Here is a 144,179-nt window from a genome sequence, read left to right on the forward strand (position 1 = left end):
GCAAGGTAGTACCCGCCAGGCTTTTCTCCATTTCTCTCCCCACTCCTTTCTGCCATGTGTTTAAAGAGAAGTGAATACACTGCGAAAATAAGTTAAAAAAAAACCTTTCTCTGACTTTCCATTTAAGATGTCAAAAGGATTAAATAAATGAAAGTTTATTTGACGAGGGAGTTTACTCGGAGACTCAGCGACATCTCTGGTCTTTGGCCTTATTCTAATTCCATGGTGGTAATTACCCTTCGTTTCTTTAAGTGCAATAGATTTATTGCCTTAGAGACTATGCACAGTTTGATTGAATTATTCATTTTTTTCTTTGGTGTAGACTGCATCTGGGGACTCTGATGTGACGTGTAGATTTTTTTTTTCAGGAACAAAGGGAATGTGGAAATGAAAGAGAGAGGGAGAGAGAGGCTGGCAGATGTAATGAGACGCGGTGAAGGTGTACGCAGACTGGCACTCCTCCCTTCTGCTCTCACTGCAGCCCTGGCTAACGCGCAGGCTAACACAAACAGCTTTTCTCCCGAAGCCTGCCCTCTGTCACTGTAAGTACATCAGCCTTCTCTTATCAGCATGCAGATTCCAGCCACGCACTCCCCCAGCTTCGGTTTTGCACCTTAGACAGCAGACACACATTTGAAAATTAACTTTCCTAAGCTAGGAAAGGCATGTCTGCAAAACTTATCTTTTATTTATCTTTCTTTTTCTTTGAAAAAAAAAGTTCATGCATTTTTACCACTTTTCCCCAACCTCCTTTGTGGCATTGCTCTGCTGCTACTGTCGCTGTGGCTGTGGTCTTCCCACCAGGAAGACACACAGATTCAAATGAAATTTAGCCTTATTCTCCATCCACTTAAAGTTGAGGGACCATGCCCGCTCTTTTTGCAAAATGATGTCTTAAAGAATGCAAAGTATTATTCACAGTTTGCCTGTTACTTTTGTTGCTGAAACAGGAGTTCCGACCTCTTTGAGGTACAGTCCCAAGGGCATAGTAACTTGGGAGTTTAGGTTATCTGGCTACTCCAAACTCAAATGAACTGCTGGAGTGTTGGGATGTTTGTTATCCTGATTTAAGAAAACCAATTGCGAAACTTTTCTCCTTGCTGTGAAGTTTTCAACTTCTTCTTCTTCTCTCTCTCTTTTTACATCCTTTCACCCAGTCTCCGTTTTAGCAAAAGTTTTCCTCTGTGTTTTGGGGTGAATGACATTTATGCTTGTACTATTTACACACTAGCTATGAATCCTTTCCTGCAGGAAGTTAGCAACCTTAGGATTAAGTCACGTAGATCTGAATTATCTGCCCGCCGGGCTTGTGTATGTATGTAGACTTTTAAAGCGGGAATTCGAGGTTTTAACGGCCGTCATGATTTTTGCGTCGGTGTTTTAAATGTTAGCTTCTGGAGTAAAAATTAATCGCGTTGCCCTTCCCAAGTTCAGGGGGGACCTCTTTCCAGGAACTGTGCGTGTCTTGTCTTGGCGAGTTCCCGCCTCTTCTCTGGAGGTGCGAGGCCAAACTTAGCAATGCTGAGTTGCCTTTTCTGGTTGCTGTACGCTGGGACACGGGCACCGCACGGTGGCGGCGACCGCCGGGGGGCAGGTAAGTCAGCCCCACCCTCCCGTTCCTTCTCTCCTCTCCTCCCTCCTTCCCTGAACTAGCAGGGTTCTAGCGCAGCTAGGAGCTCCCGTGCTTAGGAGAAATGAGCTTTTGTGCTCCGGGATCTGGCTGCTAAGTCTTGGTGCCTTCCACTCTCCACGGGATCTCTCAGAGCCGGTGGGCCGGTTCCGACCCGGTGGAGAGACTCGTACTCAACCTGCGGCCGCTCACCTCCCTCCCATCCACTGTCTGGCGCAGCCCGCGCCGGAGGCTGCCGAGGAAACCCTTGGCAAGCACTCCCGCCCCCAGGGCCACGTGTCACCCGGTGCCCTGCCTGAAGTGTGACACCGGGATCCCAAACTTGAGTTTCCTTCTTTTGGGGATCAGTGTTGCGATCCACTTCAGGTGCCTCCTTAACAATCTACTTTGGAACTAGTTTCTTAGCTAAAATCTAGAGGGTTTCTGCCGCTCCTTTGCAGAAGGCTGGGTACCAGGGCCTTGGAGGTTAGGGGTTTTGACGTCTTCTTTTTCTTCTCGTCGCTAGGCAAAGGCCTGTACGTGGTCGGAGGGGAGGGCTCTGTCTTCAGTCCGGTGAGATTTAACAGGTTAGCATGCCAGTGTTTGGAAAACAACAAAACTTGTCTCCACGAATGGGAGGAACCTATTGGGCGCCCCAGTGTTTCTGTGCCAGAGGTTTCTTTTGGTGGCATCTACCTGATGAATTGGGCGTTGGCATTTAATCTATCCCCTCTTCTCTTTGCAGGCATTTAGGACAGGACATTCGATTTTGACCTCTTTAGGTTTGGAAAGACTTTCTGACCTCTGTGTTTGAGTTGTAGGACAGGCATCTGAAGACTGCAAGACTCAGGAACCAAGTGCTTAGCCAGGTCAGCAGTCCCCTGTCCACTCCTACACATAATTGGAAAAGATTTCTGGACTAGAAATTCTGGTAGGACCTCGTTCCTTGGTCATCAGAGGTCAAGGAAAGGTCTGCAGGTCTAGGAGACCCGGTACTACTAGGAGTTGGCCTGCAAAGTAGCTGGGAGGTACTCCTTTGGACCTCTAGACTCAGGTGGGGCACATGATTTCTTGTTCAGGACTCATTCTCCAACCAACCAACCATCAGCAGTTTAACACAATCCCTTTACTACAAATACCAATACATCTTATGTCCTGTTGGGACAGAAATAATTGGCTGTACCTTCCACCCTACTGATTCAAAGTGATCCTCTCCACCCTTATTGTTATACTTTTAATCTTTCTTTTCTTTTGCTGGAGTTTATATGGAAGCAAACATGGAATACACATAAAGAAGCTAATATATTATTGGTACCTCAGCTTCTTCCATTTTTTATGCATGCTTGGAAATATTCTCTCCTTTTCCTTGAAAGTTAGTGTAGCAAAGATGAGATTTTTCTCCCCTTTATTTTTATCACTTACTTTATGAGAGATCTTCGATTGCCACAAAATTGTCTGATTTTCCTAACCATGGTTCCTGATGCCTTTCTTGTAGTCTATATCTCTTTTCACTAACTTTCTGCTTGTGAGATGTCTCAAAGTGACCACCATCTCATATCAATTTCTACACAGTAGAAGCCTTTACAAATCCCTGCAAGTTAAGGCTGGTTCATTAGAACCTCTCTCCAAGCACTTAATCTTGATATAGTTTTGATTCTCCACTGACTTTAGTTTCTTGAATCTAGTGTGTTTCTTTAGGCCTGGGTTAAGGTAAGCCAACTTACCCTTGTACACACCGCCTCTGGTTAGCTCTGTGGTGATGTAAAAATTAATTTTTTCACCTTTCTCTTTTATTCTGTATCTTGACTACCATATGCCACTCATCACTATTACCTTCTTTATTGTTCTCCATGTTTTTTTCCATTGAAATAGTTTCAGGTCTCTGCTCCTTTAGGCCATTCTGTGCCCTTCACATCTTTCATCTACACATGAATCAAAGGGAATATTTAATTTGTGTAGGGTTTTTTGGATCTTTTATTAACACAATTTCTATATTTTACGTAAGCAATTATATGTGCTATCCTGAGTGAGTAAGAACTCTTCATCTCTTGCACCTTTAAGTCACTCTTCTCAAAATTATTTCTCTAAATATTTATGAAATTGAAGGAATACATAGATATTACCCACTCGATTCTATGCATCAGACTTATCCATATAATAAATGTTGAACTATTGTATTTATTGTTAGAAAGTTGTAAATTCTTTTGAATATTCTGTTATTAATAATAATTTTAACCTGCACACTCCATATTCCATATATTTCCAGGACACTGACATCTACATAAATCAGGAGTCTACTGTCAATTGCTTTTCTTTTTTCCTTCCGATTTATTCTCTTCTGTCCTTTAAAGTGAGTTTTTCTTACTGGGATCTTACTAAAACATAACTTTTTATCATTTCTGCTTCCCTTATCTATCTTTCTTTCCTCGTCTTTGACCACTTCTTTTTCATCCTTATAATTCACCCTAACTTTCACCTTCTCTTCCTTCTTGTTCTCCTTCAATCCTCTCCTTCACCTCCTGTGTTTCTCCAGTGACTCACTTTTGTGGTCCAGTTCTATAACTCAGTCCTTCTAGCATCCACCCATGCCTCCTTCTGTCACCTAACTTTTCCAAAGCACTAGTTTCTATTCGTACACTTCCTCTCCCACTGGGCTTCCTCACTTCTTTCCGTTTGGTACTTCACTGTTTTTCTCTCCTCCCACTTGCCTAAGTTCCCCTCCTTTTCAGTTTGCCTTCTTCATTCTTCCTCCAGCAGTCCTAGACCTATAAGCGCTCCTTTGGTCCTTTCTCTACAGCCCGTCTCTCCTCCACCTAATAGTTGTTCCTATTCCCCTGTGACCTCCCAACTCGCTCTTTTCTTTGTCCCTTCCAGTAGTGGCTTCATTCGGTCTCCAGGCGCTTTCTCTAATCCCAACCTCGGGTCTTGCTGGTCTCTGGGCCGAGTTCTTGCCGGCTCTTTCGCCTCTGCCTCCCTCTTTCCCCTCCTTCTTCTTTCCCCAGCCCTTCCCCCTCCCTCCTAGCTTCCCCGCCTGGCTCGCCGCCTCCCTCGCCTCTTGTCTCGTCTTGCCTGTGTTGTCTGGGAGGGGAGCCCTGCCTCCTCTCCCTCGCTCAGATCAATGCCCTGGCCACTCACTTTCTGATGTTGCACGACGGGAAATGCTTTGAATACTTACGACATGGCCGCGCACACTGATTGCCAAGATTGACAGCACTAACCATCGCCTTCACTTGTTTCCAGGGGGAGCCCCTAGTCACCCCGCTCAGCGCGCACCTCTTGGCACCCCGGCGGCAAACTTCTGCCGCTCCGCGTTCCCCCCACCCCGGCCCGGGGCAGGACACCCCCGCAGACTTGAGTTAACGGGCTGCGGGGCCGCGGCGTTCTGGGGTTATGCTCCCTTACTCCCCAGTCTGTGCTAATTGACCTAACATCGACTCTCCTTAATTTTTTTTTTATTTGTATCTTTCCCTTTTTCTTTAATGCCATTTACTCCCGCGGCGCTGCGCACAAGGAGCCCTCCCGTGCGGTACCTTCCCGGAGCCCTCCCAGGTAACCGGGACGGAGCGAGCGAGCGAGCGAGCGATCTAGAGAGCGAGGGAGGCAGAGAGAGCGAGAGCGAGCGCGCGGCCCGTTTGTGAGCTACCTGTTGGGGAATCGGAGCGGGCTGGGGACCAGAACCTCGGCTGGGCCCCAGCGCCGGCCCCCAGCGCCTCCCACTCCGGCCCTTCCGGGCAGCTCCGGGGTTAGTTTCTCGGAGCTGGGACTGTGGGACTGCCGGAGGGCAGGCGGAGGGACGAGAGCCGAGAGAGCGCAGCCCTAAGAGGGCGCGGGCTGCCGGGAGCCACGGCTGCCCAGCCGGGGCGGGTTTCCGTACTTGGCTCGGGAGGGGCGGGGGAGGAGCGGGAGGAGGGCGCTCCGCCGGGCCGACGCGGAGCGGGAGTGGAGGTAGAGAAAGGGGCCCGGGCGCCAGCCGCTCGCTGGTGGACGCGCGGATCCCCAGGATGCGTCCCCCTCTCCGAGAGTTGTGCCTTGTTCCGGAGGCGGTGACAGATCTGCGTGGCGGGCTTCTGGCTTTCTTGCCCCCCCACCCCAAAATCCACTCTGAGCAAACACATGTTGTAGCTGTAGATAACTGTGCGTAGGACACTGAGGCAAAAGGGCAGGGAGGAAGACAGACAACGCAACCTCTGACAACAGAAAGCTGTTATCGCCATCCTAAGTATTCGTCCGGAAATCTGTCTGCCCTCTCGGCCCACCTTATTCCTCCACCTCCGCCTCCCTAAATAGATATTCTAATCTATGTAACTGGGAATGACATGAAAACGAAGTCAGGTGGCTTAGAGAATGAATGTTTAAGTCTCCGGGAAGTTTGAGGTAGGTATTTCATGGAAGTTCTCTCAAGTGTGGGATGGAGGAAGCTTGTGTTGTGCCTGCGTGTCTCTCTCTCTCTCTCGCTGTCTCTCGCTCTCTCTCGCTCGCTCTCTCGCTCTCACTCTATCTCTCCCCCCTCTCCTTCCCTCTCTTCCCTCTCTGATTCCCTCTTCCTCTCTCTCTCTCTCTCTCTCTTTATCTCTATCCCTCTCTCAGAGCCTCTTTCCCTCTCTGTATGCTTTGAGGGCTGAGATGGGACTTCTGATTGGTAATGCCACTTTTGTCCACAAGAGGGCAACATCCCGAGGGCTTTGTAAGCGTATCTTGCTTGCTGCAGGCTTGCTTGGGTTTAGAGAAAGTTACAACTAAACTTTCAAAGTGATACCACGTCTTATGTCGTGATACTGGAAAACCGAGAAAAGCCTAAAAAGAAAGGAGAGAAAGAGAAGTGAAGCGAGGAGAAAGAGAAAAGAGGCGGCAACCCTACCTCTGGAGGAGAGCCCCAGTCACACCGGGACTAGGGGGAGGGTTGTTGTAATTGTGGGTTTGGCCGGCTGACGACTGGAGTGCCCTCCTCGGCTGTCTCAGTTGTAGCCGGAGGTCATGTAAATCGACCTTAAAAGAATGCATAAGCCATAAATTAAAGTAAACCCTCACCCAAGGGCTGATCCATAAGTAGGCAATATCCAACCTGGACAAAACGAGCTTCCTTTTCGAGCCGACCTAAACCTCATCCCCCCCAAAGAATAGAGGCTAAATGCAAAGTAAGTTTCCTGGCGAATGTTTTGCTTTCTTGAAAAGTCTCGGGTGGATTCACCGTGTGACTGCGATGCCATGGTTTGGGGAGCGCTTCGGTGCCAGGCAGGGTGTCCGTGGGGGTGCGGAAGGTTGGGAGGACCCTCTGAGCGCCTGGCTGCTGAACTAGACATCACCCACACTTTGGTTAGCATACTGTGGGGTGTGTTTTGGGGGGGAGGGGGTTGACGCCGCGAGGGCGCCAGGAATGGACGACCTCCGTCGCCTCTTCCGCCCGAGTCAAGTTTACTCAGAGGAGTTCGCAAAGGAAAAACCCGGGTCGCTAGAAAACGCGTGCGCTGTCTCCCCTCGCCCGCACCCGCGGACGCTGCGCCGCAACTTTCCGGGGACTTTGTGCGAGTTGTCTCCAGCTCCTCTCGCTTCTCTCTCTCCCTCTCCCCTTCCTCTCTCTTATCCTTGGGCATTACGTTTTCACGATCTTTTCAGGAGTCAACACACCGGACTCCAAGGCGGTCTGAACCCAAGGGCGAATCTGTAGTCCCCTCTGGCCCAGGACGCGAGGCGGTGGTGCCTAGCCTGATGGGGGCGTGGGTGAGGGGCAGCCCAGTCGGCGCCGGGCAGGCTCGGCCTCGGCGTTCGCTGGCCCAGCGCAGTTTCTCGCCTGGCTCCGCGTCTCGGTCCGCGCCCTCGGTACCTCTCGGCTCCCTGCCGGGTCCCGCTGCCCGCCTCGCGCTCCGCAGCCCGGCCTGTGTGCGGCTCGAGGCCCGGTCCGGGGCTGGGGGCGGTGCTGCCGCCCAGCTCCCGGCCCACCCCAGTCCCGCTGCTCCCGGGGGAGCAGCCTTCTTCTTTCTCCCTTAAAGGGCTGGGCGGAGAAGGAAAGGGGCTTGGTGCAGAAGCTGCCGGGGCTGCACGCCGGCGTCCCGAGGAGAGGCCAGGGCTGCGGAGGACCGATTAGCCCGGTGCCCGGCGGGGTCTCTGACGTTCTGCGGAGCTTTAAGATAAAAAGAGAGTTGGTGTGTTCGGAGCAGATATAAGGTGGTTGTTGCAGGCGTGTTTGATTCAACTGTTTTACTCTGGCCAAGTTTGAAAACGTTTGTCAGAATTACCAGATATTGGAGATCGGTCCAATTTGGGGACTAAAAATAAGCCTTCAGCGGGGCTGGAGGGGCTGGGCTGTTAACAAGATGGGCTGTTGTGGGCTGTTTCCCGGTGCGGGACCTCCTGCGAGGCCGCAAAGTTTCGGTCTTGCCTGTCCCAAAGCGGTCCTCGCGGCCAGCTGGCCGGGCGCCGGACCCTCGCCGCGCTGTGGAGGGGCGCGCGGGTGAGGATGCCTGTCCCGAGCGCTCGCTTCCGGCGCGCACTCCTGCAGCCCGGCTTTTGGCTTTGGGGAGGCGGCCCAGCCAGCAACCCAGTGGAGTAGGGACATGAGAGTCCCCCCTCTCCCCCCGCCCACTGAGGTCCCTTCTTCTGCCCCACGTAGTCACATGCCAAGCCCCCCCCCCTCCTTCCAGGAGAACAGACACAGCCCCGCCCAGTCTATTTCTAGAAGGTGGGTTTAGTGAATAAAAAGGTCAAGTAGTTGGGTCGGCAAGCTGGTCCATGGAGAGGTGGGGGAGGGTAGAGCGGACACCTGGCAAGGCCCGCCCTGCCGGTCCTCCCACCCTGGCTGGCCGGGCCGCCAGCCTTCGGCTGGCCTTCCTAGGCCACATTCTTGCGCTAAGTGCGAGAGGCGGTGGGAAAAGCAATCTCAAAACGGCCAAGAGCCGGCGAAGCTGACCCCGCGATGGCATTTTGTTTTGAGCAGTTGCTGGGGTTGACGTTTCCTCATAAGGTAAGGTGTCACTGGACGGTCGGCTGCCCAAATGCCACATGTATAATTAGCCTGCGCACTCAGCACCTCTTCTCCGAGGCCCATAGGCACGGGTTTGGCTGATCTGATCCGCTCAGCTCACTTCTGAGCTACAGGACTCCCGAGGGAGGGCTGAACCGCCCAGGACAGCCTTGGCAGGAAAGACGTTGACAATGTGGCTATGTCTTTGATTTGTGTTTTTTTTTCCCCTCTCATTTTTCAGCTGAGAAGGAATTACTGGCTAAGAGGGGGTACCCGATAGCAGCAGTAGGGTGCAGACTGGATTGGTAAGGGGGATGCAGAGGAAATTTGGCAATATACTTATTCTCTACGTTCTGCCCCTCGGGAGGACGGCTAGTGCCCCATTGCACTAATCCATTAGGACTAACCAGGTTTGTCACTGTATGTCCTGGCTTGGGTGGGGATTTCAGACTTCCAGTTGGACTGTTCACCTGTCTCTGACCCTTCCCTCGCTCCTCCCCCTCATCTCCCCCCCACACCCCCCAGGTCTCTCAGCAAGTTAAGCGTCTGCTTTGGTTGCAGCTTCTGGTCCCCTGTTTAGGCCTAGCCGCTTGGGGCTGCTAGTGATCCTGTGGGGGAACCTGGAGAGATCTGCTCTCTGTCTTAGTCATGTTCAGTCTGGGGTTCTCAGGAGCAGTGCCATGTCCTCTCTGTCAGCTGAGATTGGTGCTTAAACTTCCTACCTAGCTTTCCAGATCCCAGCCTTAGGTCAGCTTTAACCCACACTCTGGCAGAGAACAGATTTCTGCAGCCGTGAACATGACCTTCCCTCTGTCACCCTGCGCAGTCACTGGAATTCAACACTCAGCATTAGGCACTTGCATCATTCTCTCTCCTCCCCTTGTTTCTAGGCCACTAAGATATGCCCGATACCTACTAGAAGATTTTAAAATTTCAAAACAAACAAGCGAACATTTTAAATCTTCCACAAGTTTGGTGGACAGAGTTAGCTTTTCTGTGGCAGCAAGAGCATGCTTTTCCGGGTGGGAAGTAGGTACATGGTATATTAAGTTTCATTTGCTTTTTGTTGAATCAATGTAATATTTTCTTATAGCATGAGAAAAGTTATGACTAAATTTTTCGACTCTTTTGGCCCCCATGTGTATTATCTAGGCACTTTTGAGGATATCTTTTAAAAATACAACATTTGAGCTCATGGTAGTCAAAATGACATGAAGATTTTTTTCTCCTCCATTTCTGAAAGCCTCACAAATCAAGAGAGTTTGTCCCTGTTCTTAAAAGAGATTAAACAGCCAAGAAATCATTGAAATCTTGAAATCAAATGTGCTCTAACTTATTAGATCTAGTTATGACCAAAGACATAGCAAATAACCAGGATCCAGATATCAAGTATAGTTCACTAATTCTTTAGGCAAACTGACATCCTTAGTTGCTTTTCTTATGTATTGGTATCACCTTCTATCCCTATATGTTCTTCCATATTCCTTTAATTCCTTTTAGTGGCAAGACTAGGAAATCTTTTGTTTATTACCTATTCTGTTTATTGTTACATTTATTTATTGTCTTAGAAGAGATGAAGAGAAACTTTCTCTTGGTATATGTGTATTTTATAAATGCAATTTTAAAATTAGAGTGCGTGATACCAGTTCCTATAATAATATAGTTTAACAACAACACTTAATATTATATTGTGAAAATGAATGTAAAATATTATTAATAAGCATGTCTTTAGCTGATTAAGATATAGCTGAATATTTGATGAGTGAGATTCAGTAGGATGAGAGTATTGTCTGTTGAGCATCTTCATTAGTAACAGAATACAACAAATGTTTTTCATTATAAGGGAAAAGCATGTATTTACATTATGGTAATATAACTAGGAAATGTTTCTCTTACAGAGCTTTAAAATATATTGCTTTAAACACATAAATGAGGAATTTTGGTGACAGTATTGAGATTTTATGTCTGCTATAATTGACCTGTGTTAAGAATTATTGGGTTATTGGTCATTGATTGAATTGCTGTGCACATTCATTTTATGGGGAAGAAGTCAGTGATATTTTAAATGGTTTTCTTTCCATTAATATAATAGGTACTGGAACAAAGGAATTTTCTTTTGAATAAAGCTTAATATGCATCAGCTTTAGTTCTTTAAATGTGTTCTATACTTTTCAGCTTTGATGGTTTTATATCTTTTTTCATGTTTGAAAGAATTCTTTTATTAGGGAGAGAATATGCATCTGTATTTTTGCTATTAACGAATAACCTTCTATGAAAGTGTAGTACAGTACACCTAAAATTTTCCTTTATCTAAGAACCATCTGTTTAAATATAGTTTTAGGGATGCATATATATCAATTGATGTTTTTGAAGTCCAGTGAAACATTCCATCAAGCTAATGTGTCTGAGAGTACCATATCAGGCACAGACAGGTACTAGAAATGATAAAACACAGATAACTTGCAGCAAGATGATTTGCAGATGGGATGTATTATCTATTCTCATGAGGTTAGAAGGGTCATATTACCATTTTTTCTCAAAATTAATCCAGGTTATTTCAGAATATTCAATTTATGTAGAGGTAAAAGATCTAATGAAGCAGATTTTGTTATGGAAACCTGCTAAAAATGAACAGAATACTCATTACTTTTTAGAGGAAGAAATGGAATATCTGTGAGTTTGTTTGGGTTGCATCTAGTTTAAGAGCTATGGCTTTTCCTATTTTTTTCTAACAATGAAAATAAGGTACCAGAACAATTTATATCCTCAAACAGATTACACGTTATCTACTGCTTATGCCCCAAATGTCAAAATATTCTAGTTAAAAAAAGCCAGTTCTCTGTTAAGAGTATATGAAAAATAGTTTTCATTAGGTAAGAGCCCATTTTAAATTTATATAGCATATCTTTTCCACTTGTAAGTTCTCCAGTTGTGATCTAAAAACTGTTTTGTGTGAGTTCTATAAGAAACTCTTATCACCCTCTCCTTAAATATTTGTCATCCATCCTTAGTAATAGTGCTTTTATTTTCCTTGTTTTGTGTAAAAGGGCAAAGCTTTTCAGTTAATTATTTTGTTTAGATACTTAGTCAAACTACAGATAGTTCAAAATTTGCATTATGGTTTGGATAGTTCTTTTAAAGTTTTAAGTATCTGATTGTCATACTTGTTACAAAGTATCAATTGAAGACTAGGGGTGGAGGTTAAAAATGGACTATCATTTAAACCCACTATAAACTTTCTCACCTCCCAAAACAGGTTGCTGGTCTGTTTTTCCTCAATCTGTGGTAGTCCCAAGAAGGAACATGAAACCCGAAAACCTCAGAGACGTAGTATTGATTTAATTCTTAACTGCAAATCCTTCATATCATTGCTCAAAATATCCAACTTTACACCAATATTAGCCATTCTTTTTATAGTGACACCATGCTTAGTAAAAAACTTCTAAGCACTGAGGTCAGGTGTTGAGATTGGATTCTAGTTTATTTTTTATGAATCAGATAAAGATTTCTGTGCATGGGACCATATGTGAAGATGAGAGAACAAGAACATTTCCATATCAAAGGCAATATATCTGAGGCTGCATGGTAATTAAAATGCAGTGGTTTGGACTCTGTGCACTAGCACTTAAGCAGAGCATTGCCGGGACCTTGTGCATCATGCAGGCGGTTGCCTCTTGCATACTTCTTGAAATACACTTATAATTTTGTACAAACATTTATGCCAGTCCACACTTTTCTGTGGATAATTTGTATTTCATCCAAACCATTCAAAGTAGAAGTTATTTTTTGAACTACCCCCTCATTATGGCTTTTGTGCATCAACTATTTTTATTCTAGTTGTTTGTATTTCTTTTTACCAGAATGATGGCTTGTTTATATTCAAAATCTCTTCTTGCTCCTCTAAGACCCCTAATATATCACTCATTTTACTAGTCACTCAAAAAACTTTCATCTTTAGGAAAGATGTGAGTTATTTTCTGAGGTTAATTGTAGATTCTACAATCTATTATAAACTAATAAACCACATTAAAAACCAACTGCTTATTTTTACTTTATAATGCTTATGTATTTAGTATTCCCCACTAACTTGCATAATATATAATACTGGAAAAAATTCCTTTTCAAAATGCTTGAGGAATTCTGAGATGTTTCTTTCTGCTTTTTAACATTATGAAAATGTATAGAGGCACTGTCATGCAATTTTTAAGTGAAAAGCAATGATTTGAAAGTGTAGAAATCTTTATATTTATTGAAAGAGCTGTCTCTTTTCATTTATAGGGACATAGGGAGATATTTGATATTATTTATGAAGGCCTGAATTAGTAGCTTAACTTGTTAGTGATAGAATAGTGAAAAAAAAAAAACAAAAAACCAAAAACCCTTAACAATTGGTACTCTAGTGCTTTATATAGTCTAGAAAATTTTGCTTCTGGTAACTAGCTTGAGCTTACTGCTTTGTAATTTCTGAATTTTTCTATTTCTGCATTTTCTCTCTGTCTATGAATATTCTGCTTTAGTGTATATTGCAAGAAATTCACTGGTGTATTTTATTCCTAAATTCCCATGGGCTATAAAGCTTTTTAAAGATTTCTGTGGATTGAAATACATCATGTATTGAAGCCTAATAAGACATTATAAATCCTTTAAGAATTGTTTGTTTTAACTATTTTGGATTAAATTACTTAAGTATACTGGCTCAGTGCTTTTGAAGGATGACACGCATAGTCATAATAAGTATAAGATAAATGTATGATATGATGTGTACATTGAAGTATGCAAATATCCCATATTCTGTCATTTTAACTTCTCTCTTGGTCTCTTTCTTGTCCAGAAATATCACAAGGTATTCCTTTGAATGATATTTTTTTTCTATTACCTTTTATAATTTTTTGTTTCCATCTTCGTAACGAGATATTCATTCAAATGCAAGAAGGGACTTTAGTGCTATTTGTGATTTTGCCTACACTGAGCATAATATCTGTTTCTTTGAAAAGGTAGTTCTTTAAATTTAGACAAAGAAAATTAAAGATATTTTACTTTTCAGGACAATGGAAACTCAGTATCTAGAAAAAAGAAAAGCAATTGCAACATACTATGCCCCCACCAAACAAAACAAAACAAACAATATAATAAAAAGAGATAATATAGTTTCTAAATGGAACCCATTCTTTGTAATGGTTGCATGGTTTTACACTGAACAAATAGATCTGGGTAATGTAATTGAAGCCTTCTTAATTTCTAGGCACCCTGAAGTGCATCTTTGAAGGCAGGAGTCTTTAATTTTTAAGGACTTTTCTACTGAAGATATTTGCTAGGTGAGGAAATTTAGGTGAGTTACTTTGATGCTAAAGAAATCATTGATAGAACTGGGTAAGAACTGTCCCTAAATTCTAAGGAATAGTTCATTGTTCTTTTTTGGGAAGTAATATCAAAGGACATGTGGTTATTTTCTCAATTTAAAAAAATCAAGGGAATATTATAATTATCTCAGAAATACTATCCAACTATCATCATGAGCATGAAGCCATCTATATATGAGAAATCAGCCCTATCTAACCATATTGAATCCTCAATCCTTAATTTCTTTACCTATAAGATGGAAGCAGAATAATAATAGAATTATTACGAATTATTGTGATAGTAATTCTATTATCATAGAATTATTGTGAGGATTACATGAGATGAATGTAAAGCACAAAGATCAGGAATTTGTATAAAATAAACATTTAATATATGTTTTCTATTACTATTGAAGCTGTATTAAGCATTATACATATCTGGCTCCCCATTAGAACTTTACTACATACTTGCTATGTATTATTTGGCAAGTTATATAACATGCTTCTTATATAAAATAGAGGGACAGCAATGTAAGCTCTTTTTTTTCTTTCCTAGAAAGAAGAATTCATCTGAATTCTAGAAGACTTGGGATAGAGTCCCAAGTGACTAAAGGTAGGGTCATGATATACAGCTTCTAAGATTTGATGAATTCCCATGCTAAGGACTAGAAGAGATTTAAATTTTATTTTACCTGTCATTCCATGTAGTTTGATCAGCCTTTTTCCATTCTAACCAATTAAGAACTCTCTTCCTTTGAATGCCTACAAAGAGGGGAATTTGATAATTACTTTGGTTGTATATATAACAGAGAGAATTCTTTTGTCTACAGAACATACTTTAACATGTTTTATTTTGATTTTATTTTAAGAAAACAGTGGAAACATTTTTTTTTTAATAGGATGATAGACCTGTATGTGTAACAACCCAAATTAAGCTTTCAAATTTGTATTTGTTGGGTCTTTTCCTCTTTTTTTTTTTTTTTTTGGTGGGTCATGGGGCTTGAACTCTGGGCTTGGGTGCTGTCCCTCAGCTCTTCAGCTCAAGGCCAGTACTCTATCACTTGAGCCTCAGCACCACTTCCGGTTTTCTAGTGGTTTATTGGAGATAAGAGTCTCACAGACTTTCCTGCCCAGGCTGGCTTTAACCATGATCCTCAGATCTCAGCCTCCTGAGTAGCTAGGATTACAGGCATGAGCCTCTGGCGCCTGGCTGGGTCTTTTCTTTTATAATCTGATTTCCTAAACTAGTTATCTGACCTTGAAAAAGTTATGCAACCTCTTCAGGCTTCCACTTCCTCATTTTTAAAATGGGATGGTGGTAGAATTTATAGAATTATTGGGAAATTTATGTTTGAAATTTATTGTATGCAAAAGTGTGTAGCACACTTCTGGATAACTATGTTAGGATGAATTGACAATTGTTTTATGATCAATATTAGAACTACAGGCATGAGAAAGGACCTTTAATTCTCTTGTACTTTATAGAACTTCCTGGTTTTAAAGTGCTTTCATTGCTTCATTCAATAAAAGGTATATAGGATAGATAAACTTACCAGTCGTCCCAGTCATACTGTCTAACTTTCCATTTGATATGAACAAATGTTTCAATTGAGCTTTGCTTCAGGATATTATTTACTCCAAACAAAGCTGGTAGATCATAAATCAGAGCTGTTTTTTTTTTTTAAATTTCCCGTCTCTTTGATAGGATGTCAGCACTCATTTATTTTATCTTTATGCTTACCTCCAGAGCCAAACCATTATGTTGGTGTATTTACCATACATGAGTTCATGAGTTAGGATTAATGAAAGGATCCTTGATAGTGAAAAGGTTGGGAACCACTCAATTACAAAAAGATTAAAGAAATGCACAGTCTTAGAATGGAGGTATAAATATGGGTCATTCTAAAGAGTGTGCTAATTATTATAATGGAGGTAAATATAAACACAAAGGTATTCATGTCAGGTAAAGTACCTAGTAGGTGGTGACCTTAGATTTGTGATTTCAAGGATGAGGAATGGGAGAATTCAGGTAATAGCCTAAAAGAATATTAACCATGAGGAGCATTTGCTATTATTACTTAATATCTGGAAAGAAAATGGTGGTTAGGGCTTGCTTTGCTTGCCCTTGCATGCTTGAGGCCCTGGGTTTGATTCCTCAGCACCACATAAGCAGAAAAAAAAAAAGCCAGAAGTGGCACTGTGGCCCAAGTGGTAGAGTGCTAGCCTTGAGCTGAAAAGCTGAGAGACAGAGCCCAGGCCCAGAGTTCAGGCCCCACAACTGGACCCCCCTCAAAAAAAAAAAAAAAAAAAAAGGAAGTGGTACTTAGAGAGATCACCGAAGTGATAGTCTTGATTTCCAATGGCCTTAACCTCTTTCTTTTTATTAAATCACCGCTTTGTTATGCTTTGACATCTAAAGACTTGTGCTATTGATAATATTAACAACTCAATAATGAAATTTCTACTTTAAAAAGAAAGGCCTTAAAGTTGTATAAAGGAAGGTGGGGGAAGTATGAATTTTTTTTTTTTTTTGGTGCCAGTCCTGGGGTTTGAACTCAAGGCCTGAGTGCTGTCCCTGAGCTTTGGTGCTCAAAGCTAGGGACTAGCACTCTACCACTTGAGCTGCAGCTCCATTTCTGTTTTCTTTTGGTGGTTAATTGGAAATAAGAGTCATATGGACTTCTCTGCCTAGGCTAGCTTTGAACATGAGCCTCAGATCCCAGCCTCCTCAATAGCTAGGATTATAGGTCTGAGCCACTGGTGCATGGCAGTTGTGAGATTTTTAAGGACATTTTCCTTTAAAAATTTCAATTAAATTTTATAGTAAAAGAAAAGCCGGGCGCCGGTGGCTCACGCCTGTAATCCTAGCTACTCAGGAGGCTGAGCTCTGAGGATCATGGTTCAAAGCCAGCCTGGGCAAAGAAAGTCCGTGAGACTCTTATCTCCAATAAACCACGAGAAAACTGGAAGTGCGCTGTGGCTCTAGCGGTAGAGTGCTCGCCTTGAGCTTAAGAGCTGAGGGACAGCACCCAAGCCCAGAGTTCAAGCCCCACGACCGACCAAAAAACAAAATTAACAAAAATAAATTGAAATAATATAAGAGATTTTAAAAGTTTAAATAATTTGGAACATAACTCAGTGTTAACTAGGTATTAGGTATAGTTTTTACTCTTGATTTGAAGACTCAAATATCCACTAGAGGAAAATTTGAATATTAAAAATTTCTCATTAAAAACTGAAATATTTAGGTCTTGAAAAGAACTTTAATCTTAGGATTTAAAGTTGTATGTTTAGTTTTTATACATTTAATAAAATATTTGTAAGCATTATTAAAAATTGTCAGCTTTTCTGAGGTTAAATCCTTTAAGTTTTTACAGACAACAGTAAGTTCAAGGAATACCTCTACTTGTTTATGTTTGTATAATTTACAGGTATACAAAAGTAGGCTTTTATGTACACTGACTACTTTTGTGTTTTAAGTTGTGTTGAATTTTGTAACAGGTTTCCTTTTTCCAAGAGGGAAAGAAGTATGTGTGTATATGTGTGTGTGTGTGTGTATGCATGTCTGTCTGTCTGTCTGTCTGTCTGTCTGTCTGCCTATCATCTATCTCAGCCTAAATTGAATGGGACCATGTAGACTCAAAATCTTATGTATGACATGACAGGGAAGGAATAAGCAATAGTTTGATTTTTAATTATTATATCATTATATCAAATGACACATCATAATTTTCTGTTTTAGTTGTGAGGTATGTGTCCCATTTCTCTCTTATATCCTTGTAGAATGATCATTAATGTTAACAGAGCATATAGAAAAGTATATTCCTTCACATTGTATATTAGTGCTTTTATTTTGTATTTTCTTAGCACTTTGTTCTCATCTTTATTGTTTCTCTTCTTCCTGTTTGATCTGTGCATAAACTAGTTTCTATAATTAAACCACCAACTCAATAATAGGGCATTTGTATCAATATCTTTCACATTTTTAGAGACTACAATGAAACACTTTTAGTTTTGCTTATATGTGAAAGTTTATACATGGAACATGTCAAAACAGAAATATGATTTCATTAAGTTTAGTAAAAGGGGGCATCCTAAATTATCCTAATTGAGGCCTCTAGTTTGTTAAGTCTACTGTTAATTCATCTTAAAAGTAAATCTCTATGATAACTTTTTTAGGTGTTTGTTTTAATATAAGAACATAGAAGCACTGTACCTGATCTACATTCCTTGACTAGAATGAAAGGAGGAAGTCTTTTCAGTACCTTAGGTCAAAGGGACAGAATTTAGGATATTAGGAGAGAAGGAAATAAAGATCTTAACTGGTTTTGAAAGTCTAAGAACAATTGGAGCGTATTACTAGTTAGGAATATTTGAAATAATTCTTCTGTCAGGACAATTTTTTTTTGGTCAGTATAGGTGCTGAACTCAGGACCTGGGCGCTGTCCCTGAGCTTTTATGCTCAAGGCATTCTACCACTTAGAGCCACAGAGCCACTTCTGGTTTTCTAGTGGTTAATTGGAGTTAAGAGTTTCACAGGGACTTTTCTGACTGGGCAGGCTTCGAACAACAATCCTCAGATCTCAGCCTCCTGAGTAAGCTAGGATTACAGGCTTGTGCCACTGGTGCCCAACCTGTCAGGACAATTTTTAAAATTTATTTGTGAAAACTTCTGATGTAGTGCAATAGTGCTCTGCAAACTTTTCAGTAGAGCAAATGCCCGAATGCTTATGCCCGTTTATTTTAAACTATAGACATCTAATGTGTCACCCTATGCTATAAAATAGTCATACATAGACATTTAAAAGAGATATATATGAATTAAATACTTAAAAACTAATCATTTTCAAGCCCTGTACTCTAGAACATTGTTTGCTATTTTTAAAAGCCTTGTGAGAGGATGAAGTGATTTAAAAATCTGACTTTAGTAACCTTTGATATAAATGTGTGTCTATGTATGTATTACTAGTTATATATGTTGTGTTTTCCAGATAATATTTAACAATATGAATGTTTTGAAAACATTTACTTCCTTATTTGATAAAATATTATCTTTACCTTGAAGAGGCACATTGATTGCTTATATATATGTAGATGCCTATCTATCTGTCTATCCAACTTATAGAACTAATAACACACTCACAGCTTCTCATCATATAAAAGTTCAGCATATTTGCGATGCTAGTTTTTAGTATTTTATCCTTAAGTCTGATAACTGAGGAGATAAGTAGTGGAATCTGTGGGTGACAAAAACAATTCTCATAGTTACTTCCCATCTAATTTCAAAGCATTGCAAAGATTTTCCTATATTTTACAAGGTTATTCCATTATTGTGTAACATTGGTCTTCAACATTTTGCTGAAAGTGCTTTGGCTACTGTAGTTAATGAGGCCAGTGGTCCTATTTGTGTTCTCTTACTGGCCCCCTTTCCTTTCGGTTCAGTTAGGTGACTACTTCAGCAGTGATTCCACTTACTTAGTTTGTTTTAGAAGTTATTTGTATCCAAACAAATTACTGTTGGGATTATATATTCTCTAGTGTGTATTTCAGTGGCTTACCTTGCCTATGAAATATCATAAACTGAGTCATATTAAGAAATATGTGCATTCACTCAGGATAGTACTTCTTTTTGCAGATCTTCCACCATGTTTTCCATGGAACTTCCACATTTGCTTATGGTAGTTTCTGGCCACATGAACCCAGAAGATACCTTATCATTCACACTGTGTTTTGGATAATGGTTATTCTATACTTGTACATTAAGCAGCTTTGATTAGTTTTTCTGTTACTAGGGCTTGAACTGAGGGCCTGGTGCTTACTCAGCTTGCTTGCTCATACCTCCAAGCTGGCTGTTTTTGGTTTTTTTTTTCTGGTTAATTGGAGATGGAGTCTCTTGGACTTTTCTATTTAGATTGGCTTCAAATCATGATCCTTCAGATCTCGACCTTCTGAGTAGCTAGTTTTGTAGGTGTGAGCCATTGGCATCTAGCTGCAGGTCAGATATTTACTTAAGGGAAAGTATTTAAATTGGTTGTCATATTGTTTACTGTGTATCATTGCAGTTCTTTTGATAGCAGGAAGAAAAAGTGCTTCTCCTAATAACACAGATTCTGATGTTTTATAAAGAAAGTTCAGGAGAGGTTCCTAAACCTTTAACATTAAGTTCTATGAAATTTTGTCAAAATACTAGATTGAGTTTTGTGTGATTTTAAAACATTGTTGGAAAATTATAGCAATTCAAATTTATATCTGTGTGCTTACTTTTTAAATGTCTTGCTGATTGTAAAGACTTCATAGTCTTATTATTTAACACCTCAAAGTACAATAGGGCAAAGTACACTGTTAATCATACTAGGTATAAATCTTTATATCAAATTTTTCCTGAATAAAAAAATTGGTCTATTTTTGCCAGACTTACTTGAATTGTTATTGTTTCTGCTCCTACTTTGAAGTAAAGTTGTTAAGTTGGTCATGATCTTCTCACTAAGGTGTATATTATTAATATGATTCTCAAACTGTTGTTTCTTTGGAAAGATCACTGTTAATGTAGTACAGAAATTTAGATATAGTATCTATAATCAGTCTTCCTCCTAAATCTAATACATTGGTGATATAGGATGAGAATTATTTTAATATAGAGACTGAGACTGTTAATTTGTATTTAAATTTAAATGAAGATTACTTTTTCTTTTTAAATAAACAGAAATACCCACAATATATTTATACATGTACTCCTAGGATGGTATCCCCTTTAGGAGGCTATTGAAATGGAAAGGTTGGTTGGGAAAGAGAAGGAGGGATGATGAATCAGAAGGAAAAGGATTGTCCTTAGGGGATACTTACCTGGAACAGGATTGTTTGGGAGAATGTAGCTGTTACTGGAAACCTAGTACAAGAAGTATGGCTATAGATTTATCAGTGTTAAGGTTTAGGAAACAGTTCTGTGGCATTTTTCCAGGGTTCTGATATAAGATAGGAGAAAGACTTAACCTTTTATTCTTTAAGGTAAATCAGTTTTAGTCATTCTGTGGATATGTTGGTACCACCAAGGTTTTATTACCATGTTTCAGGAGAGGTTCATAGCTTGCTTGAATCTATACTCAACCTTCTTTGGATTTAGATACAGTAAGAGCAGAAGTTGGGAAAAGTGGAGAAGACTGCTATCAGGATGGCTATAGGCAGTTATAATAAGTATTGTTCTCCTCCCCCCCCCCCCTTTTCTGTAATTTGCTGGTATACTTCTTGGGAAGTTTGATATAATAGTAAAAGCCTAATATGGGAGTTTCTCCTCTGCCACTAAACTTTGGGTGATGTTGGCTACATCATTTCCTTCTAGGAATTAGTTCCTTTCTTGGCTGATAGGAAGTTTAATGATCTCCAAAGAGGTTTCAGCTCTGATACCCTATCTAATTCCCTTCTGGAAATTGCACTGTGCTATTTCTTCCCAAAGAACTTTTAATGAAGATTCATGGTGTATATAGCAATCCTGGAACATGTACACTGTGTCTTTTAAAGTAGCAAATTGTACTAATATAATTTAATGTATGAATTTGTGTTGGTGAACTGGCAACTCTTGACTGAGGGCATTTTCACAGTATTCTTCTGTACAGAACTCTCACTTTTTAACCTCAAATGTGTAACAGGAACTTTAGGAAGGACTAGAAACTATTAGCATTAAAGGGTTGTGTTAGCGAGATTGGGCTGCCTGAGATAGGCAGGTTGTTGGGACCCAGCCATCAGTTCATTGCATGAATTTGGCTAGGCTGGCAGCCATGGCAGCACCAGGCTTTTTGAATATGGTTTCTGTCACCAAGAGAGTTGGCTTGCTTCAAAGTTTGATAGTTAACTTCTTCCAGAATCTTAGAGTGCAACCAACACTCAGGAGGAAGATAAAGGAGTCTAAGAATAGAAACTATCTTCATTAAGAACTTCTCTTTCACCAGCTTTTTAAAGCTTATAATACATAAACAGATTTCAACTTTTCTTTTCTTTTTTCTTTTTTTGTCAGCTGTGGGTCTTAAACTCAGGGCTTGGGAACTGTCCCTGAGCTCTTTTTTTTTTTTTAAAGTCTTTATTGATATTAAGTGCTTACATAAATTTCACAGTATTGTGGAATGTGATATTTAGCTAAAGTCACAAGAACATCTTAACCTTTGCAAGGGAATTGTCATTATGAACTCTACAAACCATCAAGGATGGTTCTCTATCACTTTGAACCACAGCTCCACTTCCAGTTTTTGAGGGTTAATTGGAGGTAAGAATCTCACGGGTACTTTTCTGCCCTGTCTGGCTTTGAACTGCGATCCTCAGATCTCAGCCTCCTGAGTAGCATGATGATAGGCACTCAGCTTAGTTTTTCTTATTTTCTTTCAGTGCCTATTTGTTATCATGGATGAAGGTGATATTAAGTAATGCATATGACATATGTTGAGAAGTTAGCATGTACCAAACATGTTTTCATAATATGGTGATAATAATAGTATCTGTGTAACAGTTTTGAGAACATTAAATAAGCAAATATAATCAGAGGAATGCCTGATATAAGTTCTCATTAAACATTAGTGATTTATATTTTATTAGAAAATTTACACAACTTTGGATATAGATATCATTTTTCTTTTATAGAAAAATAAGAGTGAGAGAGAAAAAATGACTTGCTAAGATCACAAGTAGCAAAACTGTAACCTAGACATAAATGTCCTTGCTTGAAGTCCTATGGTATTACTACTGCATAGCACAGCTACCTCCAAAAGGCAAGCAAGACAAAGAAAAATCTCCTTGATATTCTATGAACCAGGATAATTATCCAAGGAGCCTGGATAATAAGGAAGTAAACATTATTATTATAATAACTAAACATTATTATATTATTAGTAGGTGTGGTTAAATTCTTATTAATCAGAACCATCACTTGGCATTAATTCTGATCTGAACTTTACATAATTCCTCTGTTACGATTTGATCTCAATTACTACGGAACTGTGAAAAGTAAGAATATAGCTCCAATATGTACTAGTTTTAGTTAGCATGGAATAGTGCAAAGCAAGGATTTGCCTGTCCTTTTGTCAGCTCACGTTCAAAAGCAGAAATTACCAAATTATCTTTCCTTTGAACTCTAAGATGATTCATTCTTAGTGGATGATCCATTATCCTTTTTTTAACTTTTCCTTTCAAGATCCTGCTTCTGCTGAGAGAGAACATTGTGTTACATAAGTAAGTTATTTGAAGATTACAAATAATTGGCTCTTTGCTAATAGGCATACCATCTTTGACATTTATTGTGTCTAGATTTTTAAGGATGTATTTGTTGTACAAGAAGGGTTTCATTGTGACATTTCTTATGTGTATACAGTGTGCTCTAACTCTCCTTCTAACTATCCTTCATCCCTCCTCCCATTTTTACAACAATTTCAATAGGTTTTATTGCTTTATTTTCCTAATGAATACAAAGTAATTTGAGCATATTTGGTCTCCTTCAACTCTGACCAATGCCCCTCACCCATCCCTAACACAGCCTGTTTTAACTTTTCTGTGATTCATTTCTTGTTCATTCCTTTAATGTATAGTAATTACACAAATGGATTTCACCATGGCAATTCACACATGCATTTTTCTCTCTTTCTCTCTTTTTTCTTTCTCTTTCCTTTTTTCTTCTTCCTTTTTCACTCTTTCCTGCATTCTTTCTTTCCTTCCTTCACTTCCCTCCCTACCCTCCCTCCCTCCTTCTCTTCTCTCTTTCATTCTCTCCCTCTTTCCTTCCTTCCTTCCTTCCCTGTTTCTTTCTCTTTCTTTCTTTTCTTTCCTTCTCTCTTTCCTTCCTTCTCTCTTTCCTTCTTTCTCTCTTTCTTTCTTTCTCTCCTTCCTTCCTTCCTTCCTTCCTTTCTTTCTTCTTTCTCCTTTCTCCCTCCCTCCCTCCCTCCCTTCCTCCTTCCCTCCCTCCCTCCCTTCCTTCCTTCCTTCCTTCCTTCTCTTCCCTCCCTCCCTCCCTCCCTCCCTCCCTCCCTCCCTCCCTCCCTCCATCCTTTCTTTCTTTCTTTCTTTCTTTCTTTCTTTCTTTCTTTCTTTCTTTCTTTCTTTCTTTCTTTCTTTCTTTCTTTCTTTCTTTCTTTCTTTCTTTCTTTCTCTCTTTCTTTCTCTCTTTCTTTCTTTCTTTCTTGTTTTCTTCTTTCTTTCTTGTTTTCTTCTGTCACAGGGCTTGAAATCAGGGCCTGGTGTTGTCCTTAAGCTTTTTTCCACAAGGCTAGAGCTGTAGCACTCTGAGCCACAGCACTGCTTCTGGTTTTCTGGTGTTCTTAATTGGAGATAAGAGTCTCCTGCACTTTCCTGCTTTGAACCCAGATCCTTAGATCTCAGCCTCCTGAATTAGATTTATAGGCACAAGCCTATAAATCTGGCTTATAATTTCTTTAATATCTCATTTCCCTTGATATAACTAAACTTTATGAATCAATACATTTCTTTCTGTTTCAACTGTGTATAAAGCCAGTAGGCCAGTTATTTCTTAGTTGATATTTTATTGTATATAGAAATGCTAGACTGCAATATACAATGAATAACCTCTAAGCAAGAAGTAGGTCTAGGTAAATTTCTTCAGATCTACTTAAGTTCTTTGTAGGTACTTAGGTTATTGAATAGATGTCAATTTTAGAGCAAGGTTATATTGATAGCTCTTGACTTAAAAGCTTAAAACATTCTCCTCCAATGAATCTTTATTGTCTCCCACTCCACTTAAGATTATGTTTACATTTTTGTTATGTTAAGCTTAAATACCTGTTCTTAGTATCTCCTTCAAGTATTCTGAGGAGTAGAAATCCAATACTGACTTTAATTTTAGTTCTCTGAGCTATACAGTTCTGGAGAGTTAGTTTGGTATTGAATAAGGTGTGGCAATATAAAATTGGGTTTAATCTGTAAAGCAGAACCAGTATCTTAGCATTTTTTTTATTTTTTAAATTGTGGGGCTTTGAACTGAGGGCTTGGATGCTGTCCTTGAGTTCTTTTGCTCAAGGCTATTGCCCTACCACTTTGAGCCACAGCTCTACCTCCAGTTTTTGAGTGTTTAATTGGAGATAAGAATTTCAAGGAGACTCTGACCAGGCTGGTTTCAAACCATGATCCTCACCTCTCAGCTAGTATTACAGGCTCGAGACATTGATGCCAGCATCTTAGCATTCTTTAAGGAAAAAATACAAGTATTTAAAACATTCCCTAGCATCTAATAGATACATGTAAAATATTAAAGCTGTTATTCAAGTGAATGTTTTTAGAAAAGAGAACCTGAACAAAAATGAGGGTCAAAATCCAATTCTGCTAGAATTTAAATTAATTTATAGTAATAGATACTTTGAGAATATCTTCAACTGCAGATGAACAAATCTTTTGTAACTAAAATTCTTTTATTACAAGGTGAGCCTCTTCCTCTCCAATTTTCTTTTTTTTCTTCTTCTTTTGGGTCTGGTTGTGGGGCCTGAACTCTGGGCATGGGCGCTGTCCCTCAGCTCTTCAGCTCAAGGCTAGTGCTCTACCACTTGAGCCACAGCGCCACTTCCGGCTTTTTTCTTTTTGCTTATGTGGTGCTGAGGAATCAAACCCAGGGCCTCATGCATGCAAGGCAAGCATTCTACCACTGAGCCATCTTCCCAGCCCCTCCTCTCCAATTTTCATAATTTTTGGAGACTAGTTGGCTTGGGTATGAATGAGTATGAGGCTAGATACATATGAGTAACTCAGGCTGGATACATAACTGTGATTGTAGCAGAAACTGAACAAACAATGGTACAGTTTAGAGCAGCAGCAACTAGCACACACAGATTTATGTCCCAGGGAGGGCCCAGGTGAATCTTAGCTTTGCTAGTGATCTCATACTTAATTTCTAGTCTCAGAGTGTTATGTGGTATGAAATTGACATGAGATGTAGAGTTAGTAACCCTCTGTTGTTCTCTGTTGCCCTTGTGTGTGTGTGTGTGTGTGTGTGTGTGTGTGTGTGTGTGTACAGGTCCTGGGGCTTGAACTCAGGACCTAGGCACTGTCCCTGAGGTTTTGTGCTCAAAGCCAGCACTCTACTACTTGGGGCCACAGGTCCACTTATTGCTTTTTGGTAATTAATGGGAGTTAAGAGTCTCACAGACTCTCCTGCCCAGGCTGACTTTGAACTTCAGTCTTCAGATTTCAGCCTCCTGAGTAGCTAGGATTACAGATGTGAGCCACTGGTGCCTGGCCTCAAGCTTTTGTAAAATTGTGGAATCCCAGTATGATTTCCCCTCAGAAAGTATCCATCAGGAGGAGTATAGCATCAGTGTAACAATCAACAGAGCTTGACTTTAAGGCCCCAGATTACTAGTAATGGCAGTAGAATGGCCATGCTAGATTTTGGAGTTAACTCAGGTTTTTCTGACAACAAAAGTTAAGCTCCTTAATAATTCCATATTGTTTCCTTGGTGAAGAGGATGCTAGTTGAGAAAAGGAAGTAGGTAGAGCAGCAGAGGAATCTGAGATGATCATATAAATGGATGAATAAAATAGTATGTGAGGTGGGCACTGTTTGCTCATGCCTGTAATCCTAGCTACTCAGGAGGCTGAGATCTGATGATCAGGGTTCAAAGCCAGCCTGGGCAGGAAAGTCTATAAGACTCCAATTAACCACCAGAAAACTGGAAATGGCATTGTGGCTTAAAGTGGTAGAGCACTAGCCCTAAGGGAAAAAGTACATGGACAGCACCCAGGCCCTGAATTCAATCCCCATGACCTATCTCCCCCCCACCCAAAGAAAAAGATCGTATCTAAGAATGCAGCAGAAATTAAGGGATTTCCTACAGGCAGCCATGTCGTAATTATAGTACTAAGGGAAAAGGAGTAGTATGGTAGTTGTTACATAGATCATAGCTTGGGAATGCATTTCTGGATATTTGTATCTAAAAGTACAAATTGATAGTTTTTGCATTATGGAACCTCTGAGTTGGAAGAGTAAATCATCTTTTCATGATGTTATAGTTTATAACATGGTGATATGCTAGTCTTTGCTGGGTAAATAATGACTCTGATTGATCAGAATATAAGTTTATTGTGGACAAGTGTTTTGTCTGTTTGATTATTAATTAACTTTTAGAAAATGAATCAGCATCTCGCACCTAACAAGTACTCAGTAGACATTGTCCAATGAAAGAATGTTTTGACAAGTTGGTTAAAATTTTGTTTTATTGAACAATGTTATATGCCAAGTATTCCTCATATAAGGCTTAACCCTGTGAGTATGTGTTTATTATTTCCAATTTATGGATAAGAAAACCTAGGAAATAAGTAATTTTCTGGAGATGATTCTACTAAAATATAATGGTCCGGATTTGAAATTTCAAGTATTGCCATTATAGAGAACTGGACTTATCACCTCTCTTGACTTAGATAATATTCTTCTATTAGTAGAACCTAATTTTTATGGAAAACACATTACCCTATTGACTAATTAATCTTACTGCCAACTAAAACTGACAAGCTTTTTATTTTTTGGATCATGTCTCATCCTGTACTTGAGTGTCTGGTTGTTACTGATCCAAGTGCAGACTGTTGATCTAGTCCACATAACTTTTTCTTTGATTAGATTCATTTGATATTTCTTTGTTAGGATCTTTTGGTTTAATATGGTTTCAAATTTTTCTCAAATATTTTTCACACTTATTAGTAAAACTACTCTTTATTTATTTATTTATTTATTTTGGGTCCACTCATGGGGCCTGAACTCTGGGCCTTGGTGCTGTCCCTCAGCTCTTCAGCTCAAGGCTAGCGCTCTACCACTTGAGCCACAGGGCCACTTCCGACATTTTTCTTTTTGCTTATGTGGTGCTGAGGAATTGAACCCAGGGCCTCATGCATGCAAGGCAAGCACTCTACCACTGAGCCACCTTCCCAGCCCCTCTTTATTCTTTACTTTTATTATTATTGTGAAAAACATGTTGATAGATTTTCTAATGCTTAATCATTGTATTCTACCAACTACCTAGATTACAGTGTATAAATATAAAATTATACTGCTGGATTGGAATTTTGTGTACATAAATTTGTATCAATGATTCATGCATTTTGGTGCTATATTTATAGAGTTTTGATGGTTGGATCATACTAGCTTTTAAAATGAATTGGAAACTTTTTATCTTTGTGTTCTGGAATAATTTAGAGAACATAGGAAGTTGTAAATTCTTTATTGGTCAAAAGCCTTATCTGTAAATCCATTTGATATTTACACTTTTTAAAGGGATAGGTACTTCACAATAATTTATCAATCTCTTCATATTGCCTACCCATTCTATAGTCTTTTTTTTTTTTGCTGGTTGTGGGGCCTGAACTCTGGGCCTGGGCACTGTCCCTCAGGTCTTCAGTTCAAGGCTAGTGCTCTACCACTTGAGCCACAGCAACACTTCCAGCTTTTTCTGCTTATGTGGTGCTGAGGAATCAAACCCAGGGCCTCATGCATGCAAGGCAAGCACTCTACCACTGAGCCACCTTCCCAGACCCTCTATAGTCATTTTTAGTAATGTATATTTTGCTGAGAATTGTCTAGTTTTCTTTTGGCTTAAAAATGTATTGGCATAAGTTGATACACATTTTAAAATTTTACTTTCTACTTTTCTGCATCTGTGGTTGTATTCTCTGTATTATTCCTCATGATTTTTCTTTTTGTTAAGGTGTTTTGGTGATTCTATCATTTAACATTAATTATTATAACTTGTTGAGTGCATAGTTTGCATTTATTCATATATCTTCAGACCTTAATTTTATTTAAAAATTAAGCAATAATTTATGAAGTATCTTCTATGTGCCAGATTAATATGAAAGATGCAAAGGTGAATTAAAATAAGGTCATATTATAAGAGCTTTGCAGTATAACAAGGATATTTGAGACCATTTTTTTGCTAAAATTCTGATATGCTGTTTCTAATCTTTTACTACTAGAAAGAAGTACTTCCAAAAAGGAAACAAAGCAGGGAAGTGGTGCTGTGGCTCAAATTGATTGAGTACTAGCCTTGAGCTGAAGAGCTCAGGGACAGTGCTGAGGCCCTGAGTTCAAACCCCACAACTGACAAAAAAAGAAGTATACAAAGCATATGACCTTTTCTTTGTGATCCCAATGTATGCTCCTAATGATTAGCTCTTTTCCTTTTAGATTCAGTACATTAAAAATTGTTTTAAAATATCTTTAGTATAAAGGTGATGAACAGGGGGTTACAGTTACATAAGTAGGAGAATGAGTACCTTTCTTTTTAAACACTATCACCCCCTCCCTCATTTTCTCCTGCTTACTGAGTACATTTTTAACAAGCTCCCAAGAATTTTTTTTTGCTCTTTTTCTTAGTGTAACTAGTGGGGACCACATTTTAAGTAGGTGGAAGGTGACAGGATAGAGGATAACATGCCTTCTGTTTTACAATTAGTAAAATGACAGATTTTTTAAAATAAAATAATAGAGCATATAGGCTAAAATTAAAAAGATAGACAATACCTTTTGTTGATGAGAATGTAGAACAATTTGAACTCTCAGATATTCCAGGTGGGATTGTAAATTCTTATAACCAATTTAAAAACCTGTTTGCAGCATTTACTGAAGATTTCAGTAAAAATAGTATTTACTGAAATTAAGCACAAACCTTATTATATGACTAGCATTTACCCTCCTGGGTAAAAACTCACGAAGCTTTTGTCCACGAAGTAGTTGGCACAGCATGTTCATAGAAGCTCTGTTAATAATAGTCACAAAATGTAAACAATCCAGATGTTCACATAGAATAGTTTAATTGTGGTTCACTTATTCAATAAAATACTGCACAGCAATAAAAAGCTACTAATCTTTATAACAACATGAACAAAATTTTCAGGTTATGCACAGATAGATTCAGAAGTAGAAAAAGATTACAGAGGGGTAAGAGATGGAGTATGTACCATGATTCCATTAATTAAGTCCGAGAAGAAGCATGATAGAAGTAAAAAATATTTAAAAGGAGAAAAAACTTATCCTTGAAGGATATATACATATATGTATATATATATATATATATATACATACATACATACATATATATAAATAATTCCAAAGGAGTTGCTATCTCATTCATATTTACTGCATAAAAACATTGCAGAAGGGCTGGAAATGTGGCTTAGTGGTAGTGTGCTTGCTTAGCATGCATGAAACCCTGGGTTCAATTCAACAATACCACATAAACAGAAAAAGCTGGAAGTGGCTCTCTGGCTCAAATAGTAGAATGCTAGGCTTGAGCAAAAGAAGCTCAGGGACAGTGCCTAGGCCCTGAGTTCAAACCCTAGGACTAGCAAAAAAAACCATGGCAAAGTATATATACATATACATGCATGTATGCATGTTTATACATACACATATACATATATACATATACACTAAATATATTTTTGTGTGTGTGTGTATGTGCATGTACCAGTAGCTTAGCTTGAACTTAGAGCCTCATTCTGTTACCTAGCTTGCTTATTCATGGCTTGTGCTCTATCACTTGAGCCATGCCTCCAATCTGGCATTTGCTGGTTAATTGGAGATAAAACCTTTTGGACTTTTCTGCCTCAGATGTCTTTAAACTGTAATGATGATCTTCTGACCTCACCCTCCTGAGCAGCTAGAACTACAGTGACCAGCACTTGGCTGAAAAGTGTATTTAAAGGTATATTTAAAGACAGCAAATTAATACAATTAGTTGATTCCTTAAAAAATATTAGTATAAAAGAACTACTATGGTTGTCATTGAATTTTTGGGATAAACAAACTTTGGGGAAAGCAGAATATTTTCATCTTTTTATTGTGAAAAGAGAGGTGAAAATGCCCCTGAAACAAGCTTTCTTCAGGTATGTAGCTGTAGTGAAATCATTAAAGAATATTAAAAGGGGGTCATTCTACTCTTCAGATCTTCTCTTTCACTTCATAATTTTCTGTTCTTTTTTGTGACGCTTTACTAGTTATGCTGTAGTTTTTCATCATCTAGGATCCCTTTTTGGATATTATTCAATTCAGGACACAATCCTGACACATAACTTAGCTGGGGCCAATTTCATTTTACAAGGAAGAAGAGAAGTACATAGAGGGGGTCATGAATTATAACAGTTAGCTACTTTAGATGATCATAAAACCAGTCTCAATTGCCTGATAGTAAAGTTAGTATGGAAAACTAAGATAAAAAATCTCCACATGCAATTCAAATGATCAATGTAGTGATTAAAAAATCTACTTTTCAAATTGTACTTCTACATAAGAAGATGTATTTAAAATTTTTGTTATAAGCCAGGTGCTGGTGGCTCACACCTGAAATCCTAGCTACTCAGATGGCTGAGATCTGAGAACTGTGCTTCAAAGTCAGCGTTGGAGCAGTTGATGAGACTCTTATCTCCAATTAACTACCAAAAAAGCTGGCAGTGGAGCTGTGGTTCAAGTTATGGAGCACTAAGATTGATTTAAAAATGTCAGGGACACTTCTCAGGCCCTGTGTTCAAGCCCAGAAGTGTCACATATACAACAAAACTACAATAGTATTTGTATCTTATAAAAGCTATCATCATGTTTATCATTATTGTTATTATGAACATTGACAGATATCAAACACAGAGACTCTTGTTTGCTAGGTTAGTGCTCTACCACAGAATCATGCACCCTATAACCTAGTAATGTGATTTTTTTGATGTATGTGGTATGACAATAAAATCAATAAAAAACAATAATCATCTTAACCCATAGTACTGGGACAGCTTAATATCCTCATGCAAATGAAGCTGGATTCCTGCTTCACTCCATACACAAAAATTAGCCCTATGTGAATCAGACTTAAATGCAAGAGATTACATAGATTGGATAATTTTTTTGTGAACTTGGATTAGGTGATGATTCATATGTATGACATAAAAACATAAGTGAAAAAAGAATAATTGGACTTTACTAGAATGAAAAATTTTGTGGTCTAGAGGAAACCATAAAAATTATAAAAACAAATTTGTGAATCATGTATCTTATTTATTTATTTTGTTGGTCGTGGGGGCTGAACTCTAGGCCTGGGTGCTGTACCTCAGCTTTTCAGCTCAAGGCTAGCACCCTACCACTTGAGCCACAGTGCCACTTCTGTTTTTTTCTGCTTATGTGATGCTGAGGAATCGAACCCAGGACCTCATGCATGCGAGGTGAGCACTCTACCACTGAGCCAACTTCCCAGCCCCACAAATCATGTATCTTATGGTGATTTTTTATATCTAGAATATATGAAGAACTCTCATGTCTCAATAATAAAAAGTCAACTCATATATTGAAATAAAAAAAAGGGCAGAAGACTTGAATTAGTATTTCTCCAAATAAGATTTAAATTGCTGGAGGTGTGGTTTAAGTGATCATATATTTCAAATGTGAGGTCCTGGGTTCAATCCCAGTATGATCAGTATGCACAAAAAGACTTTCTATATTGTTAGACATTAGGGAAATGTAAGTCAAATTACAATTCTTCACACACTCTAAGGTGGCTATAAAGAGAAACTAAGACATATTAGCAAGAATGTGGAAAAATTGGGAAAGTGTAACCCTTATTTATTGTTCATGGGAATGTAAAATGGTTCAGTCAGTTTGGGAACCAGTTTATCAGTTTCTGAAATAGTTAAACATAGAATTACTATCTGCATCAACTTCTACTGAGACATTTGCCCTCTCAAAAACAGGACAGGCATTGAAGAAGGCTTGATAACAATAAGGAAAATGAGGAAAGGTATGCTAAACTATATATACATATTTACATTATTTTTTATAATAAAATGAAATGAAATATTTTTCTATCCATGCCTATTTTGCCTGCCAATTTGAGAAGTCAGATAATTTGTGTGTATGCATTTGTGTGTATATATTTGAAGGCAAGATTTGTGTGGATCTGAGCTTCTCTTCTTTTAAAGATATGAATTAGGGTTGGGAAGTTGGCTCAGTGGCAGTGTTAACCTTGAGCTGAAGAGCTGAGGGACAGAGCCCAGGCCCACAGTTCAGTCCCCATGACTACCACCACCACCACCACCAAAAGATATGAGTTAGTAAATATACTAATTTCCCTTCTTCCAATCTTTTTTCTTCCCTCTACCCTCCTTTCCTTCCTTTATTTTTATTTTTACACTTCATTTTCATAGTTATTTGTATTTGATTTTTTCCTTTTTTCTTTTAGTTTTTAAAGATAGATGTTTGATTTATAGTATTGTAAAGGGGCTATTAAGTGAGGATAAAATGAGTGTTGTCAGGAGACATGAAATAGAGTATATTTAAGATCTGAGGACTCCCAAGAATTCACATTGTAATTCCTTTAGAAATCCCTTATAGTGATCTTCTTAGTGTATTTTTTCTGAAGGCATTTGAATGTTAAAAAAGAATGGTAAATCCCATTTTGTGGCATTACAGAAAATGTGCCTTTTTTTTTTTTTGTCCGTTGTGGGGCTTGAACTCTGGGCCTGGGCGCTGTCCCTGAGCTCTTCAGCTCAAGGTGAGCACTCTACCACTTGAGCTACAGCACCACTTCCGGTTTTCTGGTGGTTTATTGGAGATAGGAGTCTCACGGTCTCTCCTGCCCGGGCTGGCTTTGAACCATGATCCTCAGATCTCAGCCTCCTGAGTAGCTAGGATTACAGGCGTGAGCCACCAGCGCCCGGCAATATGTCTTTTTTAAAATAAGTATTTTATTGTAAAAATACTGTACAGAGGAGTTACAGTTACATGAGAGCAAGGTAATGAATACATTTCCTATCAAGCATTGTTACCCCCTCCTTTGTTTTCCCAAACCATCCCTTCCCTCCCATCTCCTCAATTACACTCCTCCCCCTCCCCCACCTAAATTGTAAAGTTTGTTGTTTAACATAGAGCCTTGTATGTCTCCTTGTTACAATGGGTCAACCTGTATCCCTATTTAAACATTTTGTTTTTTCCCTTCCCTTCCCCAAATTAGACCCACATCAAATACAGTAAAACAGGGGTTTTAACGTGGGGGAAGAACATACAAAGCAACAAAAAAAAAAATCACATGGTACATTATAAATACGTTAGAAAAAGGAGGAGGCAACAATGCTTGATAAGAAATGTACTTATTACCTTGCTCATGTAATTGTAACTCCTCTGTCTGGTATTTTCACAATTTAAAAAAACCTAAAAAAAAAAAAAAAAAAAAAAACCTTTAAAAAAAGAACAATAGCAGGAAAGAAAACCAGTTGTGTCCCTATCTTGGGGTTCATTTCGCTTAACTTTATCTTATCTGGTCATATGTACATAGTTTTTGACCTTGTCCCAGATATATACTAGTTATTGCAAATAAGGGAAACCTATGTTTCCTTGGGCCTGGCTTACTTCACTTAATATAATTTTTTCCAAGTCTTTCCATTTCCTAACAAATGGGGCAATGTCATTCTTTCTGCTGGAGGCATAGAATTCCATTGTGTGTGTGTGTGTGTGTGTGTGTGTGTGTATCACATTTTCTTGATACATTCATCTACTGGGTTGGTTCCATATCTTAGCTATGGTAAATAATGCTGCAATAAACATACTTGTGCTGGTAGCTTTAGTATGGTCTTCTTTGTGATCATTTGGGTAATGAAGTGGGATTGCTGGGTCATAAGGGAGCTCTATGTGGAGTCTTTTGGGGAACCTCCATATTGCTTTCCAAAGAGGCTGAACAAGTTTACACTCCCACCAACATTGCAGTAGGGTTCCCTTCTGGCCACATCCCTTCCAGCATCTATTGTTACTAGAGTTCTTGATTATAGCCATTCTAACTGGGGTGAGGTGGAATCTCAATGTTGTTTGTATTTGCATTTTTTTTTTTTTTTATGGCTAGAGAGGTTTAGCATTTCTTCATGTGTCTATTGGCCATTCTTATTTCCTCTGCAGAGAAGCTTCTCTTTAAGTCTTTAGCCCACTTATTTATTGGGCAATTGTTTCTTTGAGGATTTGTTGTTGGGAGATTTAATTTTTTGAGTTCCAAGTATACTTTAGATATGAGACCCTTATATGTTGTATGGCTAGTGAAGATCTTCTGCCTATCCATGGGCTTTCTATTGATCTTGCTAGCTATGTCCTTTGCCATGAAGAAGCTCTGCAGCTTCATGCAGTCTCATTTGTCCAACCTTCCTTTGATTTGTTGTGTTTCTGGGTTTCTATTAAGAAAATTTTGGCCTGTGCCAAAAAGACCTAGGGTTTCTACTATTCCATCCTGTAAAGTTTTCAGAGTGTCTGCTTTGACTCCAAGGTCTTTGATCCATTTAGAGTTGATTCTGGTGCAGGGTGATATATAAGGATCTAGCTTTAGTTTTCTACAAGTAATTAACCAATTTTGCCAGCACCATTTACTGAAGAGGCTGTCTTTCTTTCATTCTATTCTTTTTTAGCTCCCTTATCAAAGATTAGGTGGCTATAGGTCTGTGGGTTCATTTCTGGGTTTTCTATTCTATTCCATTGATCCTGAGGTCTGTTCTTGTGCCAATACCAAGCTGTTTTGATTACTATGGCTTTGTAGTAGAGTTTGAAATTTGGTATTGATATTCCTCCAGCACTGTTCTTTCTGTTAAGGATCGTTTTTGCTATTCGGGGTCTTTTACTGTTCCATATGAATTTTTGGATTGCTTCTTCTATTTCATTGAAGAATGAGGTTGGAATATTGATAGGTATCACATTGAATTTGTAGATAGCCTTGGGAAGTATTGCCATTTTCCCTATGTTGATCCTTCCAATCCAGGAGCATGGGAGTTTTTGCCACTTCCTAAGTTCTGCTTTGACTTCCTTTTTCAAGTTTTTAAAGTTTTCATTGTAGAAGTCCTTCACTTCTTTAGATAAGTTAATTCCTAGGTATTTTATTTTTTGTGGGGCTATTATGAATGGAGTTGCTTTCCTGATTTCAGCCATGCTCTTTTCATTGTTGGCATACAGAAAAGCCATTAATTTTTGAGGGTTAATTTTATACCCTGCTACTTTGCCAAAGTTTCGAATCAGCTTGAGTAATTTGGGAGTGAAGTCCGTGGGATTCTTTGAATACAAGATCATGTCATCTGCAAAGAGGAAGAGTTTTACTTCATCTTTCCCTATTTGGAACCCTTTTATGTTTGCATCTTGTCTTATTGCTGTAGCTAGGTATTCTAATACTAAATTGAAGAGAAGTGGAGAGACTGGACATCCTTAGCTTGTTCCTAAATTTAGAGGAAATGGCTTTAGTTTTTTTTTTTTTTTTTTTTTGCCATTAAGTATCATGCCGGCTGTAGATTTGTCATATGCAGCCTTTATTGTATTGAAGAATGTTCCATGGATTCCTAGTTTTTCCAGAGCCTTCATTATAAAGGGGTATTGGATCTTGTCAAATGCTTTTTCTGCATCCATTGAGATAACCATGTGTTCTTATCTTGGTCTTGTTGATAAGATAAATTATATTAATTGATTTGCATATATTGCATCCCTGAAATGAGTCCTGTTTGATCATGGTGTATGATTTTTTGGATGAATTGTTGAAGTTGATTGGCCAAAATTTTGTTGAGAAGTTTTGCATCAATGTTCATTAAAGAAATGGGTCTATAGTTCTCTTTCTTGGATGAGTCCCTGCCTGGTTTTGGGCTGAGGGTTATGATGGCTTCATAGAAAGAGTTCAGTAGTGAACTTTCTTCTTTCAATTTCATTGAAGAGTTGGAGGAGTATTGGTGTGAGCTCTGCTTTGAAGGCCTTGTAGAATTCTACTGTAATCTATCTGGTCCTGGGCTTTTCTTAGATGGGAGGTCTCTTATTTGTTTCTATTTCAATGCTTGATATGGACCTGTTAAGATGGTTTAACTCATCTTGGTTTAGTTTCAGCATTTCTATATTTGCTAGGAAATCGTCCGTTTCTTCCAGATTCTCAAACTTATTAGCAACAAGGTTTGAGAAGTATTCCCTTATAATATTCTGAATCTTGGTTTTTTTCTGTGGTGATGTTTTCATTCTCATCTCTGAGTTTTATTTCTTTTTCTGGTAAGATTGGCTAAGAGTCTGTCCATTTTGTTAATTTTTTTGAAGAATCAGCTCTTTGTTTTGTTGATTCTTTCTATGATTTTTTTTGGATTCCAATTCATTTAATTCTGATTTAATGTTAATTATTTCTTTCTATCTACTGGATTGGGTTTAGCTTGCTCTCTTTTTAAGGAGGCTCAGATGTCTCATTAAATTGTTTGTTTCAGATCTCTCCAATTTGTTGATGTAGGAACTCAGAGCTATAAACTTGCCTCTGAGTGCTGCCTTTGCTGTGTCCCAGAGGAGCTGGTAATTTGTGTGTTCATTTTTGTTGAATAGCATGAACATTTGAATTTCCTTTCTAATCTCTTCCATGACCCACTGGTGATTCAACAGTGTGTTGTTCAGCCTTCATGTGTTACAGGACTTTTTTTTGGTGGCTTTGGATGTTCTAATTTTATTCCCTGGTGGTCTGAGGGCATAACTTCAATGTTTCTGAATTTGGACAAGTTTGCTTTGTGACCTAAAATGTGGTCTATTTTGGAAAATGTTCCATGTGCTGCTGAGAAGAATGTGTATTCTGATGCTGCTGGGTGAAATATTCAGTAGATGTCTGTCAAATCTAGTTGATCTATGCAGTTGTTTAGATCTCAGATTTCTCTGTTGAGTTTTTGCCGAGTTGATCTATCTAGTAAGGATAGTGGTGTGTTAAAGTCCCCAACAATTAATGTCTTTGAATCTATGTGAGATTTGAGGGAAAGTAGTGTTTCTTGGATAAATTTGGGTGCTCCATTGTTTGGTGAATAGATATTTAGAATTGTAATATCCTCCTGAAGGAGAGGTCCCTTAATTAGTATGTAGCAACCTTCTTTATCTCTTCTCATTAATTTTTTGTTTTTGGTTGGTTGTGGGGCTTGAACTCTGGGCCTGAACACTGTCCCTCAGCTCTTCAGCTCAAGGCTAGTGCTCTATCACTTGAGCTACAGCACCACTTCTGATTTTCTGGTGGCTTATTGGAGATAAGAGTTTTACAGACTCCTGTGCCCAGGCTGGCTTTGAACTGGGATCCTCGGATCTCTGAGTAGGTAGGATTACAGGCATGAGCCACCAGCACCTGGCTTTCTTCTCAGTAATTTTAATTTGAAATCTATTTTATCTGATATTAGGATTGCAACTCCTGCCTGTTTATGGAGGCCATTTGCTTGGTAGATTTTATTCCAGCCTTTCACTTTTAGAATATGTTTGTTTTTATGGGGAAGGTGTGACTCTTGAAGACAGCAGATAGAAGGAACTTGCTTTTTAATCCAACTAGACTGTCTATGTCACTTAATTGCAGAGTTAAGTCCATTAATATTGGGAGTTATGACTGAGAGGTGTTTGGTAATTCCTGCCATGTTATTCACCTTCTTGGGAGCTGTGACAACTGGGTACTTCCTATGGTTCTTGGATTCTCAGTTTGGATGCAGTTTCTTGGCCTTTATTGTGCTCTTGTTGGTCTTCTATGTGTAGACATCTTTACATATCTTTTGTTGGTTTGGTGGAGATATATTGTTTCAATTTTTCTTTGCTATGGAAAGTTTTTATTTGACCTTCCGTTGTGAAGGAGAGTTTAGCTCGTACAGTATTCTTGGTTGATAGTTGTTTGTCTTTAGGGTGTGGCGTACATCATTCCAGGCTCTTCTTGCTTTAATTGTCTGCTGAGAAATCTGAGGTTATTCTAATTGGTTTCCCTTTATAAGCAATTGCTCTTTTCTCCTTGACAGCTTTAAGGATCCTTTCCTTGGTCTGAATTGATCCTGTTTGGATTATAATGTGATGGTGGGATGTCCTGTTCTGGTCTCATCTATTTGGGGTTCCAAAAGCTTCTTGTATCTGAATAGGCCTATCTTTTTGCATGTTTGGGAACTTCTCTGCTAGGATCCTGTTAAATTTCCTAGACCATTAACTTCTGTCTCTAGGTGCTCCTCTACACCCATTATCCTCAGATTAGGCCTTCTGATGGTATCTTTCAAACATTGAATAGATCTATTATATTTCTTGGATTTGTCTCGGATAGTTGTATGTTCTTTCTCTATAATATGTAGGCTGTTTTCAATCCCAGAGATTCGTTCTTCTGCATGATCTAACGGTCAAGACTTTCTACTTTTTATTTTTTATTTTTGGGTCCAGTCATGGCGCCTGAACTCTGGGCCTGGGCGCTGTCCCTCAGCTCTTCAGCTCAAGGCTAGCGCTCTACCACTTGAGCGTCACTTCCGGCTTTTTACGTTTTGCTTATGTGGTGCTGAGGAATCGAACCCAGAGCCTCAGGCATGCAAGGCAAGCACTTTACCACTGAGCCACCTTCCCAGGCCCTTTCTACTTTGTTTTTTATTTCCTTTCCTTCTAACTGATCATCTTTGATGGCTTCAAATTCTTTGTTGGCGCTTTGTTTTAGATCTTGTATGGACTTCTTTACTTCCTTAATTTGGTGTTCAGTGGTTATTCTCAAATCACTTAGTTGATTGGTTATGGTTTCCTTGGACTCCCTTTCCTTCTGACGGGTTCCATTCAGCATTCCCTTTGTGGTCTCCCTGGATTCCTTCAGCTTTCTGTTTATGGATTCCATGAATGCCTCTATTGATCTTTGCCTATTCTCATCCTACTCACACAATTCCTGTATTACTCTTTGATTAGCCACACAATTCCTGTATTACTCTTTGATTAGCTTCCTCACGCTCATGCAATTCTTGTATTTCTCTTTGACTGTTCTCAGCCTGCTCACTCAATTCCTATATTACTCTTTGACTGTTCTCAGTCTGCTCATGGAATTCCTGTATTTCTCTTTGACTGTTCTCAGCCTGCTCACTCAATTCTTGTGTTTCTCTTTGATTGTTCTCAGCCTGGTTGTGCAATTCCTGTATTAATCTTTGATTGGCTTTCTCACGCTCACAAGATTCCTGTATTAATTTTTGGTTAGCCTCATCATGCTCAAAGTTCCTGTATTAATCTCGTCTCGCTCCCTATCATGCTCACACTGAGTTCTTTTCAGGCTTTCAATCTTTTCATTCATCATGTTTACCAATAGTGTTGTAGAGCTTTTTGGGAACTCTCCTCTGGATTACTCATTAGCTGTTCTGTCACCTTCACCTGATTATCATGAATGGGATTTGAGATACCCAGACTTGCCATTTTTCTTGAGTTTCTTTGGCTTGTTCTGCCCATTTAGTATGAAAGTAACAGCAATTTTGCACTAGAACACTATTTTAAGGCAAGCATCTACCAGAGTCCTGTAGTTGCAGAGTCAAAATAGCTGAAGATAAATCTAGTTCAAGAGATACAATCTGGGCTGGGAAGGTGGCTCAGTGGTAGAGTGCTTGCCTTGCATGCCTGAGGCCCTGGGTTCGATTCCTCAGCACCACATAAGCAAAAAGGAAAAAGCCAGAAGTGGCACTGTGGCTCAAGTGGTAGTGCACTAGCCTTGAGCTGAAGAGCTGAGGGACAGTGCCCAGGCCCAGAATTCAGGCCCCACGACCAGACCCCCCCCCCAAAAAAAAGATACAATCTATTCAACATCAAACAACTATGGATTAATAGGATAAAAACATCAAATAGGGATTCAGCAGACCAGAAATTAATAGGTTTAGGGAGAATTGTGGGAGAAAAATAGGATTAGAGTGATGTGGAGAGGTAAAAAGAAAGAGTGACTTTAACTAAGACCTAATCTCAGAGAGGAAATGGATAGAACACAATGAAAGGAGAGAGTTAAAAAAAAGAAAAAAAGAAAAAAAGAAAAATTTAAATTGAAAAAAATGAAACATTTAAAAATTATGTAAGTATAAAGAAATAATATTGAGAGAAGAAAAGGATAGGATGAGAGGAGAGACATAAAAAGGAAAAAATGAGGGCTGGGAAGGTGGCTCAGTGGTAGAGCACTTGCCTTGCATGCCAGAGGCCCTGGGTTCGATTCCTCAGCACCACATAAGCAAAAAGAAAAAAGCCGGAAGTGGCGCTGTGGCTCAAGTGGTAGAGTGCTAGCCTTGAACTGAAGAGCTGAGGGACAGCACCCAGGCCCAGAGTTCAGGCCCTACGACCAGACCCCCCCCCCCAAAAGAAATGAAAAAGTGGAAAAATAAAAAATAAAAGTTTTTAAAAAATGGAATACTTAAAAAGTATATAGGTATTAAGAAATAATAGTACTGTTAAAGAAGTTATGCCTAAGAGGTTGTGAGTTGAGTAATAAATTTCTGAATTAAGTATGTACACAATGAGGGACAAGGTCTAATAATCAATGATGGGTATATATCTGGGGAAGAGCTGAACAGCAATTAAGTCAGGCAAAAAAAAAAAAAAAGGACCAGAATGTTAAAAGAGATTAAAACACACACACACACACACACACACACACACACACACACACCCCTAAAATAAAAATTATGCAAGAAAAAATTAGAAAACCCTTTTTTTTAAATTAAAAAATATTAGGTGGAGAAAAGAGTTCTTTGATTTTTTTTGGAAGGGGGAGGGGGAAGATCTTGTATCTCCCCTGTGTCCGCAACCAGTCTCTTGGTGGAGTCTCTGGTTTGCTTGTGGTGTTTGGTTTTCCTGTGGCTTGATTGGTTTCTTAAGTCAGGCAGAATAAAGCTCTGCCTAACCCAGGACTTTTGTGATCCTCTTCCCAGGCTAGTTCAGTGAGAGGGATATCTGCTTTGAGTATCACAAAAGAGGGAGATGGCTGTTTCCTCTAGCTTGGAGTTGCTGTGATGAGGCTAGGTTCTGGGTAGGGTTGAGGCCTATCAGCAATCAGTAGCTTTTCCCTGAGGGTCTAGCTCCTGAGGCACTCATAGTGCTCAGCCTGGAGGCATTCTCAGGATTTATGTTTACTAAGTTTCAATTATTTGTCTTTTACTCCTTGTCCTGCTAAGACTGTTGGCTTAGGCTGCAGTGGGGAGGGGCAGATTCTGGCTGTTTACCCAGTGAAGAAAGTCACTCCTCCAGGGGTGGAGCTTCTTCTGCCTAGAAAGGGCAACTTTCCCCTGGGTGGAGCTTAGCCTGGCAGGTCAGGTCAGGTTCTTGTGACCTGTGGAATGGCTCCTATTGTTTTCTTCCAAGGCCTGTGTAGGAGCTAGCTGCTCCAGCCGGGCCTTTGTCAGTATCAAAGATGGAGATCTTCTCTGTGGTGGGGAGGCGCTACCTTCCCACTGCTGCTTTGTGAGAAGGAGTGAGGATGTCTTAGGTCTACTTACACCAGCCTCTTGGTTTCTGGGCTGTCCAAGGTCTGCAATCAGCAGGATGAAGATTGCTGCTCCTTGTCAATTCTTGCTGGTGGTGAGTAGAATCTGCTCACACACTGCATCTGGCACCTTTGTCCCAGACTCTCTTTGTTGATATGGTGGCCACAGCAGCAGCTGCCCCAGCTGCCACTGCCATGGACACTAGCAAGTGCTCACATCTCTCTCCTTGAACAAGCTATCTGGATTTTCCCTCTCTGGCCAAACTCTCTGTGCTGTGATTGCACATTTGGTGTGCTTCTCTAGCTAGGACTGTTCACTGGAACACTAAAATTGCTTTCTGTAGGAGAGCTTGTTTAGCCTCCAGCTTCTCCTCCAGACCTGAGAGTTGAAAATATGTCTTATTTTGAGATGTTTTATTTTGAGGTAGGAGATTTTATATAATGTAGACTATTGCTTATTTGTATGTGATTGAGGGTGGTTCTAATACTTAACTCACTTTAAAAAAAGGGAAGTATATAAGCAGTTGTTTGTGGTTTTCAAAGAGCTTTCTAGATAGTATAGATTATTCTACTTATATTCATAGTATAAGGTAGATCTAGTCTTTTTAAACATTGAAATGTAAACATGCCAACTATATGCTTTAAAATATAAGTATATGCATATGAAATGATTATAACGTGATTCCCATGTAACCAACATTTAGGTGAAAATAATAGAATAGTAAAATTATTCTAGAAGACTTCTGTGGCCCTTCCCAATTAAAACCACAGTCTCTGAAGTATCAGAACTATGTATTTGATGTTAGACACTTTCTCTACGTTATAGTTGTACTGCTTTTGAAAGCATATCTAAAAAATTTGATTTTTGCCTTTTTATGCATTATGTACATGGAATTATTGAGAGTCTATTTTTTATGTGTGTTGCAGTTTCTATTTATTATCTATCATTAGCATGAAATCTTACTTCATTAATTTTCTTTTAATTTTGTAGGTATCAGAGTTATTTATCCCTTATCATCAGTGGACAAGTTGTTGCTTATTATCACTGGACAAGTTGTTGCTTGCTTTGAATTATGCTGCTATAAACCTTCTGCATATATTTGTATTTGGAAAACACATGCACAAATTTCTCTAGGCTGTGTAGGAAGGAATGGGATTATTGGGTCAGAGGCTATGTCTGTCTTCTTCTTGTCTACTTAATGCTTAACTTTTTTCTAAAATTGGTTATTAATACTACCACCAAGAATCTATGAACATTCCATTATTTGACATCATCGCCAACTATTGTCAAACTTTTTTCTTTCTTTTTTCCCCTGAGAAATGGTCTCATTATTTAGCCCAGCTGTCTTAGAACTATGTAGCCTGGACTGGCTTTGAACTCAGTTCCTCTGCCTCTACCTTTCATGTATCTCCAAAAATGTGTTCTTCTAGTTTCTAACTTTTGACAACTGTTTGGTATTAACGTGCATTCTTGATTGACAATGATACCAATTTCCTCCCCCCCCCCCCCCCTTATTTTTTGCCGGTCCTATGGCTAGAATTCAGGGCCTAGGCTCTGTCCCTGACCCTCTCTGTGCTCAAGGCTAGTGCTCTATCCCTTGAGCCACAGCACCACTTCTGTTTTTTTTTTTTTTTTTCTGAGTAGTTTATTGGAGATAAAAGTCTCATGGACTTTTCTGCCTGGCTGGGTTCAACCCAGGATCCTCAGATCTCAGCCTCCTGAGTAGCTAGGATTAAAAGCATGAGTCACTGCCACCTGGCTGATACCAACTTTTTAAAATAAATTATTGATCAGTAGTTTTGTTCTTTTATAAAATGTTTCTTCATTTTTGTAGTTTTTTTCTATTGTATCATTGCCTTTCTTAAAAATGTTTTGTTATTTTCTATATTTTCTGTATATGAATTTTTATTTATGAAGATTGCAACTGTCTTCTACCCTTGAGTTGTCTTTTCACTCTATAGAGTCTTTGGTTAAGAGTTGTTTTATTTTAGTACAGTTGAATATTAAAACAAATTTTATTGTAAAGACACTGTTTAGAGGGGTTACAGTTACACAAGTATATTTCCTATGGAGCATTGTTACCCCCTCCTTTGTTTTCCCCCTACTATCTCAGTTGAATATTTTTTGATCTTTCCTTTTTGCTTAGTATTCCTGTGTTGATTAGAAATTTATTGCTTATATGAGGTCATAAAGGTTAATTTCCAATATGTTTACACTGATGCTTATTATATTAAAAGCTGTTTTGATAATGCTATTTGAATTAAGGATACAGTCATATTTTTTTTCTCAGTGTCTACATGTCCTAGATAATCTATTAAAACACATCTGCCCCTGAATGTTGTATAATTTACCTTGGTCATATCAAATTCTCATCTAATAACCCTTGCTCTCACTGTATTTGATGTTGGTATAATTTGTGGAGGGGAAGGGCAAAAACAAATCGTTTAAATAGGGATACAGGTGGACCCATTGGAACAATGAGATGTACAAGTCGTTATGTTGAAAAACGAACTTTACAACTTTGGCTGGGGAGTGGGAGTAGGGGGAAGGGGGAGTGGGAGATGGGAAAGGAAGGGAAGGGGAAACAAATGTAATGCTTGATAAGAAATGTACTCATTATCTTGCCCATGTAATTGTAACCCCTCTGTATGGTATTTTCACAATGAAAAAAAAAAAAAGAAAAAAAACCCCAAATCAAATTCTCATCTAAACATGAGTCTTTTGGGGGGGGGGGGTTATTATATTCTCTTGGTGCTTGTCTATATTTGCAACCCATAAGTACCATTTATATTTTATTTTCTTTATATGTAATGGATTTTCTGTTTTATTGATTTAAATTTTGCAACCTTGTTTTTAATTTTTCAAATGCTTAGCACTTCTTGACCCTTTGTGCTTTCATATGAATTTAGAATTAACTTGATTTCTATACAAGACAAAAATCCTGTTGGAGTTTTTTTGTGTTTGTGTGTCTGGTTGTGGGACCTGAACTCTGGACCTGGGTGCTGTCCCTTAGCTCTTCAGCTCAAGGCTAGCATTCTACCACTTGAGCCACAGTGCCACTTCTGGCTTTTTTCTTTTTGCTTATGTGATGCTGAGGAATCGAACCCAGGGCATCATGCATGCAAGACAAGCGCTCTACCATTGAGCCACCTTCCCAGCCCCCCTGTTGGAATTTTAAAAGTTCAGTTTACATTTAATCTATACAGAAAACTTAGGGAAATTTTAAATTACAACATTAAATCTTCTAATCCATGAACATATTGTTTCTCTACCTTTAATTTTAGTATTTTTGTTATTATGTTAACAATATTTCATTTCTTTAAAATTCTTATTATCTTTAAGTAGTTGTATAAAAGGAGTTGCTATTTAACAAAGTAGTTTCTGAATACAATATATTTTGACTAATGTCACCTCTTTCAACACTCTCGCCCATTCCTCCATTACCTTACTTGTCTTAATTTTCTAAGATATACAATGATTTCTTGTGTGCATTATCCCCATCTTCTTTTCATTGGTCTACCCTTCCCAAGACCATTAGTTTTAGCATTCTTTAAAGTCTCTCAATAAAGTTTATGATTTTTGCTATATGAACATTAAGAAAATTAACAGCTCAGAGCAGTCAGAAATTTAATTGCCATATGAACAATACAAGAAATAGTTTAGTATTTAGAAGAGGAGCAAATATGGCTTAGTGTTCCATAATAGATGACACATATTTTTGGTCATATATTAATTTCATGATATAATCTTTGTTCCTGCATAGCCATTATATACATGTCTGAATGTTTTCCTTTTTTTATTTAGTCAATAAGTTAAAAAATTGATATTCTAGTTGTTCTATTGATTATGTGTACAGGTACATGTTTACTGCTTCCTTTTTACTCTATTGATAGATCTTTTGTTTGAAATGGCTAGCATTTGATTTCATGTAAAAACACCCCAAAGACAAACTCTTCATAGTGTTTTCCAATCCAAAAATACTATAAAAGTCTTTGAAACACAAATGTTTGGTGTGACTTCTGAAATAATGAAATAATACCTGAGTTGCTTCTTCTTATTAAGTCGAGCTATTTCCATTTGGCTTATTAATTCTTTAAGAACTGCAGAGGTATTTTTCAGTGTGCAACTTATATAGGTTCCTGGGAACATGAATCACATGCATTGTTTGCTATTAAAATGTAATTTATTCTTTATTTTAAAATACATATTAGCATATTTAAAAGAACAAAGCTGGACTTCTTGCTTTCTAATAAATATAAATCTCCATTGCTAGTAAGGGATACTGTACAGATAGGTCCCAACCTTGTCAGTTCTGGGGAACAACAGTGAAATTGTTTCTTTCTGACAGCAGACAGCCCCACTGCAGAGGCCTGGTTTCATGTTACATTAAGTATTAGTGCTGTTCTTTCAGGAGCTATTATACTGTGACATCAAAGATTTTCTACAGGGCAGTAGTAGGTTAGCACTGAAGTTGTCTACTGAAATTTTAAAGAATGGAATTAAATATATATGACCAGACTTTAATATAAGAGACAGAGACAGAATTACAATGGTTTAAGAATAGTTGTAGAAATGATAGGTCTATGGGCAGTTCACTTTTGTCTCTCCTAGTTCAAGCCAAATTTTATTACTTTGTATTTCTACAACAAGTACAAATAGCCATTATGCTAATGCTAGGGTAGTTGATCATTTCCAGAGAGACATTATGAATAAGGAGAAAAAGCCTTTTGTGAAATAAAAATGGTTAGGTTGACCTGTAACATATTTGGTATAATGAACATGTGGACAGTAATTGCAATGGCCTGACTTCCTTCTTGTTGAGCCTCTAATTAGTTAAAGGATCAAACTACATACTCTGTTAGAATTACAGGAATAAAATTTTAGATAGCCATGGAACAGATAAAAAGTCTTGCATCTGAAAGAGCTTTTATTTTTTTTAATGGCGTTTGTTCAAATAAGCGACTTAAAGCTTAATCAGATTACAATGCCCTTTGAAAAGGATAACTTTGTTAAATGTTGAGAATTGTTATTAGACATTTCTGTCTATATAGAATACTGTTTAAGAAAACAAATTAAGTGTTTTGACTATCACACTATTTTTGGATAATGAAATCAGAGCTGCTATATGTATAATGCTATATGATGTTTTTATTAAAAATCTAGGGACTGTGAAATGCCAATTAATTTTAGAAGTAAAATTCAAAGTGAAAACATTTAGAGAACATAATATAACAGAGTTATTTGAGATTAAGCAAGTAAATCACAGGTTTCTTTTTACTAAAGTAATAATAAAATGTTTTTCAGTTGGTAAGATACACAATGATGCATTTATTTATTTGATATGTTTATTTCACATGATAAATTCTGATACTGTCACCTTGGAAGTAGCTAAAAAAATCTTTATAGGTACTGTACTTTTGATTATGCTTTAAGATAATTTTCATTTTGTCCATGAAAACACTCATCTTAATCACACAATGTAAAGGTACTTGCTCTGGCATATAGTTTACTGTGCGTGCGTGTGTGTGTGTGTGTGTGTGTGTGTGTGTGTGTGTGTGTGTGTTAGTGGGGTTTGAATTCGTGGTCTCACACTGGATAGGCAGACGTTCTGCCACTTGAGTTTCTCTGCCAGCCCTAACAATTTTTATAGAAATCTCGAGTAAGTGCTCAGGGAAATACTGCTATAACCCTTTAAATCATTAAAATTGCTACAATAGAATATCTAAATAGCTCCTATCACTTATTGAAGGAGAGAACTTAAACCTGTAGTATGGAAATAGATTTAATTATACAAAAATGTTTTCACCTTTTGCTGGGCACAGTGGCTCAGTCCTGAAATCTTAGTTATTTAAGAGATAGAGATGGGAAAGATCCTAGTTCAAGGCCAGCTGGGCAAAAAGTTATCTAGACTCCATCTCCACCAGTAAAAAGCTGGGCATTGGGACATATAACGGTCATTACAGCTATGTGGAATATGTAAATGGGAGGATCATGGTACTGGTTGGCCTAGACATAAAGATGAAACCCTGTTTGAAAAATAATGAAAGCAATAAAAGGGATGGGGCTTGGCTCAAGTTGTATATTATTTGATTCATAAACAAAGGCCTTGAGTTCAAACGTGAATACCACACCCTAAAAAAGAAAAATATTTTCACCTTTTGAAAGTTTCTGTTAGTTTTTACTTTCAACATAACAATATGCAATAGTTCCCCCCCAACTAAAAAGAAACCACAAAAAAGCAAAAAGAGTTCACGTATGAAAAAAGTCCTTAAAGCTTTTCTGCAGACTCTGAAATCTTTTTTTAAACATTTTTATTAGTATACATTAGTTATACAAGGAAATTTTGTTGTAATATTTCCATACATGCATACAGTGTAATCTAAACTAATTCACACCCTCTGTCATTCTATCACCTTTCCCCTTCTCTTAAACAATTTTAACAGGTGTCTTTGCTGTGATGTACATACATATATACAGAATCCTTTCGCTAGAGTTGCCCTCTTTTACCGTCGTCCTCTCCTTCCTTGAACTCTTATATTCTAGATTTTTTTTTTTACTGTTTTATAATTCAAATTATAGTAATTTACAGGAAAAAGAGAATGGCCTGGATGTTTTTAGTCATTTTATTTATTTATTTTTAATAAGTTTTTATTGTGAAAATACTGTACAGAGAGGTTACAGTTACATGAGCAAGGTAATGAGTATATTTCTTATCAAGCATTGTTACCTCCTCCTTTGTTTTTCCTGTACCATCCTTACCTCCCAACCTCCAAAACTACACTCCCCATCCCGTTTTAGTCATTTTAAGTCAATGAAATGTAGAATTGTTCATATAGTTCATTATTGTTTCAATTCTTTTACTTCTATCAAGTATAAAAATTCTCATTTAAAATGTTTTGTTTATTCTACAGACAGTATATATAGTTTATTAATGTTTCCATTAACTAACTAAATGTACTATAGGCATATCCAAATGTTTCTAATATACCAGTTAATGGAAGAAATGAGGTACAAAGAATGGTCTTTGTCATGTAATGATAAAAGAAAGTATAAATACTTTAATTTGGTAGTTAAAGTACTTTTAAAGTCCTATGAGCTACAATGCCCATAAAATAATTGATTACTAGTAATTCTCCTTAAAGCAGTAGGTTGGAAGGTTGTACTAAATTCTCAGTTGAAGGATTTTTTTAGACACACTTATAAGAGAAATCAGAACATCAAACATGAAGAAAACAATCTTCTGGAAAGTAAAGGCAAGTCAAATACAAAAGAATCAAGTTAGATACAAACTAACAGCTTGTTTCTCATAGAGAATGCAGAAAAATTGGGATTATATTCTCAAAATTATATGGGAAATTATTCAACTTATTGTGGTTGGATTATAATTTGAAGTATTGCATTTGTTTTGGGAAGTGTCATTGGAGATAAACTTTGAGAAATGACTGCAAAATAATAAATAAAAGAAGTGGACCTAAGAAGCCAATTATAGATGAGATCAGCCCTGCACAAGAGGGGCTATAAGTGAATGTTACAAGAAAAAACATTTATTTTTGGAATTTTGTACATTTAAATGAAAGGCTTTTAGGGAAATACATTTTAGAAAACTTGTAGGAGAGAGACTGAGTTGTCATTTTAAAGAAATATATGCTCCCATTAAAAAATGTAAGCAACAAGAAATCCTTATTAAATTTGTCTATATGAAGTTTAAATATGTAAAATGCTTTTTCCATTCAACAAGTATTTATTAGGTGTCAACTATGTGCTGGGTCTCGTGGGGACAGAAAATAATTAGTAGTCATCTCTGAACTTAACAGTTGTTAATGTGATATGAGAGAGTATATACTCAATTGCTAAGGTATGTGGTAAGTCAATACCTTCAGAGATGAGAAAGAATAAAATCAGTTGCAAAAGTCAGAATAAGCTTAAGTAAACAAATCAAAGTAAATCTTTGATTTGAAATTTAGATGCATAAATAGATTTAGGTTGGTTTTGCTAAGGAAGAAATACATCAGGATGGTTGAATTTACTTTTGTCTTCATTATGTCCACAAATTTATGTTATTTGGGCATTTTATATTAACCAGTTAAATTTATTGAAGAAAATGAATTTATTGAAGAAAAAGAACTATTCCATAAAAATCTAGAAGACCACTTTTCTATGCATATATATACACATATCTTTAAAAACTAACATATTACCTTTGTTTTCTCTTAATGAGTACCAAAATGACTTGAAAGTTTCTCTAGTAAACGAGTTATGTAATTGAGATGAATCTGCAAAATCTAGTTACAGTGCTATTTGACAACTGAAAGTTAAGGGAAGATCTTTTTTTTTTTTAATATATAATCTTTAAGTAGTTGTACAAAGAAGTTCCCATTCTACAACACAGTATATGAGTACAAAGTGCCTGACAACATTGTCACCCATCTCTCTTTAAGGGAAGATCTTGAAAGACTGAAGCTTATAGAAGAAGAGGTTTTTTGTTTTTGTTTTTTTTTTTTGGTTAAAGAATAATGAAACAAAAACTTTGGATTGATTAATTTGTTTCTTTTTTCATTTATTTGACAAACTAACTGAACATACACAGTGTGCAAGTCACTATGAAAAACTAAACATGAAAAAATAAATGTTGCCGGGCACCAGTGGCTCACGCCTGTAATCCTAGCTACTCAGGAGGCTGAGATCTGAGAATCACGGTTCAAAGCCAGCCTGGGCAGGAAACTCCGTGAGCTTATCTCCAATAAACCACTAGAAAACTGGAAGTGGCACTATGGCTCAAGCGGTAGAGCACTTGAGCGGAAGAACGTAGGGACAGTGCCCAAGCCCAGAGTTCAAGCCCCACAAGCGACAAAAAAAAAAAAAATGTTAAAGTCCCTGGTTAATGTTGCAATTAGGAAATGAGAGAAAAAAGGACTGAAATGGAAGGAAGATAGATATAATCAATAATTGGAGGGAGGAAGGTGGACAGTTAAAAGTCACCAAAACTTTTCAGAACAAATTCACTCTCTCTACCATATTCCAATTCTGATTTTCTCTCTTCTTTCAACCAATGTTTGGTTGTTTTCATTATTCTCTTTTCATATCTATCTTTCTATCTTTATCTCTATCTTTCCTTATGATATTTTATTTTTATATTAATTTTATTGTCAAGGTGATGTACAGAGGGGTTATAGTTACATAAATAAGGTAGTGAGTACATTTCTTGTTGAACTTTTTACTCCCTCATTTTTCTCCCTCTTTTCCTCCCCCCCAATCCCTCCCCTCTGGGATTATTTTATATATTACAAAATTATCCATTTAAAAATGGTTAATTCAGTGATATTTAGTATACTCATGATGTTGTGCAACCACCACATCTATTTCAAAACATGTCCTAACAAGAACAAAAACCAAACAAAAAATGTATATATAATTTTGCCAGACGCTGGTGGCTCATGCCTGTAATCCTAGCTACTCGGGAAGCTGAGATCTGAGGATTATGGTTAGAAGTCAGCCTGGGCAGGAAAACCCATGAGACTCTGAAAATCTGGAGTGACACTGTGGCTCTGTGATACTGTTGATGGACATAGGGGTTGATTTCACTTGTTGGTTCTGTGAATAGTTTTGCTCTGAATATTTGTGCTTAAGTTTTTGGCTGAACATTTGTTTTCAGTTTTTTTTACATACCTGTGAGTGGAATTGTTGGGTTATATGATACTTCCATATTTAACTTTTTGAGAAATTACTATTCCATTTTCCACACTGATTATACACTCTTGTACTCATATTAGCAATGTATGAAAGTTCTAATTTCTTTACATCCTCACCAGCTTATTTACCATTAAAATAATTATTAGTAGATTGTTAGATATTATTTTGATGTCCATTTCTTGAAGGCAGAGTTTTGGGGATTTCTGAAAACTATGCAAATATGAACTTGATTGAATTTCTTATTGGGTGAAATATAATAGGTGTATATGACAATCTATTTTGTCTCCGTTAGCAGGATGTATTCTGAGTTTACTGGAGATACCTTTAGGTATCACATGTGTTATTTATTTTCCAGAATTAGTTATTACAAATGGGAAGATCCTAACTTGCCTGGGATATACAAAATATTAAATGTATTTTAAAGATTAGTAATGGCATTTGTATCATTATGGAATTTACTTTGAAGATAAGCCAAAGAGATGTTTATATTTCAGAAGGCTTCTTTCTTTTATTCAGGCACTGATCAGTGAGAGACAAAATCTCCATCCTCATCATCTTTCAGTTCTTTCAGTCAATTGATTTAGCAACTGATTGAAGTACGAGTTTTCCATTTGTCTAGGCTAAGTCCTCATGTTTATATCTCAGATTATGTCATTTTGAGTGTGTGTGTGTGTTCATGTATGAGTGTGAATGTGTGTTTATTTGTAGGATGTGGTTGAGGTACAATTGCAGCCATTACTGGACAAACTGGGTGCTCGTAGGCAGTGGAATGATAAAATATGTATATCAATATTTATTTGTAGTCTGGACAGAACTTAGAGTAATTCCCTTTCTTCCCTCTCTGAATCTCTCATTATACATTTCCTTCCTTCCTTCCTTCCTTCCTTCCTTCCTTCCTTCCTTCCTTCCTTCCTTCCTTCCTTCCTTCCTTCCTTCCTTCCTTCCTTCCTTCCTTCTTTCCTTCCCCCTTCCTTTCCTTCCTTATTCTAGTTTTAATTGTGGAAAAGTTGTTTCTTCATTTCATCTTCCCAGTTCTTACCTTCTGGTATATGTGTACATATACTTACATAAATGTGTACAATATCTACTTCGTATCTACCTATCTCTCAGTATCTATCTGTTGACCTATCTTATCTTTTTTTGGTATGTATTTTTATTGTAAAGATACTGTAAGAGGGGTTACAGTTGCATGAGTAAGGTAATGAGCACATTTCCTATGGAGCATTGTAATCTCCTCCTTTGTTTTTCTTTACCATCCCTTCCCTCCCCACCTTCTCCTTCCTCCCCCCCCCCCCCCGAAGTTGTAAAGTTCATTTGCTTTTTTAAAATATATATTTTTTATTGTAGAGATACTGTACAGAAGGGTTACAGTTACATGAGCAAGATAACTAGTCCATTTCCTATCAAGCATTGCTACCCCCTCCTTTTACCCCTACCATCCCTTTACTCCCACTTCCCCAATTCCCCCCTCCTCCTCCCCTCACCCCACCAATATTGTAAAGTTTGTTTTCAACATAGTGTCTTGTACATCGCATTGTTACAATGGGTCATCCTGTATCCTTATTTCAACATTTTGTTATTTCCCTTCCCCTCCCCAAATTAGAAAAATGTACATACAAGATGCAGGGCACAGAAATCAAATACAGTGAAAACAGGGGTTATAACATGGGGAAGAACATACAAAAGAAACAAAAAAATCACATAGTACATTATATATACATTAAAAATAACAGCAAGAAAGATAAAGCCTCTTGTGTCCCTACCTTGGGGGTTTGTTTCCCTTAGAATCATCTTAAATGATCATATGTACATAGCTTTTGACTTTTTCTGCTTGTCCTAGACATATACTAGTTATTGCAAATAAGGGAAACCATGAGACCTATGTTTCTTTGGGTCTGGCTTACTTCACTTAATATAATTTTTTCAAGTCTTTCCATTTCCTAACAAATGGGATGGTGTCATTCTTCCTGATGGAGGCATAGAATTCCATTATATATATATATCTATATCACATTTTCTTGATCCATTCATTTACTGAGGGGCATCTGGGTTGGTTCCATATCTTAGCTATGGTAAATAATGATGCAATAAGCATAGTTGTGCTGGTAGCTTTCATATGGCCTTGTTTGTGATTGTTGGGGTAAATGTACAAAAGTGGATTGCAGGGTCATAGGGAGCTCTATGTGGAGTCTTTTGAGGAACCTCCATACTGCCTTCCAAAGTGGTTGAACAAGCTTACACTCCTGCCAACAATGTAGTAGGGTTATCTATCTTTTTTTGTTCCTGAAACTCTCTAGTCTTAGAATAAAAGTTGGAATATTTCAACGTTAAGACTTAAAGAAATCACTGGAAGGTAGCACTATAGAGCTTGGAGGTCCCTACCCTTTCTTGTTTTCAATTTTAACTAGCTCTAATAGTTTATTTATTTGAAACCATTCCAATACTCATGCATGTGTTGACTTTGAAAACTTCTCTAGCATGTACCTTAGTCATAGAAATGGAATTTTGATAGTAGGCATCAAAATATGCTATCAGTATTGTATTATTTGTGGGCAAAGAAAATTTAAAATACAGAATAACCCCAAATTTCAAACTTTTGCTCTGATTAAAATAGGATTTATAGACATGCATTTGAATGATGCACCAATAGCTCAGGAAAAACAGGGGTTCAAAAGTCCATATTGCCAGTATTCCTTAGACTCTAAGTACTTGTATAAAACAAATATTATACAAATCATAGTTTTGAAGAGAATGATATAATATAGTTAGGTATTAAAGTCAGCAGCCAGTAACGGAGAGGGGAGGGATAAAGTGATTTATTTGCTTTAAAAGTAGAGAGCTGTATTTTTATGTTTTGATTTGGCTATTTTTAAAACACCTGTGTCTCACTTGCTATAAACACAAATTCTAAATGTGCATAATGGAAATCATTGTATGGGTATAAATGGCGTATTGACTGCTCTTTTTAGTATATAACATACCTTCCTTGTTGGCACCAAAGAACCATGAATGAGGCATTTTATTAAAATTGAGGCTTGTGGTTCTAATCATAGGTCATTGGTTGGCTCTCACTTTTCAGTTTCAGATTTGGGTATGTTTGATCAGGGCACAGCAATGAAATTATTATGACAAAGACTTTGTACTAGTCTGTATCTGTCGGTTAAAACTTGAAAGTCTTTGGAACCGTGATACTGACAGCATGTGAACATTGCAAGAAAGCATAAGCTGTGTAATGTCTTAAAGAAACTTTCAAGTATCATCTTCCTTTTGTGTTGTTTGAAAGAGTTATACTATTAAGGTACTTGTGAAAAGGTGTTTTATTGATTAAAGAAGATTTTCTTCCCTAGCAAATATGCATTGAGACAGTCTTCTTATTACTTTTTCTGTTCAGTCTTTGCTTTTTACAGCAAGTTCATTAACATGCAGATATGCAGTGATTGAAGTCAGACTGCTTTTTACAGTGGAGTTGTCTTGATATAATGAGCTCTGCTTTAATGTTCAAAAATTGTTGTTACTTTCTAAAAGGGGTTGTTTGTGAATTTCATTAAATTTAATCTCCTCTTCAAACAATTTCAGCATTGTTCAGTTTACTACAATTAAAGTGCTTTCTGATGCTAAAAAATCACTTTTTACAGATGTATCACAAATGTAAGCACTGTGAGAGGATCTTTGTTTTTTACTTTGAAAGAAAAAGCTGCTATTTAGCTGAGAATTCTCATTTTTTAAATTGGTGCTCCATATGGAAAATCAGAAGAGGGTACACTTACTGTATTGCTAAAGAGGCTACTTCGCTCATGAGGATTAGGTTTCACAACTAGTTTATTCAATCCTTGGATTAAAGCATTGGTTTAATCATAGTTGATAAAACAAGGGCTTTAAACTTGCCTTCTCAATTTCTTAGAGTAGAGGGCCTTCATCTTTGGAATGTTGTAAGTATTGAGAAAGAACAGAGACAGTGATATTTGGCCTCTGCTTTGGGAAAAAGTTATAAAAGGACTGTGTATCCGACTAAAGACAGTTGTAGAGCGCAGAGAGTAGTACATAGTGAGTTGCTTCATTTTGAAAAAGAATTATGTTTCCCACTAAGCCCAGGTCAGTAGGATTTAAAAGGTATGAGAGTAATTCCTGGCATCTCTTGAAGACTGGACAAAGAGAAAAGAGCTTCCTGGAGAGTATTTAGCAGATGGAAGCTTAAAAAAATTCCGGGTAGTAGCAAGTTTTCCAGGTAAAACTCAGGATGGTTTGTTTATGAAGGTGGGAAGGTTAGAGAGTAGACAATAAGTTTGATACATTAATTTCTTTGAAAGGTTGAGCAATCTGGGTTAACTTTTTTTTTATTTGCCCAGTAATCAAGAGTTTAAAAGATTGTCGTACCATGACTTGGGAACTAATCAGGAAAATGTTTTTCTAAGGTGATTCTATTTTATTTCTTAAGATCATTTACTTCATACACAATATCAAAACAAATCACATCTTAAAATAATTTACTTCATGTCAAAATTGTAACTTTTTTTTGTAGTTAATTGGTGATAGGAGTCTCCTGGACTTTCCTGCCTGGGCTGGCTTCAAACCTTGATCCTCAGACCTCAGCCTCCTGAGTAGCTAGGATTACAGGTGTGAGCAACTGCCACCTAGCTGTGATTTGTTTCTTAATAACAAAATATAGAACTTAAGAAGGCACTTTGTTACCTAATCATGTCACCAAATTGACCTTAATAAATCATTATAAAATAGCTCAGTAACAGTATCTTTTATAACACATCTTTATCACCCCAAACATTTAGGTGATACTTTCATCTGAAAAGGAAAAATATTTGTACCACTTGATAGCAAATAAGCTCCATGGTCCTGTAAAAGCTAATAATGATAACATTCCTGTATAGTTATTTATAACTAGTAAATGATAATAATATTGCTAATATTGCAATTTATAATTACTATGATAATAACTTCCAGTTAGGAAATAAGGATACTTGGTATAGTTACCCAAGAAAATTACATATAAGCAAAGGGCAATGACAGAATGGGGCAGTCATGGGATTATGTTTAGATGAATTCTTATGTGGAAATTTCCAGATTTATATTAATTAAATCACAAGAAGCTTCAGAAAACAATAGAACATTATTAAGCTGTGACTAATGAGGAAGAACTTTCAGGGATGGTGTATAGCTAAGAAGAAATGTGTATGTAGAGTGGATTTCCTGAATGTATTTCAAAAGAAGTAAATTTTTAAGAGAAATTTAAGGTGTGTAGTAAAATTTAAAGTGTATAGTAAAATTTAAGGTGTATAGAAAAAACAGAGAGATAGGGATAAATTGGTGACAAAAGGCTTAAGAAAGTTGTCACATACAGTATGTTTGGCATATGCAAAAGTTCCTAGCCTCACTTGGTCTGTGTTCACATATACCTGTGAACATGTACACATATACACAAATTTTAATTACAACCAGGATATTTTGACATCTTTGATAAACTTTTCTGGAATTTAAAGAAAACTAGGTAGAGAGATACAATTTGATAAGTAAGTGGTAGCTATTTTTACAAGTTTTGGGAAAGTACTTAAGACAATATCACCAAAAGTTTTGAGATTTTGCAGCTTGAAAAATTCTAATATTTAATATCGAGAAAAGAAAGACATTGAGAAAGGAAAATTATATGTAACTGCCATGTTCATGGTATTTAAGAATATAGGCATTTCCAGTACCAAGCTCTCTATCTCAACTCAGAAGTACTCGCAACCTGAGATCTAAGAATTATCGTGTTATGGTCAATAGAATAAATAGGTTATATTCTACACTTTGTACATTAACTTTTATTAAAAATGAAGTTAAAAACAATGATGCTTAAATGTTAAAATAAATTTACAACCAGAATGAAATGTGCAGAAGCATAGTCACTTCTCTTTGTGTGATTCTGTGATTATATTTGAACCATACCTACAAAGAGGATGCTACAGTTACACTTTGATTGTGTTTGAGTATTTGGGGTAAAAGATGTAATGAAGTAATTTTACTTTAGTGGCAAAAAGTGTGAAAAATGTGATGCTGTCTGAGAGGAAAATGAGTTACATCAGCACATGGGCAGTTTAAAGAGCACTATTAAAGTTTTCAGCCATATTTCCATTTATTTAAATCAGATTTAATTGATGGTCAGAGAACATTGCTGATTTGAGAATATGTAATATCAATGCCTTTTTTCCTCACTTTTAAGTTACAGTTGTAATGAATTTTTGATAATTATAACTGAGTATATCCCCAGCCATCCTGGCTACTTAGATAATTACTAAGTGATGTTTCTATTGATGAGTGTATATTCATTTAAAGACCTTTTGTTAGCTGCTTGAGGTAGAATATCAATGGGATATAATTAAGAACTATGATTTCTTTTAAAGTCCTCATTTTGAATCATAGTAAAGCTTATATTGTCTTTTCTTTTACATGAACAATACAAATATAAAAAGCTCATAAATGATGATAGTTTTTCTATCAAGATGCCCAAACCAGAATAGTGAGAAGTATTTACATGAAAAATTCTTCTCCATGCAAAAATTACCAAAATGTATTATTCAAATATTGATAAATATGAACTTATTCATAGTTTTATCTAACTAGTCAAAATCACAGTGTTGAAAACAATTTAAATTATAAATATTTTCATTACATTTCTACCTTTCAAAGTGGTTTAATTTTTGGTAAATGAAATTATTTGACAATTTTTGTCTAATATTTAAGACTAAATACAATAATAATGGTAATAATATATTTTGTTTAAGAAACAGTTAAATTATCCATCACACCTGAGCAAAAATAATTTTAAAAAAGAAATAATTACAGTTATCTTGATAGATGATCAGCTAATTAGTGGTAATTTGGATTCAATAAATGCACACACTGAACGATTTAATACATTTTCAGAGCATTGTCAAGTTTTTAATGTATAAGTTAAAACATCTTTTCCAATTTAGGTTGCTGGATTAAAAAAAATTTCTTTTGAGACTACAGATTCTATTTGCTTGTTTGTTTTGTTGTCTATTTATTTTTGGTTGTGAATTTTGCAAATTGTCCTACCAGCTAGTATATGATTGAAATTGAGATGTTTTCCATTTTTAGATATTTCTGAGTAAAATATTCAAAGAAGTAATCCTGTACCTCTTTTAAGTAGTCAATGACCTTATCTTTTGCCAAAATCAAATGACATTCAATACTTGTACTATGGAGAGAAGAATCAAAATAGATACCTAATTATAATTACTCCCCCCATCATTATATCCCTACGTGCAGAACAACTGAGTTTTCAGAGATAACACAACTGCTCAATCTTGTCAGGCACAGAGGTTTTCCTTCTTTGCTCATCTCTGTTTCACCCTTCCTGTTTTCATCACATGTACAATTTATTGAAACAGTTCAGAGTGACCTCTGTTTTGAACAGTTTACATTTAATTCTAACAGTTCCTAGGAAATAGTGGAAATGTAAAGGGAAGTTACTACCTTTATATGTGCTTTGTATTTTCATAAATCCTTTACATTTGTAATACAATTCAACTGTTAATCGAATAAAGACAGTTTTAGCTAATTTAGGGGGAGATCATTATAAGGAGTTGGACCAAACATTATATAATTGTTTACATAGTTACTGCTTTTGGAATTGAACCCAACGTAAGTAATATGAAGGCAGGAACTGTGTCCTCTTAACTGTTCTTATCAGTTTGAGTACTGTGTTTGTCATACAGTAGATACTTAATAGTTATTGAAAGAGTAAAGAAAAATAGCATAGGAGAGAAAGAAAAAGAAACTTTAAGTTCAGTATTACTCTAGTGATTTTTTTTTGGCTGATTCATTTCTCCCTCAAACTGATATGTAACAATAATATAATCTTTACTTTGAGCACAAATGTGGTATGACTTTGAGAAACCTTTTACTAAAAGAGTATTAAGTATGTTTACTTGCTTTCAATTCACAGTGGCTTGCCTCTTTTTCTCTTATTTTTTATTGATTAGTATTGGAAAATACAAGACTAGATTGCAAAAACATTTCAAGGAAAGTTGTGGTGATAATCATCACCATTAAAAAAAATCCAAAGCACTTATTTATTAGTTACTCTATTGACTAACTATTCACCTTTTAGATCAGATTATTGTTAGAAGTTAAGACTGGTAAAGGACTTGAATAATCAAGTTTGTAAACCAATAAGACTCATGTTCTGTCATGATGATTTTTTTTTTATTTACTGTTAATTTTATCCTAGCTACTTTTGAGTTCATGGGCACTGTATTAGGCAGATTTCTGTTGTTGTTGTTACAGAAAACCTGTAGGAAAAAAGGCTATGTTAGCTCACAGTTTCAGAGAATTCAGTCAGTGGTTGCTTGGTCCTGTTGTTTTGGGCCTTTGGTGAAGTAGATGAATTATAGCAGAGACTGTCTGATGATGTGTAGCTGTTCACCTCATGGTACCTGAGACACAGACAGCAATAGAAAAAGGAACTGGAGGTCCTAAATTCAAAGGCAAGCCCCTAATGACCTAACTTTCTTTTATTATACCCTTTAAGAGCTCCATTGCTTCTCAGTAGAAACACAGACTGTCTTCCAGCCCATCAACATATCGCCTTTGGAATACATTTAAGATCTCAATCATAATGGCACAAATCTATGTTAGATAGTCCTAGGCTCCAAACTTCTTTGAAAATTTGGTCATAGCTGGGAGAAGTGAATTCTGGGTTGTAGCCATGACACTCTTAGTTTGAAGTATTGATGCTTCAAGTGTCTTTTCCTTTAACAGATATATTAGTTACTAAGAGCAAGAGAAAAAAGTACTTTAAAAAGTTTTACTTATTTTCAAAATTATCTTTAAGTAGTTATGCAAAGGAGTTGCCATTCAACAAAGCATTTTATGAATATAATGAATCTTGATCAATGTCACCCCTTTCAACATTCTCTCCTATCCCCCCCAGACCCACCCCCTTCTCTCAATTTTCTTAATTTTGTAGAATGCGCATTGAATTCTATGGATATATTCTTCCTCTCTTTTTCTCTTTATTTGTATGCTTTTGAAGATGATAAGTTCCTACCTCAAAGTTAAGACTTCAATTCCTTTGTTGCTAATACTTTATTATTATGAAATGAAATAATCATATAAGATAATCATTATGTGCAAATAGTATTATTTCTCAAATAATTTCGTGTCTACTTGAGATTTTTATATAATGCTATTTTTAATTCTCTTCAATCTTCAACTGTGTCAGAGACCTGTGATATTTACCAATTCAATGTAAAATTATGACTAGCAGTTCAGAGAATGTAATTGTTTCCGGTGCCAGGAACTTCTAACCATTTAGATCCTTATTTATAACTCTTATGAGTGTTATATAAAGCTTTTATTAAAAAACAAAACAAAGCCAGGCACAAGAGGCTCATGCCTATAATCCTAGCTACTCAGGAGGATAAGATCTGAGGATCAAGGTTCAAAGGTAGCCCTAACAGGAAAGTCCATAATACTTGTATCTCCAATTAACTATCAGAAAGCCAGAAATAGAGCTCTGCCTAAAGTGGTAAAGTACTAGCCTTGAGCACATGGGCCCTGACTTCAAGCTTCAAGATGGGCCATACACACATACATAAAACAAAACACATAATCTTACCCACAAAACTTCTGTTATGAGATTTTGATCTGAAACTACTGTAACTCTCAATACTGGAAAATATGAAATATATACTCCTTAATGGTGGTTGTTAGAGTTAACATCTTGTTACTAAATATTTAGAAAAATTGTTTTCATTTGTGGAAGGCTCTAGATGTTACTTGGTATAATGTTTGACTTATTTTATTCATTTTACTATAATAGTACATTTTTAAGTGTAAATAGGTGAAAGTCAAATGAACAAACAAAGACTTTATTAACTCATGGAGATTTATTTTGATTGCATGTATTTTTTGTGGTGGTGATAAATTAGAGTGAGCTTTTTTAATTTTTAAAAACATTTTTTATTGTAAAGATACTGTACAGAGGGCTTACAGTTACATGAGCAAGGTAATGAGTCCATTTCCTATTGATCATTGTTACCCCTTCCTTTGTTTTTCCCCTACTATCCCTTTCCTCCTTACCTCCCCCTTCTCCCCACCCCCACACCTCCCAAATGTTGTAAAGTTCATTTTCAACATTGTGTCTTGTACATCTCATTGTTACAATGGGTCATCCTGTATCCTTATTTCAACATTTTGTTATTTCCCTTCCCCTCCCCAAATTAGAAAAATGTATATATAAGATGCAGGATGCTGGAATCAAATATAGTGACAACAGAGGTTTTATCATGGGGGAAGAACATAAAAGAAACAAAAAAAATCACATAGTACATTATAACTACATTAACAAGAACAACAAGAAAGATAAAATCTCTTATTTCCCTATCTTGGGGTTCATTTCACTTAGCATCAGGTTATATGGTCATATGTACATAGCTTTTGACCTCTTCTGCTTGCCCTAGACATATACTAGTTATTGCAGATAAGGGAAACTATGTTTCTTTGGGTCTGGCTTACTTCACTTAATATAATTTTTCCAAGTCTTTCCATTTCCTAACAAATGGGGTGGTGTCATTCTTTCTGATGGAGGCATAGAATTCCATGAGTCTTATAAGCAATATAAATCTTATTTTTGGACTGGAAAATAGGCCCCCTATGTCGAAATTTTTATAGTTATACAATTTTTATAGTTATACAATATGTATTTTCCTGTACGTTTTTTCCTGTTTTGACTTTGGCTCAGTGTTTTTTTGATGACTTATAGAGAGTTTTGAAAAATAATATTCCACCATTGAGCTACAGCCCCAGCCCTGGATTAGTCAATGAAAATTCTCTCCATTTTTAATCTAGGAATACATAAAATATATTGTATTTAGTAATTTTGTTTTTAAATACATTCTCATATTATAATTATTTTTCTGTTTCTGCTTTAGATCCATCCAATTTATTAATAAATATATGACTAATGTGCCAAATAGGAGAATATCATATGGTATGAATCTGTTTAGAGTGTATTACTTGGTAATGGTACGTGGTTGCATCTCAGCTTTATCCAAGATAAAATTACAAGAATGAAAACTCTGCCTTTACTTAGAGTGTTTAGACAACTTTGATGTACCTATTTTTCTGATTGGATTTAATTTTCCATTTTGGCATTTATCCTCTAATTGTTCCATCTGCAGGGTATCCTGTTTCCTCTCACCATTTTCTGATTAGGCATACTTTTTGGTTAATGGTTACTTCAAGGTCTATCTATCTATCTATCTATCTATCTAATCTTTTTCTTTAACTTATTCCAGTTTATGCTTAAATAGTATTATATATATACTTATGTATACATACATATATACTTATGTATACGTTCATATGTATACATATATGTATACTTATATACACATACATATATTTATGTATACATATATAAATCCACTGTTCTTAATTTTTCCATAAATCATCAATTATCTTTTCACAATTTCAAATTTTTTATTGTTATTATTAAGTAGTTGTATAAAGGAATAACAATTTCATAGGTCAGGTTATGAGTACAATGCTTCTTGACAATGTTACCCCTTCTTTTGCTCTTTTCCATTTTCCTTCTCTTATCCCTTTCCACAACTTAGAGTCCATTTTTTTTACCTAGTGTACATTGAATACAATGATTTCACTTATGTACCCTCCCACTGTGCCCCTTTGCCCCTGCAAAAAAACATGTTTCCATTTCCTACTTTTTGTTTTGAACCATACTTTAGTTGTTTAGAAGAGTTACACCTCTTGATTCATCCCCTAAGTATACCCTCCTTTAGAAATTTTAACTTTGTGTATATAGTTATGTATATACTTTTATTTTCCCCTCTGTTCTTTGAATTATTTTGCCAGTCACTTTTTCCTGCATATGTAAATCCATTGTTGTTAATTTTGCTCTAGGTCATCCATTGTCTTTTTTTTTTAAAGGTTTGTGGAGGTACAATTTACACATAATAAAGTCTATCCTTTCAAAGGTACATAGGTCTATAAATTCTTGAAAATGTACGTACCATGTAATTACCGCCATATTCAAGATACAGAATATTTTCATTACCATAAAGACTTTGTCCATTTCCCTTTTGGGATTGTTACTACATAAACTCCATCCTTGATACCACTGATTTGGTTTCTGTCTTTATAAGCATATATCTTTTACTTTTAACTTCTTTTGGTATTAGTCTCAATATCACAAGAGGAAATGATCATTTCAAAGTACTGACAGTTTTAAATTATTGTTTTTATTTGTTATCATATTAAATTCATTTTCAAGAATGATGTATATGCTTTCTAAACATGATCTTCTTTTGAGTTAAAAATATTATAAAGCAGATACACATTACTTCTTTTTCAGAGATAAATTCCAGATTACCATGTTAAACCAGTTTTTTCTACTAAGATGTAAAAACTTTCCATCAAAAGTAGCTTTTCTGGGGGCTGGGAAGGTGGTTGAGTGGTAGAGCACTTGCCTTGCATGCCAGAGGCCCTGGGTTCAATTCCTCAGCACCATATAAACAAAAAGAAAAAAGCTGGAAGTGGTGCTGTGGCTCAAGTGGTAGAGCACTAGCCTTGAGCTGAAGAGTTGAGGGACAGTGCTCAGTCCCAGAGTTCAGGCCCCACGACTGGACTCTCCCCACCCCCCAAAAAAGTAGCTTTTCTGGGGCCGGGAAGGTGGCTCAGTGGTAGAGTGCTTGCCTTACATGCATGAGGCCCTGGGTTCAATTCCTCAGCACCAAATAAACAGAAAAAACTGGAAGTGGTGCTGTGGCTCAAGTGGTACAGCAGAGCCTTTGGCTGAAGAGCTGAGGACCAGTGCCCAGACCCAGAGTTCAAGCCCCACAACTGACCAAAAGAAAAGTTTTTTTCTTATGTATAAAAATGATAAAAATGATAAATTATGCATTTGAAGCCACAGGTCTTTTAGTTTCTCCTGTCCTCTTCCCATTACATTAAATAATCTGTTTTTTAGTATATTTTGGACATTTCATATAAATGGAATTTAATAAAGTTACAGCCTTTGTTTCTAGTGTGTTTTTTTCCTTAACATATTTTCTAGACACATCCATGTTACAGCAGGTATCAGAATTTTATTTTTATGGATAAGTAATATTCTATTGTGTAGTTGTACCACAGTTTTGTTGCTAGTCATCAGTGGATGGAAATGTGTTTCTCTGTGGTTGTTGTGAATAGTGTGGATAGAGAATTTGTGTATAACTTTTTGAACATCCATTTTTGATATTTTTGATTATACAAAGAAGCAGAATTGCAGGATCATCTGCTAACTTAATAGTTAACTTTTTGAGAAAGTGTCAGATAGTTCCCATAGTGGATATAGTTTTTAGGTTATTCACCAGCAATGCTTGAGGGTTTCAATATCTATCATAGTGAATATTAAGTGGTATCTCATTTTGGTGTTGACTTGTATTTTCCTACTGAACAATGATACTGAGCATCATTTCACGTTTTTGTCGGACATTTATACATTTTCTTTGTGAAGTTTCATTAGTTGAAAGACTTTTTTTGGTGTGTGTGTTTTCATTGTTGAAAGAGTTCTTTTTTGTGGATATTAGATATGCATTATATCTTTGCACATATTTTCTATACTCTATAGGTTTTCTTTTCACTTTCACTTTCAAGACACAAAAGTTTTTAAATTTTAAAGAAGTCTAATGTGTTTCTTATTTGTTTTGTTTCTTGGGCTTTTGATATTATGTCTATGAAATCATTGCCAATCCACGGCCATGAAGATATCCTATGCATTCTCTTAATAGTTCTATGTTTTAACATTTATATTTAGGACTTTCTTATAGTTTAAATGGTGTGTGTGTGTGTGTGTGTGTGTGTGTGTGTGTGTGTGTGTGTGTGTGTGTGTGTGTGTATGTAAGTGCCAGTACTGGGGCTTGGGTGCTGTCCCTCTGCTTTTTTACTCAAAGCTGATGCTCTACCACTTGAGCTATGGCTCTAATTCTGACTTTTTTAGTGGTTAATTGGAGATAATAGTCTCATGGACTTTCCTGCCTCGGATAGCTTTGAACCACAATCCTCAAATGTCCTGAGCAGATCAGATTAAAGGTATGAGCCACCAACACTTGTTTGATAATAATAATTCACAATAATTGTGAACAATTATTTTATCTTAATCATAATCATATTTTATTATTATATTAGAAAATATTGAGGAGATTTTGTTATGAGACTTAAGGGTATAAAATATTTATCTAACTTATCCTAAATAATGAGATGAAAAAATTCAGCTGATATTTATACTGGTTTGGAAATGAGAAGGCCTACATTACTGCATATGATAGTATATATTGTTCTGTAAAGTAAATGTGTTGCTAGAAAAATGCATATTTATTTTACTTTGATTACTTAAATTCACTCCCAAGGTTAGTTTGGAGATTTAGCTCATGAAGAAGAAGTAATATTTAAGGAGTTCCTTAACAATATGAATTGCCTGGCATGTTAGTAGTTGCTCAGCTAACATCTATAGCCAATTAGATTTTAAATAATGCTCTAATGGTGTGTGTGTGTGTGTGTGTGTGTGTGTGAATGGAAATAAAATATCTACATTTTTTTCAGAAGTAAACTTAGGGAACAATGAGTAATATAAATATTAGCTAAAACTTACCAATTACTGATTTCTGAGTGGGCTTATTTTCTAGAAAATACAATCCCAAATAAAATTTGTTTGTTGAGCAAACTTTCAAGTTCTAATGATGCAGAGCATTGGGAGTACACATAGAAATGTATTTATAGTATGTTCAGATGGAATGATATTTTTGTTTTAGCTTAACTGAATTTAAGTGGGGCTGGCTGCATAACTGATTCCCAATTAATATTCTAATTTATTATTTATAATTGTAATTATAATAATCACATTAGTGATTAAATGTTCAAATTTTCTTATCTTGCTATGGTCCTGTAGAATAGGTTTATTCAGTATTATTGGGGGGGGGGAATTCATTGCACTGGGAATGTGGAGTAGGGGTAGAGTGCTTGCCTAGCATGCATGAAGCCCTGGGTTTGATTCCTCAGTACCACATAAACAGAAAAAGCTGAAAGTGGTGCTGTGGCTCAAGTGGTAGATTGCTAGGCTTGAGCAAAAAGAAGCCCCGGGATAGTGCCCAAGCCCCAGAACTGTCAAAATAAAATAATTTTTTTTGTTTATATGGTAATGAGGAATTTAACCCAGAGCCTCATGCAGGCTCTTCCACTCTACCGCTAAGCCACATTCCCGGCTCTATTCTGTATTTTTTGTGTGAATGAACAGTTTATCAGTTCAAATAATTGCTGTAGATACTTTAAAAGTTGTGATTTATATTGTGGTTTTTACAACTAACAGCACAAAATAGCCACGCTACTGTAGCCAGTAGCAGTATCTGGAAACTGGTATGCTCTACAGTGTGAAGTCATTGCATATGAATGGAGAGAGATGATATGTTTTTATTGCTAGCTTCTGTTTTTATTAAGGATAATGAAAACCTTGTGTCTGGGCCTGTGAACAAAACTATTGTGACCTTTGATATGACCCACCTGTTATGCTTTCACAACCCATAATAGTCTCCTCATGTGAGAGTGATCTGGAGAATAACAGTATGCCAGCAAGATGGAAAATAACACTTGCAAATTTAAGTTGCAGAAACAAATATGCTTAGGTTAGGTCCTAGAGAAAGTAATAAAAACAACTTATCAAACCAAATATTTTGAGTAAAAAAGATATTAACAGATGACTGACTCCTAATACCTTTTTCAGAGAGAAATATTGCTTGGTTGTATGCTTATATGTCAGGTTCCTGTCTGGTAAAGCAAATCATTTTCTAGTTGAGAGGCTGGTCAATGTTACATCTAGAAAGACATGATAACCGGGCTGGGAAGGTGGCTCAGTGGTAGAGCGCTTGCCTTGCATGCTCGAGGCCCTGGGTTCGATTCCTCAGCACCACATAAGCAAAAAGAAAAAAGCCGGAAGTGGCGCTGTGGCTCAAGTGGTAGACCGCTAGCCTTGAGCTGAAGAGCTGAGGGACAGCGCCCAGGCCCAGAGTTCAGGCCCACGACCGGACCCCCCCCCCAAAAAAAGAAAGACATGATAACCAATGTATGGATTTTATGTATTCCTAATCATTACTTTTTAGAAAACTAAAATTATTTACCATTTTGGATAAAAATTTTAAAGCATAAAAATCATGCTCCAATAACAGAAGTGGAAGAATAAGGAATCTTGCTTATTTAATTTTTAACAAATGGTATAAATAATACCTTTCCTTATTGTATAGTGTGTCTGTACTAGATTTACTGGAGATTACTCTTTCAGTTATATTGATTTTGCAGATAAATTTGAAGTTACCACCATCTGGTAGACATTTTCACCAACTTGCAAACTGCTTTGTCAAAAATCAAATCTTAGAAAGGTCTCAGAGTTGTTATGTCAATATTACTGTCTTGAAACTAAAAAAAATAAAAAAACAAAATTACTAATGTACTACTGCCCTTCAAGGAATAAGCCAAATTTTGTTCTTATGAAATCACTGTATTATGAAAACAAGCATATCTCTGCTTGTGGCTTAGTTTAGAGATATTCCCTAGTCAATATTCAGATTTGGCAATCACATGGTTATTATATTAGGATTATGTCTATAGCATTGTTGATGAAGATTCTACTTCTAGAACAAAAGGAAATGCTGTCAAAGCTCCAATTGAAGGTTTGATGGGTGAGGTATTGCTATTATCTTAAGATATGCTCTTGCAATTACTACTGCCAACATCAGTGTTTTCTTCCTTTATTTTAGGGTGGGAGTGATGAGAGGGTCAGGAAGATAGTTTATTAAGGTTCTTCCTTCCTCCTTTTGCCTCTCTCTCTTTTTCTCTGTCTTTCTTTGTCTGTCTTTTGTCAGGGCCTCATTCTGTAGCCCAGGCTGGCCTTGAACTCATGATCCTCTTGTCTCTTGAGGGCAGGACTTTTAGGTTGTGTACTATCATACCTGGCTCATATTTTTTGACAGAAATTAGATCATTATAATCTAATCATAGAGTTATGAATGAACTGGTATAATATTCTTAACTACCATTTCTATAGGAATGTTTATTTCAAATTTTAAGAACTTTTAGAAACCAAATCCACTTGTGTGTTGGGGACTTAACTGCTCTGTTGGAAGGACCTTGGGAGGCATTTATTTTAAATTTATTGTATCTATAGTCCCAATTCTAAAAGAGCATGACTCCAGTTTGGCTGGAAGAAAATGATCCCATAGAACTAGGTCTTTAAAAACATTTAAAAGAATTAGTGACATCAGCAACATTCATTTAGATTCTAATATTCTTGGCTTTAAAATTTTTATAGTTCTATAATATACAGGTCTAACAACATCAACTGAAAATCTTCAGGATTCTCCTTATGAATATTTCTGTATTACTAACTGATATTAAATGATATGTCTTTTCATATTATCTATGAAAAAGTGAACAAGACTGTATTTTGTTGGATTTACTGCTTTCAGCTGTGTTGTTCTATTAACTGTGTCTGTCTAATAATGTGATAAAAATCTGACATGGAAGATACATTATTGCTATAAAAGGCAAATCATTGGTCATGAATTGATGAATTGTGATGTCTTAATTATTTGTTTCCTTAAACCTGTAGGTATTTCTGATCCACAGATGGTTATGCTATGTTAAGTTGGATAAGACAAGAAAGTTAAAAAAAAAACAAAAAACACCTGATAATTCTTTGGAACTCTGTTTTATTAGTGTATGGTGATCTTTTCTTAGCATGTTACTTAATATAAATAAAATTGATCCTAGGAAGACTATTTTTAAGGTGATATTTAAACAAAATTATTGTTAACAAATGGCATAATAATATAGTGTGTGGGCACTTGTAATAGGGTTTCTTATTCTCTTTAATCTGATCATTCACCCTACTACAACAAAATAAAATGTTAGAGACATTACTCCTATACTGAAAGTTGACTCATGATTTCAATGAGGGTATTCCACTGTTATTAAAATTTTGTTCGCTTTAAACACATTTAGTTTAGGGTGATTGATGTGGCAGTCATTTGATGCTGCTGTGGAAAGGAGTGACAAGAAGAATCTAATAGGTTACTTTCAAGAATATTTTGTGTGTGTGTGTGTGTGTGTGTGTGTGTGTGTGCATGTGTGTGTGCATGTGTGCTGGACTGGGGCTTGAACTCAGGGCCTGGGCACTATCCCTGAACTTTTGTTCTCAAGGCTAGCACTGTACCACTTGAGTCACAGCTCCAGTTTCTGGATTTGGTGGTTAATTGGAAATGAGAGTCTCATGTACTTTCTTGCCCAGGCTGGCTTTGAACCGTGATCTTCAGATCTCAGCTCCCTGAATATAGGCATGAGCTGGCAGTGCCCTTTTTCGAGTGTTTTTAAAATTTTTTTTGACTCTTTCAGGATTCAAATCTTAGAGAATGCCTTTAATTTAATATCTCAACATACAAGAGTTCTTTTTCTTTAAATGTATCCATTTCCATTGAACTTCCTGTTAGTTTCATTTTTCAGTCACCATAGTCATATATTATCTTACTCAATTTCACAGACTAAGTTATGCCAAAATATTAAAGATCGATTCATTTAGCTTTAAATATTATGTTTTTATCACGAGTCACTGATATTATATACTTTTGATTTATTTTGAACATTTTTCTGATTTTTTTTGCAGAATGAATATAATCAGTATGCTAAGTATTATGTTTTAAATAGATGCCAATCTGTAATTTTGTGCCTAAGTATTTTTTGATGATACAGGGCATCAATCACTGTATTAAATGAAATTTTAATTCACTGATTTCATTTTCTTGAAAATATTTCTATCAGAAATTCATATTATACTTGTATTATGCTGAATATGATGAGATGTTCTCTTCTCTTCCCTTGTTGTATACTTATTTCAGCAATCACCAAAACACTTAAAAGTTTAATTTAAATTGAGATGTTCCACCATGGAATAAACAGAACATCTCACCTGTGAAGGATGATTACACTTTGTAAATTTAAGATCTTTGTAATCCACAATTCAGCTTGGCATGTATAGCACTTGAAAACATGCCATATCGTGTTTCAAAAGATATTTGGAGCCTGGTGTAATACTAGGATCACGTCTCTAATCCTAGCTACTCAGGAGGCTGAGATCTGAGGATCACGGTTCAAAGCCAACCCAAGCAGAAAGTCCCTGAGACTCTTATCTCCAATAAAACAACAGAAAACTGGAAGTGGCACTGTGGCTCAAGTGGTAGAGCGCTAGCCTTGAGCTGAAGAGCTGAGGGGCAGCACCCAGGCCGACGGGTTCAAGCTGCACAACCGACAGACCAAAAACAAAACAAAACAAAAAACAAAAAACAACAACAACACAAAAAAACCCAAAACAAAACAAAAAACAAACCCAGAAAAAAAGATACTTGGGATGTTTCAAAATTGCCATTGCATTAGAAAACAGAAGTTGATTTTGAGAGTGCATATTATTTTGTGCTTTTACTATGTCTAGTTATTTTTTATTTTTTATTTTTAATTTTTTGTTTTTCAGTGCTGCAGTTTGACCCATCATCATGGTAGGAAAGCACTCTGATATGGAGCTATATCCCAAATTCTAGTGTTTAGTTTTACTTGCTCTAAAGTTATTGAGGAACAGGATCCTTTCTTTTATTAAGAAATCATCAAAAGATTTATTTGATTCTGACATATTTTGTTAACTTAGAAGACATGAGGGTTGGTGGTGTGCTCAGGAAACCAGACATGCCTCCTTGGTGATTTGCATTAATCACCTTCTCATCACTGTGACAAAATGTATGAAAACATAAACGTAAAGGAAGAAAGATTTACTCTGGTGTGTACATTCTGAGGTTTGAGTCTGGGGTCATTTGACTCTACTGTTTCTGGGTTATGAGGAATCATATCGTGGTAGAGAGCACATGGTAGAAGAAAGCTTCTCACTGTATGGGTCAGGAAGCAGAGAGAGAGCCTAGAACTGTTTTTATAAAGCAGACTCCCCCCCCCCCCCCCCTCCAGGAATATGGTATTTTAAAAGATTTTGAATCATGATATAGTGAGCATGTTCTAAGTAGATTTCAGCAATTGAAACTGGTTCAGAAGATTGTATAAACCCAAGATATTCTTTATAATTTAGCAAGCTAATAATATTGTGGACAATTATTCATTAGTTGCCAGAATTGGACATTTGTTACAGAACTGAGCAAATTTTTATGATTTTGTGGCATTTAATCTAGAACCCAGTGTAGATAAGTTTAAAGTCCCATGTTTATGAACTAGTTATATTTGTTTCAGATCTTGGTTTTATAATGTATAATCACAAACAAAAGAATAAGAATGAGTAGATCCTTTTCAGAATTGATTAATGGTAACAGAAGGCTCTTTGGAAATTTGTTTTAGGACTAGTCACTTAAAATTTTTTTTGAAGCAGAGGTACAATATATTGAAAAAAAAAATCTCTTTTTTTGTTGGAGTAAGAAGCCTAGTCTAAAAATGCTGGAAATGATCTGTACAACTTGGGATGGGGATGGGGGAGAGAAAGTGGAAAAAAATGAGGGTAGGGGTGACAAGTTCGACAAGAATGTACTCACTACCTTACTTATGTAATTGTAACCTTTCTGTATATCACCTTATAATAAAATTAAAATAATTAAAATCTTAAAAAAGTAACAAAAGAAGAAGCCTAGTCTAAACTTTATCAGGTAATAAAATGTTAATAATAAATGGTTTAATGTTGCAATGAAACCCTTTATTTTGTACAGTTGATATATATATGTATATATATGTATAACCAATAACATGTATAAATTCTTTAAAAAAGAATGTTTAAAATGCCAAAGATTTCAAAGATAAGTAAATAGAAAGGAAAATGGGAATAATTTCTACTGTAGACAAGAGATTTATTTTAAGTACTATTAAGTATTTTTATTATTGCTATTAAAACTCTTGCTTCAGGCAGGGGCCTACTACATCTCAAAGAAAATTCTAAAATAGCAGCAAGTACTTACACATATCACATTAAAGTATGATCTCATGGTGAGCTATTTATGCAATTAAAACCTTTACTTTTTAAAAATTATATATTAAAATTATATATAATTAAAATTATATAAATATATATTTATTGTAAAGATACTGGACAGAGAGGTTACAGTTACATGAGCAAGGTAATGAGTCCATTTCCTATTGAGCAGTTTCCTCCTCCTTTGTTTTTCTCCTCCCATCCCTTTCCTCCCTACCTCCCCAACTCCCCCCCTCCCCCCCACCCCGCCACACCCCCCCCCCATGTTGTAAAGTTCGTTTTCAACATAGTGTCTTGTACGTCTCATTGTTACATCTCATTGTTACAATGTGTTATCTTGTATCCTTATTTCAGCATTTTGTTATTTCCCTTTCCCTCCTCAAATTAGAAAAATGTATATACAAGATGCAGGGTACTGGAATCAAATAGAGTAACAACAGGGGTTATACCATGGGGGAAGAACATACATACAAAGAAACAAAAAAAAATCACATAGTACATTATAACTACATTAAAAAGAACAACAAGAAAGATAAAATCTCTTGTGTCCCTATCTTGGGGTTCATTTCACTTAGTATCAGGTTATATGGTCATATGTACATAGCTTTTGACCTTTTCTGCTTGTCCTATACATATACTAGTTATTGCAGATAAGGGAACCCATGGGACCTATGTTTCTTTGGGTCTGGCTTACTTCACTTAATATAATTTTTTTCCAAGTCTTTCCATTTCCTAACAAATGGAGCAATGTCATTCTTTCTGATGGAGGCACAAAATTCCATTGTGTGTGTGTGTATATGTGTGTGTGTGTGTGTGTGTGTGTGTGTATGTGTGTGTATCACATTTTCTTGATCCATTCATCATCTACTAAGAGGCATCTGGATTGGTTCCATCTTAGCTATGGTGAATAATGCTGCGATATACATAATTTAGACAAGAGATTTTTCTGGATAATTTTCCTTCCTACTAAAGACAAAGGCAACAAAGCTTAAGTTTTTCTTATTGCCAGAGGAGATACAATGAGAAATTTCTGTGTGTATATGACCCTCTAATCAAAAGAAATACTGGATGTCATGGAGAAAAATATTAGAAAGCAAAATATAATAGAATCTTGTGCTCAAGCAAAATAATGTAGTAGCCAAGTTGAAAAACCAAGTCCTTCTACTGCATCTCAAGAAAGCAGTAGGATCAGAGGAAATGTAGAAAATAATGAGTGAATTCATATTAGTAAAGTCAAAAAAATGCTACTCTTTAGTTTGAGACAATCAACGCTGAGAATAGATAAATGAAGTATAAACACTAGTGAAATTTATATTTAAAAGGAAGATGCATTGAGTTATCATGTTATCCTAATCTTTCCTGTAGAAACATTGGCTTTTATGAAGAAAATCTGGATTTATATCCAGATTCCTACATTTAAAGTTGTATAACTCCAAATCTCAAATTTTGTTATTTTAACAACAGGAATTTAATACTTATTCCACAAAATTGATATGCATATCAAATAAAGTTAAATTAATTGTGACATAACTGACAATGTCTGGTACTTAGTAGAATACAATAAATTCAGATTGAATTAGAATATATTCCCATCTTTTATCTTTACATAGTATTCCATTTGCATTATGTTTGATATGTGTGTGTTTGACTGTATACTATATCGAGTATAAGCCCAGTGCTCATAATTTTATTACTTCAAATGAAATTGGGACTTTATTTTATACTCGACAATGAAATAGTATTAGTAGGAATAGTGTAGAGAGAATTGGGACAGTGTACTTAAAGCATTTTTTATTTTTCATTATTGTTAGCAGCTTTCATGGTCTTTCAAAGCCTCATTATTCCTCCACCTTTATACTCTGTTAATCATATGTTTCATCTCACTTTTGGGCATTAGAAGTTGGTGTGGCTTACAAAGAAGCTCCTTAAGTCAGACTATTAATGTGATCTGTATATCCCAGATGACTTTTCTCATCTCAGGCAATGTTTTAAGTGTTTTGATTATGAACAAGATGGTCTCTGCCTGTTTCTTCCTTATTGAGCTCTACGTGCAGTTCCTTTATGTGGAACTTGGACATTTCTTCACAGGACTCTTCCCTATTAGTTCTGTTGTTTCTAATCTCCTAAATCATGTTAGTTTAATTATGGAATTATTTAGTATCTTTTTAGACTGTGTATTTACTTTTAGAGAAATTTATCCTTGCTTGAAGTTTGAGAAGGTCAATCAGAACATAATATTCTCCCTTATTCTGGTTCAAATGCTTTTTGGAGATCTTCATTTTACACTTAGAGCTTATAGGGATTTTATTGCTATATAAGTTTCTCTTTGTCTCCCATTTTCATTTTTTTTGGCTGTTTTCAACAGGAGAAGATGAGAAAAAAATTGCTTTCATTTCATCGTTGTTAGCCAGCTTTCTGTCAGCATAATGAAATACCTGATATTATTGACATATAAAGAGAAAAGATTTACTTTTGTTTCTAATTTTGAGGGTTCCAGTTTACTATTCATTGATTTCATTGCTTCAGGCCTGTAAAATATTTTAGCAGGAGCATGAAGTAGAGAACAAACGCTCACTTCTTTAAACTTGGAAGGAAAAGAGAAAGAGGTTTCAGAGCTTGCCCCTAGTGGCCTGTAAGGACTTCCCACTAGGCTCTTCCTCCTAAAGTGCTTCTACAGTACTTCTCAGTAGTGCCACCTAGATCGAACTTCACAAGCGGGCCTTTGAGGATCATTTAATCTTCAAACTATAGCACTATGTTTAGTAACCATTCTAAATTGTCACTGTAAAAAATTATAAATGATCCAGATGCCTTTGGCTCATGCCTGTAGTCTTAGCTACTCAGGAGGCTGAGATCTGGGGATCAAGGTTCAAAGCTAGCATAGGCACAACAAGTCCCAAAGACTTTTGACTTCAAATAAGCAGCAAAAAGTCAGAACTGAAGGCGCATGTGATAGAATGCCATACATGAGCAAAAAAGCTAAGGGAGAGCACCTTGGCTCTGATTTCGAGAGCCAGTACTGACACCAAATAAATGTTTTTTTTATTTATTTTTATTTTTTTGTTTTTGTCAGTCATAGGGCTTGAACTCTGGGCTTGGGTGCTGTCCTTCAGCTTTTAAGCTCAAGGCAAGTGCTCTACCACTTGAGCCAGAGTGACACTTCTGGTTTTCTTATGGTTAATTGGAAATAAGAGTCTCACAGACTTTTCTGCCCGAGCTGGCTTTGAACTGTGATCCTCAGATTTCAGCCTCCTGAGTAGCTAGGATTACTGGTGTGAGCCACCGGTGCCCAACTTGTTTTTTATTTCTTTTAAGTGAAAGAGTTTCTAAAATCTAGTGTCCACTGTGTATTAAACCTTGTTCCATGAGATTTAGGTCCTAATGATCTTTCAGAATCTTGACAAATATATATTTTCCAAATTATCTTATTTAAAGATTTGGAGAAGTTTAGTTCTCCAAGATCACTAGAGATGAGGTTAGAATCCATCTTTCTGACTTGAAAACTATAACTTAGCTGGGCACTGATGGCTCCTGCTTGTAAATCCTAGCTACTTAGGAGGATGAGAATCTCAGTTCTAAGCCAGCCTGGAGAAATAAATGCAAGAGACTCTTATCACCAATTAATTGGCAAAAGAAGTTAGAATTGGAGGTGTGGAGCTGTGGTTCAAGTAGTAGAGTATCATTTGAATCAGAAAGCTAAACAAGAGTATGAGGCCTCAAATTCAAGCATTGGTACTGGCACTAAAAACAAAACAAAAAAACTGTAACTTTTCTGCCAGACTTCAATTAGTCCCTGATTGTATAATCACAAATATTGAATATTATAAATGATATTTCATGCCACATTTTGGCTAATTTGTTTAATGAGTTTATCTATGTATTTTTATACCTATATATATAAATAATAATACTAACCATATGATACAGATTTACTTTAATGGTTTGTATCTTGATAGGCACAATGACATATATAAGTACAATTTTTCTCTACTTTGGGTTCTCTGTCAAAGGGACCACAGTGGTCTCTTGGTTTAAGAGTCATCAACTTGGATATGGGTGCCTGAGAACGAACAAGGTAATGTTTCTAAGGTATATCATATATGCACCAGTTGATGCCATGATGCTTTAATCTACCATGTGGTTTATTTGACGTTCTTAATTTCAAGAAAACCTCCAGGGTCATATTACTTAAACATAATTTAGTCAATATTACTGGAGATTATGAGTATTAGTTAGATAGTGGCATGATTTAGCTGTTTGGAGACAAACAAGTAGAGGTTCATGAGAATAATTAGGCTCAAGTTATAGGATTGATTACTTCAGTTTTCTTCTTCTACCTGATTAAATATTTGCCTTTTCTCTCCCCCCAACCTTGTTATATGCTAGAGTAACAGAGTCATTAATGTACTCAAGCAGACTTGCATGAAATACTTGTGTAAGACTTAATAATAATGTGCCATACCTCTTAGAAGTTTGCCTTTTCTCAAATGTCAGTCTGGCTATTCATATCCTATGGAGCATCTACAGCTACAGTTATTGCTTACCTGATAGAAAGATTTTTTTATTAATAGTTTTTTTATTATGAAAATACCATACAGTACAGAGGGGTTACAATTACATGAGCAAGGTAATAAGTACATTTCTTATCAAACATTGTTGCCTCCTGCTTTGTTTTTCCCTTACCATCCCTACCCTCCCATCTCCACAACTACATTCTCCCCCCCCCAGAAAGAGTTTTTTTGCTGTCATAGTTATGTATTTGATGTTTTAAAGTATTGAATTGCAAATCAACAATAATAACTTAGAAGTTACATTGCTACTATGGTATGTTAATATTTTAAATAGAATTAAAGTTGTAGAAATTGGCAAGCATTGCAGATCATGGTCTGAGCCTCAGAGATGTGACTCATGAAAAATGTTGAGAAACCTATCCAGGTGAGATGGTATAGTTTTTACAATTTCAAAAGCACTTGGGGCATAAGCTAATAGACTTCCAGTCTCAAGACAGGCATTATAGTACATACATGCTAGTATTCAGGCAACTTAAAAAAAACAAAACCAAAAACTGGGTGTGTACTTTTAAAGCAGAGAGAAACACCCTAGTACTTTCTTAGTGCCTATGAAATCAGTCTAAAAAGTTTTCCCTTGAGGCAAGCTATTTTTATAAGTACTCTTGCCCAAGAAGTGTTAACAATTCATTTCTCTACCTCTCTCTATTTTTTTTTCTTTTGTGCTCGTCCTAGGGCTTGAACTTGGGGCCTGGGCACTCTGCTTGAGTATTTTTGCTCAAGACTAGCACTTTGCCACTTGAGCCATAGCTCCATTAAGGCTTTCTGGTAGTTAATTGGATATGTCTCATAGACTTTCCTTCTTCAGGCTGGCTTTGAATTGTGATCCTCTGATCTTAGCCTCCTGAGTAGTTAGGATTGCAAGTGTTAGTCATCAGAAGCAAGCTGTCAATTTCTCTTTTCTAGTTTCTTGAGTGCTTATCCACATATCTTCTCATTGTTGTCCTGTCTGTCTTTCCATAGTCTATTTTCATATCTCTTTTCTTCTTTTTCATTACCTTTACAATTTCCTGTTTCACTTAGAAAGGTTACTTTTTAACTAAAGTCTTTTTACAGTCATATACTTGTTTTATATACAAAGACAAATGCAATCTGATAAGTTAGTGCTTATAACTTGACACGAAAAACCGTATGTGAGTGGAAATAAGAGCAAATGCTCTAGAGTTAGATGTTCTGGAGTGGGAATCTACCTCTCCCTTCACCCTTGTATTGCAAAATTTTGGACAAATGTTACTTTTCCAAGTTTCACCTTTTTTTTTTTTTTGGTGCCAGTTCTGTGGCATGAACTCAGGGCCTAGTCACTGTCCTTGAGCTTTTGTGCTAGTGCTCTATAACTCAAAGCCACAGGTCCACTTCTGGCTTTTTGGTAGAGAAGAGTCTCAGTCTTTCTTGTCTGGTCTGGTTTTGAACTGTGATTCTCATATCTCAGCTTTCTGAGTAGCTAGGATTATAGGTGTGAGCCACCAATGCCCAGCTGTGAGCTTCAGTTTTTTATAAAATATAGGGATAATGCCTTCCTTACAGGGTTGGCATGAGGTGTAAATGAGATAAAAGTAAAGCACATTTACTTACAATGTCTGGAACATAATATAGTATATTGTATTTTGAATAATGATCATTTATTTCTTCTTCCTTCATATTTCATCTTCTTTGTTGACTTTGGATCTTGGTCCTTTAATTTCCAAGCAGAAAGTTTTAGAGACACTTCAGTCCTCTTACTTCTATACCCCTTGTCAAGAGAGGGGCATGTTTCATACATGCAAGTGCCCTTAACCTGGATTTCAGAATGAAAAGATAACAGAACAGACCTGAATATGATTCAGCCTGGAGCAGGCACAGAAGCTGACTTGCATCCACTAATTTGTAACATAAACTTAGAAATAACTATTGATTGTTGTGAGTCACTGAGAGTTTGAGGTTGTTATGTAACATAATAACATTTCTCTATTACTCTATTTGTCAGCTTTGCTGCAGTGACAAAGAATCCCAAAATTCCGATAACTTCACAGAATTAATATTTATTTCTCAGTCATGGATCTGTAGGATTATTATAGCCCTACTTGGCTTTGTTTACCCAATGTCCTTTTAATCTATGATGTATGAAGAATAAAATCCCCTATTTGGGCTATGTTGTTCTCACAACAGAGTCTAAGAATAAAAAAGGTTGAATCAAACCTGATAGGTGCATTTAAGGTTTCTGTAAGGATTTGGCACATGTTACATCTTCTCATATTCTATTGGCCAGATCATGCATCCAAGCCTGGCAACGGGACAGGGAAACATATTCTATTTACTGAGAGGCACTTTTATTCACATGATAAAGACAGGAACAGATAGTTGGGACCATAATACAATATTACCACAGTAATCTTTTGACACATGTGAGATTCCTTTATCTTCTGCCCTTCTCTTTCCATTCCAGGATTACTGAGCAGGTATAAAATAAGAAAATAAATTGGAAAAGAGCATTAGATTGATTTAATTTCAACCTGAGTAGAAATTTTAGAAACTTTTTCTCAGAGCAGGATCCAGCTTATGGTACAAGACAATAAACAACAACAAAAAGTAAAGACAGCAATGAATATTATAAAATGAGTTGGATCCATACAGACAGGTATTTCCAGAAAGCATTGTGGATAAACATTTAATTTGGAAATGTTAGTTTTCTAGCATTCTAAAATAGGGCAGTGACCCATTGTGTTGGACTAATTGCCTATGCAGACTTTTTTCCCCCAACCTTAGTTCTCTAAGAATTTTTATGAGCCTCTTTAAAGTAACTGAGATGCTAGACAGTATGCTTACAACAGTCAGGTGATATCTACAGTCTAGTTACCACCCTAAGTGAAAAGTCCTGTTGGCCAGTGGAGCTTCTTTGGATTCACATCCACTGTCCTCAGGTCTCCAAATCTATTTAAAAGTATTTTATCTGTTATATAAACCAGATGCTAGTGGCTCATGCCTAAAAGTGAAGTTCCTTAAGATACTGAGAATGGGATGATCATAATTTGGGACTAGTCTGGACAGAAAAGTTTGTGAGACCCAGTTCTATCCAAAGCTGGGAGTATGCCATTCTAAAGTACATGGAAGGCTGAGATAGGGAGAATTAGGATTCCAGGTCAGCACTGGGCATAAAAGTCCAAGAGATTCTATTTCAGTGGAGGGAAGCTGGACACAGTGATGGAACCTATCATCCTACCAATGATTAAATGGATGAATCTCGGTCCAGGAACACACCTGAACAGAGAGCGAGACCCTATCTCAAATGCAACCAAGAAGCAGAGCTATATGATGGCTTTCTGGTAGAGCAAGGCTCTAAAACTCTACTTCTGCCAAATATAAATTAAAATAGAATGAAGCATTTTGTCTATTAAATACCCCCCCCCAAGTTCCCCTTTGCTACATTTATCCACATTGATGGGGACCAGACCTTAGGGGAACAATTTGAAAACTTGATAGACTTAAGAACCTTTCCAGTTCTTACTGCCACAATCAAACTTATTCTGTGATTTTAATACCTTTTCTACATTTTATGTCTCTATTCTTGTCAATTTAAAAATGTCTGGGTCTTATATTTGAGCATCCTTCATACAGAAAACGATGCACTAACATTCAGATAAATTAGTACCATTTAAACTTAGTATCACATCATGGAGTTTGGAAATGAAATTTTCTTTAAATGTTGTCTTTTGAATAGAACTTGGAAGACAAAGATATAAATAAGTTGAAAGGTTTTTTTAATACTTGCTGCTGAAATGAAAGTTAATTTATGTTATTTATTTTCTTAGATCCTCATTCTTTTTTTCATAATCTGACACGTGGGAAAGATCAATAGTGTTCTTTCTTTTTTGGGGAAGAAAAGTGTTAGAAACACTTTACCTTCATGAAAAGGTACAACAATAATTCTGTTAGTGGTCTCAATACAAAGGGGGAATCAAATAGATGTAAATAAAATATAACATGGATAAAGAATTTTCTTTCTAGCTTTTGAGAAATAATAACATAATTCTGGAGTTATGTTATTCCATATCTTCTTGAATTAAGAAGATATGGAGGTTCTTGGAAAGGCAGGTATGTTTGTTTTGGCAAGAAATATGATTATTGAAGAAATTAGTATTTGAAAATAAAGGATACAAGTGTAGCTTGTTTGGGTTTTTGAAAAAAAAAGTTGCAAATGACCAAGTAAACAAGATATAGGATATAACACACAGCATAGGAAACATTTCTAATTATCATTGAAATGTATCCTTATTAATTTCTTAGCTATGATATTCCAGAAGAAGTTTTGTTTACACAATGGGTTTCCATATTTAAATTCAATAAACATATTCCTGAGTTCCTGATATTCAGAGCAGTCTTCTAGGTCTTATCGGGGATATTAAAATAAACAAGTTAAATTTTCTGTCCTCGATGAGTAGATAAAGCCTAGACAGATTTTAGATGTATAGCAAAATTTGTATGTTTAAAAAAGTAGAAAGCCCATGCTATCATTTCACCAAGGAATGAGGTATACTGCATTTGTAAAACTTAATTTTCAAAAGGACTTCAGGAAAAAGTAGCATTTGAATACACAGGTAGAAGTGGGACAGAATGGCATTCTAATTATTTTGAAGAAAGAATATTAAGGTAGAAAAACAAGATTTATTTTGAAGAAGCAGAGAATGGTCTTATTTGTCTAAATGATTAGGTGTGTTCAGGATGATGACACTGAAAAATAAATTGTGGAAATTGTAGACAGACTTAAGAAGATCTTTAATGGGATAGTAAATATTTCAAGATTTTTGATGAGGGATGAAATGTAGCTAACACAAATTTTGAGCATAAGATAGATAATTGGAAGATGTGGTTCTTAATGTGACAAATAGATGAAGTGATAAATGACAAGAGACAAAAACCTGAAGTTAGAGGTAATGATTAGGTTGTTTAAAACTGAGAAGCAATTAAGGGCTAGGTTTAGTGAGAGAGAATAGAAAAGAGTTAATAAATTTGAGAATAATTTTAGAAATGACAAATAATAACAGTATTCTATTTGAAAATGAGATAACTAAACTACAGATTAGTTTTCAGTTTCAGATCTCACAACAAGTTGGTTAATCACAATTATTATTATTTTTAAACTCAGGGTCTGGGATATTATAGGCAAGTGCTTCATTACAGCTACATTTTCAGTCACCAGGAATAATTTTAATGTGTTATTTTAAATAATTCAGTCAAAATGGCAATTATTTCCCTCAATCTTCTTTGATGCCTAGGTATCTGATGTGGTCATGAGTTTAACCAATATTAGTTCAGGTATGCTATAAATGGCTATTAATATATAGGTGTTTAAAAAGAATTGAAACTCCACCCCCAACATGTGTGGATCTTCCTAAAGCTTGTGTGAAAATGACAGTGAGAATGACATTACCCCATTCATAAGGAAATGGAAAGACTTGGAAAAATTATAGTAAGTGAAGTAATACATACCCAAAGAAATATAGGCTGCAGGGTTTCCCTCATTTGTAACAATTGAATATGTCTAGGACATTCTTAGAGGATCACAGTAGCTCAATAGCTACATGCATATGACCATATAAAATGTTGCTTATCTAAATGAACTCCAAGAAATGGAAACAAGAACTCTTTTAGTGTACTGTTTGCAATTATTTCTTTTTCCTTTGTTTTAGTCCCTTTTGTCATTGTTTTTGATTTCTGTACCTTTTGTCTTATATACAAGTTCATCTGATTTGAGGAAGGAAAGGGGAATCACAGAAATGGTGGGAGAAAGGGTAAACCAATGCAACAGCGATACTCACTAGACACTGTTGGAAATGAACTTTACAACTTGGGGAAGAAGTGGGAGAAAATGAGAAGGGGGGTAACACTGTTCAAAAAGAAATGCACTCATTACCTCACTAACTGTAAGTGCACTCAATACCTCACTAACTGTAACCCCTCTGTGCATCACCCTTACAAAAATCTTTTAAAGAATCAATCACTTGGAAAAGAAAAAAAATAAAAGTACTATTTTTCATGGTTATAACAATAGATTGAATGTAGAATTTTATGAAAATATTCTATCATATCCAATTCTTCTAACAACTGTGATGCAATAAATATTATATACTATCTATCATAAATATGAGGAACTTGAAAAGGAGTAAGATTATGGGTATTTCTGTGGATTTAATTAATAGCAAAGAAAGAGCCTGTACTATGATGTCCCAACATCATTCTGCTTTTACCAAAGTTTTCCTTTGGTTTGACTGAGTTTTAGTAAAACAACTTTGCATAGGTGCTGCAGGTAACCATTCTGTTGCTAATTCATTTAAACAACACAGAACATAACAATATTGTATTTCCTGGTATTTAAATATGTTTTATTGATAATTTGAAGCCATACATTTAGATGAAATTTAGCTTTGTTTAAAAAAAAATTTTTTTGTGCTGATCCCGGGGCTTGAACTCAGGGCCTGGATATTGTCCTTGAGCTTCTTTGTGCTCAAGGCTAGAACTTTATCACTTGAGCCAAAGCTCCACTTTTGGCTTCTTCTAAGTAGTTTATTAGAGATAAGAATCTCCCAGACTTTCCTGCCCAGGCTGGCTTTGAACTGTGGTCCTCAGATCTCAGCCTCCTGAGTAGCTAGGATTACAAGCATGAGCCACGGGCACCTTGCAAAATTTTGCTTTTATATTAGAAAATCTTAGGTACCTATAAGAACGTGAAACTCTCAGATTTGAGTCTTGTTGTTTTTCACTTCATGTCAATCGACATTGTGTTTTGTTGTGGTGTTCATGTTGGAAGCAATTTGGGGCATTGCTTGACCTCATCTATATTCTATCTTTCCCTGCCTTTAGATGATAATTTGTAAGATGCCTCATGTTTGTGATCCTTTTTATTCTATTGAGAAGATACTACTATTTCTTATTGCCAGTATTACTTTCTTGTGCCTATTTTTCATTTTACAGTACTAATCCTTTCGATATTTAAACGTTTTCTTTTTAATGATCAGTTTCTCTTATAGCTCATGCACATTTTCCTGGTTTAGGTCTGGATCTAACATACCGCCAGATTATGTTAGGGCACTCTGAGTGTAAAGTTACACAAATGCCTATTTGTTACTGTCACATTCTACCCTAACAACATGGTATTTCTAATGAATATCTCTTTTGGGATATAGACTGCTTTTAAATGTACTTTTCTCTGATTGTTTCATCACTTCATGTGCATTTTTAGGTCCTGACTTAAGTGGTACTGACATTGAGGTTACTGATTTTGTTCATATAACTCCAGAGTTATCCTGATTGTATAGGCCCGGATTATTCAAACACAGGTTGGAAAGGTATATTTTCAGTTACTCTTATTATTTTCCTGTATGTATGTTTTTATTTACTTTAGCCTTGTATATTTATGAGTCAGTATGCTCTGAATTTGTCAACTTTACTTGGTTCTTTATTTCTTATAGTGTCAATAATTTTCTGACAGTGACTCTGATCCAGAAGTAACACTTAATAGTTACTTTCTTGTGTGATTAGACTGAAAAATTTATATATTTATTTACTAATAACCTTGTGTCTCTTTAAAAAATAATACAGATAAATTGTAAATAAAACTTTCAGTTTGATTTCATTCTTTAATCACTACTAGTATAGAGATATATTTGCTTCTGTCATACTGTTCAAACACTATGGCTTGCCATCTTTGTTTCCTCATTAATGTTCCATATTCATGTTAGCATAGCTGATTTTTTTTAATTTTTAATTTTTTTGTCGGTCGTGGGGCTTGAGCTCTGGGCTTGAGTGCTGTCCCTGAGCTCTTCAGCTCAAGGTGAGTGCTCTACCATTTGAGCCACAGCACCACTTCTGCATAGTTGATTTTTTTTTTAATTCACAGTAACCACTAAAAATCCAGCCTTGCAAATATATTGTCATAGAAAGAATTGTAATGTGATGTAACATGAAACCCTGAGCTAATATATTTCTAGTTCATTCACTGATCACCATGTGTGTATTGCTGTGCTTTTATTGCTAAGCTAAAATATTCTACCATGCTTCTATAAGTTCTCTATTGTAAGTGGGAGTGTTATAATGGTGCCTTGGTATACAATGTGGAACTTAACAACATTAGTATTCTTCTGTCATATAATGCTATTGTGTTTTTCTGGTATACATCATTTATAAGACAGTACTTTGTCACTAAATTTTGGTTGGCTTCCTTGTCCTTAGCCTAGCATTTGGTTCACAGTAGTTGGAACAAAAAAGAACATATGTACAATTTGTAGTGCATTGCTTTGCTGGGTTATGTTTTGTCATGCTTGCTTTCATCCTGAGTGAATTCTGACAACTGTAGCACTCAGATAGCCTTTCAGAAGCATAGTTCAAAACAGTAATCGCCTCCTTTTTGTTTTTAATGTGGGGAGCTCATCTGCTTTAAGAAAAGCAATTAGTGAAATTATGATGCACTGGTCCTCTACTAAATGTTATTTTGCAACCTAGCTAGCTCTTGTGCTTTTAAGTTTTAGTAGCTTCATAGTCTTATTTCAGAGTAAACACTTTTGTTAGTTTGACTGAGTCACCTTGCTCTGATTCACCACTGCAGACAACCAAATTGGGAATAAGAATTCAATGGGTGATGCAAGGGGTAACATCTGCTCTGCTAGCATTTATTCATGGAACAAACTAGCCACTGAGTTCAGGTACTTCAATAAAAAAAGAAAAGAAAAAAAACTAAGAACAGGCAAGTCTTATACATATAAGATCTCCTTGCAAGACAGTTTTGATATGCTACAATTCTCTTTTAGTTGGGCAAAATTTTTCTTGCTTAAAAATTGGTTTAATCCTCCCTAGAGTGTTAAGTGCTAAGTCAATATTTTGCTAATTATGCAGAAGGAGTACCAGATGGTTTCTGTGGATGACACTATGGGTGGGAACCCTGGTGACTGATGCCGTGCTAAACTTTGTGGCTCTGTAATCATAGTCATCCATAGCAACACATCTATGTGCCATTGAGACAGAGGGACAGATAATTCAATAACATTATTAGTGTACAACATATTATTAATTCCAAAGAAAGGCTTAGGTTGCTTGTAAACTGCCATATAGTTAAGAAGGTATCATTTAGAAGAGACTTTCCCTTACAGCCATCCAAGAAATATGTTTGTATAAATTTCCTTAGGAATTTCATTCTTTTTACCAGGCTTTCACTTTTCCTTGACAATGATCTTAAATTAATTTTTAAAATTCAAAACAATCAGTTTATTAACTTAAATTTTGAGGGGGTTTTATCGCATTTGCTTTCAATCAATCTGCAGAAAAGGGTTGTTTATTTTTCTCTATCGCCTCACCAACTCCTACTCAGTTTACCTACATTGGAAAATCATAATATAAATCAGAGCCACACCACAAATATGTCTGTACTGGAGTCTGAATCTAAAGCAACTTGGTATCAGTCACCAAGATTTTAAAAAACAACAATTATGACATCATATACATACAAAATATTTCATAAGAATAACTCACAATTGATATGGAATAAATCATAATTAATAACTACAATTTACCATAAAATGTAGCTTATTTTAAGTGAATTTTGATAGATCAATTGTTATATAAATTTTGTTACATAATTTTTTTTTTTTTTTTTTTTTTTTTTGAGTCCGGTCGTGGGGCCTGAACTCTGGGCCTGGGCGCTGTCCCTCAGCTCTTCAGCTCAAGGCTAGCGCTCTACCACTTGAGCCACAGCGCCACTTCCGGCTTTTTGCTTATGTGGTGCTGAGGAATCGAACCCAGGGCCTCAGGCATGCAAGGCAAGTGCTCTACCACTGAGCCACCTTCCCAGCCCTTGTTACATAATTTTTATCAAATTGGGGAAAACAAATGGTCTTTTACTTTTAAAATTTGTTATGGTAAAAAATACTGAAGACTAGGTATCAAAGTAGTATATACACTTATTAAAAGAAAGAAAAGTACCTTTACTAGGTACCAATGGCTCATATTTGCCATTAGCCTACTTACTCAGGAGACTGAAATGTGATGGTTTGAAAACAGCCTAGGTAGAAAAATATGTGAGACTCTTATCTCCAAATAACCAGCCAAAAGTAAAAAATGGAACTATGGTTCAAGTGGTAGAGCACCAATTTATGAGAAAAAGCTAAGAGACAGTGCCCGGGCCTTGAATTCAAGCCCCAGTTCTGACACAAAACAACAACAACAACAACAAAACACCTACAAAATAACCCTTTCACAAACTCCACCCAAACCAAACCAAAACAAAAAACCTCATGAGAGTTTTTCTGATCAGGAGAAATGCATTTTAAAACATTCAAAAAGTTGCCTTCTATCTATAACATTCAGTTAATACTTGTCCAAAAAAAAATAGTCATAAAGGATTAAGATAAGACCATTGGCCAGGGGCCTGTAATCCTAGCAACTCAGGAGACTGAGATCTGAGGATCTTGGTTTGAAGCCAGTAGGCTCAGGAGAATCCATGAGACTCTTATCTCTAACTAACCACCAGAATACCGGAAGTGGCGCTGTGACTCAAAGTATAGAGTGCTCACTTTGAGCGAAAAAGCTCAGGGACAGTGCCCAGGCCCTGAGTTCAAGCCCCACAACCTAAAAAAAAAAAATTAAAAAAATAAAGAGACCATTGGCTCCAACTCACACAAACCAATAAATTTTTTTTCATGATTTGTACAAAGAGGTAAATAACTAAAACTACCTAGGATAAATGTGAATTCAGGATTTTTAGATTTTTACAGTGTGTGAGCAAATTAGTTGGAATCATGTTGCAATCTACTGTGAATTAGTGGCTTTTGAATTGATTTTTTGTTGTTGTTGTTATTTTTGGTCAGTTGTGGGGCCTGAACTCTGGGCCTGGGCATTTGTCCCTCTGCTATTAGCTCAAGGCTAATACTCTATCACTTGAGCCACAGTGCCATTTCCGGCCTTTTCTGTTTATGTGGTGCTGAGGAATCGAACCCAGGACCTCATGCATGCAAGGTAAGCACTCTACCACTGAGCCACCTTCCCAGTCCATGTCCTTTGAATTTTTTTTTTATTTGTGAACATACTATACAGAGGGGTTACAATTACATGGGCAGGATAATGCGTACATTTCCTACCAAGCATTGCAGCCTCCTCCTTTGTTTATCCTTCACATCCCTTCCCAGCTTCCCCCCTCCCCCCCAGTCCTAATCCTCCCCCCCCCCCCCAACATTGTAAAGCTCGTTTTGGACATGACAACTTGTACTTCTCATTGTTGCAACAGGTCCACCTGCATCTTTAAACGACTTGTTTTTCCCCATCTCCTCCACAAGTTATACTGACATCAAATATAGTGAAAGCAGGGTTTATACTGTGGGGGAGGGACATACAAAGCAACAAAGAGATAATCTTATAAATGCGTTAGAAACACATGCATGAAAGAAAAAAAACATTAAAATACATATCTAAGGGTTCATTTTCCTAACATCACATTATCTGCCCTTTTCCGCTTGACTCATACATATACTAGATATTGAAAATAAGGGAAACCATGGGACCTATGTTTCGTTGGGCCTGGCTTACTTCGCTTAATATAATTTTTTCCAAGCCTTTCCATTTCCTAACAAATGGGGCAATGTCATTCTTTCTGATGGAGGCATTGAATTCCATTGTGTATATATACCACATTTTCTTGATCCATTCATCTACTGAGGGGCATTTGGGTTGGTTCCAGATCTTAGCTATGGTAAATAATGCTGCAATAAACATAGTTGTGCTGGTAGCTTTAGTGTGGTCTTGTTTGTAAACATTTGGGTAAATGCCCAAAAGTGGGATTGCTGGGTCATAAGGGAGTTCTATGTGGAGTCTTTTGAGGAACCTCCATACTGCTTTCCAAAGTGGTTGAACAAGAATGAGGGTGGAATTTTGATAGGTATCGCGTTGAATTTGTAGATAGCCTTGGGAAGTATTGCCATTTTCACGATGTTAATCTTTCCAGTCCAGGAGCATGGGAGGTTTTGCCATTTTTTAAGTTCTGTGTTGATTTCCTTTTTCAAGATTTTAAAGTTTTCATCATAGAGGTCCTTCACTTCTTTGGTTCATGTCCTTTGAATTTTTAAGAGTGGTGATATTTGTCTTTTTTAGATGTAATTCTTTACAGTTTGTTTGGAAGTGACATGAAGTTGCTAAATCTTTCATACTCTTCATGACTGTATCCAAAATGAGATAATTGAATTAGCTTAAAAGATAGATATGAGCCAAGTGAAATGGAAGAGATATTCATAAAAACCAAAATAAAGTTAGATTCATGACTATTAAAATGAAATGTCCTGTTAAAATTGTATCTCAGATGTTGTGTTCATTGAATTGTCTTTACAAAGAAGGAAATGAAATTGAAATAATCTGTTTGATTCAACTTGTTTTACTTTTGCATAAATGTTTAAATGTTTAGTACATTCCCAGAGGGTATGGGCACCAGACAATAAACACAATAAGCTGAAAGAAGGAGTTGTTTATTGATCAAATATGTCCAGATAAAATAAAATAAAAATGATTAAAAATTACAGAAAGGGAGTATATGCTCAAAACATTTGTTTGGGCATGGCTATGACTTCTTTCTTTTTTGTTTATATGGACTTGTTCTGTAATGTTTACTGTCCATCTACAGATTTTTTTTTTTTCCCTGTCCTGGGACTTGAACACAGAGATTAGGCACTGTTCCTGAGCTTCTTTTTGCTGGGAACCATGGCTCCACTTCCAGCTTTTTTGGTAGTTTATTGGAAATAGTCTCAAAGATTTTCCTGCTCAGACTGGCTTCAAACTCCAATCCTCTGATCTCAGTCTCCTGAGTATCTAGGATTGTTAAGTATGAGCTACTGTCACCTGGCATCTAGAGATATTCTTTGGAAAGTATTTTCGCCTTAACACATATTGTGCGTATTTGCTTGCCTATTGTTTTTTTTTTAAATTTCATAATTCATATTGAAAATAGAAATATCAAGATACATGGAGTTTTCTCATTCTTTTACATGACTATGTTGTATTCTAATATATAATAATACTGCAGTAAATATCCTTTTATGGTCTTTTATGTTCATGTACAAATATCCCTACGAATGAAGTTGTAAGTTAAATAGCCACTGAAATTTTAAGTAGACATGATCAAATGTGTTTTTATAACTTCTCTGTCAATTTCTGCTGCTAATGGTATGATGTGAAAGTGTCTCTCTGTACAGGTGAAAATTGTTAACCTATTGTTTTAGTTTATACTTTCATCATTTTGAAATAGTTTGTCTTATGTAAAATATTTAAACTTGTCTTTGACTTTTTTGTTATAAAAGAAAGCTCACAAAACAAAGATTTTTTTTTTATCATAAAGTGAATATCTCTGTAACTACCTACTTAGATTAAGTACAACATTTCCAATACCTGAAAAAAAAAGAAGGAGCTATTTTAGCATAAGAGCCAATAGATTTTTTAAAAGGTAGATCTGAAATTTAAGGAATGCTACTTAAGTGGAATAGGGGAAAAACACAATGCTCTCAAGTGAAGAGAGTTCTATTAACCACCTCCTTTAAAAGCGTGACTTAAGGGTAACAACGTCTTAGAGCTATGTCTTGAGCAATGCTACCATAGCAAAACTTTTGTGAATATCTAATACCATTGAATTTTAGGTTTTCATTTATAAAATAGGCTATAAAATATGTAAGTAATTTTGGGGATTCAATGAGACGATAAATACCATCTGAACAATGTTTAGTCTATAGAATTTGGTCAATAGCAGCTACATTTGTTCTGATGAATTCTGGAGAAACAGAGTTGATGGGAATATAATTCAAGTCCGAATCTTTAATATTAGAGAGCTCTGAACATTTTTACATTACTTCACATTTAAAGGAGCTGATTTTGCATTAGCACAATATTGTTGGCACCTGAAAACCGTATAGTGTATATACAATGTGTGCATGCATACATACATGTGTACACATACATTATGTTTCATCAAATATTATGGTAGAGGACAATCATCAAGAAAAAGTAAAAATGGGGAAATTCCAAGGGAGGAGAAATATAAGCGTTAGAATTATTGATAGTTTGGGGAGATTTGGAGGTGCTGCTACTGAATAAATGTTTTATTTAGGAAGTTCAGTTTGATGATGTCTTTTGTCAAGTGAGTGAAGTTTAAGAGCAAAGTAGTAAAACTGATATTTTGTGAGAACAGTGAATGCTGACAGTCCCATTTTATAGATGCTGTAACTGGAGACATATATTTTCCTCTTGGAATGGACATATGCCCTGTAACTGGAAACTTTGGTTTAAAATGAAAGCTTTTTCCTCAGCTTTGTCACATGTCCTAAGGAATTAGGTTTTCATTTCCTTGACTGTGAATTTGGTGCATCTTATCCCATGGTCTTTGATATTTTCTCTTGGGAATTGGGACAATCTCTGAGGCCAGATCTTTTTTTTTTTTGGGTCAGTTGTGGGGCCTGAACTCTGGGCCTGGGCGCTGTCCCTCAGCTCTTCAGCTCAAGGCTAGCACCCTACCACAGCGCCACTTCTGGCTATTTTCTGCTTATTTGGTGCTGAGGAATTGAACCTGGGGCTTCATGCATGCGAGGTAAGCACTCTACCACTGAGCCAACTTCTTAGCCCTCATGGCCAGATCTTTTTAAAGTGAAATCTTTACATTGTTATAAGGAAGATATAGTAGAAGATCCTTCCATAGTTGTTCTTTCTATGGTTTTGAGAATGTGAAAAGACCTAAGACTGGGAAGGGCTAATGCATAGTGCCTAACTAAGCTCCCCATGGTCTGCAGTGTTTAGTTGAGCAAGTTGTTGCTATGGTAGCAATTGCCTTAGACACAACTCTAGGGTCTTGTTACCCTTAAGTCATTCTTTAAAATATAGGTGGCTGTAAAAGCCACTATTTCATTTATGTAAGTTGTGACTTGGACACATTTTATTCCAGATTCAGGGAAGGCAAAAAGGAAAAACATTGTTAAAAGGCATACCACATCTAATAAGCAGCCACCATATCTTAAATTACCACAAAAACTTGGAAGAGAATAGTAATATCTTCACTCAAAGTACATATTTTATATTTAATATAACATTTATATAGACTATGACATGATAGAGTTTTATGTTTTACTTTCTTTACCTAACATTTCATATATAACTGTAATTATTTGTTTCTACTAGCTGTGAACTCCTTGAAGTCACCAGTTTTACGGCAGTTATATTTTTTCCAGAGTTCAGAAAAATCATTCAATAATGATGAGTAACTATGATATATTCTAGGAATTATGACCTGTATGTAATTAGTCCATAGTTACCAAATCTTTATTTTTCTCTTTTAATGAGTTTTTCCCTTTTAAATTTCTGCCATGGATTGAGAAATGCTTGAAAATTATCAAGTGCCACATACATGCTATATAGCAAGTTCAGATCTAGTTGACTTTCTATATTCATATAAGTTGTTCTGGTCTTTATCCAGTTGATAATGCAGCTGTTATTTTAATAATCGTCTAAGTACATATTTGCACAACAGGCGGTGTCAACTCATCTAAGTTACTTGGTGTTATTTGCCTGATACTTTAAATTACAGAGTTCCATTACTGAAGTCATTATTTGTTGTTAAGAGGGAGTGGTACTGAGAATAGCAACAAGAAAAGTTTCTTAAAATTAGGATCAAAATTGGTCCTTTTTAGCTGTCTTTAAAATGATCTTTAATGATCTAGAGTAAGTATAAAGAACAGCCTTGTCTCATTTGTTTTCATTAAGTTTACTCTGTAGAAAACAGTAGATTGATTAAAAAGATAAATGAATTTTACAACATTTGTATTTATTTGCAGGCTTTTGTTAATTGATTGCTTTTTAAGTGTCTGACACTACTCTGTGAGCAGAATTAGGGAGAGAAAAGTGAGTAGGAATAGGAATCCTTTTCTCTTTCTGAGAATGGTAATGTACTGCAATATGAGCCTGTTTCAACTACAATATTTATCTCACAAGGAATTCCGATTGTCAGCTGCAGGAGATCTGGGATTGAATTTTATTGTTCTGTATCCCCATAGATCCCTATTCATGCCATGCATCCTGTAGGCTCTCAGAAATGTTAATTGAATTGCTAGGGAATATCTAAAAACAAGGGGGGAAACACTAAGACAATATGTAAACTAAATTTCATGTCTAGTTTTGGATATCATCTTACATTTAATAAAATATTTTATTAAAAATCATTGAGAATTATTTTGGTAAGATAAGATTTTTACAGAATTACAAATTTTTCATTTTCCACCAAAGTTTTTATGTTTTACTGAAAGAAAAGTAAAAGCAAGAGACATGAAAAAAGAGAAGAGTAAAAAAAATATTAAGTGAAATGTTACAAAATGCATGCTATTCTGCATATCAAATTCTTGCCATTTCCAAATGTTTGTTTGATTCTGGTCAAGTGGCCTTGCTCTCTTTCACTGTATTTATGACCTACACAGAAATTTTCTTTAGCGGAGACATCAAAATGCAAGAGTATTGTTTCTATAAATAGTTTTTATAAGTTTGTGGTCTATATTTTGATTTTGTGATAGGCTGCATTTGTAAAAATGCTGTTAAAATATACTCTTCTAAATCTTGTTCACTATTTCATGTAGACAGTTTTTTTTTTACTGACAACCTTTCTTTATAACTGTTCTAGAATTGTTATTTCAGTAGAACAATATCTGTAATTTACAATTTAGTTCAGAGGTAAACTGGTGGGCTTAGGAAAAAGAACTCGAATTACCTTTTCCTGATCTAGAAAAATATTGATTCTGACTAGTATTGATTCTGGACTATTAATATAGTTTTGCAAAATGTAAGCCAGGTGCCAGTGGCTCATGACTGTAATCTTAGTTACTCAAGAGGCTGAAATCTGAAGATTGCAGTTCAAATCCAGACGGGGCAGGAAAGTCTGTGAGACTCTTATCTCCAATTAAATCAGAAGTGGCTTTGTAGCTCAAGTGGTAGAGCACTGTCCTTGAGCTGAAGAGCTCAGGGATAGCTCCCAGGTCCAGAGTTCAAACCCCACAACCGACCAAAAAAAAAAAAAAGTAAAGTATAAGGGTGTATTTCTTGGTGTGGATAAAATAGACAATCATAGACTCTTAGGGTGTTAATGACTTCAAAGGAGAAGTATATTAGGAGAGCTATGGTAGGTCCTGTACAAGTCTATAGCCATGTTTACTAGAAGCTGCAGAGATTTTAAAAGAATAAACTCTTGGGCTGGGAAGGTGGCTCAGTGTTAGAGTGCTTGCCTTGCATGCATGAAGCCCTGGGTTCGATTCCTCAGCATCACATAAGTAGAAAAAAACTGGAAGTGGTGCTGTGGTTCAAGGGGTAGAGTGTTAGCCTTGAGCTGAAGAGCTGAGGGACAACACCCAGGCCCCACAACAGACAAAAAACAAAAACAAAAACAAAAACCAAACAAAAAAAGAATGAAGTCTCTTGACACACAAGGAGATTCTGGTTTAGTAAATTTGGAATGGAGACGAGAGATTTGAATTTTATAGGTGATTTCTAAGAGATTATATAATCAGCTAAGTTTTAGAACAACTTTCCATTTATAATTCAATGTAAGAATTCCTTTCACAATATTCCTAAAAAAGAACTCTCCACTTCACGGTTGACAATTCCTGTTTTGTGAGACAACCTAGTCCATTGCTTTCAAAGATTTATCTTAGATAAGACTTAAATCTACCATCTTATAATTTCTGCCCACTAGTATTATTCTTTGGGAGAGAGAAAATTAAAACTTACTTTCAATCTACACTGACCATTTTAAACTAAATGTGTTCATTTGAAAACAAATTAGTTTGTTTCCTTAGTTGCAAAATGGAGTAACAGAGTAAATCAGCATTAGCAAAAAGTAGTCTGAACCCCTGGGGATCATGAAAGCTGTTTCACAGGGTCTTCAAAGTCAAAACTGTTTTCATCCTACTGTGAAGTTGTCATTCGCCTTTTTCATTGTACTGACAATTGCACTGGAGATGCAGTGCAGTTTCAGGTAAAACCACTGATGTTAGCTGGGTGCTGGTGGCTTATGCCTGTAATCCTAGCTACTCAAGATACAGACATAAAAATCATGGTTCAAAGCCATCTAGGCAGAAAAGTCCATGAGACTCTTGTCACCAGTTAACCAGAAAAAAGGTAAAAGTGGAGCTGTGGCTGAAGTGGTAAACACCAGCCTTGAGTGAAAAAGCTAAAGGACAGTGCCTATACCCTGAGTTCAAGCCTCAGTACCAGCACCAAAAACAACAAAATAAACAACTGATGTCTCAGCACAAATCAGGAAAGTGGCACCAAATTGTTTTAAGACTTACTAGATTCTTTATTCTCATCATTCCATGGAAAATCTGTACAAACATGCTCAGTGTTGTATTGGTTTGTATTTCCTTTATGGCTAGAGATGTGAGTATATCTTCATTTGTGTATTGGCCATTTTTCCTTCTTCTGAGAAGTCTTTCTTTAAGACATTAATAATTGGATTGTTGGTTCATTGAAGGTTTAATGTTTTAAGCTCTATATATTCTGGATGTTAGGCCCTTGTTTAATGTACAGCTTGCCAAAATCTTCCCTCTTTCTGTAGGCTCTCTTTTTAGCTTACTGTCTGTGTCCTTTGCCATGCAGAAACTTTTAAGTTATTCTTGACCTGAGTTTTAAGCATGCAAATTTGATGCAATACCATTTTTCGAGCCTTTCAAATACTTCGTTATGCTTCTGTATCTTTACACACAAAGTTTCTACCGGTGAAAAGGAGTTCCAATGTTTCCCCTACTCCTTCCTTTAATAGTTTCAGGTCTTACATTGTGGTCTTTGATCTATTTTCAATTGAGGCTGCTGCAAGATGATATATAAGGATCTAGTTTCAGTTTTCTGCATGTGGATATCCAGTTTTTGCAGCATCATTTGTTGAAGAGGTTGTCTTCTTAATAAATTTTCAAACAGTATGAAGGAGTCTTGAGGTGGAAGTTTCAGATGACAGAATTAGCTGAATCTCTAAAATTCATTCTTGTTCTTGTAATTTTTGGAACATACAATCATTCTAATGCAACATGGTCCCCAACTTTACTTCTTATCCAATTTCCTTTGAATACTTTGTTAATGTCTTTTTTCAATTGTGGACTTCAATGCTGAAGAATAGATTGAGAGAGAATACATGAATAGGCTTTAATAATAACCCTCTTTGGAGATTTTTCTTTTAATTTAATTTTATTGAAAGGTGATGGACATAGGGGTTACAGTTACATAAATAAGGTAATGATTACATTTCTTTTCTGTTAGTGTTAGCCCCTCCTTCATTTTCTCCTGCTTTCCTTCCCCCAACACCCTTCTTCCCAAGTTGTAAAATTTATTTCCTACATAGTGAGTATCTAGTGAGTATTACTGTTTTACTGGTTCACCCTTTCTGGGATTTTTAATAATAGGAAATACTGCTACTTTGTAGAGGTAAACTCTTCATTCAGAAGAGTGTTGGACTGGTTAAGATATAAGTTATGTTTCTTGATGCCTTATAAATATTTTTAAATTTTGCTTTAGAAATATAACTACTAAAAATCAAACCCTTATTTTCTATCTACTACTGTGATATTCTCAGCTATTAGCAATTACATTAAAAATTGCATATTAGCTTGGTATCAATTCTTTTGAAAGTAAAATATCTTGTTTTATTTATATATAATTTAAATTCTGCATTATTTTAAATGATAAGGAAAATAGTGAGCATTATGAAATTTAAGAAACATGAGTTTATCTTAGTAAAGCTATACATTTCTAATAATAAATATTGAAAGAAAAAAGTAATAACAGTAATTTTTCATATTTATTTACTTTTTTGTGAAGATGAGTAGTAATAATTTTATGTGACATGAACTTTATAAGAAAACACATTTGAATTTACAAACAATATTTTTAATGTGTTTCAATTTTTATTTTGACACACACACATATACATATAATGAAACATTAATATTTTTTCAAAAGTTACTTGAAAAAATGTTTTAGAGGCAGTTGTTTAAACTCAGTGGATCACTATGCATAAAATTTAATAATTGAGTCAATAAATTAAAGTTAAACTATTACGTGCTTCCACAGACATCTGCAACAAAAATTTGTCCACTTTTATGTTAAAATAAAGTGTTGCATGTTTAAAAGTAAGGTCAAAAACTAATTTCTTTGCCAGATGCTGGAATCTCACACACAATTGAGATTTAAAGTCAGACCTGGCAGAAAAGCTGGAGAGACTCCATCTCCAAAAGAATTAGTAAAAACCTGGGTTTGAAATGCAGCAATGGTACTAGGTACTCACTAGACACTATGACGAAAATGAACTAATACAACACATGGGCGGGGAATTGAGGGAAAAACTGGGAGACTGTGGGAAGGGGAGATACTGTCCAAAAAGAAACGTACTTATTAACTCATATGAAACTGTAACCCTTCTGTACATCAACCTCTATAACAATAAAAAAAAAAAGTGGGGTTGAAGGCATGGCTTAAGTGGTAAAATGCCAGCTGAGCAAGTAAAGCCTCAGTATGGACCCATACAAAATTGAATTATGACCATTTTATTATTTCATTCAGTATAGTTTATATTCTAAGTTTAAATCGTTACAGAGTAGTATTGTATGTATGTACATAAACTTTTTCAATTAGTGACTTATTTTCTAATTTTTGCCATTATTTAAATGCTGAAATAAACACAAGCATTATGTGATATATGTTTTATTATTTTTGTGATTAGTTTCCTAGGATACATTTTAGAAGTAGTTCTGTAGTTTAAGTATTATTTTAGTATCATTGGCTTTCATGGATGGAAGTCCATTTAATCCAATTGCTATGTGATGTTAGAATCTTCTAAAATAGTCGGAGGGGGGAGGAAGGGTGAGTGAAGGGGTTAAGAAAAGAAATGGGTGTGGCCTAGAGAAAGCTTTATGAGGATTAAAAATATTAGCTTGAAAGCTTTTAAAAGTCTAATTATATGAGGGAGGAATGTTTTTATTTGCTGTTTACCTTTGATCTATTGCTATTTTTGGCAGAGTGAGACACACACTTTTGTGAAAATGATTTTTTCATTTGATATCAAGATACTGGTTTGAAGTTACCCTGTAAGTCTGAGGATTTTTTCAAAAAACTATTAAAAAAAACGAATATTCACGTTTGGTTTTTGTTCCCAGGCTGATAACAATGATTTCTATTGAATGTGTAAGTGATATATTGGACTTTAAACATAGCTTCATTGTTTTATGATTCATCCAGATATATTATGTCTAAAATTACCAATAAGGCTAAGAAAAGAAAAAAACAACTGGGCACACTGTCTAATTTTACCATTTTTTTTGTGAAATTAAGCTTTACTTTGTAAAACTTGCATATTTACATAAGCATATACATGATTGATTTCACATATAGATGATTTTCTCTAAGTTGCTTCTTAGTGTACGTGCTAAATTTTTATTCAAAATTGAATTGTGACCATCTTATTATTTCAATAAATATAGTTTCTATTCTGTTTAAATTGTTACAGAGCAGTATAGTATGTATCAAAACTTACTTATTCAATCAGTAAATTATTTTGAAGTTTTTGACTATTATAAAAAATACTGTAATAAACACAAAAATTACATGTGACATGTTTTACTTTTGTGATTGGTTTCTTAGGATACATTTTGGAAGTAGCACTGTAGATTCAAAGCATATAAACACTAAAAGTTGTTAATAGTTGCTGTTAAGAAAATTTGCTGATAAGTAATTGTTAAGAAAATTAGCCTCAATTTAAAATCCATCCAATGATCTAGAGAAATTCTGATCTTCCTCCTTTATCACCAATACCATTTTTTTTTTTTTTTTGATTGGTCATGAGGTTTGAACTCTGGGCTTGGGTGCTGTCCCTGAGCTCTTCAGCTCAAGGCTAAGTGCTCTACCACTTGAGCCACAGCACTACTTCCAGTTTTCTGAGTGGTTTATTGTAGATTAGAGTCTCACAGACTTTCCTGCCTGGGCTGGTTTTGAACCATGATCCTCAGATCTCAGCCACCTGAGTAGCTAGGATTCCAGGTGTGAGCCACCGGCACCAGGCTCACCAATACCATTTTAAAAACCAAATTAAAAATATTTTGCTGATACTGAAGAAAAATGTTTTACTTAATTTTATTAATTAGCCAGGAGATTAATATTTTATGTTATCATTGTTTGTCTTCACTGAACATCTTTCTTTAATTTTTTTTCTATGTGTCTATTCATTTAGTTATTTTTTGATTTTTAAAAATTATCTTTAAGAAGTTGCATACGGGAATTGCCATTTAGAAGTAGTAGCACAAAGGGCTTTCAATTTAACATGTCAGTTTACGTGTAAATGAATCTTAATCAATGCCACCTCTTCTGTTATTTTCCCACCCGCGTTTATTCAACGCCATCTATCCTTTGAAGTTACCTGGTTCCATTTTCACTTTTGTACATTCACTTTTGTGAATGTATTTGCCCACCTTTCCTCTTTCCATTTGCCTGTGTATTTTTATATTGAAGTTTAGAAGTATTTTTTTTTTGTTTAGTAAATTAAGGATGCATAGAATATTTTTCAATTAAGGCATGGAGCACATTCCCACCAGTTAGATGTAAAAATCTGTTGCTCAGGTTGGATTATCGATTTAAATGTATGAGATGTGGATATATTAATTCTTCATGTTTCTTCTTTATTCTTGACATCTCTGAAAGAGGAAATATGTACTCGTTTTTTTCTTTTGAGTGATGAACTCTATAGCCCCAGAATGTATTTTCTTTTAGTTGTTTGCTCTTGACTTTACCAACAGTTCAAATCCATTAATAGTGAGATTCAAAGTTGTTTTTACCTTATGTGGCAGGATCTTGACAAGTAAGATTTATTGACTTTGTGTTAGTATATATTAGAATATTATTTGCCTTAAATTTCTGGAATCTAACTTATTTCAAGATTTGAAGTATTTCCAATGTTAGACTTCTTAACACATTAAGAATTGAATTAAAACTTAAGGGTTGAATTAGAAAGAATTAGATCTAGGTTAGCCTGAATATTTTCTGGTTACAGTTTCCTTTTTCCTCCTCCCTTATAGTTTACAGGACAGTGAAAGAATGGGATGTACATGTATCTTGCACAATTCCAATTAATTGTTTAAAAAATATTTATCAGCAAAATGAGGTCCGATTTTTTCTTTTTTTTTTTGAAAAAGTGCATAGGGAGCTGGGAAGTTGGCTCAGTGGTAGAGTGCTGAGGCCCTGGCCCTGAATTGGATTCCTCAGCATCACATAAGCAGAAAAAGCCGGAAGTGGCGCTGCGGCTCTAGTGGTAAAATGCTAGCCTTGAGCTGAAGGGCTGAGGGACAGCGCCTAGGACCAGAGTTCAGGCCCCATGACTGGGGGGAAAACGTGCATACGTCCTAAAATTCTTTTAGATATACAGCATTTTTTTTTACAGTTTTATTTCATGAGCATCTTCACAAATAAGTTATAATTTAGGAGAGGATATAATGTGAAAAGACCTTTCTTTTCAGAACTAGTATCCTGCAGCATTTGGATAGTTCACATAGTGTGTGCAGGTAGAGTTGTGTGACATCCCAGATAAAATTATCATCTTGGATCCTAGAAACACTAGAAAGCCATGGGTAAAAAGGACATAATAACAAAAATTATTGCACTGTCTTCCCCTAGTCAAACTGTTCTACACTTCTTGCATCTGTGGAAGTGGGCCTTGTAGAAGTTGAAAACTGGTGAACCTGGTGTGAGGAAGGTCTGAGGATCATTCCCCACAAAAAGAAGGAAAGTAAAGAAGCCTAATGGGTATAATAGCCAGGATTCTTAAAGCTAGTTGGGACTTAATTATCTATCAATCAAAATTAGAAAGTAGAAATAGGCAAAAACATATTTTAGGGCCTGGAAAACGGCTGAAATAGATATTTACCATCCATCCTAGATTGATTTCAAATGCAAATATCTAATCAATTAAGGCTATTATTTTCTCTAATGGAAAAGTTGAGCATAGTAGTTTCTACTAATGATATTGATCAAGAGCAATTTTTCAGAATGTAGTAGTTGACTAGCTGTGTTTTAAAAATGCAGAATGAATCAAACCAGGCCACCAGGCAACTTTGACCTAAATTGGAAACTCAATCTTCATTCTTTCATTTGAACACTATGCATAGCCATCTTTGCATTCTTGAAAGAATACAGTCTCTGCAACAAAAGTTTCTTTGTTTTTATGGAACTAAGTGTTCTGTATTTAGACCAAACAATAAAAATAAAATACCAAACTGCCTTCTGATGGTAGTGGTTCTGGGGAGAGGAAACCATAGATGCTTAGAGATACAAAGTGGTTCATTGTGTAAGTTACATATTTATAAGGCTTGCTCTGTGTGTTTGAGTTGCATCTGTCACCTCTTTAGCCCAAACCAAAGTATGTGTAAGTGAAAGAATTTTGGATTGAATTGAGGCTTATACAGGATACATTGTACACAGGCTTAGCATATAATGGGTACCACACTTTAGGACAACAACTGCCTCATTTCTCAAGAATTCTACGTGTAAGGAATTCTTGTTGAGCACATTTATGGAGCTATTTTATTTTAACATGCAGCAAGAAGTTAAACAATTTTCACAAATGTAATTTGCCTTACTCCCTTTATCAAAAAGTCTCCCTTTTGTTTTTGCCTATATTTTTAAGCCTTACTTTATTAAAAAAAGCCAAAATAGATGGAAATGTTAGATTCTTAGATGTAGAATAATAAGATAGTAGTTTTATTTGGCATCATAGTCTTAACAATATTTGCTAAAACGGATGAACCATGAGTTGATTAAAAATAGTATATTTTGTAGCCAGAATGTATATTTTTATTATTGTTTATTTATTGTAAAGGTGATGTACAGAGGGGTTACAGTTACATAAGTCAGGTATTGAGTACATTTCTTTTTGAATAGTGTCACCTCCCAGTTTTATTTTTCCCTCCCTACCTTTCCCCCCACAAGTTGTATAGTTCATTTTCAACATAGTGTTTAGTGAGTATCACTTCTGATTTAGTTTGCCCTTTGTCCCACCATTTCTGTGCTTCCCCTTCCTCTCCCCAAATCAGATAAATACAAAAGAATGTATATTTTCTTTTTTTTTTTTTTAATTTAATTTTATTTGTGAACATACTGTACAGAGGAGTTACAGTTACATGGGCAGGATAATGCGTACATTTCTTACCAAGCATTGCAGCCTCCTCCTTTGTTTATCCTTCACATCCCTTCCCAGCCTCCCCCCTCCCCCCCTAATCCCAATCCTTCTCCCCCCCTTCTTCCCAGCCTTCCCCCCCCCCCCCCCCCCCCCCCGCACCAATGTTGTAAAGCTCGTTTTGGACATGACAACTTGTACTTCTCATTGTTGCAACAGGTCCACCTGTATCCTTAAACAACTGGTTTTTCCCCATCTCCTCCACAAGTTATACTGACATCAAATATAGTGAAAGCAGGGGTTATACTGTGGAGGAGGGACATACAAAGCAACAAAGAGATAATCTTATAAATGTGTTAGAAACACATGCATGAAAGAAAAAAAACATTAAAATACACATCTAAGGGTTCATTTTCCTGACATCACATTATCTGACCTTTTCCGCTTGACTCATACATATACTAGATATTACAAATAAGGGAAACCATGGGACCTACGTTTCTTTGGGCCTGGCTTACTTCACTTAATATAATTTTTTCCAAGTTTTTCCATTTCCTAACAAATGGGGCAATGTCATTCTTTCTGATGTAGGCATAGAATTCCATTAAGAATGTATATTTTCTTAATAAAACATAAATGCAATTGACTTAACCTTTCTCATTTTATTTTGTATCTGAATTTTCAGGTCACTTTCATGAATTCAAAGGCAGTTTATCAGTGATTTCTGGGTGCTGGGGCTGATTTTTGTGTGTAATTGTAAGTATTGTTTATTTGCTATTTTCTCATTATGTAGTGTAGCAGCTTATAAATAAATTGTTTTGTGCATGCATTTTCATTAGACATTTTGCCTTTTGGTAACTGTTTTATAAGTATTGTTAGCTTTTAATCAGCATTTTTTGGGGGAGGAATATAGAAAAATGCCAACTGATGAAAAAGCCTATTTGCTGTGATTTCCAGTGAAAGAACACAATGCAAGCTCCATTACAATAAACCTAGAGAATAAATTTCTTATGTTTTTGAGAGTAGGTATCAATTGTAGAAATGGGTTACCTTAAAGATTCTACTCTATATACACATGAATAATTTACCCTGATAACTTCTTACATCTTCTGGTTACCTGGACTTGAAAAGTGCTATGTGCCTGTGCTCAGAGAAAAGATGTGAGATGATACAGAATTCAAAGAGCTGTCAGTGCATGAGGAGATTATGTACTAAGGATCCAAAGACTCATTTGGTGAATGTGTAATGAATATCAAAATGGTGGTATTCCTGCTCTCTTTTTGCCATCCCTGAAATATCTTTAAATGATATTTTGGAGAACAAAGTGCTCTTTCTCTGGAAACAAAGTAAATTTTAAGGAAAAAATGGAATAAAACTGGAAGAAAGATCTATTAAAAGTACTTTACATTAATTAATGTATATATTTATTATATAGAAGTAGCATAGAGTATATGGCAGGCATTAAAAAGTCTCCATGTATAAGCAACCCACATTTAAGAAACTCCAACTTAAAATGTATTTATACATATGTAGTTTTTATAGATCATTGGTACTTATAGGGCTGTTTGATAACAGTAAAAGCAGTAAAAACATAGGAAATTTTCTTGTTATTAGTGTACTGCTATAATGAAGCCTTAGAAAATGTACTTCTAGGAAAGTATTCTAAAAAAACTGATTTGGTAAGCTAGAGTTCACATGATTCAGTATTTAAGCGGAAAAGCAGTGAAAATTTATTTGACATTGGCTTTACCGTTCTTTTAGTTGGTAACATTCATTGTGACAACCATTTTGAACCCATTTTTTAGAAAATAGTTGTGCATGTTTAATATATAGTTTTGTACATTTTGTATATTTTTAATACTTCAAGAATGAATAGTTACTTTAAATGAAACTCTCAATTTATATTTTATTATCTGAAGACTTCATTCTTGCTTCAAACTCACAATTTTATAAACTGTATGATTCATTTAGATTGAATATAAGCTTTTAATTTGTATAAGACATAATGGTAAGGATTAGGAGGCAAAGAAGAGAGGAAAAAAACTGTCTTTGAAGAGCTCTTGGTGAAAACTGAATTCTAAGGAGCTCAGCTTATCCTGTTAGAAATCTAAGTCAAAGGATTTTTTTATTTTTTGGTTGGTCGTGGGGCTTGAACTCTGGGCCTCAGAGCTGTCCCCCAGCTCTTCAGCTGAAGGCTAATGCTCTACCGCTTGAGCCACAGCACCACTTCCAGTTCTCTGGTGGTTTATTAGAGTCTTCCTGCCTGGACTGGCTTTGAACCATGATCCTCAGATCTCAGCCTCCTGAGGATTACAGGCGTGAGCCACCAGCACCAGCTAGTCAAAGGAATTTTGAGCTGTGCAAATCTTATCTTAGTTGCTTTGTCTTTTTTTTTTTTTTTAGAAAAAAACAAAAACCAAAATCCAAAACATCCTTTCTCTTTTCCTTCTTATCATTCATTCTCTTTAGCAAGTTATTTTTTAGGATGATTAAAAGCTTTAAAGTGACTAATATAATCGCCATCATTCCACCACATGGCATTAAAACATAATTTCTTATCATTCAAAAGCATTGTTTCCTAAATTCTTCAGTGAGACACACTTAGGCTAGCTTTGAATGAAGGTGATTTAATTATCTGAAAAATTTCCTTGTGTTCTAACAAAGAACAATGCTAAGATTAGAAGAGCCACTGTCAATATAGTTACATATAGTTATTTATGAAGTTTACCTGAAGCAACTCAAAAATACTACTAAGTCAGATTTTGTCTGATTACTGAGACTGAAGTCATGTTAGTCCAATAAGACTAAATAAATTATTTTCTAGACGAGCATATTCCAGTTTAAGACATGGACCTTGGTCTTCTTTGAGTCAGTAATCTCAAGCTTTGTTCAGACTATCTCCTGACTGCATGACGTTTGTGATAAAGAGATAGTATGGGATGCTATGACTAAATTAAGTGAGATGAAACTGACATGGCACCCAGAATGTTGAGTTTCTATTTCTTTCATTTATTGTGAAAATTGTTCACCACTTACACTGAATGATGAGGCAGATAAAGCAATAGAAGTACTAATCTTGTCAAACCTAAGAACAAGCCAATGGGGTCAGTGACAATGGCTTTTATAATGAACCTTAAAGTCCATGTCCTGCAACTGCTTATTTGCTATATGGTCTAAGACAGAAAGTTATACCTAATGGCTTAAGGGAAACATCTTAGTAAGATATGCAGAAGCCAGTCTGTGAGATAAGGAAAGTGGGATATTGTTTTGCACATCCATAATGAATGGGCCACACCAAGAGTGTGTGAGAACCGATTGGAATCTAGCTACTCACATCTACCCAGGTCAAAAGAGGAACTGTGAAGGAAGTGACTTTCTCTTTAGAAACTATATCTTGTTTTAGTGAAGCATTATTTTTCCTTCTTAAAACATAAAAACCACCTCTCTTCCTAAAGTGGCATTGTATAAGAAGACTGTTTTGAGTGTTAATAGGCAAGATTAAAATTTTGCCTTTAAAGAAAAAATAATTATGTAATTCTGACTCTCAGTTTTACCAGAGTAGTGAATAATTTATAAAACAAAACAAAACAAAACAATACAACCACAAAAACAAAAGGTAATTCAATAGATACCTTGCTTTTCTAGGTTAGCCATGCCACTTCAATAATTTGAAAATGAATCCCTTTTTACCAAAATTCTGTTTCAGTTTGAGGTCTCTAATAGGAACCTCCAAAAACTGGTATTTTATTGTCTGGCACAAAAAAGTCCCAGGCTGGAAGTAATCGTAATAATAGTACCTTATGTTGTTAGACTAACATTTACATTGCTAAATTTTATAAAAACCCAGTGAATTGAATAGGAATTATGCTTGCAGAGCAGCAGGCCTCAAACCTGATTTGTTTTGTAAATTCAGTGCTTTTTCCATAACATCACGATGTCCTCTCTCAGAGCAAATTTCAGTTCTCTCTCTGTTGTTTTTATCACTATCTCAAGTTTGCTTGATTGCTGTACAAATTTTTTTGAAAAGTTTAAGGTGGAATAAGAGATAGCAGAGAGTTTACTACCATTTCATTTCTTCATATTCCTGGAGATTTGGTCCTCCCTGACATTTTCCCATTCTTCTGTTTCTAAATTGCCACATGTCATGCTAGCACTGAAAGTTTTTGAATCTCAGAGTTGTTTTAGGAAACAAAAAGAATCATGAATCCATGTCTTTGTGGTGATTTATAATGGAGAGAAATCTATTTCAAACTGAGCATAGCCCAGATCAAAGCTCTTTTAGTAAGAGCATCAGTGATTTTTTTTTAAAGTAGGTCTAAATGCATTATCTTTAAAAAATATTATTCCAGGCTAATCTTGACATAGAGCAGGTAAATAAAAAAGATGAGCTGTGAAAATCCACAAATAGGTCTTGAATGCCATTTTCCATGACAACGGGAGCTGCCCAAAGAAAGCATTAATGCTGGGAATGTAAGGAATTTAAAATTGTGCCTTCTCAGTTTTACAGTTGTGTGCTCATGTTAATTAGAGATATACTGACATTTGAAGTACCTACATTAATACACACAGTTACTATACATTTGTGAACTGTGGCCAGAAATCTACTTTAATTGAAAGGAGTTTGCTAATCTGAATGTGTATATCCATTACATTTAAGCTTTTAAGTTTTATATACTAGTGCTCTTAGATACTTGTTCTTTATTCTCTCTCTACATTCTGTTTTTAATTTATATGTGAAAGGACAGCCTAGCCCATTTTAATCTCCTAGTGGTGTTTTGAAGTAGTAATATTGATGGGATTTTCAGGGGAAAAATGTTTTTAATAGTGTCCTTTATTTGCTGTAGTTTTGAATCTCTTTTCCATCTCTTACTTTCTAAATTGTTGGTTTCTCTCTCAAACCTTTAAAATGGCCTGCCAGTGAAAGGAGGTGGGATATAGGTTTATAGAATTTGTTTTACTGCCTATATTTAAGCCCCCCAAAGCTACTCTTTATAGTTTTACCCAGAAAGGCCTAGAGACCTCTTGATGAGATAAGCAGTGAAAGCACATTCTGGTTTTTCCAGCTGAGTTTTATCTCTCTGTCTTATGTCAAAACGTGTTTTAATTTTTGGTTTGTGAATATATTTGCACACTTGATGCCTTCTGGAGGTCATTTTCAGCTCTAGAGTTTTGTTCTGTCTGTATTACACCAAAAGAAAGACCTTACCACTATTTTTTGCAAGCCTGTATTTCTTAAGATTCTGCCTGTCAAGATTTTTTTTTTTTTACCTAATTGTTTTGTGCTGGTTGTCAAATGAAACTCCCTACTTACTATTTGGACTAATCCCTGAGTATTACACAAGACCAGATAGAAGAAGATTCTTTCTGCAGCACCAGAACAAACTGCTCTAAAAATTTAGTAATACTCAGGATTTGTTACATTAAACCATTTTATTGGCATAATTAAGCCACTGAGACCTGGGACTATTAAAACTTACTTAGTATTATTATTATTATGGATGATTTTACTCTTTATTGCTTTTTTCCCCTCACTATACCAAGTTTTTCTGTTACTTATTCTTTCATGTTGCTTACTACATATTGTGCCATCACAGCACATTTGGTAATTTCAAGTTAATTGCTCAATTATCAGTGATAGTCATGAAGCACTTGAAACATGCGCAGTGGAAGGTTTTTCAAAATTTCAAAATAAGTTGATGTGTCATAATCTTAAATGTGAAACATGCCAATATCTGCAGGCATAAAAATACACAGCCTGAGCTAGGCATTTCAGGGAAGGCAAGAACCTACTCTTAAAATCAGGGCTTTTGTCTGGTACTGAAGTGTTTCATTTTCACTAATTTCAAAGAACATGTCTAAATTTGATCTTGGTTTACTCTCAACTTTGAAAATTTGGTCATGATTTGTAAGAGAAAAAAGAAGTAAAACTATTGATTCTGTTTGAGTGCTTTGCTAGATAGTCATATATTCACTCCAACATGGAATTTGGTACAAGGTGGGTCCATGTTGGATGCCAACCAAAAAAGTTGAGTTATTAAAGACATAAAACCATTTCTTGATGTTTATTCTCAGTAAGATAAGTTTATAATCAGATAGTGCTTTATAGTGAAGGTTGTGTATTGATGATTTGTTAATATTGAAAAACATCTGAAGAACCAGGACACTTTGAGAACTTATTTTGAACCCCACGTCGTAATAATCTCAGCTACCTCAAGATAACTTACACATTATGACAAAATAATTACTGTAGCTCTTTTGGCAACTAGGCAAACTATCATGAAAAATTTTTGCATTAGTATTCATATACTGTTTTTGTTAATGTAGTGCTAGTGCTCCCCCTTTTTAGATACTATTATGGTTCTTTCACATTTTTATAGTACTGTAGTAAAGTTGAATTTACTGTCTACATTTGAAGGTGGGATAGATCTGCACAAGGGTCAACATTAAAGTGATTCAATGCCCATTGGAGAAAAATTCTTCTTAACTTGTATTGGAAACAATGTGGGACTTGGGGGCAGTTTTCTAAGAGTTTCTAATAAATTTGAATATTTCCCCTAAAAGCTGCTTTTTGAACTTGTTTTTAACCAAGAAGATAGGCCTGATATTTTTATAGTGTTCTTAAATAAATTTCCTCCTAATATTGCAGGGATTAAATACAGATAGAGAAGGGGAAACAAAGCTGTTATTTGAGCTGAGTAGTGCTCTCAAATATATAAAGCAGTACCAACAATGCACCAATTGTGCAGAGCTACCCATTATTTTATAACAGATCTGTAAGGTATGAAATATAATCTTTCTATAATTCAGGAAAATGTAAAGTTATAGATTGCTACAAATATTTTTGTAACTATTCAGTTTATAAAAATTGTTTGAATATCAATAAAATTAATTTTATATCTTGCCTATTAAAATTGTTCAAATATCAATAAAATTTATTTTATATCTTGCCTCTACATATCACATTCAACACATAGCTTTTTTTTTTTTTTTTTTTGGTCAGTCGTGGGGCTTGAACTCTGGTCCTGGGCACTGTCCCTCACCTCTTCAGCTCAAGGCTACACTCTACCACTTGAGACACAGTGCCACATCTGGTTTTCTGGTGGTTTATTGGAGATAAGAGTCTCACAGATTTTCCTACCCGAGTTGGCTTTGAACCATGATCCTCAGATCTCAGGCTCCTTAGTAGCTATGATTACAGGTATAAACCACCTGTGCCCAGCTCAACACATAGCTTTATATGTGTTAGAAGTATATATTTTACATTATTTTAGAATTTTGGTATCAATATTTCACCAAAATTTTGCCAGTTCCAAAGTATCAAAATGTGAGTTAAATTATTACCAGTAAATATAAAATATTTCAATATCTTTATATATATATATATACATTACTTAAATATTTCTTGCTGGAAGTTTCCACAGAATGCAAGCAGTTATATCAAAAAAGATTAATTTACAAGGTTGTTGAGACTCTATTTTTAGATCAATGCCATAAAAAAAGCCTATCTTCTTTTTTTTTTTATCCTGAGGGAATATTACAATTATCTTGTGCTAAGTTATCTTCAGAAACACAGATATTATATCTTGTTTTTAAAAAAAATTTCTGTTCATCAAATATGTGTCTAGTATATTTCTTGTCTTCACTCTCTGGGATAATACCCTAATTTAGGAATTTGTGCTGCTAACTTGAGTTTTGGTGTTATAGAATGATTGATGCATATTTGTTGAGGTTGATATTTTACTGGAGAAGTGTGTGTTAGTTAGACACTTTCTAGTTTATTTTTCTTACAAATGAGGCTGCTATGAGCATTTATCTTTGCATGGATGTATACCTTAATTTCTTGGATAATAAGATGAAATAGAATGGCTTGGTTAGATAACTTTGTAAGAGCTACTTCAGTTTTCTAAAGTGACTGTACAATTTTACATTTCTACTGGCAATACTTGTTATATTTAGTTTTCAATTTTGGCTACTTTAATGGTGTGTAACATTATTTCATTGTCATCCATTTACAAACTACTCTCTTAAAATACTTTTAAAATATTTTGCTGTTTCTTTTTTTTTTTTGGGTCCGGTCATGGGGCCTGAACTCTGGGCCTGGGTGCTGTCCCTCAGCTCTTCAGCTCAAGGCTAGCGCTCTACCACTTGAGCCACAGCGCCACTTCCGGCTTTTTTTTTTCTTTTTGCTTTATGTGGTGCTGAGGAATCGAACCCAGGACCTCAGGCATGCAAGGCAAGCACTCTACCACTGAGCCAATTTCCCAGCCCCTGCTGTTTCTTTTTTTAACTGTATTAATCTTTAAAAAATTGAGTTGTAGTAATTTTTTATACATTCTAGATAAAAGTTCATTTGTTTGACACGTTTTGCAAATATTTTCTACTAGTTTGTAATTTTCCTTTTAATTTCATTAAGTGTTCTCTGATAGAAATAATTTTTAAAAATCTTTCTGAACTTAATTTACTGATTTTTCTTTTGTATTCGAGCCTTTCTATACACAACTGATAACTTCATAAGAGCAGGTTCACCTACATTTGCTCCAGTCACTCTTTTGGAAGTTTTATAATTTTCATTTCTAACTTTTAAGCTGACTTTTGTTTGCAGAATGACATAGGTTTTTAGGTGTGTGTTTTTTCTTATGGCTAGTCAGTTGTTCTAGCACTAGTTGTTCCTCCACTGATTTGTCTTACCATTTTTTGTTAATAAATCATTTAATTATGTATGTGTAAGTTTATTTTTATTATTAATAATTCTTCTACTTTCATTACTTTATTACTGTATCTTCATACATTGGGAAATATGTTCTCTTCCCCTTTCTGAAAGAGTTTATATGCAATTAATGTATTTTAATTCTTCTTTCTGATTTTTATTTTTAATTAGTATACGTTAATAATATGAGAATATTTCATTGTTGTGATTCTATACATGTTTATGGTATGCTCTAAACAAGTCACTTCCTAAATTTATATTCCCATATTTTCTCTCATTCTCTAATGTTTTCAAATGGTGTGGTATATTTTGTTATGTTTTATATGTGTGTGTGCGTGTGTGTGTGGTCCACACGCGCTCCTGTGTGACCACACGAGTGCGTGTGGTCCTTCACCTGTCAATGTTCTTTATTTCTTTAAAGGTTTGAAAGAATTTTTTACCAATGAGGCCATGTAGGCTTGGTGTTTCATTTGAGAGAAATTTTGAATAGTAAGTTTAATTTCTGTAGTAGTTATATTTTGGTTGCTTATTTCATTTATGTTGTATATTTTTGGCTCATTTTATCTAAGTTGTTAAGCTGATTGGCATGGACTTGCTTATAATATACACTTATGTTTTAAATATATATAGACTCCTTTGACATATTCCTATTTTTCTTTGCTCTCCCCCTCCCCTCTCCTCCCCTCCGCTGCCCTCCTCTCCCCTCCCCTTCCCTTCCCTTTCCTTCCTTTTTTTCTTTCCCAGTCCTGAGGCTTGAACTCAGGGCCTGGGCACTATCCCTGAGCTTCTTTTGCTCAAGGGTAGCACTGTACTACTTGAGCCACAGCTTCACTTCTGGATTTTTCTGTTTATGTGGTACTGAGGAATTGAATCCAGGGCTTCGTGCATGCTGGGCAAGCACGCTACCATTAAGCCACATTTCCTAGCCCTCCTATTTTTTCTTTTTATTGTCTCACTATTTTGTGATTTCCCTTCCCTTCCCCAAATCAGATAATCATAAATACAAGACACAGGGTACCAAAATAAAAAACAGTGACAACACGGGATAAATCAAAGGAAAAAAATGAAAGAAAAAATAAATAAATTCACCGTACATTAACAAACACCTCCCCCCTAAATTTTGATTAGCATCAGTTTATACGGTCATATGTACATTACTATTGAGCTATTGTGATCCTCTGCTAGGACTATCCTAGATATATACTAAGTATTACAAATGAGGGAAGCCATTGTAGCCTATGTTTCTTTGGGTCTGGCTTCATTTAATATGAATTGTGAAAATACTGTACAGAGGGGTTACAATTACATGGGCAAGATAATGAGTACATTTCTTATCAGCATTGTAGCCTCCTCCTTTGTTTCCTCTTCCCATCCCTTCCCATCCTCTCCCCCTACCTCATTTAATATGATTATTTCTAAGTCTTTCCATTTCTTTAAGAATGGGGCAGTGTCATTCTTTCTGGTGGAGGCATATAATTCATATATCACATTTTCTTGATCCATTCATCTACTGATAGGCATCTGGGTTGGTTCTGTACTTCTCTGTAGAGGAATTGTTGGTTGGGAAGGAAAGAGAGGTGATTTGGGAGTATGAAAACATTTGAGAAAAATGGAGGCAGAAAGTGAAATATGATTTGGGAAGAACCAGAAAGCAGATTGATAGCTAAATGTATTTGGTTGATTTGGATAATAGACAGTGATGATAATGTTGAAGTTAATAATGATAATAAAGTTCTTAAGGAGAAACATTGTAGAGAAATATAAAATGGATGAAGGTAAGTCTACATTGTAATGTATCAGTAAGACAATTTTATAATACCTTCTGTACAATGACATAATGTAAATGGTAACACTGGTAATGTGAATGTATAGTGTATAAATCAGTGTAACTTGAACTATTGCCATAGACAATTTTATATAAAAGGCTTAACCGGGCACTGGTGGCTCACTGTAATCCTAGCTACTCAGGAAGCTGAGATCTGAGGATCACAGTTCAAAGCCAGCCCGGGCAGGAAAGTCTGTGAATCTCTTACCTCCAATAAACCACCAGAAAACCAGAAGTGGTGCTGTAGCTCAAGTGGTAGAGCGCTCGCCTTGAGCTGAAAACCTGAGGGACAGTGCTCAGGCCCAGAGTTCAAGCCCCACGACCGACCAAAAAAAAAAAAAAAGCCTTAGGAAATGTTCTTTTTGTACAGGTGAACCTTGGCAGAAAGTAGAGAAGCACAAACACTAACTTATTATAGACTTTAAACAAGTGTACTTTAGCAGAAATAATGAGTAAACCTTGGAGTTAGGTATATTAGGACATCACTCTCATTTCTGGTCTTGGTGTGTCTTTGCACTATCACATCTCAGTCTCAGTTCCCTTTGTCTATAAAATGGATGTGCTTATTGGGAAAATGATATAGGATGCAAAGAGAATATTTATTCTGTATTTGGTACATAGTAGATCCAATAGCAATTAATTTCTTCTTTTAGTCATAATTTACCTTCTGATGAGAAAAGGAAAATGTTTCTAGGATTATGATTTTCTTACTGCCTTGTAAAGATCCCAGGTATAATACAGACAAATTAACTGGAATTCCATTTCCTATTTCCATAGACAAGTTTAACTGGACTTCCATTTCCTATTTCCATGGTAAATTAAGATTGCATTTCACTTTTTGTGGTCCAACATTAAGATCTAAGTAAATTACATACCTGAGTTTCTCATGCATTAGATTTAATTTGTGTTTAAGACTATTGCGATTATTGACTAAACTTACACACAAATTAAGTCATCTTTACTACCACAGTTCAATATTTGTCAGGAATGAGTGTCTTATTAGGAGACACATCTATTAAATAGAAGATAGAAAAGAATACTCAAAATCCTAAATTTTCCCGTTAGAGGCCATTTTCACTCATGTCATCTATGTGTTATATAAACAAAATAAATTTTTATTGTGATTTTTGACATTGATATGAGACACAAAGTAGTGTTAAGAAACCTTTAATGTCAGCAGGGTGCTGGTAGTTCATGATAGTAATACTGTCTACTCGGGAGGCTGAGATCTGAGGATAGACTTTTGAAACCAGCTTGGACAGAAATGTCCATGAGACTCTTACTTTCCAATAATTACCAAAGCCAAAAGTGGAGCTGTGGCTCCAGTGGTAGAGTGCTAGGCTTGAGCAACAAAACAAAACAAAACTCAGGGAAAGGGCCCTACCTCTGAGTTCAAGCCCTAGGACCAACACAATTGATAATAAGAAATAGTAATTTCATAATCTCCAACAAGTTCATAAGAGACAACTGTTGATGTATATTTATCACAAAACTCTTTGGCATACGTAAGACTTTACAGATGGTTTTAGCATAATAAATCCAGAAAACAGAATGATCTTTTATTTTGTCACTTTAGGAATGATTTGGGACTTTTTTCAGAAGTTTACTGAAATTAACTAAAGTTAATAGTCCTGACAAACAAATTTGTTTGCTAAGTTTAAGAGAATTAAAGAATTTTTGTAATAATAAAATAAAGACAGGAAAATCTATAATACTTTTTTCTTTCTTTCTTTTCTTTGGTACGTGTTTTATTGTAAAAATACTGTACAGCAGGGTTACAGTTACATGAGCAAGGTAATGAGTACATTTCTTATCAAGCATTGTTGCCTCCTCCTTTGTTATTCCCCACCATCACTTCCCTCCCACCTCCCCAATTCCCTTCTCCCCCTCCCCCTAAGTTGTAAAGTTTGTTTTCAACATAGTGTCTTGTACATCTCATTGTTATAATGGTTCAACCTTTATCCCTATTTAAGCATTTTGTTTTATTTTTCCTTCCCATCCTCGAATTAGAGAAGTGTATATACAAGATGCAGGGCACCGACATAAAATACAGTGAAAACAGGTATTATACTGTGGGGGAGGAACTTACAAAGAAACAAAATATTCACATGCTACATTATAAATACGTTAGAAACAATAGCAAGAAATAAAAAAAAATGTGTCCCTAAGTACTTTTGTAGCTATTTTTTGGCAGTTTTTGCTGTTTGAGTATTTGCATTGACATGTAGGAATGATAGATTATCATGCATATTGTGCTGATATGACCAAATGCGAACACATCTTGGTCATCTGCCTCAAATCTTACATGCTGTCTGCTGAGTTGGCAGACCACACTATAGCCTGACTTTTTGTGTCTATAAACCTTGGTCTGGTCTTATGAAAGTTATTTTGGTTAGTATTTGCCTTATTCTTGGTTCAAGACATGCCTCTAGGATGTTTGTGAATATGTTACAACACTAAGTTTTCATGAATCTTACAAAACTGCTCTGTAGGGCATGAACTGAAACTGAGGAGCTAGTCTTGTTAATAATTAAACATTTGGCAGTACTGTGGACATTAATACATTTGTGTAGTTCACCTGGACAAACCTTGGCACAATCAAATATGAAAATGAATTTACTCATCCCTTTTAGTCTCTGGATAGCATTTTAATACTTTTTTTCATCCTGTAGACAAAATAGAGAAAATATTAACCTTCCCTTAGAAATACAAAGTTCATAACCCACAGGACTGTGAGTTGTGAAAGAAAAGTAAACAATTAAGACAATAAAATGCAATGCTGAGCCGGGCGCTGGTGGCTCATGCCTGTAATCCTAGCTACTCAGGAGGCTGAGATCTGAGGATCGCGGTTCAAAGCCAGCCTGGGCAGGAGAGACCGTGAGACTCCTATCTCCAATAAACCACCAGAAAACCGGAAGTGGCGCTGTAGCTCAAGTGGTAGAGCGCTCGCCTTGAGCTGAAGAGCTGAGGGACAGTGCCCAGGCCCAGAGTTCAAGCCCCACAACCGACCAAAAAAAAAAAAAATGCAATGCTGATTTAATGAAAATAACAGTTAATAATTTCTATATCACATTACGACTGATTGAAGTGTTTCATATTGCTTTATTTCAAAATTTCAAACTAAGCTCCTATTTTGATATGTCAGAAAAACATACAACTCTTAAACAAGTATATGTATATGTTATGCAAGTAAACTATATAATGCATTTGTCTGAAAGATTAAAACATGTTAATATTAAAATGCATAGTTGATAAGTATTTTCAATATTTAGAATGTAAAAGTTACTTTTATAAAATTCATAGGAAGATAAATATATCTTCTTATAGTGAAATGCCAGAGACATGACATAATCTCTGTTAAATGATCACTATCCCTAGCACATGGCTCATAATTTGTGGAGACTAGAAATAACATGGCAATGTTGGGGTGGAAAAATTTGGCTTCTTAAAATTTGGTAGCTTGTTGATTTGTGTCCTGTTTGCATATAACAAAAATATTTTATGACTACAAAGCAATTATTTTAAAACATTTTATAAGCTAGCCTCTACAGGCTGAAAAACAATTTTGCTGTCAAATTTCCAAAGTCTAGAAATGACGAGTTTAAGCTTGTGTATAAAAAAGGATATTATTTGGTCCTTGAAGTATTTAAATCCATATTTGTCTAGAAAGTTTTACTATTATATTCATGTTGAACAGGAAGAAGAAGAATTTATAAATTTAAAGTAATCATAGTGGTTAAAATATGGCCTACAATTCTTGGTAAAAGACATCTGAACATTATGTTTTCATTAACATGAATCTCCAAATGGGCAATTAAGTCCACATGATACATATGTGGAGCTAATAAAAGTAATTTGCCACCTATGTCATGAAGCAGTTACTTTGGATTCATATGTAAATATTTCCCTAGTTTTCTTGTAAAGTCTTTAAATCTAAAAATAATCTAAAATAGAAGGTAAAAGACTTAACAGTATAAAATCATCACTCCCAATGAGAAATCATGCAAGACCTGAAATTAAGTTGATAGGAACTTAAAGTGTATTTTTTAATAGCAAACTGAAGCTTTTCAAAGAATTTTTAGAATGTCTTCATTATACTGTACTAGCGATAAATAGGCATCATGCTACAAATTTAGTATTAAAAATGAAAAAAAATTTTAAACCATGGGGTAGTTTAGTAACTTTGGTTCAATTTTCCCCCCACTTCTGTGTCTCTTGTAAAGGAGAATTCACTACATCTCTGTGAACAACCTGAATTTCTTTGGCCCTGGAAACTCATAAAGTCCAACTTGGCTTTTGACACAGTCTAAGCCACTTGGATTAGGTAAAGCTGATCTTAAAAGAGAAAAAGTGGATACTCAGCAAACCCCAGCAGATATTTTGACACACTCTTGGAGCTGATAAGAGTTGTCATAAATTTAAACATTACCTTTCCTAGCACAGAAACCACTGCACTAATAAATGGCTTTGAATATTTTATGAATGACTGAACACCCTGCTTTGCTAATAAGTCTTCTGGAAAGCTCTGACTTTTTGGGGATGGTTTTACTTTTGGAAGGAGTGTTGAAGACAAGCTACTGATGAGGTGTCATATAATTTTACAAGTTGCATAACTGCTTTTAACTACTAAAGTATCTCTGATTAAAATAACAATTGAGCTTGTAATTTTTTTCTGAACAGCTGCTGCTACAGGGGGTCATTACCTTGGAGAGTTTGAAAATAATCGTACTCCCGGTACATGAGTTATGTAGTCTTGTGTTTTACAGCAAAGTACAAAGTTTAAAGCCTATAGAAGAATGTTATTTGAAAGCTGTCAAACCACGTTAAAAAAGACTGCATCGTCAAAAGGCCCTGGTGGCCACGATTCTGCATGTAGCCTTGTCTTATTCATTATAAAATGCATGTTTATAAAGTTCCACAGAGCATCCAATTCCCAATTCACTTATATCAGCAAGACTTAACTTGCTCATTAATCTAAATTCTTTTGCAACTTTAATCTACATGTTTAATTAATCATAAAATGAGGCGGTAAGTAATTTCAGCAATGTGTGGCTTGTTATCAGATGCATTTAATCACTCTTCTGTGAGCTCATTTGGAAACACCTGAAGATGTCGAGTGCAGTTTGAATAAGCATAAATTATTCTTTGTCAGTGTACTTCACTCAACTAATAAGACATTAATTTAAAAGGCACTGTTTGTCATTTTTAGATCTTTACCAATATTTTTAGCTTAGCAATATAACTCTAATTGTATATATGATTCAGATCTAGTGCCCGACATAGGAAAGGGTAAGAGTTTAATTCACTTTTCTTATTTACATGTAATTATGTCATGTAATCTTAGTTTTTAATGAGGATTAACCATCTTGTAAGTATTCATATGCTTTCGGAATAAGGTACTAATGAATTATAGTTGGAAAAATTATTTGTTGGTACAAAGGCTTATAATTCCTTGTTTTCTTCCTAGGTTAGGAATGCAAGGCTGTAGGTTTTGAGAGACGACTCTGATTTCAGGATACAGGTAGTATATAGGGCTAGATGATAAAAATGTTAACATTAAAAATTTCAGTATAATAGCCACACATAAGAATATAAATAACCTTTTTATGGTACCGGAAAGCCTTAAGTAATTACAATCTTATTTCCCACCAATGTTTTAACAGTATTGTGTAGTTGATGATATTTTTTAGAAAGACCAAAACAGAAACAATAAGAAACTACTCAGAGCTTCAGAGCAAAAAAAAAAAAAAATTCATGAGCACTGAATGGGTTATATATTGCAATGTCAGGAGTATGGGAATAAAAATTGCATTTTATAGGATGTCATCACCTGTCCTGTTTATGCCATGAGAGCAGTGACACACGGAAAGAATAATTATCTCAGTGGAAACAAATTTATGTACCTGCCGTGGAGCATCCTTCTTCATCTTTCTCATGAACTCATCTCACTCCTGTGCTGTCTACGATTGTCAGCAGTGAGCCAGAGGGAATGATTCCTGAAAAGGGAATATTGGTTTGAGCTGAAATACAGATAGCCATATTCTCCATTTTTATTTGATGTGCACCTCTCCTGGGCTTTTCTCCTTTCTTCAGGGATCCTTTAAACTAAGCTAAAAGTTATTTTATATGTTCATCTCTCACTCCATGCCTCATGACTATGTACATTTTTTTCTTCCTATGTTCCTTTCTAAGGGAAAACAAAATACCAGAAAGTCTCATTTGTATAGTGCAACTCATCTAAGCCATAGTAGTACATTGCATTAAATGCCAATTTACATTATTCCACCTAAAGCACTATATACAGTGTTTTCTTAGAACACTGATGAAAATTTAAACACTGAAAGCTTCTTCAACATCATGGATGAAAAGTAATCTTTCATTTAGACTTAGTTTTCTTGATGTGAATATTATTCTTATTCCTATATAATCTTAGTGGATATACACATATATTATGAAGATTTGTTATTGGTTCTCCTTGATAAGAAACCGATGGCTTCCTTAACTCCCCTTTCTCTGGAAAACTTAAGAAACTTTCCCCCAAGAGGTTTCTTTTCTAACTTTCTAATGAAGGTACAAAGAAAGAACACTGTAACCTTCCATCCACTCCAGTGATGTGGGAAATGGCCTGTCCTATTGTACTATTAGGTCTCTCCACACAATGATAACTGATTTTATAAAATGCCGTATATTAATTGGAATTTTTCATGTGTACAACATACTTCAAGGGAAAAATGATAAACTTAGTCCCATGAAGGTTTTACATTGACAGATGTTTGAATGTGTGCCTACTGTGAGATATACTCCCATAGCTGTTCAAATTTATGCAGCCCTCTCAAGCCAACACTTTTGCCCAGTTGCAAACAAAGATATATCACGTAAATATGTTTCTTCAATAGAGACTTTACAATTGAACAGGGTGAAGCATACTCAGACTAATGAAGTGTTTTAGTGGGTGAAACATTTCTCTATACTGATAGAAATTGTTAGCAGGGCTCTTATTTTAATGCATAACCTCTATAGCTGAAAGACAGCATGTTGGCAAAGAAAGGGATTACAGCAAAGCCTGCCTTATTTGTGGACTTATTGTGCATGGTTTTAATCAAGTGTGTTAAAAATTAAGAATAAAATAAAAATAATTTAAAATAAGTATATAAAAAAGAAATTTCAAAACTAAAAATTTAAATCCCCATGCACATTATACAGCTAAGTTGAAGTGGAGGTTTCCCATACCTGGATTTTCATTATTATATGATTTCTTGAGTATTTCTCTCTCTGCATTTTGTAAAAATATGTCTTTCTGAAAGTAAACACTACCAAAAATGCAAAGTAGAAATCATGATAATCCTCCCCAGCCCTAAAGGACATGTATTGTACTTAATTTAAGTCATAGAATGAAAATTTTAGATTTGCTTAAAAATGCCATGTCTTTATCACCCATTGCACTATTATGGGAAAAATGAATCAGTCATTCTACAGTATAGTACTAAACTGTGAATCCTGAGCATAGCAGTTTTCATTCAAGGGTGGTCTCAGAACCACATATCTGTGGATAATAAAGGTCTGCTATATAGCCACTTTGCAGAGGGAATGGCTAAAGAATGACTAGAAACATGTGTGAGTGCCTGCTAGCTCACATGCTCTGGGGAAGCTATTTGGAATTCCTGAGTAGATATCCAGGGTCTTCAACTATTGTGAGACTTCACATCCATCAGATGAATGAAGATGTCATGATACAGTCAGTCACTGGCATCGCTCTGACTTTACACCCCATTAGTCTCAATCTTTTATATTAAAAATGAGATAACCATTGCGTACTCAGTAATGCTTTATGCTACTGCTTGAGAAAGCATAGCTCTCTCCCTATACCAATTTCTTAAACTAGTGAATTCTATTGTAAATTTTAATGAAAAGTTCATTTTTCCTTACAAACACCTTGATAATTTATAGCAATTTATGTTTGTTTGGATCCTAGCTTTGCCTGTGAACATTGTCTTTTATAGCTATACATTTTTTCTTAATTGTGATTGGCTTTTGTAATATGACCACTTGGCTATCACATCAGTACAGTGCATTTGGTGGCTTTAGGGGAAGTTCTGATGATAGATGTGCAAAACTCTGCTCATAACTTATTATGGATCCACATAGACTTCCTCATATAGTAGAGCAAAACACTGGGTTGTACAGATGGCTAAATGTGAATCAAATATTTCTCTGGAATTTATATAAGAAATGCATTGATTTGCAGTTACATTATCTTTTTTTTCTTTTTTCTTTTTTTGTGTGCTGGTCCTGGGGCTTGAACTTAAGACCTGGGAGCTTATCCTGAGCTTCTTTTGCTCAAGGCTAGCCCTTTACCACTTGGGGCACAGCTTCACTTCCAGCTTTTTTTGAGTAATTTATTGGAGATAAGAGTGTTACAGACTTTCCTGCCCAGGCTGGTTTCAACCTGTGATCCTCAGATCTCAACCTTTTAAGTAGCTAGAATTGCAGATGTGAGCCACTGGCACCTGGCTGCATTAACTTTACTACTGCCTTCACCTTACAGACTGTACCTTTTTATGTTCAGAAGAAAATAGTAATAATTTGAGAAGCAGTTAATATTTTCCTTATCACTACAGTACAGCATCCAATTGGAGGTTTTTATACTTTGAGTGTGAACAGTGGGATATTCTGTAACTTTATACCATGAACCAAATGGTGAAGAAACTCAATACTGTGGCTCATTCACCAGACCTCACGGTGTATTTCAAGTGCTTTTGTGGTATGTCATCTACTTATTTGACCACCCTACTCCCTTGATTTTGGCTATGGTTTAAAAATAGTAGCAATGGTAAGGATAATTACGTTTATAATGGTAGAAAATTTTGAAATGCATTATTTATTAAGTCTTAGATGAAGTGTTACATGTGCATAGTCAACTTATAATTGAATATTTTGAATATATGACAAACAAAATGAATAACAATAGTTTACTACTTCTTAGGAAGTATTGAAAGAAAGCAATTTAAAAGTGAAAGATAAGAACAGATAAAGTTCATTTAAATAACATGTTACCAAATACATCTAAAATGTCATGTTCACATGTAATTAACATAGAAATTGTTAACAAAAAAGTGAAAGTAGAAAATGGAAAAGTTCTGGGATGGGAAGGTGGCTCAGTGTAGAGCGCTTGCCTTGCATGCATGAGGCCCTGGGTTCGATTCCTCAGTACCACATAAGCAAAAAGAAAAAAGCCGGAAGTGACGCTGTGGCTCAGGTGGTAGAGCACTAGCCTTGAGCTGAAGAGCTGAGGGACAGCGCCCAGGCCCAGAGTTCAGGCCCCACAACCGGACTCCCCCCCCCAAAAAAAAAAAAGAAAATGGAAAAGTTCTTTGGTCACATGTAAAAGATCTTATGAACTTCAGTCATTTTGAATTATATTCTTTCATTTCAGACCTGGAAAGTTACATTTATTCTGATTGCTAAGGGAGAAAGTATGAAAAAATGAAAATAGTGGTAGTTACAAGGCTGTAAATATTTAAGTAGTCCATTTAGGAAAAATAGTTTAATAAGTTATGGATAAAATCAAAAGAATTTACTTTCCTAAGACATTAAAAGATTCAAACTGTTGGGGGAAAAGAGCCTGACAATACAATGTATTTTTCTTAATCTAGAGCATTTAAAAAATAATGGAAATGTAGCAAACTGCAAATTGAATTTTCAGTTCTTCAGACTTCATGACTACCAAGTGAAAATCTGATTTTCATCACTTAAACACATAGTTCGGTTACTTACAGAGCTATCCAGTGTATAGGTTTTAGTGGCAAGAAGCCAACAGTGAAATCAAACTCATGGTCACCCTATAGAAAATCCCTCCAATTACTGCTGTGTTGTTGCCAGCTGCATTTCCAGGGAACAAGAGCTGTATAGATTTCTGTGCAATGGCTGGGTTACTTAACACAGCTTGATTGGCTCTGTTCCTGCCTCTGTTCTTTTTGGCTAATAGCTGACTACTATAGTAGTTTGGCTAAATAAGACTGAAATGAACACAACTACTTTTTGCATCTTCCTTTGTATACTATTTCAATCTCTTCACTCTCCCATATGTATACTCTATAAATGTTGGAGAAAGAGAAACCTAATTTTCTTCAAGCAAAGTGAAGTTATTGGGTTGTACCTGTTGTTTTTTTATGCTACAAATCCATCAGATTTTTAAGAACGAGGGTAATTTTTTCATCTCTTATTTGAATTTATTAAATATGGAAAGAATGACAGTTTAAATTCTTTTAATTGTATTAGATTTTTTTAAAATTTGAGACAATTGTTTGCTTTGTGGTCCTAGAGTTAGAAAAAATTATGTAGAAGTCATCTGGTATTGCCCTTGGACAAATTCTGAATGGAAGTTCTTCTGTTTTATGGTCACCCAAACACATAGATAGCCCAAGGACAGTAGAGCTTCTATTGCTACAGTCCATGAAATAGAGAAAGGTAAATTTGACTCTTTTTCCTTTACACGAAAGCTCACAGACTCATGTGTTCTAGTTCCCATTAAGTCAGGAGGATTTCCAACTTTTTGACTATGACTCAGAATAAGAGGTGAATTTATATGCAGACTTGGTATGCAATGTACCTTAAACAAAAAAGTTTTCATTAACTAGAGACTTTTTTCTCTGAAATGTATTTTTTTTCTTTTCCTTTCTTGCTTTCTTTCTTCACATCTCCTTTCTTCCCCTCTTTTATCTCTTTTTTAAAAAACAAAAATGCTAATAAATTCAGAAAATTAATCACTCATTCAACCCATAGATAGAAAAATATTACATTTAAGAACACAGGGCCTACTCCCTGTCCCTTAACTTTTTTGCTCAAGGCTAGTTCTATATCACTTGAACTCCACCTCCAATTAAGGATTTTTGGTGGTTCATTGGAGATAGTCCCATAGAATTTCCTGTCCTGGCTGGCTATGAACTGTGATCCTCCGATGTCAGCCTATAGGTGTGAACCATTGGCACCTAGCAGAAATTTCTTTTTGTTTATATAAGTATCAAATTTCATGTTGTTTGGTCTACCATTGTTTTTCTTTTCTTTTTTTTAAAATTTAATTTAATTTAATTTTTTTTTGTGAACATACTGTACAGAGGGGTTACAATTACATGGTCAGGATAATGCATACATTTCTTATCAAGCATTGTAGCCTCCTCCTTTGTTTACCCTTCCCATCCCTTCCCAGCCTCTCCCCCCCCAATCCTTCCCCCTCCCCCACCAACGTTGTAAAGCTCGTTTTCCACATGACAACTTGTACTTCTCATTGTTGCAACAGGTCCACCTGTATCCTTAAACGACTTGTTTTCCCCCATCTCCTCCACAAGTTATACTGACATCAAATATAGTGAAGGCAGGGGTTATACTGTTGGGGAGGGACATACAAAGCAACAAAGAGATAATCTTATAAATGCATTAGAAACAAATGCATGAAAGAAAAAAGCATTAAAATACATATCTAAGGGTTCATTTTCCTAACATCACATTATCTGCCCTTTTCCGCTTGACTCATACATATACTAGATATTGCAAATAAGGGAAACCATGAGACCTATGTTTCTTTGGGCCTGGCTTACTTCACTTAAATAATTTTTTCCAAGTTTTTCCATTTCCTAACAAATGGGGCAATGTAATTCTTTCTGATGGAGGCATAGAATTCCATTGTATATATATATACCACATTTTCTTGATCCATTCATCTACTGAGGGGCATCTGTGTTGGTTCCATATCTTAGCTATCTACAATTGTTTTTCAAGAACTGAGTGTCTTCTACAAGATATTAATTATATCATTTGTTTTGATAAAAAATAAATAGGAAGATAAATTTCATGCTCTAGTAAGAGCATGTAATTTATAAATACTATATCCAATTCTCCTAATTACCTTGGAAGGTACAATTGAAGATGATGGTGGCATATATCTTTTCCAAGAGTATTGCAATAAATGGAAGAACCAGAATTCATATTCAGAATTTTTAAATTGATAATCATACTCTTTTCTTTAATTCTAGTAATTTCTCAAATTTGGCTTAAATATTTTTTGTGTGAAGAGTAAAAAGCAAAAGAGAAAATAGATTTGTAATAAAAAACAAAGAAAAAGTTATAATGATGATTGCTACTTAATAATATCAACTGAAATTTGTTGATAAGATATATTTCTCTTTGCAAAGAAAAACAAAAAAAGGAATAAGAAAGAAGGAAGAAAGGGGGGAAGAAAGAGAAAGAGGAGGAACAGAAGAATGAACAGAGACACGTATAGAAAATCTTGCTGCTCTATTTAAATCTTACATAATTAAATTTTATGTTTTCTTCTTTTTAGCATGTCTTTTTTGTTTTTTATTGTAAAAAATTGTGTACAGAGGGGTTACAGTTACATGAGTAAGGTAATGATTACATTTCCTATCAAGCATTGTTACCTCTTCCTCTGTTTTTCCCCTACTGTTTTTCCCCACCTCTTCACCTCCTCCCCTCCCCCCTCCCCCCTCCTCTCCTCCTCCCCCAGTTGTAAAGTTTTTTTTGGGGGGGGGTCCAGTCGTGGGGCCTGAACTCTGGGCCTGGGCGTTGTCCCTCAGCTCTTCAGTTTAAGGCTAGCGCTCTACCACTTGAGCCACAGCACCACTTCCGGCTTTTTTCTTTTTGCTTATGTGGTGCTGAGGAATTGAACCCAGGGCCTCATGCATGCAAGGCTAGAGCTCTACCACTGAGCCACCTTCCCAGCCCTTTGTGTGTGTGTGTGTGTGTGTGTGTGTGTGTGTGTGTGTGTGTGTGAGAGAGAGAGAGAGAGAGAAAATACCGTACAGAGGGGTTACAATTACATGGGCAAGATAATGAGTACATTTGTTATCAAGCATTGTTGCCTCCTCCTTTGTTTCCCCTTCCCATCCCTTCTCGTCTGAATTTTATTTTTTATTTTTTTGTACATTTTTAATTGTAAAAATGCTGTATGGAAGGGTTGCAGTCACATGAGCAAGGTAATGAGTATATTTCCTATTGAGCATTCCTCCTTTGTTTTCTCCCTATTAACTCTTCCCTCCCATCTCCACAACTCCCCCTCCCCCAAGTTATAAAGTTCAATTTCAACATAGTTTTTTGTACATCTCATTGTTACAATGGGTCAACCTGTATCCTTATTTAAGCATTTTATTTTTTCCCTTCCCCTCCCTGAATTAGAGAAGTGTATATACAAGATGCAGGGCACCAACATCAAACGCAGTGAAAATGGGGGTTCCCTTCCCCTTCCCAAATTAGAAAAATGTATATACAAGATGCAGGGCACCTACATCAAATACAGTGAAAAAAGGGTTATACTGTGGGGGAATAACATACAGGAGAAACAAAAAAAATCACATAGTACATTTTAGATACATTAAAAACAATAGCAAGAAAGAAAAAACAAGTTGTGTCCCTATCTTGGGGTTTATTTCATTTAACATCATATTATATGGTCATATGTACATAGCTTTTGATTTTTTCTGCTTGTTGTAGGCATATACTATTTATTTTAAATTATCTTTATGTGGTTATACAAAAAAGTTACCATTCAATCAGTTTATAAGCATCTTGATTGGTGTCACCCCTTTCCTCATTCTCCCATCTCTTATAATCTAACACTTCTCTTTGATTTTAAGTTCATAACAGTGTTCATATTAACATTAAATTTTATAACTGAATTCTTCCCTTCCTTCCTCTCTTCATTTGTTTACCATTTATCCCCTTCCCCAGACTTCCCCACACATTTCAAGTGTCAGTTTTCCGGTATTCATTTTGTTGGACTGTGAGTTAGGAATTAAATCATTTGAATTCTCGCCTATGAATACCATATTTTGGTTACACAAATGTAGTAACTTATATACAACTTTGTATGTATTTACTTGTATAATTGTAAATTAGTTCTAGGTTCCACATAGAAGAACATTAGAATTTCTTGGCATTGGTAGAAACTTTCTGAGTAAAGTTCCAGGGACCAAGCAAATCAAACAGAGAACTGACAAATGGAATTATATTAAACTACAAAATTTCTGAATGGAAAAGGACCCAAAGAAAAACAACCTAAAAAAGAGAGGATCTGTGTAAGCTATATATCTGGTAATGACCTAATATTGAGGATATACGAAGAGCTTAAGAAACCAATCCATAAAGAATCAACAACACAATAAGTTAAAAATTAATTTTAAAAAAGACAAACTAAACAAAGATTTCTCAGAAGAAGTAAAAATGTCCAATAGACACATGAAGAAATGTTCAACATTTCTGGCCATACAGGACATGCAAAGCAAAACAACATCTCACCCCAGTTAGAATTGTCAGCATCAAAAATACAAACAACAGATGGATGTGAGGGAAAAGGAACCCACGTACACTTAGTGAGAACGTAAACTTATTCAGACACTTTGGAAAGCTCTTTAGAGATTCCTCAAAAAAATAATCATAGAACTGTCCTATGATCCAGTAATACCACTACTGAGAGTTTATTTATTTCCCTGAATCCTCCTTCTTCTCTATTTTTCCCTTTCTCTGACATCTCTCTGCTTAGTCTTTTGTTTGGAAGGAGGGCTTGAACTCGGGGCCTGGGTGCTGCTCTCCCTGAGCTTTTTTGCTCAAGGCTAGTTCTCTATCACTTTGAGCCACAGATCTACTTCTGGTTTTCTGGTGGTTAATTGGAGATAAGAGTTTCACAGGCTTTTCTGCATAGGCTGGCTTTGAACTGATCCTCAGATCTCAGCCTTTTGAGTAGCTAGGAATAAGTATGTGAGTCGCCAGTACCTGGCTCTGCCCATTCTTTTATTTTACATTCTTACATGGAATCTTTCTAACCTCCATTTAAAAAAATCTTTATTCTTTTATGTTCTTCACAATCTCTGTTCTTCTATGAGAAAGATCATTCTTGAATCTTCTAGGTAAGGTGCAAAGCAGCCTTATTCTTATTTTTTGAAAGCATTATCTAGGAAAATAATAGCTCTTCTGTCTTCTTGCAATTCATTTCTTTTCCCATATCTCAAACATGCAGTTTCAGAAAACATATTTTATATTATTTATGGGAAAATGTTGCAATGTTGCCTGCTGCTTTTTATCTTGTGTAAGATTGTCTATGTTCATTGTATGACTATTAGAGAGATTCAATACTGAAACTGGCACTGATCAAGATAATTCTGCCACATTATAAATAAGTAATTGAAAGTGCAGTTTTATTCACAGAAATAGACTTCTTCAATATGTTAAGACTAGGTGATTCTTACCCCAATTCTCTAACTGAACAAAAGATAGGTGTGCTGGATAGCAGACTCATTGAAGTCTAGGTCAGCATTTTAAAACCAGCTTATCTGATGGTATTTGGACAAGACTGAATAAATGAAATTTTGTTAAAATCACTGTTAGGAAAACATACTTTCGGTGCCCAAGAAAGGTAAGAACGAATCCCTTTAGTGATGGTAGAGTTCAGTAAGAACATGATCAATAAAAGCTACATTATTAAGATATGTGGGGTTGGTAAAATGTTCAATACTTCTGAGAATATATATTTGCAAAATTACTTTTTGTAATTACCAAAATTATAGACACATGACTGCAACAAAATTGTCATGGGGCTATTTGAAGTGTTCTAATAGAGTGAATTACTGAACAAGAAATAAGGATTTTCAGAGTTGGCATATTATACAAGTTAAACTACTCTAGATTTATTGAATCCATAGTAATAGATCTAATGTTACTCTGATGCTACCTATTTTATGCATTTGATTGTGAGCCTTTAAGTAGAATCTAAGCCTATATTTTTGGGTTATGGATTGTATTTGTGATTCAAGGTTTTCTGTATTCTTCTTAGGATTATGTAATGCTGTCAAAATACTACTTACAATCCCACCTACTCAGGAGGTAGAGATAGAGGGAATCGTGGTATCCATGGCCAGCCCAGTGAAAAAAATTAGTGTACTCTCCTTCTCAACAAACAATCTAGTCATGGTAGACATGACTCTAGTGTTAGCTATGAATGAGATGTACATAGGAGGACAGTGGTTTAAGTCCAGAAAAAATATGAGACCGTATCCAAAAAAATTAACCAAAGCAAATAATTGGTGGGAACATATTTCAAGTGGTAGAGTACCTGCTTAGCAAGCCTGAGTTCATATCCCAGTACAATCACCCCCCCCACACCCCCCCAAAAAGAAAAAAGGGCCAGGTACTGGTGGCTCATGCCTGTAATCCTAGCTACTCAGGAGGCTGAAATCTGAGGATCACAGTTCAAAGCCAGCCCGGGCAGAAAAGTCCATGAGACTCTTATCTCCAATAAACCACTCAGAAAACCGAAGTGGCACTGTAGCTCAAGTGGTAGAGCACTAGCCTTGAGCTTAAGAGCTGAGGAACAGTGCCCAGGTCGAGTTCAAGCCCCATGACCAACACAAAAAAAAGGGGAGGGGGATATGACTTCACTTAGGTTCTTGTAGTTATTTTGATGACTTAATTTTTATGATGGGACAAATGTAGTAAAAATCATGAGGATGATTACTGTGTGACTATTAACTTTGTTTTGTTTTATGGCTTTGGGTTTCAAATCTAAGCATGGTCATCAGTGTCATTGATCACAAGGAGGAACTGGCAAAGAGAAAATGAACACATTTTGCCAATGTAAACTTCATCTCTACTGTTTTTTTTTAAATTGTGAAAATACCATACAGAGGGATTACAATTACATGGGCAAGATAATGAGTATGTTTCTTTTTTTTGGGGGGGGGGGGTCTGGTTGTGGGACCTGAACTCTGGGCCTGGGTGCTGTCCCTCAGCTCTTCAGCTCAAGGCTAGTGCTCTACCAGTTAAGCCACAGAGCCACTTCCGGCTTTTTTCTTTTTGCTTATGTGTTGCTGAGGAATCGAACCCAGGGCCTCAGGCATGCAAGGCAAGCGCTCTACCACTGAGCCAATTTCCCAGCCCATGAGTACATTTCTTATCAAGCATTGTTGCCTTCTCCTTTGTTTCCCCATACATCCCAACCCCTCTCCCCCCCCCACCCTCCACCCCCTACCCCTACCACCTCCACCCCCTCACCCCCCACCCCGCAAAGTTGTAAAGTTCGTTTTTCGACATAACGGTCCACCTGTAACCCTATTTAAACAGTTTGTTTTTTCCCTTCCCCTACACAAATTATATCAACATCAAATATAGTTATCATTCTTAATTTCACTGCTTCTCTATCCAACTTCTTCTAGGGATGGTTCAGACTTATTAGTTTCATCAAAAGTCTGCATAGAAGAACCTAATTGCACCAACAATGTCAGAAAGATAGGTTTTTTTAGATTTTATATATTTTCAGGATAAGATAGAAGGGAATTAACATCTACTGAGTATGTACATAAATTATCACATTTAGGTCTTAGAAGGAAAACATCAGTGGCTGGGTTCAGTGGCTCATGCCTGTAATCCTATTTACCTGGTAGAGATTAGGAGGATGAAGGTCAGAGGTCAGTTTGGGCAAAAAGTTAAGTCTTTAAAGAGAGACTTCTCTGGAGAGGAACTAAGAATGGCCACTAGAAACATGAAGAAATGTTCAATGTCTGTGCCATAAAAGAAATGTGAATGAAAACATTATTGATATTCCACCCTACCCCAGTTAGAATGGCCATTATCAAGGAATCTAATAACAACAGATGCTGGCTGGGCTGTGCCAAAAGGGAACACTACTACACTGCTGTGGATTGTAAACTTGTTCAGCCACTCTGGAAAGCAATATGGAAGTTCCTTAAAAGACTGAACATAGAGCTCCTCTATGATGCATCAATCCCACTCCTGGGCTTTATTTATTATAGCTAATACTTCGACCCAACCCCGATCCCCTCAGTAGATGAATGGATCAAGAAGATGTGGTATGCATATACAATGGAGTTCTATGCTTCCATCAGTTAGAATGACATTGTCCCATTCATAAGGTAATAGAAAGACCTGGAAAACTTATATTAAGCAGGCACAAAGAAATATAGGTTGCATGTTGTCCCTCATTTATAATAACTAGAATATGTTTATGATAGTCTTAGCAGGGGATCACAATAGCCCAATCGCTAAGTACACAGGACCATATATAATGAAGTGTATCAAAATGAACTCCAGGAATTGGAAAGAAGAGCTTCTTATTATGTGTTGTGTGCAGTTATTTCTATTTTTTTCTTTCTGTTTTATTTTTCTGTACTCTTTGTCTTGTCTATAAGCTTATCTGATGCGTGGAAGAAGAAGGGAATCCCAGAAACAGCAGGACAAAGTCTGAACTAATGCAACAATGATACTCACTAGCCACTACATTGGAAATGAACTTTACAATGTGGGTGAAGGAAGGGAGTGAGGAGTGGTAAGCAGGAGAAAATGAGGGGGGGTAACAGTGTTTAAAAAGAAATGTACTCATTACCTTATTTATGTAACTGTAATCCTTGTTCATCACATTTATAATAAATTTAAAAGGTTTCTATTCGCTATTCCACTCCAAATTTTTTCTAGCTAATATTTACCAACCTTATTTATTATATATGCTTATTATTTTTCTTTTCTAAATTTATTTTTATTGTAAAGTTGATGTACAGGGAGGTAACAGTTATATGTGTCAGATAATGAGTACATTTCTTTTTGAACAGTGTCACCTCTTCTCTCATTTTCTCTGGTTAATTACCAACTTTTAAACAAAATGTTAAAAAATAGATAAGATCAATTGTTTCCAAAAACATACAGAAGAGATTTTTGTTGTTTTTGAATTTTTGTTTGAATTAGGGACTCACTCTGTTGCCAAGACTGCACTCTAAGTTTAGGCCTTAGTGATCTTTCTACCAGCCTTCTGGGCAGCTGGCACTTACCACCATATCTGAATAATTTGAAAAAAAAAAAAAAGGAAAAATTTTTAGATATTTTATCAAGCACCTAGCCTTGTGATTGATTTCTAACAAGTGCTAACAAAATGTTATTGAGATGAATTTGGACATCATTTTTTTTTTTTTTTAAATTTTTTTTGGGTCCGGTCTTGGGGCCTGAACTCTGGGCCTGGGTGCTGTCCCTTAGCTCTTCAACTCAAGGCTAGCGCTCTACCACTTGAGCCACAGCGCCACTTCCGGCTTTTTTCTTTTTTGCTTTTGTGGTGCTGAGGAATCGAACCCAGGGCCTCATGCATGCAAGGCAAGCGCTCTACCACTGAGCCACCTTCCCAGCCCTATTTTTTTTAATTAATAGACATTTACTGAGACTAGAGCTTACTATATGTCATGTAGACATGCTTGAGATTTAAATATTAATAACACACTGAAACTAGTTAGGTAGTCAGAAATATTAATGGATATACAAAGTGAGATATTATAATAGCATATTAGTATGAGAACTAAAATATTAGTGAGATGAGAAACAGAAAATTGAAACTTACCAGGAAATCTGTGGGAAGACTGTATTGAGTGAGTTAGCATTTTTTCTTCTCACAGGACAAGTGAGAATTCTGTATGCTCAAAATTGAGTATATAGAATTTGTTAAAGCATTTAGACATGAAGAGGACCTGATATGTTTGGAGAATTAGAAGTTCAATACAGTTGGTGGATGTGGGGAAGGGGAATGAAGAAAAAGATTAGGCTAAAAATACACTTGAGATGTTAGTACATGAGTTTCCTGATGGGAACCTGGTAAATGTTTAATTTTAACTATTTAATTCCAGCAAGATATATGTTTTTCTTGTTTTGTGAGATAGTTTTTTTGTGTAACACAGGCTGGTCTCATACTTGTACTCCTCCTGCCTTTACCTCCTGAATGGGTGTTATAGGTATGTATCACCATGCTGAGCTCAAGCTGTATATTTTCCTAAAAAAAATGACTTGTTCCATTAGCTCTCCTGTCTATCTGTTTCTGTCTGTCTGTCTGTCTGTCTCTCTCTCTCTCTGTCTATCTATCTATCAGTCTATCTTTTAGTTCCTTTACTAGAGCAGATGAGATATTAAACTGTTAAAAATAATGACTTTGTGTAGAGTTTGACATGATATAAAAGTACTTAGGAATGATGTATTACAAAAAATTGCTGGCCATTTTCCTTAATTGTCCTTTTGAATTGTATTTTGAACTGTCTTATATTTTATTAGGCATTTTGATTTGCCAGACAACTTGTAGACCAGTCAAAAGGTTCCAAATTCTAAAAATAAAGGTACTGGCTTTTAGCATAAGCACTTATGCTTAATAGTTCTTATTGCTGTTTTTAAGAGAAAAACAAATAAATAAAATAGGTGAATGCATATCATCTTTATAGTTTCAGGAAAGTGTTAGCTGGCTATAACTTTGCTTTTCTTTATTTCCATCAGCTGCATATGTATATTAAGCCTTTATTTTAGGTGCAGTTTTTTGTTTTTATTTAAGAAGATCAGACTTTGTAATATTTATTAGTTATAATAATATAACTAACATAACTAATATTTATTAGTTATAATTTTGTTTTCTTCCAGAGAAACACCTGAGAGTCTCCCAATTTCAACTTGAAATTGCTTAGTCAGGTCACTTCCAGATTACAGAGAGCATGATGTGTTTCACAAGTCAAAAAGTTTTCCATCAACTAATACCCAGCAGTGAAAATTGTCAGAGAAACAACTAATTAATCTCTGCTCCTTTACAGCTGTTAAATGCAATGCATAACTACAAGTCCTGTTAAATTAATTAATGATTTCAATTATGAACTTTTCTCCAAAATGTTATGATTCGAATCAGGCTGATAATGCAGTGACCTGGGAGTGTGAAATCTGTGTTATGAGGAGAGTTGCCAGTTAATTGATTCACAAATTATTTAAAGTTTGTTGCACCCAAGGGAGTGCTCAGTTTCATGACAGCCATTTTGTAAAGTGTACAAATTCCTTTTTTTACCCTAAGAATATCTTCAGTTATTCAGTGTGATAAAGTATCAGTGTATTTCTAGACCTGTGAGTAACCTTAAGGTTTGTGATGTAGAGTTGGAAGGAGAATATGTGGTTATTAAATCTATGAGTAAAAGAGAAAAAAAACGTTCACCCAACTTAAGGATCCTCTTTTCTGAAAATTTTTCATTCCATTTAAGTAATTTAAAATATTTTTCTCTGGAAGAAAACTGTTTTGCGCTTGCTATATAGTGAATATATTTCATGTTAAAAAGCAACTTAAGTATGCATTCTGAAAAAAATAGATTACAACACAATATAAATTGTTCCAATACTTCAAATCTTTGAGTTGCTAGTGTAGTTAAAATGCCAGGGACTTAAATGCTGGAGAGGGTCCTGATGACTCAATGCAAAAGTATCAATTTTTCTAAGATATCCTGAATCTTTATTACAGTGCGCAGGAAAAAAAAAGTTAAAGGTGTTATAAAATCTTGCTTCCAGTCTGGTTAATTTACTTATAACTTAAATAACAAATAAAAGTATACATATGTACACAGAGAAGGGAAGGAATCAATATCATCAATATTTTATAATACATTATTAAAGTTTTATTATATGTTTTTATGCTGGGGCTGGAATGACTTTGAGTGGATGAGGTGACCATAAGAGAATCTTTCCCGCCAGCTGCCAGGCCTAGCTGAAGTAGAAAGGAAAGCAGAGATTCTGAAGAGAGGCTCAGCATGCATAGAGGACAACAGGAAATTCTATGGACATAAGTGTCAGCTAAATTACTAGTAGAATCTAGAATCTCGTTTCACATACATATTAGGGCTTAATGAACAGGTTTCTTTTTTTTTTTTTTAAATTTCAGTGCTGTAGCAAAACAATAGCCTTCATAGTTTCCCTCAAATATGATAAACAGTATGAAAAAATGTTTTTCATTTAGCCTGCAAATAAATAAATTAGAGAAATTTGTCTCAGCTCAGAGTGGGTGGATGTATTTATAGGATGGACAGACACTGTTTTTGCAAATTTCACTTGTTGTGGTTTTTCTTCTGTTTTACTTCTTTCCTTTTTTTTTGACCCAAAAATTGGCTAAAGAGAAGACAAATAGAGAAAACATCATTATTAAAAAATAAGTTTATCTGTTAAATTTGCTGCAGGGCAAAAAGAAACGTACTTGAAAGGGAAGTAAATTTATACTAATTTTTTGCATTGTAGGAAATGTACTATTTTAGACACTGACTGACTGCTTCTGTTTTCTAAAATTAAGGAGCCTATAATCTCAGCACCATTAACAAGTGCTGTCATTCAGATACACAGTGTCTGGCTGATTTAAATAAAATGAAATGAAGATAGTTGTTTCTGGTCCCTTGGCTTCACTCATTGCCATAAACATATGCTCTGCGTCCCGCTTCTTTCCATCTTATTTATGACTTTAATTTGTTGTGTGGGCTGCGCTAGAAATTAAATTTAATATAATTCTCCAAGGGACCCTGTCATATAATAACATGGTAATTTCTGTGTATCCTTTTGAAAAATGAGGAAATTAATTCTTCCTGACATGTTCTAATTATTCCAGTGTGAACGGCAAATCCGTTTTTCCTAGCCCCTGAAGTGTTATAGGCAAATGGCTGGTGTTCAAAGCTGAGGTGCTAATGCTGACCAGCAGTGCGTTTAATTTGAAACATGAGCAGACACCTTTCAACACACCTTTGTAATATTGGAGTATTTTACAGAAATTAATTCACTACTTATTTGGCAGCTTAGCCTTGGGGTTATGTTTTTTTATTCATCAATACTATAGCCATGTTAGCATAATGTTTCCCTATTTCCTTCAGTGCATGGTATCTATGTATGAAACCCACAATGTGCAGTGGGTAGTTCAGCTGTATGAATAAAGAAAAATCCACACACTTCAGAAACACCAGTTGTATGCCAAATTGTGTTTACACATTATAAAGAGGTATAGCAAGGTCTTGAATGTTAAGCTTAATTATAGTCTATGGTTAACAGCTTTAAACTGAAATTACATAGTGTGGAAATTATTGGGACAATCTTGCTGTGAAAAGACAACTATACACTCTGCTGACCTGCTGTAAATTTTAGTTGTGAAAATATTTTTTTACATTAGGAATGATACCATAAAGAATCAGATTATGAGTAAAATTTATAGAATAGGAGACTTAAGATTTGAACTATACCAGGAAGAAAGTAGTAGCTATGCCTCAGGAAGTAAAGGATTAAAGCCATTTTTGGTGCTGTTGGACCTGTGTGTCTTATTCATTCAACTAAATGAGAAAGTCTGGGGCGTTCTTTAGGGGAATTACAAAAAGAATTGACTTTATCTGCAATCTTTGTTGTAAAACTGGCTATTATATACATTTCTCTAATCAACTCAATCATTTGTGTCAGCCCTAATACAATTCCTTTGTTTTAGTGAGCAGTTGATAAATGCTATCACACATTGGTCATTTATTGTTATAATTAACAAGAAGAATGAATGCACGAGATACTGCTAAAACAAGATATACAATTACACTTAAATGAAAGAAATAGAATTGTGTTTCGAGTGGTTGTAATCAAGTCCATTAATCTGGTTTTGTATATCCATACTGCATTTTCTTTAAAGTTTAACTTAAATAGGAGAATTGGGAATGGTAGCATAATTATTTTGATAAGTAACATTAATATTGCCTAGATTTTTTTTCCTGTTGAGCATTCAGCTGCTACATATTTTGCTTTATTCTGTACTTCAATCACTTGTCAAACAGATTATCTAAACTTTCCTTTTTACTTTATTGATGGCAAAAGTGTGCTTCTTTTGGTTGGAAACTGGGAAAAACATAACATGAATTTTCACATTCAAGTATATGTGCCTCTTGTCAGGGCAAAGTTATTCTAAGGTTATTTTTGTGGCTTTGAGCAGTAGTCAGTGCTGTGAAGAAGGTATTGGGGAAATAAATGTATCACTTCCTAACTCCACAGACTATATAAGTTGCTCAAGATTTCCTGATTATAGACTTCACCTTGTTCCCTGATAAAGGAAAGAGAATCTACTGCTAGTTGTCCCTCTTTTCTTCTCTTTTGTTTGTCATTGAAATTATAGAACAATTATAACTAAAAAATGGAAGACAGCATGTAACTGTTACCCCTCTGTACAGTATCTATACAATAAAAAATATGTATTTTAAAAAGAGCAAAAAAAAGGAAATAGATCACATCTTGTCTTGGTAGACTAAATTTTTCTTCCATAGCTCAATACATCATTTAGGTAAGTTCTGAAAATGAATTGAAGACTTACTCTTTTCCAAATATTCTTCAAAATACAAGATACATAAAGATTTGCTGACAAAGTTAAAATAAGCTATTCATATGTGCAATTATGCATATACCTAGTTCCATTCTCTTTCTAGGAAAGAAACTGAGATGTTTACATCTCAGGATGCTACAATCAGTGTGTCCAGCAAAATGAATTAAAAGAGGTAAATATCCTCCAATTTTGAATTAAAAAAAATTATAAAATGTTACTTAGGCTTAATTTTTTTAATCATTTTCATTCCCTAAACTTATTTAATCTTCGAATTAATATCCAGAAAATGATGTTAAACTTATTTCTACATATGCTGTACTTGAATAAAAATCAATACATGTTAAATTTTATTTAAAATTAAGTTCCTGTATATTATTTATTTTGAATATGAATGTATATGTATAATGCTTGTATATATACACACCTACACATTCACATATACAAATGGGGACATATTTCTGAAAGCATATGCATGATGTTCTCTTCATTAAATTCACTAGTTTCCTTTGTTTCTTAAACCAAACTCATTAAGATTACAAGCATATATGTTTCTTATCAGTGACTAGAGTTAAGGACAAGATATTCTCCACATATATATATATATATATATATATATATATGTGTATATATATATATACATATATTTACTTATATTTGTGTACCAATAACAACATTTATTAAGGACATACTATATTTGTCAAGCAATGTATTAATCATTTCATATGAATTATTTCATATGAAAATAGAAAAAAAACTCTTTAGGTAGTACTAAGCACAGACAGGTTAAATAATTTTCCCAAAATATATAGTTTATACGTGGAAGGATTGATATTTTAACATTTGAATGCTTAGAATAGTGCCTGACAAATAGCATGCCATCATTCAGTGTTAGTGGTTAATATTGTTTTTGTAAGTTAGACCAATATGTGGATATATCAGACAGTCCATGCAACAGTGAAGTCACATATACTGAAAACTTCTTATGGAATAGGCACAGAATTATTCATTGCTAAGAATGTATTTTTTTCACTTAATGCTTCCATCAACCGAGTGAACTAGTATTACTGATCATATTTTACAAGGGTTTTACAAGGATTTAGATATAAGTCTCAGTTGTTGTATTAATCAGCTTCCCATTTCTGCAACAAATACCAGAAATAAATCAACCTTAAAGAAGAAAGATTTCATTTGGCTCATAGTTTTGGATATCTAATTGGAACTCTCGCTTTTGAACCTATGATGAGGTAGAGAGTGGATCATGGAAGGAAGTACATGAAAAGTCACTCACCTGCTGCCTGGAATAATAAGAGAAAGAAAGGTTGTGGCTATGGCTCACAATCTCCTTTGAGAACACTCATGCAGTGACCTAAAACTTGCCACTAGGCTCTGCCTCTTAAGTGCCTAATGCCACCAAATTGGCTCAGGCTGGGGGGCTTAGGCTTTAACATGGGGTTCTTTGGGGGAACATTTAACATCTATAGTATCACATTTGTATCACACATTTGTATGGTGTGAAAGTGTGACAGTTCTCTAGCTGCTGTTGTCACAAAGTTCTGTAAACTGGATGGCTTAAAACAGTGAAGTTTTTGTCTCACCTTTTTAGTGGCTACATGTTCAAAACCAAGGTATTAGGGCCATTCTCCCTTTAAAATTTTCATTGCCTCTTCATAGTTTCTAACAATTTGCTGGCAGTCATTAGCTCTTTAGAACTCAACTACTACTAGTAGGTTATATTATTACCTAGAGAAACTTTTTTTGGGGGGGGGGGTGGTCCGGTTGTGGGGCCTAAACTCTGAGCATGAGTGTTGTCCCTCAGCTCTTCAGCTCAAGGCTAGTGTTCTACCACTTGAACCACAGCTCCACTTCCGGCTTTTTTTTCCTGCTTATATGGTGCTGAGGAATCGAAACCAGAGCCTCATGCATGCAAGGCAAGCGCTCTACCACTGAGCCACCTTCCCAGCCCTAGAGAAACTTTTAAATTTCATGCTTTTGTTGTTCGCCTTCAAGTTGACATTTTATATTTTTATCATTCGGTAAAAACAATTTGGAGATAATTTGGAATTTGTAAACTATATCAAAGCAAGCTATTATAAACAAGTATAAAAATGCTCTATGGAGATAGATGAGGTAGTATATCCTGCAATCCAAGCATTTTGGAGGCTGCAACAAGAGGATTGCAAGTTCAAGACAGCTTGAGTTATATAGTGAGACACTGTCTCGAAAAAAGTGGTTCAAAGGCTAACTTTTCAATTACCTAACTACAACTCCTTTTTTCCCTTTCCCTTTTATTATCCTTAAATAGTTGTATAAGGAGTTTCAATTCAATATGTCAATTTTGTGTACAATGAATCTTGATCAGTGTCACCCCTTACATCATTCTTCCTTTACAATTCTCTTCTTAAGAAATTAAATTTGATTACATTTAAAATCATGAACTAATGAAAGTAAATATACATATGCAAATTGTTTACATACTGTACAATTATTAATATTCATGTCTTAATTTTTATCAGTAGTTTTTTTTTGGTATTGAAATAGAATACTGACCAAATAAAGTCTACAATTTCATTGGGAAAGAAGATAGCTCTTGCTAGTTAAATACGTAAGTTAGTTTGCTATTGTCTAATACTTAATATAAATCTGAACACTAAAAAGGCTCCAAGTAAGAAATACTTGTAACTACATCTTTTTATGTGACTGGTTCTATAAATCATAATATTTTTCTCTCAAGTATTTTATTGCTATATTTGGGTGATAGTTATGACATTTCAGATAAATATTTGATGAGGTTTTCTATTGGCTTACAAAATGAATGCTTGCTTATGAATCAAGTATTCTCCTAAGGGCTGAAAATTCATATTCAAACAAGAAGTAGTTCTTTATGTCAAAAAGTTTATGGTTAGTTAAGAGGGGAGATGAGCTAGAACATAAGCAATTATGTTGCCATGTAATATACTTCAATAGAACTCAATATAAAGTGCCATGAGAGCAATTAATAAAGAAGAGATATGAACAAAATATTCATCAAAACAAATTTAGGTCAGGTGTTTATGGTAGAATAGGATGTCAAAGAGAGTACACCCCTAATATTGACCAAATCCATCTTCTTGCCTATGATAGCACCTGACACATAATAAGTGCTATAGTAATTATTTTTAGTAATTTTTGTTTGAATGCTTATTCTATCTGGAAGGACAAGATTTTGAAAGATCATACTTAGAAGCAGAAAGAGCATGATAGAAGGCACGAAACTGTTGATTTGATTTAATCAATGGATTTAATTTATTGCATTGAGGGATTTGAGGAAGGGCATAAAAATATAACAAATAAGAGCATATGCTTTGGAGTCAGTAAGACTAGAAATTTTGTACTTAAAAACTAATTGCACAAGGGGTGGAGGGAGGTAGGGGGAGTATGGGAAGGGATGGGAAGGGGAAACAAAGAGGAGGCAACAATGCTTGATAAGAAATGTACTCGTTATCTTGCCCATGTAATTGTAACTCCTCTGTATGGTATTCTCACAATAAATAAATAAAAATAATTGCACAAGAACCCAGGGCTTTGTACCTGCTATGCAAGTACTCCACCATTAAGCTGTATTGCCAGCTCCAGGTTTTAAATCTTGACTTTATTTTATACTACTTTTGTGATTATGAATAGAATGACATTTTAGATAAATATTTAATGTAGTTTTCTATTGTCTTACATGCCCAATATTTCAATGAAATTTCAATATTTCAATGAAATACATTTCAGGGCTGGGAAGGTGGCTCCGTGGTAGAGCGCTTGCCTTGCATGCCTGAGGCCCTGGGTTTGATTCCTCAGCACCACATAAGCAAAAAGAAAAAAGCCGGAAGTGGCCCTGTGGCTCAAGTGGCAGAGCACTAGCTTCGAGCTGAAGAGCTGAGGGACAGTGCCCAGGCTCAGAGTTCAGGCCCACGACTGGACCCCCCCCAAAAAAAACAAAAATAAAAACAAAAAAAACAAAAGAAATACATTTCAAAGAAAATACATGAATATTTTCCTACTTTAAAAGTAATAACATTTATTTATTAGTTTTAAATATTTATTTCCATAAATAGTATTTATATAAATTGCCTGGCAATGGTACCTTGCTAGTGAAAATAATTAAATAAATCACTAAGATATTATTACTTAAAAAATAATACTAAGACTAGAAGCACATGATTAAAACCTTGGAAAATCTGATGTGGGTGGCTCATGCCTGTAAGTAATCCTAGCCACTCAAGAAGCTGACATCTGAGGGTCATGATCTAAAGCCATCTTAGGCCACAAAAATCCACAAATTCTTACCTCCAATTAATCAATAAAAAACTGGAAATAGAGCTATGCATCAAGTGGTAGCCATTCTTGAGAAAAAGTACTCAGGGACAATACCCAGGTCCTGAGTTCTAGGCCCCAGGACTAGTCCAAAAACAAAGCAAAATCCTGAAAGACTTTCCACTATCCATATTTAGTAGGGAGCTAGTATGTATCAGCTTGCTATTGACCATTCACCACAAGCTAAAGAGTGATATTTTGTAGTTTATAGACTATTGTTGATCATTTTCACAATATTCTATTACTGTTACACGATTTCAACATTCTCCATCCTGCTCCTATTGCTCAATATTTTGAAGCCATTCCAAATAGGGAATAGACTGCATTCACTTTTTAACTTGACTAAGAAAAAGTGACCCTCTAAAATCTCCTGAGGTTAAAGAATGAATTAAGTAACCACAAGGAAAGAAATAAAAAAATTGAACATGAAGACTAACATAATTAAATTGGGTAGCCATTATTTTTAGGACAAGAGAATTACCCCCTTGGTTGATCATTGAAAGTTAATTATCTTTTTTCAAGCAATGTTCCAAATCTAGAGGAACCTGGAAGGTTTTTAGTAGACAAGTTCTAGAATTCTTCTGTGTGCCAAAACCTTGTTGCATTTTGTCTGATCTGTGTGTTTGTCAAGCTCCAACCCAATCTGTTGAATTAGAATCTCTAGAAGACTAAGAATCATTTTAACAAGTTAATTTTAACTATCTCAAAAAGTAAAACCTATTGTCTTACAAAAAGAATTTGATAAACATCATCTGAGATCTTAAAATATAAGATGATGTGAAACTAAATATTTGATTAAGGCTGTTTGTATCAAAGAGTACATCTAAAATAACTCTTGATTTTGAAAAATAGCTTTTTAAAGTGAAGTGTCAGTGACTAGTGCCTATAATCCTCACTACTAAGGAAGCTGAGATCCATAGGCTTACATTTCAAAGCTAGACCAGGAAGAAAAGTCAATTAAGACTCCAATTCCAAAACAGCCAACAGAAATCTGGGCTACAGTCATGGCTCAAGTGGTAGTGTGCCAGCCGAACAAGCAAGCAAATAAGAGAGGTCTTGGATTCAATCTCTCCGCACACTCAAATAAATAGCTTTTTAAATTAAGATTTTAAATTAAAAACCTCTTCATAGTAGCAAAGGGGTTGATTAATGGCAGAAGTGAAGCAATGAGTTCAGTCTCCAGCACCAAAACAACAACAAAATCTCTTTAAGACTAATAGCCTTTGAAAACCTCCTTAGTACGTTATTTCGGTATGTTTTATAAATTGCTTGAGTCCTCCTTTGACTTTAAGAGGCAATTCTACAAGTCTGTTTTTTATCTAAGATACGTGCCTATGAATTAAGAGCTGGAGACCTGAACTTCTCTAGAGAGATTTTTAAAAAATTTTGTTTTATTGTAAAGATGCTGAATAGGGGGGTTACGGTTACATGAGTAAGGTAATTAGTACATTTCTTGTCAAAAGTTGTTACCCTCTCCTATGTTTTTCTCCTACTATCTCTTTTCTCCCTCACCTCTTCTGCTCCCCCCACCCCCGGAAGTTGTAAAGTTCATTTCCAACATAGTGTCTTGTGAGTATCATTGTTGCAATGGGTCATCCTATGTCCTTGTTTCAGCATTTCGTTCTTCCCTTTCTCCTCCCCAAATTAGACAAATACATCTAGAAGATGCAGTGTACCAAAATAAATGCAGTGACAACAGGGGATATACCATAGAGGGAAGAACATACAAAAGAAAAAAAAATCACATAGTACATTAAAAACAGCAGCAACAAAGAGAAACCTCTTGTGTCTATATCTTGGGGTTCATTTCATTTAACATCATTTTATATGGTGATATGTACATAGCTTTTGAGCTTTTCTGTTCATCCTAGACATATCCTAATTATTGCAAATAAGGTAAACCATGGGACCTATATTTCTTTGGGTCTGGCTTACTTCATTTAATATATTTTAGGAAATGGAAAGACTTAGATTTTAAATTTGTGGCTTATGCAACCAGCTGGGATCTGAGCATGGAAGTTCAAAGCTAATCTCAGCAAGAAAGTCCTATTAGACCCTTATCTCCAAGTAACCACCAAAAAGCTGAAGGTGGGGCTGTGGCTAAAGTGGTAGAGTGCAAGCTTTCAGCCAAAAAGCTCAGAGACAAAGCCTAGGCGCTGAGTTCAAGTCTAAGGGCACTTGCACACACCCCCACACACACCCACATACCCACACATGTGCACACGCACACACAATGATGTTAGTATCTTTTCATTGTTTTTAAGCATAAAACAATGGTTAGTGCCCAGTAGTTGCCATAAATGAAGTGGTACAAATTAAATATTACTATTTATGACCATCAATTAACCTGTTTTGAGTTGGATGGGAAGTAAAAGTGAAAGAGATGACCTGAAATTCTGTGATATGAATACCAGCAAATATTAGAGGAAAGATAAAAATGTGGTTTCCTAAGAGGATTTAGGGAAAAAAATAATGCCCAAACAACACCATTGCTTAGTTTCTAAATATAATAGTGTTTACTTTTCCTCCCTCCCTCCCTCTCCTTCT

The 144,179-nt window shown here is 35.7% G+C and overlaps 1 protein-coding gene and 1 long non-coding RNA gene across 2 annotated transcripts; one reads left to right on the top strand and one right to left on the bottom strand.

Moving 5' to 3' along the window:
* Window positions 1-4,656: 4,656 nt before the first annotated feature.
* LOC122117883 lies at window positions 4,657-8,162 on the bottom strand. The gene is made up of 4 exons (XM_042691756.1): window positions 7,986-8,162; window positions 7,431-7,727; window positions 6,468-6,595; window positions 4,657-5,755 (listed from the first exon to the last, which is right to left on the bottom strand). Exons 1-4 carry the CDS (start codon window positions 8,160-8,162, stop codon window positions 5,353-5,355), a joined length of 1,005 nt encoding a protein of 334 aa, XP_042547690.1. The 3' UTR covers window positions 4,657-5,352.
* Window positions 8,163-8,438: 276 nt separating this feature from the next.
* LOC122117760 lies at window positions 8,439-103,343 on the top strand. The gene is made up of 3 exons (XR_006149230.1): window positions 8,439-8,567; window positions 14,463-14,519; window positions 103,273-103,343. It is a non-coding gene; the product is annotated as an uncharacterized LOC122117760 (long non-coding RNA).
* The last annotated feature ends 40,836 nt before the right edge of the window (window positions 103,344-144,179 follow it).

Source organism: Dipodomys spectabilis, unplaced genomic scaffold (genome assembly GCF_019054845.1).
Source record: "Dipodomys spectabilis isolate Male_0828 unplaced genomic scaffold, ASM1905484v1 ptg000145l, whole genome shotgun sequence".
NCBI lineage: Eukaryota > Metazoa > Chordata > Mammalia > Rodentia > Heteromyidae > Dipodomys > Dipodomys spectabilis.

Excerpts from the sequence above, each read along its gene's own strand:
- LOC122117883 (XM_042691756.1), bottom strand. The coding sequence starts at position 8,162 with ATGTCCCTACTCCACTGGGTTGCTGGCTGGGCCGCCTCCCCAAAGCCA. Across the intron at positions 7,728-7,985 it reads CGAGGACCGCTTTGGGACAG|CTCCGCAGAACGTCAGAGAC; the intron begins GCAAGACCGAAA and ends TTTATCTTAAAG. Across the intron at positions 5,756-6,467 it reads ACTGGGGCTCTCCTCCAGAG|TGTCCTACGCACAGTTATCT; the intron begins GTAGGGTTGCCG and ends CTTTTGCCTCAG.